We start from the raw sequence: 143,039 nt of genomic DNA, 5'->3' as shown, positions 1-143,039 counted from the left end.
CATCGTTCAGAGGGGAGATGTCCTGTAGGCGAAGCAGCAAGCAGGTGATTAGCCGACTCAATTACTATATGCCTCACTTACCTCTTTACCATTCACCCGCATGTTGGAGACTCACTTGACAGAGGCTGCCTGGATGTTTTGAGAGATTTAAAAACCCCTAAAACCTGAAACTGGCTGCGGTTTTTGAATATTATATAAACATTAGCTGAGGGATTGTGCGAAAAATAAGGTGGGAGGGGGGTGGGGGTAGGGTGTCAGACTAGAGGGAAGGTTATCTTTCATTTCGTTTAGCTTCAGGATGAAGAAAGAATCTTTATCTTTTATTTCCATAACCAAAAAGTGTCTTTATTAATTGATAATTTTAGAGAGAAGGCCCCTCAGTTTGTGCTGAGTGGTAATATCTGTGCATTTAGTAGCTCTTTGTTTAAAGATAAAGAGCCAATGATTGAGATTTCATCACATGAACACATTTTGGCTGAAATTAAGAAGGGGGGTGTAATTGAGACATGGTCAAACTTTTGGTTTCATGTCAAGCCGTGCCCAAAAGGAAATGTTTACACACAAATGTTTATGTATGTAATCAACGTCCCTATTGTGTCCACACTTTTATTTGAACTCACTTTATGGTAATGGCGAGTCATCCTCTACTGTTTAAACAATCTGTTCTCTATTTGCCATGTGGTTTGTTTCACTGATTTGTTGAGTGAGTAAAGGAAATATTTGAATTACCGAAAAACAATACAAATAAATTATGATCAATGAACCAAATGTACTGTGTGGTATTGTTGCATGGTGCTACATTGAGGGTCCAAACTAAATTCGTATAACCTCGAGAAAGGAAGGTCTTGCTATTTTTCTTTTTTTTTTTTAAGATTAACATGTGGTTGAGCCCCCCCTCTCTGCACCCCTGATAATTTTCATGTTGTCCTTCAGGCAGGCCGGCCCGTCCGCCGGGAGCAGCCGGAGTGAGAAGAGTGATGACATTTAAAGTACTTTGCTAAATGCACCCAGGAGGAATTTGGGGGTGTTATTCTATGTTAAATGTACCTGCTAAGTATTTGCCTTACATGTAGTCATTTGTAGGAGCACGAAGGGAGGCAGGAACCGTACAATGGAAACAACATAGATGCCAAGACTCCATTTTCCAAGATACACAGAGCCTTCTTTAACCCATGATGGAGTAGCTGAGCAATACAGGCACGGATCCAGATTTAAAACATTAGCAGGCTTTAGTAACAGAATTTAGCAGTCGTCTGTGTTTATGGTGGTCAGAAATATCTCACAGGAGCCAGAGGATGGAGGATATTTATAAAGGTGTGTCTGGAAATAGAGCTGTTATGTTTCCATCCAACTGGCTGTACATGCTACGCCGCAAAAATAAGGGATTGGTGAAGACAATCTGGTTTAAAGGTCTGCGTGTGGAAAGGAAGCCTGAGAGGGGAGAAGTGAGGGCTTCTCCTTTGGCCTGAGAGGGTCCGTTAGAAAGAACAACACACGGGTGATTCAATTATCCACCCTGACCCTCTCACAGGGATCCCCCTCTTAATGTCTCCCGCACAAAGACTAATGTTTTCCCTCGGTGCAATAAGTACGTTTTTATTCCCGCTGCCACGGAAAGTTCACCTGCGCAGACGATCACAATGTCCGCCCTCATATTTGTTACCGCCGCCTTTTAATTTGACCTGAGCCAACCTGTCATGCTCCATCAAACGTGGGAATCGGATACCTCAGGAACACAGGCGCCTTTGCTTTGCCTTAACACATTGAGCCTGGGAGCAGAAAGAGAGTCGCCCGCATCACATGAATCAAGCACTGTGACAGGGGTCCGTTGGGTCCGGGATCACACGGAGGATCACAAGTCTCTCCTTTTACCGCTCGCTCTCCCGTCTCTTGCTAGCTGGGGACGAGAGAGAGAGGCGGGATGGCCCTCTAAAAGGCGTATATTTCCGTTGATGAAGAGATAAATCAGATCATTTCTGGAGTTAGGAAGGGAGCACAGAGGGAGCCTTCTTGGTCGTGGCCCTTTGAGATGTAAATGGAACGGTGGCACTGAAAGAGGGCCAGGTGTCCGATGCAAAGAGGGAAAGCGTGACGGTGCATGCATTCCTCAGGGAGCGAGAGCATTAACTGTTGCTGTGCCTCGTGTGGGCAAACATCAACAGATCCCGTAATGGTCCATAATGGCCTCGTGGAATGACATCACGGGTAAGTATGATTAATAGCTATTGACAGGTTCTCCCTTCAAAGAAAGATACTGTATGAATCATGTCTACATGCACCTCGTCTCCCCTAAGTCACACTGACAATAAAACAGTTATTTTGAGGACAATGTCTGTTTCCACATTTCCTACAACTCAATGTCGTCTGATGTGATCTCAACACTGAGCTGCTGATGGCCAGAGGTCAGCAGCTGCAGCTCACGCCTTGCTGGGCGATTGGAAACGAGTTAGCGGGCTTACTGAGGTCATCAAGGTAGCAATTTAAGATGAACTCTTTAAAGCCTGAGGCAAAAACTTCAAGTAGCCCCACGCCTCAAGGTGGCAAAAAGAGGTCAAACGGCAAATTAAGAAAATAGTAGTTAACTGTCATTAGTCTAAACGAGGAGAGGGAGCAGGAATTTATCAAGTTGATAAGGAAAGCCTCAGAGGAGACCGGTCAAATGTGTCATGAAGGGATTCACTCCTACAGGATGCTCAGACACGTAGACACTGGCCACTGACCCCCACTTAATAAGATACTGTAACACAGAGTTCTGAGATGATAGATTTTGGTCATTATACAGTGAAGTTTTATAAGTTTTCTCTGCCACATAATGTGTTTTCCTTTCGTGGTCCTTTGAAATATGTTATAATATAAAGTATGGTCAGATTGGACATTAGTGACACACTAGGCCTGGGCATGCTGGGTAGCTGCTGGTACACACACACACACACACACACACACACACACACACACACACACACACACACACACACACACACACACACACACACACACACACACACACACACACACACACACACACACACACACACACACACACACACACACACACACACACACACACACACACACACGTATTGTTAAAGGAGCTGTCATGTCATATTAATTAAATTAATTGCAAAAGTATAATGAACGTCTTTGTAACGAATGCAGCACATTATAAAACATATGAAGTATAAAATGAAAATGAAAACATGATTGGAAACCTTTGACCTTTTCTTCCAGGTTGGGAACCACTGCTTCATTTCAAAGTGATGACTCTGGTGCGCCATCTGCTGGAGAATATGAGACATTGCATTGAAACTTACAAACATAAAGCTATTGTGAATTCCAAAAAAGAAACAACAGAAATGCTGTGAGTTCGCTTTAAATAAAACTTTATTTGTAAAAGTTAAACTCACAATGATGCGATCTGCGTCATGGTTGTCAAACATCTGTTATCAGCGTAATGAGAACGGTAAAATAGAAGTCTGGAGAAAAGTATTTTCAGAGGCAGGAGTTACCCATTTATTCCAGATGAATGAACATTTCCCCCATAGTGTTACAAATATGGATGTAAGATATATTGTCTGAGACTGCAACTGGTTTAAAGTTTTTCTCTAAATGCGGGATAAAATATGGAATCAAATGTTGAAAAATAGATTTCATCACAAAACAAATTGTTATTTTACATGTCATATCTACAGAAAAAGCATTAAATTAAAATAGAACATGTGTAAAGTGTGAAATACAAGCAACTTAAAAAACTATTGCATATAGACAAGTGACTGCTTGAACATGTTATTCTTTTAAACCCCACTGGTTTGTTTATAACTGACCTATACATGCATTTTTTAAAAGCAGAATTTTATTTATTAAGTAGACACACAAACACATCCCACATATGTACTTGTGCTTGTCAGAACTCCCTTTCTCATTTATCATTGTGATGAAAATTACAAGACAAAAGAGCCTAACAACCCCTGCTCATCTCCCAATTTCCCAAAGATATGAGGGCTCTCATGCAAGAAATACCCCAGTAAATCTTGAAATCACTAAATGATCCCTTGTCTGTGCTAATGGAATAAGTCTGGTCACAGGAAGCGGTCGAAGATCGTCTCAAAACAACAGTCTTGATTAGCTTTGGAAATTCTAGCAAAGAAATATTTAAAAAGAAATAAACCCAACACACTAGACCTAAAGATCTGCTTGGCCCCAAATGGATACTTGAGCTACGTCAAGTGCACGAACCTGCACTAACTCACTGCCCCGGCTGTGACAGGAAACAATGACAAACACATACACTACACAGATTAAAATTTGGCAAGAGACATTTTTTAGACAATTGTCTTGTAACAAGGCAGACATGTGGGACACTATAAGGAATGTGTTCTCCTCTCTGCTGCCCAGGCAACATGAATTACTGCTTATTTAAAGTGGCTAGATGTGCCTGGCACACTGATATACAGAGATTAACTGTTTCTATTAAACAGACTCTGAAACACATGAGCACAACTAAATGTTTACACTGTTCTTTAAATAATAGTGCTTTGTAGATGACACCTTGCATGAACTCAATGTGGGGTGAGGTCATGACTTGAAGAAGATAATTTTCAGCTGAAAAATAAGAATATAAAACATGAAATGCAAGTTGGGAAAAAGTTTCCCTACTGGACAAGAAGAAATCCAACATCAATGTCAAACATTAATCTCCCAAACTGAGTGAATCCTAAAAGGAAGCCCATTCCTTCTGTGATTGGTTTTACTAACAGGCAAGAGGAAACCTTTTCAACACTGCCCTCTAGTGTACAAAACCCCTCATGAAACATATTGGCTAAAGTAGTTTGAAAGTTGAAAAGAGTTGTGTCCACCGCTGCACAATATTAGCATAGACTGTACATAAAGAGGGACACATGACAGCTTCCCAAAGTGAAGCGAAAGCATCTTGATCGCCACCTGGTGGCTGGCTGTAGCAAAGGTCATAAACCCAACCTACTCCATGTTAGAGGATGGGATACAAATGCTGGTTTTCCAGTTAGTTTGGTTTTAACAAGTTATTTGATGCGATGAAAATGAGGTGAAATGTCATGAATGAGAAGTCAGACTGACGTGCAATTGGTCGAGCGCCTGTATTGGCGAGACCTTGCTACCACGGCTCAGCTTCTGTGCAGACATAGCCCATGAGCTGTGGCACCTCATTGTCCTTTGAGTCCCATTTAAACCACACCTGTCTGGAGAAATGACCTAGCTTCCAAAAACTCGGTAACGTGTCTCCCTTGTAAACAAGACACCTATATCTGAGCAAAACCATTAACAGGAGATCACAGCAGATTCATGTGGAGAAATTGCATCGAAGCAGTTTTACATTTAGCAACTATGTTTTTGGAACATCAATAATATCATAGGCGTAACAGTTTCTGAAATGAAAGAATGAATATAAAACAGTCTAACACTAGAAAAATAGTGATAGTGATGCTGACTGCTGGTTGTTGGCTGATGGGTGCTGGTGTTTCACTCACATACACACACACACATACTGACAGACGTGGAGCTACAGGTAAGTGTCCTGGTCTGTGCTGCAAAGGCTTTGTGTGGATCGCTGAAGAAGAGATTCTTCGGCAGGGGGGAGGACTGTAGGAGGCTCTTGCTGCTGGTGAGTTGAGTTTGTTTCAGTTTGTGGCACAGCCTCAGCTGTCTCGACCCTGTTCGGGGGTGGGGCAGGTGGCTCTGTGGGTGGTGGTGGAGGCGGTGCGTCGTTTGAAAGAGGGTAAGGGTTAGGGACCTCCATAGTGGGTGGGGATTTCTTCTTCATGCTCCTCTTCTTTTGGCTTTTCTTCTCCTCCTTTCCCTTCTTCAGCTGCGAGGTGGGCGGAGGCACTTCCAGTACAATAGTGGGATTCTGCTGCAGGTCCTGGCGCCTGGGCGGCTCTGCCAACATGACACGCCGTGCGCCGTGCATCCTGGGAGGCGATTTGAAGTTAAGCTCTCCGCGGGTCTTCTTCCAGCGCTTCAGCTGGGTGTGATGCTCTCTTTCCACTTCTCTTGCGGTCACTGGCACCTCCAGAATCTGCAACAGTGAGAAACAGGTCATCAGGTCACAGCTGGAGTCATATAGATCATAGTCAGGGGAATGTGAAGCAGCAAGAGCAGCCCTTGCTGGAAAATATGTTCCTTCCATGTTTGGCCATTGTGCTAAAATGTGAACTTTGTCTGTAAATGCCAGAGGGCCTTGGGGTTGCTGCAGATACACCAACACTCACTGTCCAGACAGCCCCATGTATAAGAGGGGGTATTGTTAACATGGACAGATACTCACACAAGACTCGCACACAGGAACCAGACACTGGCCAGCCAGCACTCTGCTCAATTTGTCTCTGTACCACTTTAAATTACTCTCTCAGACTCTGCTGGTCCTTTGGCTACATTTGTGAACACTGACTGTTCTCTGTTTATTTCATCTCCAATGACAACCACTACATCATTAAAGGATTTTGCCAGTGAAACAAAACTTTTAGCCACAACAACACAAAGCACATAAAGTGATGCTGGTATTAGTCGCACTAATACCAGCATCAGCTTCATCAGCCGTAGCTCATCCCTCCCTCCCTTCCTTTTCTCAGCAAGCTGTTGCCTATACAATCTATGGGTGATGTGAAGCCCAGGGAAAGGAGCCTCTGAACACAACCAGAAGCATGGCTACATAACGATCCTCTCTGTACAAGAGAGCCAACAAAAAACAATCTCTGAAGATTGATCAAATGCATCATTTGCTTCCCATCCACAGGTTGCTAGTACCTGTTCAGCGTCTGAGCATCTGAGCGAGATGCTTTGGTCACAAAATAAATAATTAAAGGCTTCTCATCTTGCTTTCCCAATTGCAACACATTAAACTGGCCTGTATGGGGACCAACAGCTATATGCAGCACGGCTAGCATCATTAGCATAGCTGTGATGTGTTTAGCTTTTTTCCTGTATAAAAATAAGGTGTTTATAGCACCATCGTGGGTAGATGACAGTGTCTGTGTGCTCTGAAAGCAGCACTGCATGGGAAAAAGGTGAAACTGAGGCTTTCCCACCCTCTGGCATGAATAAATCAGTGCCAGTCAGAGCTAAGCTGGAGAGAAAATATCATGAATTTGCAAAATAGCTTAAATACAGGTAGCCATATATTTATTTGACCCAGCCCCTTGTGTGACAACCAAATGTATTTAACTAATAATGCCTGTTCAGTCACTGTTAAGCAGGGTGAAAGCTTGCCTCGAATGCCTTTAAAAAACACATGCATTCTTGTTAAGGATTGTTTCTGTGGTGACATGTTGCTGCTCCTCGGCTCTTACCTCTCGGACGAGGTAGCCCTCCTGCATGTATCGAGGCTCGATGGCCCTGAGAAGCTCCATGGTCTCGTACTGGCCCTGACAGGCCTTCAGCTTCTCCCGGGTCCCTAGCATGCACTTGAGCAGCACCAAACCAACACGTAAGATTATCTTTACTCCTGTGAGAAGGAGACAGAGCCAGGTGAGTTTCAGTGTGAAGAGGTCCTGAAGTTTTACTCGTCTACGTCACGGAAAGTCGATCACTGAAGGTGTAGCCCTGCAAGTCATTGTTTACCATCACAGAGGAACATGTCCCAGACACGCAGCACTGAAGCCCAAGGCAGCGTTCTGGAGAAGGCACACATAAACCATTCAGTCATGTAGAGGATGGGGTCGATCTTGTGTTTTTCCAGATGGCGGTAGGCTAGTGGGGAGACGCGTCGCAGCAAAGCGTTCAGGATCTCTCCATCTAACTGTATGGCTTCCTGGAGGAGACACAGGGAAGACAGCATTAAAAGAGGAAACAAAAACCTTTGTACTCTGCATTGATAGGTCAGAAACCTGATACACACGTGGATGTTCATCCATTTAAACAAAAAGAAGAAACGTACAAATGCATCATGTTGCTCTACTTGTAAATCATTTCCCACTCTGCATGACAACCCAGATTTCCTCACATCTTTTGTAGCTCCATGCTATACTTTCATTAGAGAAGTCTTGATTCTACTTAAAAAGAATTATATCATATAGAAACTAGAATTACCGCCCTGTGATCAAATACCTCCACCAACCAATGCAGTTTCAGTCCTTCCAGATGTTCCCTTGCATATAACACCACAGTGAGCTTTACCTTTAACTAAACTATAAATCTCTGAGTTCAATTGACATCAGTTAATATTTGAGTCCAACTGAACATTTGTACCAAATTAAAAGACATTCTCTCATGGCGTTCTTTAGATATTGTGTTTAGAAGAATGACAACACGAAAAGATAATATTGGACAGTAACCACACAACAAAAGTAATTACACAACATAGTTCACTCATGTAGCTTGGCGAATAAATAACCCAAATTATGCTATTATTAAAAATTATGGTCTGACAACGCCCCCCGTTTCATCAGTCGCTTATAACCACAGAATTCCTACGTCTGCAAAAACAGTCGGCTCAGCAAGTCAGTGTGGATTACTGCACAGCTCTTGTAACAGCAGTGTCACATGAAGTCATATTCTCTCATGAGCTCATCATTAATGTGTGTCTGTATTTCAGTCTCACCAGGCCAGGACTGTAGTAGCCAGGAAGATACTTCTCACAAATTTGGACCAGCCCCCAGAAGGCATCCTGTGGAGACAAACACAAATGATGTCACATAACGCCAGGAAGTTTTAGTTCCATAACTCCACTGACTGACGTAGAGGAAAATTCAAATTTGACACAATCATATGCTGATTGTTGCACCACAGTTTCATTATGAACTAAATTAATTTAAACTTCTAATAATGATATAGGACATCTCTAACTCGGTGTGTGCAGCGCTATTTGTCGTGCTCCTGTTAGCTATCACATGCTCGCGCCATGGTCCATTACAACGTTAACTTCCACCCTGACACTTAGACTCATAGTTGCAGAATGCATCTTTCTCTCTCACAAGAACTTGTCTTTCACTCTTTAGTCTCTGTGCCACCGGTCAGTGACTTTCGTGTGCAAGCATTAGCACCCCAGTTATGGTCATCGATTGTAGACAGACTGCGGGCCACACTGGAAATGATACATCCAATAGCAGTATACAATGAAATGTAGGCTTTTTATACATAAGGAATAAAAAAAATAAGTCCAATTATTCCCACATCTATTGTAATATAAAAAACAGCATCAAACAATGAGCGATTTATTATGTGAGTTTGTGGAGTCACAGCGATACTGAAGCTAGTTAAATTTGAATACACAGCTTATCACTGCGAATCACAACATTTACATAAACAGTCAAGTCACTGTGGCTGCTTGATCCATTATTAAGTGTCTGGAGCAGCTCAAGGATATATCTCCCAATGACATAATCTGTACAGTCTCTGCTGTTCAGTTTAAAAATAGACTTCTTCAAGGTCACAAATAAGTGTTCATGTTATTTCTAGTTTAAAGAGCAAAATATAACAAACCCTCAGATCTAATCCGTCCACAGTAAAACACAGTATGGAGACAGCCTGTTTACACCAAAGAAGTTACTTTATATGGTGTTTGCGGTGGAGTGGAAGTATACAGTACCTCAGCAGGCATGTGCATGAGCAATACAGCAGCTATGGGAGCCTGAGCCTGGCAGTATCCCTCCTCTGGCCTGAAGAGCGTGTAGGCCTTAAGAACACGAAACAGATCCTGCTGTCTGTGAGGCATAAACATACAGATAAGTTACGACAAATGAAACACAAAACAAATCACCAGTGGAGCCCTCACACCTCACGTCTCACAACTCACCCGTGTCCTCCCCGTGACACAAACATCTCATGAAAAGGAAACTGTCGATGGAGATCTTTCTCAATCACATCAACCCATTTGGGATCCCCTGGCTGGCTATCCAGCTCCTGGTCAAACACATGGGGGAGACTTTATTACACAGTAAAAGCACCGTGGCCCTTCAAACTATCATTTAGAAAGAAGTTATTCTATAAGATTCAGTGATCACAGGATTACTTCTAGCATAAAAATAACTCCATTTAATTTTCCTACAAAGTTAATTGAGAGCAAATGTGGTATTATTATTAGCTGTTAAAAATCTCCAGTGCCGTGCACAAAAATAAAATCAGGGATCTCAACAGAGGAAGTAACCCTGTTGGACAGTCACAGTTTCAGTACCAAATTCAAATGAAGTGAGTGAAAGATCGGCATAAATAGAGCTGTAAGGAGGAAACGAAAGAAGAAGCTCTCTGACCTGAAACTTCCCTTGGTTCTGCTCTTTCTTCACCTTGCCCCCTGACAGGTAGAGCCATGCCCGGCCTCGGAGGGCAGGAGGGACTCCTTTCTGGCACCGCAGCCTCACCTGAGCCACAGAGTCAAACATTATATAAAATAAGGCAAGATACAAAGAGAACAAGTGTGACATAGACATAGTCGCTATGATAACTAGTGTGTATATTGGTGGAGCTGTCATTTGGTTGTGGTTTTTTTCTTGAATTCGTTCCAAATGTATTGTAGGTATCTGCTCAAAACAGCTCAAGGCATATTTGACATTTTATATTCAGCAACAATTACTACAAAGTTATTGCGCTCCAGTTTGTGAGACATCTGTTTTGGATTTCTGTCAGTACATAAAAAGTCTAAATGAAACCTAATTATAGTGACCTGAATGGACCCAAAACATCCTGTGTGCAGTTACTAAACATCAACTAAAAGCACCTCAAGCTAAACGTGTGTTATGTGTCCAAGCGGAGACACAACTATAATCTGCCATACATAGTCACAAGCTACTGTTTATGCAACAGATTGATTACAGTGAAATATGGTCCCTCTTGTTTGCCTTTCTGATACGAAGCTGGCACACTTCCCCAAGGAGAGTTCAATTTCTACTGTAAAGTTTGTGTAAAACAAAACAAAGGCGCAGAATAAAGGATTAGAAACTCCGACCTTCAGTGCATGACTTTTTCAAAAACAGGGAAGTGGAAACAACTTTGGGATTTTCATTCTGAAGAGTTGACTTGCACACGAGTACAGCCATAGGATAAATTCACAAGACCTTTATTACAGCAGTTTCCCAGGGAGCCTATACAGCCCCACCCTGAATTTGAGACTGTCAATCTGTCACACGGTACACAGGGCAATAAAGGGATGGGTCGTGTCCTGCCCTGCTGCTGATTCATGGAAAATGGTTGAGGCTGCATCTTTGAGCTGAATCGCTTAGAGCGTTTCAGCTGAGAACCAGCTAGACAAGTGAAGCTGCAAACAATGTGTCCGCAATAGTATTGTCCTTGTGCAATCAAATGCTTGAGCAACGTAATTTACTTTGTCTGGTCATGCTGTGTACAAAACATGGCAGGATAAAAAAAAAACTGCTGTGTGGAATGCGACAATGGTGGCAAGGCTCAGATACTAGATGAATAAAAAAACAAGCCACTTGACATTTTGTGTTAATGAGTTAACACTTGGTGCTGACCTTGTCGAATCTCTTGATCATCCACTTGTCCCAGTGGTTGAGCATGTCCAGCCACTTCACCTCTCTTTGCCTGAGCACCTCTGCAGGCACATCCTGAGCTCTGGAGACCCAACAGAGAGAAAAGAATAACAATCATATTTTGCTCTTTAAAACAATATTAAACCCAAGGGACTATCCTATTTGGAAAGTAAGCACTGCCAGGTATTAAAAAAAGGTGTATTTTAAATAAGGAAAACTGGAAATAAACCTCCAAATAACAAAGAGATGGTTGTTTGCCAGATGCTCTTCTAGACATCCTCAGAAAGGCTCAGCTTTCGGCATCAGATCTGTGTGTGGCCATCACTCACGCGCAGTCAGTGAACTTTGTCATCCTTCGAACATAACAACTACTAGACTTGCTTTGAAGAGACTATAAAAGACAAAAAACTCATATATAGCCCGTTAAATGGCAAAGAACCTCAAAGGGCTGCAGTCGGGATCGGTCCCCCTTGTGATGTAATTTAACTGCAAATCGTTTACAGCCAAGAACAAGCGAGGACTTCACATCGTATTCTCCAGCAGAAAAAGAAAATGTGGGCAAGTATAACCTACATTATGAATGAGGGCTGATGCTTTATGAAGCTATGTAATCATCTCATCAGCACAAGGCTGTAATTGTAGAGCTTCAATGGTCTTCAAAGAGGGTTTCAAACTTCAGTAAGCCCTCCTTCTTTCTACGAACCAAAAACATCTTCATGTTTGTGGATCCGGGCAACGCGAGGTTACACTCTCACTTCAGCTTCCAGTGACTCTTCACAGGGATGAGTTACTTTCACTTCTAAAGACTGAACGTTAAACTCTGGGTTTGGGACTACCTATAAAAACTGAGAGCCAAAAGAGGCCCCTGGAGTAACAGGGCACCAGAGCTGTGGCTCCAAGTCTGCCAACAACTCCAAAAAGCAGCGGGCTCCCAGACAGACAGAGCTTGGCACAACTTTCCCTCACTCCCACCACTATTTTAGCTCTGTAATGTCGGCTTTAGTCTCCCACTGAAAAGGGAAGAAACAGAGGCCTCCTTAGAACCGGAAAAAAGACTGAAACATGCCTCAAGGATATGAATGAATCCATTCAAAAGAAAAAAAGAATAGCTGCACAAAAACTGAGAGGGATAAATTAGTGCTGCACAAGAAACACTACACATATAATAGAGAAGGAGGAAGAATGATGCTTGGTGTTATTATGACTGCAGCTCATGTTTTCCTATGAGCCATGTTGACAGACCAACAGTGGGGATATAAAAACAAACAGTGGAACGCAGTGGGCCAGGAGCTCTGTGGTACACACACACACACACACACACACACACACACACACACACACACACACACACACACACACACACACACACACACACACACACACACACACACACACACACACACACACACACACACACACACACACACACAATATGTCATCATAACTACCACATTCAAACTCAAATCTACAATGGATTACTGGATCACCACCTATTTTGTATCTGGCCCCGAGTACACAGTGCCAGTGGAAATCAATGGGTGTAGATCACACAAGTGGAAGGGGACTTACGACGCCTCGGAGTGCTGCTGCGCCCCGCCGATGAACCCGTACTTGTCGGTGTGCCTGTCGCTGGTGAAGCCGTTGATCTCGGAGTCGGACCCCAGCGAGCCCTCGTCGTCCGCCCGGCTGCTGCTGACGGTCCGGATGCTGGCGGTGTCCGCCGACTGACGCCCGGTTTCGATTCTGGCCATGGTAGCAGGAGTGCTAGCTGCTGGCTAGCCAGGGTAGCTAACGCCAGCGAGCTTGTTGACAGCCCAAAAAAGTCAAAAGTGCCCCTCCGCATATGTTGACGGATCAAACAGCATCGACGTCATGATTTCCCGACTTGAGTTTTACAACTATTTCCTCTGTAAATGTTGCGGATCGACACGACAGAACTTCTAGAGCACTTTAAACAGGTTTAGCGAGAGCTAGCAGCGCTGACGCGATGGCTTTTACAGATTTTACATTAGCTAGCCACTGGAGTAGTTAGCCTAAACTCCCAAATGATCCCTGCAGTGGTTCTACCTTCATCTAACTCATGCTAGGTTACTCACTTGTTTGCCAGGGCCATTAACTAACGGTGCTAGTGGTTTAACAGGTTTAGAACTCGCTCAGCAGTGGATCGCTGCCCTGTCATCACGTCCGCCTGCCGCTCCTGGACGAGTCACAGACCCGGAGTCGTCCTGGGCTGTTCCAGCGTCTTCATGCTATAACCAGCCCTTGTGGTCTTCATGGGAATTACCCCCAAATGTCTCATAAAAAAAAGCCAAGCAACTTGCACCTTGTCTCAACAATCAAGATCTCTAGTAAACCACCTATTCATTCTACACTAATTTTCTCCTACTATCCCTGGACTTTGGATATATTTGGTAGTCTGGCCATCGAAGCATGTGTCCTGTATTAGTTGCGAAACATACAAAACATAATAAAACAGCAAAAGCAGATTGGGATTTTTTGATTCCTTTATTTAAATGGGTTACATTGTGACTCTACTGTACAGTCACCAAATGATTATCATCATGAACAAATCAAAGCTTAACTAACAGTTTGATGTCATACCTGCTAGGCAGCATATAATTCTTTTAGCATTCAGAGATAAGAGATAAGATGGACGTGCTCTCCATACAGACGGGGTATGAAGGGTGCAATAATCTGATACAACTTCCATTCAACAAAAAATGACAGGACATGATGACAAACTATCCACAAGTAAAATCTTCTGCTCTCTGCGTGGCTCACTTCTTTCTTCCACCTCTCTCCTTCAGGGCCAAGTGAATGATGGAGCCGTTGTTCATGTTGTAATAAGCTAGAGAGTTGGAATCCTTGATGAAAATGCCCTGAAAATGAACAAAAAAATAACACATTATTGTTTGTTTACTTGATAAGATAATGAAGTTGAATGCAGGTCAGGCATCACAAATTCAAATAAGGTCAGAAGGTAAGTTTACCTCGTATTGCAGCTTCTGTTTTCCTGCGGCCATGCCTGTCGCTTCATGGATTTTGACTTTAATAACAGACACCTGCGGAGACATTGCATTTGAATATTTGTGATAATGCAGTATTTGTACTGGGATAAAAAGGAGAGATAAGCTGTGAACATTTTCATACCTGGTCTGTGAGCGGGACGGTGAAATTCAGCACTTGGCCATTTAGCTTCCATTCAGTCTTGTCCTGCATGTTGGGGACTTGTACTTTAACTGCCACAGGACCCTGAGGGGAAAACAATCCAGTTCAGAAAGAGCAATCTAGAGGACTTGACCATATTTATTAAAGCCAAAGCTTCACTAACTTGAGAGGTTGGTATATAATATAAAAGGTTGAAACATTGCTCTATTCAAACCTTATTTCTGCGAAGGAACTCCTCCTCTGAAATAAGGTTTTCCTCAGTCTTCATCTTCTTGCTCATTGGCTCGTCATCATGAGGTGGGGGTGGGTGGGAAGGTGGAGCCGGAGCAGAGGGTGGTTGTGGTACTGGAGGAGCTGGGACAAACGCTGGAAGAAAAGTAGGGTTACTTAAATTTAAAAATGTATTCAAAGAAGTATCAATGTGAAAGTGCATATTTATTTTTAATGTCAATAACAGGTGTAAAGAAAGCCTTCAACTTACAAGTTGGAACAACCATGGGGGGTGGTCTCGGGGCCATGATGTGCTGTGCTGCTTGCGACATGGGGACCATACTGATGCGGGGAGCAGACATCATGGGCATCGGTGACAAGACTTGTCCAGGTGTAAGGCGCACCACAGGAGACATGGGCGGTCTTGGCATTACAGGTACAGCGGACAGGAGAGTGGTGCGCACTGGAGGGGCCATCTGTTTAACAAATACGTATGTGGATTATAGGCATGTTTATATAAGATGATTCAACTAAGAATACAATATTTTTTTCGAAAGATGGTAACTTACCGGTGGGCGAGGCAATAAGTTCATAGGAGGACCGGGCTTCTGCATATTGGATGCAGACATATGGTGAGGCTGGTGATGCATTTCACTCGGCTTGCTCGGGCCAATTTTCTCCCGGGCATCGTCCTCTCCCACGAGTCCTTTGGCCTTGTGAATGGCTTCGATCTGCTCCTGCAGGGTGATGTTGGCCTGTGCTGCTTGCTGGGTACGAGCCATGCTTCCTGAGTGGCCGTCCCAGGTAACCTGGTGGGGGAGGGAGAGCAAAGATGTTACAGACACCAAAACACACAATAAATAATGAAAACAAACCATTATCACAACTGTAGTTACTCAATTACATTCATCTTGGGAAAACTGTTCAACTCAAACAAATTAGTGCTCTCACCTTCTCCTCTGGCTTCTGGATTTCTTCCTCACCGATCTTTTTACCGATGGCCGTCTCTTCCACACCGAAGATATCGGTACGTCTCTCTGCCAACTGTTTCAAGCTGCTCTCGATGTCCAAACCAGGAGCATAGACTTCATCCTCAATCTGTCTCTCTTTGATAATGCGATCTCTCTGCTCCAGCCAGCGCGGATCCAGCAGACCAATACGCATGTGCTCTTGCATTTTACTGGCTGCGATCTTCTCACCAGTAATTGGTGAAATGAGGTACTCATCAGTAGGTATAATTGAGGGCTGAATCTTGGAAGCTGGGAGGAAAAGATAGCATTCGATAGAGCACAAATTGTAAATAGCCTGTTATTCAGATGATATAACTTTATGTAAGGAAGGACAAGTTACCTTTCGGGTCATAGTCTTTGCGAATGATGACCTGATCTGGAGTTGGTGGCAGTGGGGGTGGCATAGGGTTGTCTGGTGGCAGTGGAGCCTTCATGCCATCATCATCTTCATCAGATCCCTGAAGAAACAAGGAGGAGAGGAGTGATATGTTGTTACCAGCATTTACATGACGTTATATATTTTCAAGCAAAGCATCAGTACATACAAGTTATAAATTAAGTGACATTTTTTAATAATAATTCCTATAAATTTATATCCACCCATTACTGCAACATCTTCATTAGTTCTTACCTCATCCATGTCCTGAACCTGTGTGTCCTGATCGGGTTGTGAGGGATGGCCCCTGCCCCGCTCCTCCCGTTCATCGTCTTCATCCTCACTCTCAACCTCCATCTCCACCTCCTCACTCTCTCCATACTTCTCGTAGCGCTCTTGGATTAGGATGCGGGCACCAAGCTCCTCTGGTGTGGTAGGTGGGGGGAAGTGGCCTGTGGGGAGAAAAGAGAGAACATTAAAGATATTTTATTCAAGCTACATTTAAGGGCTTGCACATTTAAAGGTGATGAGCTTTGTGGAATTATAACCTTGTTCGTTGGGCTGGAAATCCACAGTTTCAACCACTACAAAGTCATGCCAGTCAATTTGGGCATACGCCACTCGTTCTTTCTCCCTTTCCTCCTCCTCTTTCTTTCTCTCACGCTCCTGGAACTTGGCCCACTCAACACGGTACTTCACCTGGTGGTTGAGGATTATAAAAGCTGATTAATATGGGCAACATGCTATTACATTCTTACTCTCAGAGACAGTGACAGTTAAAAAGGGATTACCTGGTCCATAACTTCTCTTGGATTCTCAGCCTCTTTCTTCATCTTGATCAGTAGGCCTTTAGGAGGGATCAGTATCTAAAGGTTGCCAAATAAAACCAAGATACAGTTTAGAATAACCACACAAACAATGAGTAGCAACAGTATCAGACAGGCACAGTTTGTCAGGTCACCTTAGTGTACTGCTCAACCAGTTTGGTGAAGTAGTTGAAAAGGCTGTGCTGCGGCCGCAGAAAGTCAAACTGGTAGTTCCTCTGTTCTTTCTGCATGAGCTGAGTAAGAAACTGTCGGCCATTGCGAGCAACAAACTGGGCAGTGAGCTTGACAACATCCAGGTCAAATGCTGAGATTGATGGAGGATCTGCGAGGAACTCGAACTCAGGAGGTGGCTCTTTAGGAACTACAGTCTCCTGAATCACCTGAGCCTATTGACAAACATAAGATTCATTCATTGTGATGAAACAATACCAGCTCCGACAAATGGAGGGAAAAATAAATAAAAGTTACAGCAGACAGAAATACTATGTCTTACCTTTTGAGCAAGCTGCTGGGCCTGCAGCATTGCCTGCTGCATAACCTTAGGCACTGCTGCAGATGGTTCCTGTGCTTTCCCCTCCTTAAATTCATTGACCTTGTGACGGTAGTAAGCATGGTAGGGGTCATTGGGATTGAGAAAATTAAATTTGGGGTTGTTGATCTCATTTTGTCGGATTCTTGCTTCAAACTCGGGCCCATTCCTGTGAAATGATAATAAATTAGCTCTTATATCATAGACATAAAATCCAGTTAAGATATTTGACAGTTGACGTGGGGAGAAACCAACCTGGCAACGAAGCTGGCTGTCTTGTCAACTATGTTCCGGACCTCAGGAGGTGGATATATGATACCAACGATGGGTTTAGTCGCTGGGGTTTCTTCTACTGGTGCATCGTTCTGTTGGTAAAATTACAATGCAAGACTTAAGAACAGTTCAATACAAAAAAAAGAAGCAATCATAGTCTTGTGATAAAACAATAAATCCCATCTATTAAAGTTAGCACACCACAAAGTCTGCATTTGTATAAGAACATTCCTGACACAAATCTAACAACAGAAGTGCACAAAAATCAGTTGCATATGGAAAACCCCTACAAAGATCCTTGTTAATTTGAAAATCTGCTGTAAAAGTCTTCTGTCGGTGCTGCTGTCCACTTTTTACAGATACATTATCTGTTTACAATCAGGTAAGTGAATTAACCCAAGTACGAAATAACAATAATAATAATAACAGAAAGAAAAACTTCCCTTACTTTTACCAAACATAGGGTTTCAGTACTTTCAGTAAACAACTCGTTCACAATATGAGGGCTAACGCTATTTGAACATATTAAGTGTTGAGCTATTAGGATATTAAGTTGACACTTGTTAGCTTAATGTTAGCTCAACAAGCTAATATGTATGTCTGGTCGCATTGATGGAAAATATATGTTAAATGGTCTTATGTCAGATTCTTGGATGTTAAATGCTACAGTGTCAGACTCATAACGACAAGGGAAGCGTAATTAACAGTTCATTAGTTTCCCAACAGAACCGGTGAGTTAGCTACATTGCTATCATGAGCTAACCGGGCGGTATGGTCGTTACCTTATTGTTGGACTCCGGCTGAATGATCTGAACAGGCCCAGGCGGCATGGCGGCGTCTTTCCGTAACACCGAAAGTTACCTGAACACAACAGGTCAATGAGAAAAGCCCACGTAGTTTAGAGACACGTACCACAACAATATAACATTTAGAATCAGTCTATATTAGTTTAAATCCCAAAAGTCGCTGTGGCTGAGCACTTACTGCGTCGTGTTGGAAATTGACCCCAATGGCGGCGTATTACTTCCGGGAAACACGCCGCAAAGCATTATGGGACTCGCAGTTCGCCGGGGTTGCCAGGGAGATTCGACGGCAACAGACGACACCCACTCCCCCTCAGGTGTTGCGTTGCAGTGTGAGCTAGCTGCGGTCAGACATGAGTCAGTTCCTGGGACGGCAGGACTGTATCGAGAGTCTCCGGGGAGACCTGGTGGATCTGCAGGGCGCCATCCTGGACGTGTTCTCCAGAACCGGCCCGATCCACGTCCCGTCCTGGAAGTTCCCCGACAAACTCTCCTGTAACCTGGACATGGTGGCGCTGCTGGGCCAGTATGACTTTGTGGAGGGGGAGAGTGAATTCAACCAGCACTCCCATATTGTTTTACTGGAGCTTGTGATTGACAGGTAATTCAGTACCATTATTATTATTACTAGGGCCCGAGCACTGACAGAAGTGAGGCCCTATTGAAATTGTCAGTATTATTATGCAGGCAAATGAATTGGCTTTTTGAGGGCTTTAACATGCTAAAATTCGTACCAAAATTTGCAGAAAGTTAGAAAGTGGTGAAAATGTACGTATTCTGGAGGAATTTTCAATGGGCGTCGCAAAATGGCTCAACAGTGCCCCCCGAGACCCCCGGAACATGTTCACATTGACCGATTTTCACAAAAATCGATATACATGTGTATCATGACCAGACAAACAAAAACGTCTTTAGGTGCAATGGGAAAAACGCAACAGGAAGCCTGCTATTTTACATTTCGTGGCCATTTTGGCCATATTCCACATTTTTACTTTGAAGTACTTGTACCAGGGCTTTCATCAGGTCAACTTCAAATTGAGATGAGTGTCATCACAACAAGATGGAGATATAAACTAACTCAAAGATGGATTTTTTTAATCATACGTTGTGACCGTGGCGTGGCGTCAAAGTTTGATTACGCGCCATTAAAACACAATGTTCTGTATACTTTGATGCTGAGCCGTAAACAACAACAACTCCACTCCTGCAGTGTCAGTAGTCATAGATCAGAGGAAGCGTTGATGTCTTGATGGCTCTATGTGTCAATATTTCCTCAGTCATTTTTTTTTTTTCAGTCAAAACGCATGCAACGCTTCAGTGCTGCTTTGCAGTCATAGAAATGTCAGAAATTGTATATTATAGTTGGTACTTTCCAGGGTTGAGCAATCCTGGTTTTACTTGAATCTCATTTACATTTGATCTAAAACAGTTCAGTGTTGTACTTTTGTCAAATATTGTCCCTGGAACTCTCCAGTCCACAGTGCTTTTCGTTGATTCTTGTTGTTGTTATTGTCACTGTAATATTGTTATTTCTATAATAGGGATGCTTCTTAATAATCCTAATAATATTAATATGACTATTTCTTTGTTTTCTACTAATACTAGTGTTCATTATAATAATATAAATATGGTAGTTGTCTGTATTTATTAATCACATAAGATTACTGATAACAACAGCAAGATTTTTCTTTCTTCCTGATCAAGACTGCTGCTTCTTCTACAAAGCTCCAGTTCTTATGTTGAGCAGCTGAGGTGCAGCCACAGGAGAGAACAAACCCAGCAGAAAGGAGGCCTGTCAGTTGGTCTCGTGGTTAGAAACTACTGGAGTAATTTAGTTGATTTTGCCAGCCTCACGGTATGCATTTTTTATTTATTAGAAGAACATTTGAACAGAAAGTGGATAAATCCGATAACTGTTTCGTGCTTTTTCTTCTGTGTTTTAGGGCACCGTCAAAGCCATCAAGAAACCGACAAAACCAAAGAAATTTGACCGTGATGAGACAGAGACAGTGTCGTGTGCTTCCCCCCAGATGAGCTCAAGGGGTGACAGCTGCCGACATTGCTCATCTGTCTGGTCTTCATCAAGCTCCTTTAAGTTTTTGCCGCAGAACCATGCACCCTCTAGTCCTTCCCACAGCACCGCATGCTGTCATAAAACGGACAGTCGCAGTGTGGGCTGTCAGACAGTGGAATCATCCCTCTCTCCCTGTGACGCCTGTCATCAGGTGCAGTCCATCTTGAGAAAGACAGGATATGCTTTGGTGGAACTATTTCAGAGTGAGGGCCTGCCGTCCTCTCTGCAGCCACTGTTGGCTGCTGTGGAGGACACCCTGGAGCTTGGACACATGACAACAGGGGATATTGCCCAATGGGCCAATGAGCAACTCAGAGACCTGCGCCGGCTAGGGAAACATCTGCAAGATGTGCGGGCTACAGTCCACCCTCTTAGGGATAGATTAGCAGCAGCAGAGACCGAGCGGGATAAATTCAGAACTCAGCTGGAAAGAGCACGGAAAGACTTCAAGCAGGAGACAGAGAAACGCCAGGCAACCATTGTCCAGCTGGAGTTTTCACTTAGCAAAGCACAGAGGTCCATGAAGGAAACAGAGAAAAAGTTGCAAGAGGAGAAACAACAACTCAAGAGAGGTGCAGTGAACTCACAGATGAATATGATTAGAACACATAGAGATCACAGTTTACTCATACTTTTATTTTCTATTTTTTGCTACAGAAACTTTGTCGCAGGAAGATGCATTGCAAGCACTTGGTAAAGACTTGTATGATTTGAAATCTATAGGATTTATAGCTTTCAGGATTGTATGAAACACTTGGCTTAGTTGCACACATAAAATAAACTGATAATGCTGATTTTTTGGCAGAATGTGAGAAGATTGCACTGCAGGAAAAAGTGAAGTCCTTGCACTTGGAGAAGGAGGCTTGTTGTAAACTACAAAACAGGATCCAGCAACTAGAATGTCACATCTCTGAAACTCAAGTTCTTCTTGACAAGGAGAACGCCAAGTACCACAGCGCTTGTCGCCAGCAAGAGGTCAGTGTCACAACAATCACCAGATTAGGAGACGTTTACGGTTTCACTCATGGATCAGTTGTGCAGCAGTATTCAAATACACGCTTGTAAATATTTTTGGTGCATCCAGTCAATGCAGGCGAAGCAGAAGTCCTTGTTGGAGAGAGTGGGTGACCTCGATGAAGAGTGTGAAGAGCTGCAGAGGCAGTTGGGAGAGAAAGAGGAGAGACAGAGCCACCTACAGAATGAGCTGCAACAGATGTCAGAGGAGAAGGAGCAACTGCAGGCTCAGCTAACACAACAGCAGGTGTATAAGTGCTCCTGTCCACAATAATACCCATAATAACTACTTTAAATCTACAGCTCATGCTTACATTTTGTATATCTTTCTGACAGGTCTTGGGTTTTGACCTTCAAAAGGAGAAGGAGACGGTGGAAACAAGCATGGGCGAGCTAGAGAAGAGCGTGGCTGAGCTGAAGGAACATGTGCAAGTTCTACTGGAGAGGGAGAAGCTGTTGGTGGCTTTTCCAGAGCTCAGCCCCCAAGTGCAGGCCCGACCACAGAGTAGGCATCTTAGCATGTTGAACATCTCTCTTTGGAATACACAGAACAGGAAGATGAACTCAAATAGTTAGCAGAAGTGATTCCACAGTTGTGTTTCCAGTCATTTATTTGCCACCTGTCTCTGTTGTAGTCCTGTTAAATGCCTGCATATTCTTTCTTTGCAACTTTTCAAGGTACAGGAAATGTGCTTTTGGACATGGAGAAACAAATGCAGGCTAATTGTGTTCGAATGAAAGTTCTGGAGCAGGAAAATGTTACCCTACACAGCAGCCTGGAGAAACTGAGGGAGAGAGCTCATTTTGTTTCGAGGGTAGGTTGAATGGAAATTCAAAATAATGATCTGACACTAATCTATAACACTTCACTGTAAGCACTCTAAACAATGTTATTTTAGAAATGATTAATCATGATACTGTGGCTTAATTGTTGCTTAATTTCTTCTTTGTTCCACAGGCACAGCAGCAGTGCAGCACGGCTGGGACGCAGTAACGGGGAGGGAACCAAATATACTCTACCGTTCAAAAGTTTGGGGTCACGCAGACAATTTCGTGTTTTCCATGAAAACTCACACTTTTATCTATCAAATGAGTTTCAAAATGAATAAAAAATATATAGTCATGACATTGACAAGGTTAGAAATAATGATTTTTATTTAGTAGCTTTAGAACTGGACTCAGAACAAGATGATACAAAAGGAATAATTACTTTTTTTATTGAGATGTATAGAGATACAAAATATGAACATTAAAAGGTAAAAAAAGAGGAAGAGTCATCAGGGGAATGTGCAGTCAGGGGAGGAGGGCTCCAACTGCTCAGTTAGAAGGACACATCATGCAGTGAGGAAGATGCTTCCTGGAGAGAAGTGAAAGAAATTGATCAGGTCAATGAGACTTTAAAAAACGTTTAAGTTGCTTCTCAAACTTGTAGAGGGTAATACTTTATACACTAAGATAAAACAGAATTTAAAAAAAGTTTGTATTTCGTTTCTGACAAGTTCTGACCTCTTCCAATAAGTTTGAATTGTATAATGTTTTATATTCTAGATTTATATTCTAGATTTCTAAATTTACTATTATTAAATGATTTATTGAACTTCGTTTTAAAAGTTAGATATATCCAACGTGGTCACTTGTCGTATAATTTAGTCACATTTCACATGAAACTACATAATTATTAACGTACCCTCAGTCGTCTCTGGGGCCTCTCTTCCTCATCCTTTTCCATTTTTGGCCCTGTACACAAAAACAAACATTTCAGACATTCAATACGACATCAGCTGATCTAAACTCTTATCAGTGGCCGTGTTGCACCATGTAAAGTAATGATGTGAAAATGCATGAGTTGTATGTGAGCACTGTACTTACATAATTTTCCTTTGCTGACCAATCCGGGTAGAGCTGCTTGTGAAGCTGCCCCAGCCTCTTTGCTTCTTGATTATATTTCTCCTGCTCCTTTTCTGACAGCGCCCTCCACTGTGAAGACACAGCAACACACAACTACATGTAACCACAGGATGACTAGTGCACAAACAGACATAATCCACATAGATCTGCATGAGTCGGTATAGGTCCTGTATTGAAACCTCCCACAGTGAATTTAGATCTGTTCTCTTGTCAAGTGAAAGTAAGTAACAAATCATGCACAGGAATAAAACTTTCTGTGTAGATTAAAGTTAGAGGAAGGTTTTAGAAGTGTGGTCTCAGACACTGTCTGAGGAAGTTTGTGTGACACTGAGTCTCAAACCTACAGAGCAAAGACACATACCTTCTTTCCAATGATGGTGTTGACAGTTGCAGAGTCAATGGATTTGTGGCTGGCCAGAACGTACGGCCTCTGCTCCATCCTGAAAAGCATGAAGGCGTTGGGTGGCTTTGTGATGTACGGCGTCTCCTCATCCTGCTGGTTCTCACATTTTCTCTTTCTGTGGGAACACAGAAAACAGACAGAGAGCATAAATTACCAATGTGTACAACTGTGAGGGCATCTTGTACACAAATAAATATATGACACAAGAGTTGCCTGTGAACTAGACAGACAGACTTACTCTGAGTTGTGGACGTTCACTGGAGAGGGAACTCTGTCTCCTGGAGCTCCGTAAATCATCTTTCCTTTGCTACAGAAACACAATTAGACACATTATAAGACGTCAAAAAATGTGTTTGAAGATACAAAAAGAGGCTCAGAGGTGTGTGTGTTTAAATGAATGTGTGTGATACGTACAATAATCCAACAGGAGTCAGCCTCACCTCCAGGTGTCTGTGGTGCATCGCTGTTGGCACATTGTTGAACTGGAGACAAGAACACACACAAAACAGGGGATGAGACAAACTGCTTCCTCTGTGTCATCTGTCCCCCTGGTGTCAGAGAGTTTAACACACAACCCACACATGTGTATACCCAACCCAGCCTTGTATAATCTGTGTCCTGATCTTAATATTGTCCTCCCAAACATGATGAACCAAAAATATCTGTAACCTGTAGTTGTTCATGAATTACCACTTCCTCCATTAATAAGTATCTTTCTTGATACAGGTATTGATTTTTTAAGTTCCTCTGATCTCTCTCTAACCTATAGTTAGTACCTTACCTGTGTCTGGTTGTAAATCTCTGCCTGGTGGTTAATGGGAGCAGCCAGTTCAGCATGGGGTTCAGTAGGATGCTGCTCCAAGCTGCAAGCTGATGCTATTGGGGGGGTGTCCGCACCAAACCCAGTCCAGTTAAACATCTGATGACATTCCTGGACATCTTGAGGAGGTGTATAGATGTTTGTGTCCTCTAACAGGTCCTGTAATACTTCCCAGGCCACGTCCATCACCTCTCTGTTCTCCCTCTCCTCCCAAAGATCTAACCACGTGCTCATCATCCATGCACATGTGTAGCAGTCTCTTTCAGTGTTGTTCTCCTGTGACATTGATAAGAAAGCGGGATTGAAACACTTTTATAGTGTAAACACTGTAAAGCATCAGGGATAAAAGTTCCAAGTGTTAACGATATCTATTACTTTACTACATCCAGAGGGAAATCCTGTACATTTCACTGCTCTGCATTTACCTGAATGATAAAGTCACAACGTAAATTACAGGTTAAAGATGTTATGTAGCTCATTTAACAAATGACCCGCTTGTTAAATTAGATACAACTATGCAACAACAGAAAAAGCTCTTTTTACCTCGGCATGCAACAAGCTTACATAATGATAAATAAAAATGAATGATCCAATATTATCATGTATTAAGATATAAAACATTACAAGAATATAATACTTTGAATTATAAGCTATTTTGTTGTGATATTTCGTGACTGTGCTGTTGCTTATTCTTCTAAAGTGAAGGGTTTAAAAACATCTTCATGGGGGCATGAGTGCTTCTGTAATAACCATTAGCCAATGAGCTAAATGTAGATATGGACACTTACTATGCTTTATATCTGCTGTTGACCTGATTTCTTTGTAGATATGTCTTTTTTTAAATACAAATAAAAAAATCTATACTATAGTTTTCTTACAGGATCATATCACTGCCTCATTCATAAGCAAGTCATATACTTTACTGGGCCATTATAATAAGTCTCTATACCTCAGGCAGGTTCACTACTCTGAGTACTCGTGAATTATCATTAATAAGTATCTTTCTTGATACAGGTATTGATAAAGTTCTCTCTAACCTATAGTTAGTACCTTACCTGTGTCTGGTTGTAAGGCTCTGCCTGGCTGAACTCGTGGCCTGACTGCAGGACACTTTGCTGCTGGTGGTTAATGGGAGCAGCCAGTTCAGCATGGGGTTCAGTAGGATGCTGCTCCAAGCTGAGAGCGGACGCTATTGGGGGGGTGTCCGCACCATTTCCAGTCCAGTAAAACATCTGATGCCATTCTTGAGCAGGGACATCATGATGAGGTGTATAGTTCTTTGTGTCCTCTAACAGGTCCTGTAGTACTTCCCAGGCCACGTCCATCACCTCTCTGTTCTCCCTCTCCTCCCAAAGATCTAACCACAGGCTCATCATCCTTGCACTTGTGTAGCTGTCTCTTTCAGTGTTGTTCTCCTGTGAAACTGATAATAAACTGGGTTTGAGATACTTTTAAAGTATAAACCATCAGGGATAAAAACACCAAATACAAATTATTTCTACTTCATTACAATCCAGAGGGTAATCCTGTGTATTTCACTGCTCTACATTTATCTGCCTGATATATGATAATAACTATTTTTACCTCAGCGTGCAACAAGCTTATGTGCTGCTAAATAGATATAAAATGCTGCTAAATACATATTATTTAGCAAATAATGTTTTATTTACAACAATTAGTTGTATCTAAAGTGTATCTAAATTATAACTACAGAAAATCAAACTTTTTTACATGCGAAAACAACACGTTCAAACTTAGTTTTAACAAAAATATCGATTTGTGAGTATTACCTTTTGTGTTCCCTGATGGATCAGTTAGTTGATAACTAATCATATCAATAATTGATGTTAGAGAAGGTCAATATTTTAGACTGAAATGTAGATTTTTCTATCCAGGCGTCTCGCTCTCTGAGGTACACTAGTCTGGAAATGATCAAAGTCACAAACTGTTCTGAAATATAGAGTTCAACATCAAAGGTTGTGGCTTTGATCATGATCAAAGTCACAACAAGGATCAAAGGAGTATCACCTGTGGACCTCAGAGAGAGATGATTAAACTCAGAGAGAGACATTAAACATTGTATTTTTCAATCCCTAAAAAAGAAACAATGTATCTTTCTCATCCCTCTCTCTCTCTCTCTCTCTCTCTCTCTCTCTCTCTCTCTCTCTCTCTCTCTTGCTCTCTCAAACTGTTCACAGGTTCTTCTTGTACAGTTGCAGTTGACTGTAAGCTTTTAAGTCTCATACAACTAATAAACACCAGTGTCCATCTTCATCCCACTGTACAGACAATATAGTGTGAGCTGGCACATGCACACTAGACATAAAAATGGGACTTGAGCCCCTACCTTTTTTTCTTCACGAGAGAAAGTGCCCTTTTTCTGGGCTGCTTAAAAAAAAGAATATTATATTCCTGTGTGCGCATAACTTCCCTGTCAAACATATATATTTCTTGAATTAAAAAAATTGAAATATTAGCTCAGATTAGGCTCTACCCCCCCCCCCCCCCCCTCATCATCCTTGCACGTGTGTAGCTGTCTCTTTCAGTGTTATTCTCCTGTGAAACTGATAAGAAACTGGGATTGAGATACTTTTAAAGTATAAACCATCAGGGATAAAAACACCAAATACAAATTATTTCTACTACTTCGTTACAATCCAGAGGGAAATCCTGTGTATTTCACTGCTCTACATTTATCTGCCTGATAAATGATAATAACTATTTTTACCTCAGCGTGCAACAGCACAAGCTTATGTGCTGATAAATACATATAAAATGCTGCTAAATACATATTATTTAGCAAATATGATAATTTACTGAGATATTTATATAGATTATTTTGTTTTATTTACAACAATTAGTTGTATCTAAAGTGTATCTAAATTATAACTACAGAAAATCAACCTTTTTACATGCGAAAACAACACGTTCAAACTTAGTTTTAACAAAAATATCGATTTGTGAGTATTACATTTTGTGTTCCCTGATGGATCAGTTAGTTGATAACTAATCATATCAATAATTTATGTTAGAGAAGGTCAATATTTTAGACTGAAATGTAGATTTTTCTATCCAGGCGTCTCGCTCTCTGAGGTACACTAGTGGAAATGATCAAAGTCAAAAACTGTTCTGAAATATAGAGTTCAACATCAAATGTTGTGGCTTTGATCATGATCAAAGTCACAACAAGGATCAAAGGAGTATCACCTGTGGACCTCAGAGAGAGAGATGATTAAACTCAGAGAGAGACATTAAACATTGTATATTTCAATCACTAAAAAAGAAACAATGTGTCTTTCTCATCTCTCTCTCTCTCTCTCTCTCTCTCTCTCTCTCTCTCTCTCTCTCTCAAACTGTTCACAGGTTGTTCTTGTACAGTTGCTGTTGACTGTAAGCTTTTAAGTCTCATACAACTAATAAAACACCAGTGTCCATCTTCATTCCACTGTACAGACAATATAGTGTGAGCTGGCACATGCACACTAGACATAAAAATGGGACTTGAGCCCCTACCTTTTTTTTTCACGAGAGAAAGTGCCCTTTTTCTGGGGTGCTTTAAAAAAAACGAATATAATATTCCTGTGTGCACACAACTTCCCTGTCAAACATATATATTTCTTGAATTAACAAAATTGAAATATTAGCTCAGATTAGGCTCTACCCCCCCCCCCCCCCCATCATCCTTGCACTTGTGTAGCTGTCTCTTTCAGTGTTATTCTCCTGTGAAACTGATAAGAAACTGGGATTGAGATACTTTTAAAGTATAAACCATCAGGGATAAAAACACCAAATACAAATTATTTCTACTACTTCGTTACAATCAGGAGGGAAATCCTGTGTATTTCACTGCTCTACATTTATCTGCCTGATAAATGATAATAACTATTTTTACCTCAGCATGCAACAGCACAAGCTTATGTGCTGATAAATACATATAAAATGCTGCTAAATACATATTATTTAGCAAATATGATAATTTACTGAGATATTTATATAGATTATTTTGTTTTATTTACAACAATTAGTTGTATCTAAAGTGTATGTAAATTATAACTAAAAAAATTTAAATATTAGCTCAGATTAGGCTCTACCCCCCCCCCCCCCCCCCCCCCCTTAGGACATAAGGGGAGACCCTTAATGTGAATGCAGTCAATATCAAAATCGGGAACATGCACATTATGGGATAGTTTATTTAGTTGTTGCTGCTGTAATTATAAACCTAGTGAATATTCTAAAGAAGGCCATTGTCTCTGTGTGAACTGTTGAGTTGTGTGGTTGTGAGGGTATTCATTTTTTATAAATAATTATGAGAAGTGCCCTATTTCTCACTTGAGCCCCTGCTCCCCAAAATGTCTGTGCACGTCCCTGCTCTCCATCAGGACAAAGCAGTCTTGTGTCCTGCCTCTCACCTTTCACAAGAATGAACTGTGAGTGAAGTGTAAACTCCACCAGGGAGCGCTGTTATAACCAGGAATTTACGACTGAAAATCTTTTAACAAGTATAGGAAATGATACATTAAATGTCTTTTTCTTGTATTTTTTTCAGTTGGTTTGAATAAACTGTTCACGGAAAACAACAGAGAAACATCGAATGGCACTCATACTTCACAAACAGTCTCCCTATAAAACCACATTTAAATTAACTAGATCAGGTTTATTTGAATGTGCACCAAATTTCACACACCCTGATCTGTTTGTGATCTGAAGAAACAAACCAACCAAAATACAGACAGAAAACATAACCTCCTTAGCAGATATCTTTTTCATTTTTAGTTTGAGGTTTCCTTTCCTTCTATTTGTGAATTGTATGTTACACCAACTCAAGACTAATGTGAGTTATAGTTTTCTGAAAGTATTGAGAAACAATGTTTATGATAATACCAATACAAAATGTATGAGATTTGATTCTTTGAAACGACACACGCCAAAGAGATATCTCCACAATTAAAATTTTTGTAAATGCTGCTTCAAAACATTTATTTTTTGATTGATGACACAGTTGTTGCATTTTATACAGACTTACACAATAACAGAAAAAGATCTGAGACCTTGATGTGCAAGTACAGAATACAATACTATTCCAAATAAGAAAATAACTGGATTATTTGTAATTGTGCTTCCTGGCACCAAAAAGACAAAAAAAAGAGGTGAGAGAACGTTCAGCTAAAAAAAGCACCACAGTATTAATGTTTGACACCAGCTCCAACATCAAAAGCATAACTGTGAGACAAATTTACCAGAAAATGGTGTGCAAAATTGTACAAAATTCTTTTTGTAACTATGACAAAATGCCTCTTAGTGTACATCCGCCTCCATGTTTGTGTTTTGGTTTAATAATTAGAAAGCGTGAAGTCCGGTATAAGAGTTTTTATGCAACCTACAAATAAATATCACAGACTACTTTAGCTTTGGAAGCCTTTCTGCACTGATTACAACATGTTTAAGGCCATTGGTTTTTTATGTAACACATGCAAATACAAACTCAAATAAAAACATAAGAGGAGAAACAGAATCACGAAGATTCACGTTTTGGATTTAAAAAATAATGCCCTGTGTTCATTTATTGTCACCGTGTAGGCTGTGGGAATGTTATCAGTGTAAAATGAGAGTGTTCTCACACATGTGCCATTCTCTGATCTGGGTCAAGCTGCAGACTGGTGACAGGGACTGCTGCAAATCTGCTGGGATTACAGGGGCCCATCTCAGGTTTAATATAACCAGTTTCTGATATTAAGTTTACCCTGTGTGTGAAGAATCCCATTCAGTAGGCATGTGCTTGACTCATGTGTCCAATAATTATCTCCGGAAATTGGTCATATAGCATATAATAAAATATAACAATATAATAAACTCAGTAATCTATGTGCTTTGATATATCATAATCTCATGCCAACAGAGAGGGGGAAGGATTGCTGTCTAAAGATGTGTGAGAAAAACCTGCACAAGATCAGTGACACAAGAAGAAACAGGGTCATGGGATGAGATTTAGATTCAGTGAAGCACTAAAATGCGGCTCAGCCAATTAAAAGGTGAACACATTACTTATGGAGACTTATCATGGTATGCAAAAAATATTCAGGGCTAATTCATTTAGCACAGACACAAAACAGGAACAGGAAACACACAAAGTGAGCAAAAAAAGGGATAGTAATCATAGAAAAATAAATAGGCAGAATATATTCAGATATTATAATGATAATAGGTCAGAAACCACTAAATGTAGGGCAGTCTATAGACAGAGCCTCAAGCTTCTCCTGAGGCTTCGAGGAGAAGTACGAGTTTGAGGAAAAGGCTTAAATTCCCCAAAGTCTGTGCATTCCTCTGCTTGACAAAAAAAAACATGCAACAAATGGATCCTTATGAATCTCGAGATGATTTCTTCAAAACTCCAAGGGTGTGTTTTGTTAACAACAGAATTATATTTTGGATGAATGTAGATTTTCCAGCTCCAGATTCATATAAGAATAAAAAACAACTAAAAGAACAGTTTGTCACAAAGAAAGCACAATATATAACCTGGAGCGAGCACATGGAGTCTGACAAACTGGCAAAGTTGAGAGTAGAGAGCTGGACTAAGAGGATGTCACATAAATTTGATGCAAGAAGTTCACGGGACAGTAATAAAGCTCTCTACTGTACATTCGAATGTTACAAGATATACAAATTACGCTTCACAACCAGAACGAGACAGAGAGCGTGCTTCCCATCCTGTGGTGTGCTTACATTTGCAGAGCAATGAGTACAGACTGTGGAAGGCCAGTCACACACTAAAGGGAGTGAGATACAGACAGCACACTAGTAATAGTACAGCTTTTTGAGTGGGAGACATCAGATAATACCAGGCAGTTGTCGCAACGACTATATTTGGTCACACATCATCTCTTTTCGGCGTAATCCTCTGAGGTGGAGGCGGCGTTGATGTGGTGCGCCGGGGTGTCCACCTGACCGTCAGGCTGGACGGGCTGCACGGTTTCCACCAGGCTGCCGCTAGGGAGCACCACGTAGCGGGCGGCCATGTCTTTGGGCTGCTGCTCCTGCAAGCCCTCCTTACTGTGCCAGATCCCATAGCCGAAATACACAACGAGACCTGGGGACAGAGACACAAGGATCCGGGATGACTCACAATAAAAGCACTTCAGAGAGAGCGTGTTATTCAAGTTGAGGGAGTCAGCTTTTACATATTACAATTTTTTTATTGGCAAACTATATTTATTGGTTTTCAATTCATAAAACTTGTTTTTCCCTTTCCCAATAGATCCTGAACTGTGCTCACTGGGGAATCTCTCCAATGGGACATTTTCAACTGGTTCCCAAATTAAATTCATAGAAACTGCTCTGTTTCAACCCCCACCCCTGTGTGTCTAACAACTTAATTTAATTCAATTCTGTTTTTATTGATATGGATTTCATTTCACCTGATCAGAATCATGATCTGTGTTCTGTATAATTGCCTGAATATAATAAAATATAATAAATATTGAAAAAAAAATACATTAAGGGATCTTCTGAGATAGCTGAGATAACTAGACCGCTAAACAAGTTTACAGCCATGCTACATTGGTTTAATGTTCATTACTTTGATTAACTCTGCTATTGAATGAGGGACTCCCACGCTTATTTTCTGCAATGGCCACTATGGAAGGTTTGTGTTAGATATTCTAAAATACGTCAGGTGCAATATTCCTCGAGGCTGCAACTTCTTAACCTGCTGAAGTCTGACAGGGGGGTTTAAATGGTTTACTGGTTCAGAGAAGCCTTAAGCTAATGCAGCTAATCACGCGTCCCCAGTGATCTCCTCTCCCTGACGGGACTTGAAAGCTGTTCAAGCATCCGCAGAGGTTTGCTGACAAATGGGTTTATGTGCTTAAGAACAGGTTGACTTGCCTGATGTAACACTCATATGCATTGCATTGACAAGCAACAGGAGGCAAGTGCTTTCTGGCAATATATTCACACTACTTACGGACATAACAAGCCACACTGACATGTGCATGATTGATTTGTCTTTACATAAACCAAAATCCCCTTAACATGCTGGTAAGTGGTTGTACATAACATTTTAATACCTGATGTCTGCAGTAAAACCTTTTTATTAGTTTTTTAATTAATCTATTATTGTATTTAAGGAATATGTTTCAGAAACGTTTGGTAAAGCTGGGTTAGGTTTTTGGTCCATTGTGTTTTCTGCATAAATCCAGTTTCTTCTTACCTATGGCAATCCACACAGTGAAGCGAATCCAGGTTAGAGGGCTGAGCTTCATCATGAGGAACACATTGATGAGGATACTGGCACCTGGGGTCAATGGAACCAGAGGTACCTACACAACAATAAAACTGCAGTCATTCTCCAATCATACAAATGGCTTAAAACATGGCATTAACTGTTGTTTAATTTGACTGTTGTTGACATGGGTAGTGGAATGGGCAGTGACAAACTTAACCATCATATTACACTTTATTTAACACACTAAAATCCATAAAGCAGCTCACCTGGAATGTTTTTCTGTTGGTTTGCGGCTCATGAATCCATATCAGCGCCATGCTGAGGACGTAAGCAATGCTAAAAATCACCAGCAGCGTTGTGAAGCTCCAGACAGGAAGGTGCAGCTGCGTGGTACCAAACTCCAGCACAGAGCAGAGGGATACTGAGCTCACTATCAGAGTCAGCACACAGAAGGCCACCGTCTCGCCCGGCTCACAGTCCCCGAGCAGCCGGCCTAGGTATGGTTCCCAGAAGGCCTTCAGCTGTCCCACCCCTCGTCGCTCTCTCGTCTTCTGCTGCTCCACCAGCTGGAGTTTGTCAGAGAAGGACTCGTACTGCTTCATCTCCCCGCTGTCCTCCGTTATGGTCTGGGACTCTGAAGGGGCAGGGGAAGGCTCGGCATTGGGGTTGGGAGACGTGGATTCAGTCCCCTTGGAGCTGCTTTTGTCAGGCTGGAAACGTAGCACAATGACGCTCGCTGCCACAAAGGTGTACGCCAGGAGAGTGCCGATGGAGAGGAACTGAACCAGGGCCTCCAGGTCAAAGATGAGAGCCATGATGGCCATGAGGACTCCAAAGACCAATATAGCATTGACAGGGACTTTGGTGATGGGATTGACACGTGCAAAAAAGGAAAAGAACAATCCATCCTCTGCCATGGCATATACGATCCGAGGGAGGGAGAAGAGATTACAGAGCAGCACGGTGTTCATGGCTAGAAATGGGAACAGAGACTACTGATCAGAACACAACACAAAACATAACACAGTACAGATCAACAAAATGTACAAATAGCCATTCAAAGCAACACTATTTGATTGTTTAACCTAAAAATAGAAGCTTCAAACTGAGTTTGATGATAACCTATCCTGAAATAGGGAGAATGGTGCCGCACTCATTCCCTCTCCTCAGAGCCTGTTCTTGCTCCATGTTACTTTGGTGATTTGGAGCGCTCTGTGAGAAGTGTGGAACTGATAGATTGTTGCAGTGCCACAATCAGAGTTAGCGTGTGTGTGTGACCGCGCCCTAATGCCGGAGTGCAGATCAGTTAAAAAGATATAGAAGTCCTTTAAAACCAGGATTTATCTCCAATATCCAGTGAGGTAACTTTAAAACTATAAAATCAAGTTTGCTGAAGCAGCAAACTTGATTTTTTCAGGAACCTGGGGGTCATGGGTAATATCTACCACTCAGTGTTTGTTTACATAAAAAACACTTGATTGCTTGTACAAGGAGGCCAGAATAATTAATTATTATTAATGTGGCTACAGGGGGCGCTGTTGTTGCTCACTAAAAGTTACATAGTGTTGCTTTAAATGGCACTTCTCAGTATATGGTCTGCACTCACCACAGATAGAACCTATTGCCACAATAACTCCGGCCCAACTGTAACCACGGCGGAAGAAAGCATCGGACAGAGCTGAGTTGGGGTCCAGCGTATGCCAGGGTACCATTAGTGTGAGCACTGTGGAGACCAGGATATAAGCCGTCGCTGCCAGTGCCAGGGAGATCGCAGTGGCGATGGGAACAGCTTTCTGTGGATTCTTTGCCTCTTCACTTGATGAAGCGATTACATCAAAGCCCACAAACGCATAGAAGCACGTGGCCGAGCCTGCGAGTATTCCAGACAACCCGAAAGGTGCAAAGCCTCCTTCTTTCTGGCTCCAGTTGACCGGTTCAGCCAGGATAAAGCCAAACACCAGTATGAAAATGATGACAGCCATACTAATGACGGAGAAGATGTGATTGAGGTAAGAGGACACCTGAACTCCAAAGGAAATGAAGAATGAGGCAACGACCAGGATCCCTGCTGCGAGTAGGTCAGGGTAATGGGCAAGGATGGGCACGTTCCACTGCATAACGTGTGTCTCTGTGAAGTTCTGGATGGCATGATTAAAAATGGAGTCCAGATAGCCACTCCAGGCACGTGCCACAGCAGCACCCCCAATCATGTTCTCCAGAATCACATTCCAACCAATGAGAAACGCCCAGACCTCTCCCACGGAAACGTAGGTAAACATGTAGGCCGATCCTGTTTTGGGAATGCGTGCTCCAAACTCTGCATAACAAAATGCAGCCAATAAAGAAGCAAAACCTGCAAAAATGAAAGATAAGATGATAGCAGGCCCGACCATGTCTTTAGCCACTGTCCCAGTCAGGACATAAAGGCCAGAGCCCACCATGCCACCAACACCCAGCAGAGTCAGGTCCAGGGTGGAGAGGCAGCGTTTCAGCGACGTGGCCATCATGTCATCATCCAGTGTTTTGAGACGGTTCAGTTTCTGACAGAGGCGCACCCCCGGTGCGCAGCCTCTTGGACAAGTTGCCATAGCTACAGAGTCAGACGGGCCAGCAGGGCAGGATGGTTCTGTAACAGTCAAACTGGATCCATTACCCGTTTATGAAGATGACCTGGAAGACACAGCACAAGGATTTTCACAATCAGAACAAGACGAACCACTGCAGTTTTATGAGGTCAGACTTGTTTGGATGACGGTTCAGCTCAATGCTTTAGCTGTATAGCTTGACATGTTGTTGTAAGTCTGCAGGGCTCCAAACTTTTTATTAAGATCTGCTAATGGACACTCACAGTAGGTCCAATCTGTCCCAAGCCACTTTGCACAGGTCTATTCCAAGCACAGCTACTGTATTTATGGAAAGTATTGATCAATAAATGTACAATGACAACAACTTAATGACAGTCTTATTAATAATAACAGCAACAATGAAGGCTGCTCTGGTTAATTATGGTAATAATGATATACTTATAACGTTAATCATAATTATAATAGTGGACTTGTTTAGGGCTCATTAGAATTATGTAGGTTGTGACTGAGTTTAGAATAATAATATACAGGTTATTCATTTTTAATGACGATATTAATAATTAAACACTACTGTGCTGGATGATACATCTTCGCCAGCTGTGGAGGAAGTGGTGACTTTTTTCTATTTTGGTTAAATATTATTTGTGGCGATGCTTGTGAAGTTATTACTTGAGAGTTGAGGGAAAAGACGGCTTAATACACTCTGTAAATCCATCATTTGTTTTTAAATCAATCATATTACATTTCAGGTTGTAAATAAACATAAATAACAAATCAAACCAACGTGTCAGTCTTTCTATGGTGTGGTCTAGTTGACTGTTTTCCCACGTTTCTGTTTCATCTACATTTTACACCGAGGCCGCATGGATGCTCACCAGCACAGTGAAGGGGCAGACCACGTCATCTAAAAGGCACCGCTCATGTGTAATATGAGATCTTGTAATGTAGCAGCGATAGAACATAAAGATACATGCTTTTCTTTATTTGATCTGTTTAACCTCACACAATATGTTTAGTCTTTTCATCCTACACATCCAGTATTCGTCCTCCAGTTCCGGGTGGAGAAGCATCAGATCCCTGCCCTCGGTAGATAGACAGACGGATATATGGCGACAGCAGGATGCTTCCGTTTTAATTACGTAAGGCTTTATTTCCCTTTAGAAATAAACCCACTGCCTCAAAACACACGACTCGTTTACACTGAAACATCGACGTCAACTACACACATCCACTCCTGACGTGTAACCGCGGGGAGACAAACACTGCAGCACTGTCCTTTTAATGTAAAATGAATATTTTATAAGAAGTGAGGATCGTTAGACTTCCTCTCTCCTGCGCGTAGCCTGCCTGGGAGCGACGTCGCACTTTACGGTCGTGAGGGGACCGGGATTATTTGACGGGATCCGTGTTGTATTCACACATGAAGAGAAGTGAGAGAGAGAGATAAAGGAGGAATATAGAGACGGTTCTACCTCAGTTGTTCAGGATCATCCGAGCTGCAGGTCCGCGGCGGCTGGAAGTTGCTGAGGCGCATCGCCTGGTGATGATGGAGCAGAAGGTGCGCTAGGATAAAGCCAGCACGCTTCTTAAAGGCACAGTCACCTCCGGGCCGCCGAGGGGGCTTCCCCACTGCAGCCCACCCATATATAGACCCCACCCTTTATCCACAGGAAGAGATTATCTACAGCTGATGGGCCCACAGGAGGTCCCCGGGCCTTACCGTCTATAAAATTGATACAATATAAAAATGAAATCGTTTGAGAATCATAATTATATAAGATTGGTAAGCACCTTTAAGGGATAGGTAAGCACCTTAAAGGGATAGTTCCCTTTGCGATGGAGGGGAGGGTGAAGAGTTTGAGTCCACAAAAAACTTTAGAAGTTTGAGGGGTAAACAGAGCTTGAATTGGAGCTTTCAAAGCAAATTCCAATTGAAGTAAATGGTGACCACTTCTTCAAATGTATAAAAACAACAGAAACATAACCTGCCTCCATATTGCTGCTTTGGTGTCATACAAGTGTCTGGAAGGCCCGACATTCAAATTAAACTCGAAACAAGGTAATTTGCACCATGTTTTTAGCTCAATGTTCGTGATCCACACGTGAACGTGGATCTGGAGGATGATAACCACAGTTATTTAGGCTCAAACAATACAGACACTTGGATGACACGAAAGGAGCAGTATGGCGGCATTTTTTTTATTTTTTATGTTTTCACGTTTAAATAATCACTCACCATTAACCTCAATTGTGTTGTTTTTGGGTGCAATGCTGTTTAACCCATGAAACTCCTAAATTATTTTGTGGACTCAAACATTTCACCCACGGCATAGTGCTGAGTAAATAATAAGTGAATTTTTGGGTGAACTATCCCTTTAATATAAATGTGAACACGTTTGAGAATCATACATATTTAAGATAAGCACCTCAAGTAATAACTATTTACTCTATGTTTAAACCGTTCATGTGACCAGTTGATATCATAACAAACTCAAACAGTGCAAAAATGTCACAGAACAGGTTCAAGTATCAACAGGGACAGGAATGGCTCTAATATAGTTATTAAGTGTTCATAAGAAAGAGAGCAAACATCCTCCGTCCCCTGCAGTTTATGCATCAGGGTGCAGATATTCAAACCCTGTCAGCAGACCCATGAGGCCACACAGGGAATGGAGGCACAGTAAAACACACTGTAGTCATGTGTCTGACCATGGGGCTTTATATGTGATCGTTAAAAAAACTTAGTTTGTAAAGTAGATGGATGTGGACACTAACAGTGCAAAAAAGGAGACAATACATCAATAGAGAGGCCACAGATAATGTTGAGCTGCCGATTTATTTACTAGAACATGAACTGATGAACACTGTGAAATAATTCAGTACAGTACTTCACAAATTAGTTGTGAAAAAGATCAGTGTCAACAGAACTCAATTCAGTAAAAAGGATTCACATATATAGATGTTTCAAGAAACTCCAAAAACACTTGTTTGTTGAAGCTGACATTTGTTTCATAGAAAATCAAATAATTTATTGTTTATTTATTTGTAAGACATTTTCTAAATATCAATGCAAATATAAAGAGGAAAGCTCAACCAATAACGTGAACCCATATCCTCACAGAGTCTGTTCGGAACAGAGACATGTCACCCTGTTTCTACTTTAGATATTTGAGGTGAACATCATGAGGTCAGGTCAGCTGATCCACTTTTCAAATGTCCAGCGGCTGATTTAAATAAACACCAGGTTTTCACACAACCTGCCGGAAAGACTCTAGGAATGGCAAAAACGCAATAAAAAATATGAACAGGTAAAAAAATGTGGCTTTGTATTTGATCATATAATTAGATCTGATTAGACCAAAAGGAGTTACACTTTCCTTTTCACCTCATACGTGGCTAGCTGCCCCAAAGGCTCCAAGAGGCACTTAAATATTAATCTTATTTCAGGAAGGTCACAGCCTTATTTCTCTATACAGCCACATCTGGTCCTCTCTTCATGTCCTTTAATGTGTCTAAGGATTTGAAGCAAAACAAATCAATTCAATGTTTATGTGTGACATAGCATTTAGTGCTTTACAAGCCATATTCATCTCTCCAACCGGATTATGATGGTGATGACCAAAACACTCGGGACAACCTGTGTTCAACATTCTCTGAACTTGCTGCTTCTTACAAACAGTAACGTAAGTAACATGTTGACTGAGACACGGGAAATCTCACAGTAACTGGATTGTGAGAATATGCCATTGGTTTTTTATGCTAAAATAAAGCTTCTTCGTTATCTTCCTCATAGTATTCCAGATTGTGACTCTTTCTGTTGAAGCTTGAGGACCAGCTCAAGTAGGTTCATCTGCATTGTCAGCTCCTGAAACACAAGAAGCAAGAGGTGATGACACACTTTGCAATCTGCTGGACATTTATCTGTATTAAAAAAGTGCATATTTGTATCCTAGCCCACTATTTAGGGCATTACTATGAATTTCAACTTCAGTAAGTGAACAGTCAAAGATGGTTACCTGAGGATTCGTGGTGATATAAAACCCCGGGACTCCCGCCTTCTCCAGGGTGTTCTGCTGGTCTATCACTTTTTGATCCATTTCAGCTACAATCTTCTTATCCATCATTTTTTGTTCCTCTCGCACACGTATGTCCAGAGCCTGATGACAAAGGATGTCAGTAAACCAATCAACATGTAGACATATGACAATAAATAGCCCTTTATTACAAACAGAGGCATTAGGATTTCACTGCCTCACCTCTACTTCCGATTGTTGGTTTGATTTGAGAAGCCCGAGGTTGTGAGACTTGCACGACTGCAGAGCGTCTTTGTGTTTTCGTAAAAGCTCCAGTCTGAGTGCTGCACACACAAAAGGAGAAGCAGTCAAGCATCAGAGGAGCATCTGCAGTTACCAACCTCACAACAAGGCCCCCTTTTCATGGAGCAGGTTTGGAACTCGGCATCGTGTTTGATTTCAGAGGAATTCCTGATTTTACCCAGGCTGGCACTTGTGAACAGACCCCATCAGTCACTGCGTGTTTTTTCTGTGGAGCACTGACCTTGGTGCTCACCGTGCAGCTTCTGCCTCTGGTTGTACAGATTCTTTTCAGTCAGATGCTGAATATCCAGGAGCCCCTGCACGATCTCATACACCGTCCCATCGATGAGCGCCAGAGCCAGGTCACTCAGTGTGTTGTAGGACAGGCGCTGCTGGAAGGAGCTTATCACACAAAGGAGAAGAACAACAATGAACAGCAAGATGAAGTCAATAAATCATTCATACAGATAAACCTGAGACACCAGCTGCTGTGATGTTCTTCCCTCGGGCAGGAGGCTGCGGGCCATCAGGACCAAAACCTCCCGCCACAAGACCAGCTTCTTCCCGACTGCAGTTGGCCTTATCAACAAGGCCCGGGACCCCCACCTGACTCAGACCTTTATTCCACCCCCACACCTCTAGGATGTGTTAAATTAACACATTATATCATATCATATTATATTATACTGCATTACATTGCATATTGCAATATGACACTGTTTTTTTTTTTTTCATTGTTTTTATTGCAGTTTTTTGTTTCTATTCAACAAACAAACAGTGTCTACAAAACTAGACACAAAACACACAAGCACAAAACATACATGACAGCTCTTACATAAGGGATAAACATATGGCATGATACAATAGGTGATGAATCTCACAGTGCACGAATGTCATTCAAGTCCACAGCAGTCCTTTTAATAGGGTGGAGGAAAGGTCTAGAGAACTGATCTACACTGTGATGTATGATGTTGGTGAGATATTCTAAAGGGATCAATTCATAAATTATTTTGCGCCAACCACAGACAGAAGGGACCTTGTCACTAATCCACTGCACAAGAATGTTTTTCTTAGCTGCAAATGTTAAAATATTATACAATCTTTTGTTGACTGCTGTTTTCAAACAGTCACTTGGGAGACCTAGAATCAGGGATATGGGGTCCATTCCTATATTAATATGAAAAATTCTCTCCATTTCACTTATAACTTCAGCCCAATATCTTTGAAGTTTATAGGAAGACCAGAAACAATGAGCTAAAGTTCCCACATCGGTTTTACACTTGAGACACAGAGGGGAGAGAGAGCGGTTGCAATATGACACTGTTAACTGTTTTGCATTTAGCATTTCACTTTTTACTTCACTTTTTATATTTTTTATATATTTTTATTCAGAAATGTTTATCTCAAAATAAATGTTACTTTGTATAAATATTGGTAAAAAGTGAGTAAATAAGAAGTAAACAGTGAGTAAAATATATACTGGTTTCCCATTTTTTATTGCTCTCCTATGCATGTTGTATTTATTGCGTTTTTATGTTTCTATGTTCATTGTTTGCACCAATACCCAGAAAGTACTTGGAAATAAAATACTTCTGATTCTGATCACTTCTCTGGAGGCTGGGCAACATTACCTGGGTAAATCTTTCACTAGGGTCTGCAGCTCAGACAACAGGTAGTAATGTCTCTCCTGTTGCTTCGTTGAATCCCCGCCAGTGACCCCGGGATAAGCATCCATCTCCTGGAGAAGTGAGAGCAAAACAAGAGGCTGCTGTTCAACACATCCAGCTAGCTAACCAAGCTAACAGCAGTTTGGGCTAATTTCACTGTTTTCACAGTGTAAATGTCCCGGAAACAAGACAATGTGTTGTCTTTAGGAGACTAGCCTGCATATAAGGACGTCCGTCTGCCAACAGAAGTTACCATAGGTTACATAAACAACGTGAGAGGTGGAAAAAAAGCTTGTTTTTAGCTTTGCTGCTCTACCGTTGTGTTTATACGCTACCATGCACTTCTGTGAGGACCCCGGACCGGAGGGGTGGCTGCCAAGATGCCTGTGTGTAAATACACCTGCAGTAGCTCAATATGCTCACTTGGTGGCGCGTTTAGACAAAGCAGGGGGCGATCCTGCATGTAATTATCAGGTGTGACCCACCGTCCTTTACGATGGTGACAAATTATATAGAAGGTGCAGTGACGTCAGGTAGAAACAGATGGTGGACGGTGTCAGAATGGTGGCAGTTTATTCATGTTTGCATTGACTTGTGTGATGATCCATTCATTCACAGCGCAGTGCGTGTACGTGTGCGCGCCTGTGTGTGGGTAGGTGTGTGTGTGTGTGTGTGTGTGTGGGTAGGTGTGTGTGTGCTCCACAGTATCCCACTTGCTCCTCCTGTGACTGTCCTGGATCAGGTTGTGGATCTGATCTGGATCTGGTCTGGATCAGTCTATGGTCTGGGTCAGGTTGTGGATCTGATCTGGATCTGGTCTGGATCAGGTTGTGGATCTGATCTGGACCTGAATGTGGACGCGCGCCTGCGTTGCGCGCTGCTGGAGAGAGAGAGGCGCTGAAGGTGCCATGAAGCGAAGGAAAGCGAGTTGCAGCAAAGGAGGAGGAGGAGGAGAGCTCTGTGTATAAGAGCCCGCACATGGGGACATAGGAGGAATATTGGATCATTACCGCACTCGACTCTAAAATGGCCCAAAACACATCTCTGTATTTTCGTATTGTCGAGGGCAGGAACCTCCCCGCCAAAGACGTGTAAGTATTCCCCCGAAAGGCATGTGGCTCTGTGCTCAGGTCTCAACTCGCAGGATGGAGACGACACAGCCACAACATTGTTGAGAAGCTTCTTGTCAGATCACACGGGGGAGAGTCAAATTTGCATTTGAAATGTTTTTTCCAGCGTTGCTAGGCTGTCTCATGTAGATTTATTGAAGAAATGTGATAGTCAAGTGTTTCAATTTAAGAGGAGATTAATTTGACCATCAGACAAACTGCTTCTTATAATATGTCTCCTGATGTCCTGTATTTCTCTTGTCATCTTCAGATCTGGAACCAGTGATCCATACTGTCTGGTAAAAGTTGACAATGAAGTAGTGGCCAGGTGAGTCCTGTTCTGTTTTCAATGAAGATCTGCACATATGTGTTTTATGAAACGTATCTTCTTTATACAGTATATATTCATCATCACAGTTTATATTCGCATTAGCTCAGTTTTCTGCCTGTGCCTGCACTACTCTGTAATCCAGGGTGGAGTGTGTATGTGTGTGTGGGACCAGGCTGGTGGTGCCCACAGCGTGGCCCCTCCAATGCAGAGAACCTGATACTGGTCTGGCCTTTAAAACTCCCTCAGGTAACCATGGAGAGGGTGCATCTATTATTGCAGGGTGCTCCCTGCATAGGCAAGGAGAATGCTGCGGAATACACCAGTTCAGATGATTTCATCCTCCTCCTCCCCACTCATTCTCCAAATAATAGTTTTTTTCAAGTGTGCTCGTTGACAGTATCCAGATCTAACTTTGGAGGAAATGGTTGTCGTTGTTTTCAACACAAACATAGAGAAAAGTCAGTGGCCATTGTTCCATCTGGCATGTTGAGGGAAAATCGCACAATGATTCACTGCAGACGGTCACACTAATTATCTTGTGGTGTCACTGGACAACTGACTCGAGTGTGATGTTCTCGGACGAGGTGGCTGGTTGTGGAGGGAGAACACGGACACGCTCATAAAGCTCTACAATGCTCCAGTTGTGGTGTACACTTTAATGCTATTGTTATCACGAGGTTGCTGTAACTACAATTTACACTGAATTTGAGCAGACTTTCATGAGCAGCTCTCCGCAACCCACATTTTTCTATTTTCGGTCAAATGGACGTTACAATAACAAAACAATGTATTGAGGTTCAATAGTCGTCATAGAATCCTTTCTGGCTTTAACAGAACCTTTAAGAGTTTGTATAAAACGAAACATTTAGGAAACTTAGCAAAAACCCCACCTCATACAATGAAGGAATAGTAAATCAACATTCTTTATTTAAAAGTCTGCAGGTACAAAAGATGCTCTGAACTGTTCAGTGGAACATGTTGGCAACATGTTGTCAGGCCTGATTGCATGCAGTATGTCGCTGAGATGTGAGCTGATCCATAAATGAGGATTCGTTTAATTTCAAAAGAGCATAGAGTAATGTTTTGATAAAAGTCATAAAAAATAAATGATCATGTGCAGCAGATTTATGTCTTTCCCTTTTGTCCTATTCCATTAAACATCTTGTGATGCCGTGGAGGGATCTTGGATCCTAGTAGTTTTAAAAGCATATGATCTGTCTCCCCTCGGGTATGTGAGAGCTTGTACTGCTGCCACTTTTACAGTGACTCCTCACTCTGCTGGTTTCTGTTGGTACATTCCTGTGATGTGTATTGGTGTAAGGTCTATTCAGCACCTATAACCTCACCTTTCAGGACAGCCACAGTGTGGAAGAACCTAAATCCTTTCTGGGGTGAAGAGTATACACTGCACCTCCCGATGGGTTTCCATTCCCTCTCCTTCCATGTCATGGACGAGGACACCATTGGGTAACAGTCATTTGAAGCTATTCCATATTCAGCCTCTTTACTGACGGAGCCTTTCAGTTGATTTATAGTCCTAAGGCTAAGCCACCAGTGTTTTCTTAACTCGGCTCATGAACTAGTATATTTGGGTTAAAACCTCACATACAGTTTAAATGTTTTGAGAAAGTAACTCCAGGCTTTGAATAAACAAGCATCATCAGACAGATGGTCGCCCACATTGAGTGATTAAAGGTTCTTTTTTTTCTCTTGTCGTCTTGTGACCACGGTGCTCCAATCAGTCCGTCCTCAAATTCACCTCATTTAACTGTTGCAAGAACTGCAGCATCAATAGCTTCTCTCTGATAATCTCCTCTTTTATCTCTTTCAACAGCCACGATGATGTTATCGGAAAGATTTCACTGAATAAAGAAGCCATCAGGTCTCCAGCCAAAGGTAAAACTAAACATATCTGGGGGCACGAGCGCAACCAAGAGGTTAAACTTACATGGATTTCCACTGCCGAGTCAAAGTTCCATGTGATTGAGGAGACCTGCCCTCTTTTTTCTTTTAGACGGAGACTCTGGGAATGTCTCCCAATGTAGTCTCACACATTTAATTTGATAAGCGCACATTTATCAGGCACTTAAGAGTGGGTTTCGGTCGTGTAAACTCTAACTCGGAGGCGGTGAAATCAGCGTTCCCACTGATTTGTTATTAAATGGCTCTCCTGCTGCTCATCTGCCTAAATGCTAGTATTTTTCATCGCGCATAATAATCCATCTGTTTGAGTGGAGCATCACTGTGCTGTAGAATGATTATAGAACAGCCAATTAATTTTAAATGACCTCAAGCCTTTTTAATGTCTTACAGATTCACATTTAAGAAACTATAGTCCCAGTCTCCATGTCAGCACGATCTCCAGCACGTACCGCATTGTCTTGGATAGACGGAGCATTTCAAATATGTGTGATGCTGCTCTGTGGTTTTATTAAATTGCTCAATGTGTTTATCAGGGTTAGTTGGCTGAATACCGATGTAGAAAGCCACCTGGCATGGCCTCGTGTGATTAATGGCCACAGGGTGGTACTGAGTCAGTTACTCCCTCGCACAGATCTTCTCACAGTCTGGCCTTGACGCACCCTTGCACACAGCGAAACAGAGGATGTGACATCGCTGAAATAAAAACAATATCAGATTGGGACCGAGCATGTTCTCATCTTGTTTTATAGATTATAAAGCATTTTATACCTTTATGCATAAAATTTGCCATTTTTAAAAATGTTTGATTAGACCACAACACGTTAGAAAGCAAAAGGTCTGTATTTGTATATTTTCTGGTCTTGATGACCACTCAAAGTGCTTTACAGTACACTTTTGCACATTCACCCATTCACACACACTTTCACTTCACACACATATTCACACAGAGCATCTATGTGCAACACTTTCTCTATCACACATCCCTCACTCACTGCCAACGCAGCCGTCAGGGGTTCAGTATCTTGCCCAAGGATCGGTCCACCGACATTCTTGTTAGAGGACAACTCGCTCTACCCCCTAGCCACCAAATAGTAATACAAAAGCCGCCGTAATTCCCTAAAGCTCAAGGTGACGTCTTTACCTCTTATCAGCACAGATCCTGAAAATCTTCAGTTTACTATTGATTAAAACAAAGACATGTAAATCCTCACAGCTGAGAAGACGGGACTAGGGAGTACCCAGAATGTTTTGGTTTGATTCAATTTATAACAATGAATCTGAATATGTGCAGATTATTTTGTCTGATTAAGGAGATTACCTGACTACTTTGACATTATTGATGAAAAGGGTAATTCATCAGTTTCTCAATTGGCCCTAAACAACTGCTTTTAGTGTTTATTGAGCATTCCTGTTTTAAATGACTGGTGTCTTTCAGGGCTGGATAACTGGCTGAACCTGACGAGGGTCAACCCTGATGAAGAAGTCCAGGGAGAGATCCATCTGAGTGTGGTGCTGCTGAAAGATACGGAGAAGATCAGCCTGCGCTGTCAAATCATTGAAGCCAGGTAAAATAACTTTCAAATCCTGACACAGCACAATGAGGGGACAATGAGATCTCAAGCATGTGACCATCATATTATCCTGATGTTATCATCGTCTTTATAAGCAGATTCAATACGATGAAAGTGGATACAAGTTAAGTTACTGTAGCTTAGAACTTCCTGTGCCGTTACTATTTCTGAGCTCAAATCTTTACACCATCACCCGCAGGCCTCCACACTCTCCTCCAGAGTCATGCCGCCATATCACACCACTCACTGTCCCATCTGTGCGTCCCAGGCTACAATCTCTCGCTCTCAGGAAGGGCGCTAATGAGCATGTCACTCAGAACTTGACACTGAGTTATTCAAACATGAATGTGTATTGAGTTTGAGAGAATAAGGTCGAGTGGAGAGCGGAGGATTTGTCCTCGCTGACAGTTTAGAAGAGTTTGTTGAGTGGCTTCAGTGTATTGATCGGTTCTGTTGTCTTTCTGTCTGGTGATAACTACAGAGACTTGGCTCCAAGAGACATCACCGGGACCTCGGATCCATTCGCAAGAGTTGTTTTCAACAACCACAGCGCAGAGACCTCGGTGAGTTGTCTGGTAGTTTGATCATTTTATATTACAATATGCACTAGTGAGCTAAGGGCAATCAGTCATCAAACTAATTTAGTTTGTATAGCCCATATGCACAATAAACAATAAACCTTAACAAGCTGCAACAGCCTCTATGGTGCCTTTAAACCTCGACAATAGGGAGTTGACAAAGGTTTATTGTGGATTTCTCATAACCTAAAATGCTGTGTTTTAGATTATCAAGAAAACTCGTTTCCCTCACTGGGGAGAGTCACTGGAGCTGGAGGTGGATCCAGAGGAGCTGAGTGGGGAAGGACACATCACTGTGGAGGTCTGGGACTGGGACATGGTGGGAAAGAATGACTTTCTTGGAAAGGTGAGGATGTTGTGGATTTAAATACATGGTTTGTTAAAAAATGTTTTGTCTGTGAGTAGAGCATTTCTCGACACTACATTCCTTAATTAGTTATTGTTCTTGCCTGCAGTCATATCCTTGTTTGCTCTTGGTTGCAGGTGGAAATCCCTCTTGCTTGTTTGCACAAGACACCTCTATTAGAGGGCTGGTTCCGTTTGCTACCCTTGGGAAACAACGAAGTTGATGCAGGGTGAGAATTATGGGAGTGTTTATTTGGACAGTGTGTTGAGTTTGTATGCTTGTATATTACAACTGAGATATGCATGTTGCTTTTGGAAACGTCTCAAGACTCAAAGTGACCAGGCAATCACTTGGTGTTTTTAAATGCAGCCAAGGAAAGTATTTGTTCCCCCTGCATGCTGTCTTTCGTGCGTATAAATGAACTCTTGCAGGTGCAAAGCCAGGTCTCTGACAGCGTCTGGTCCCTGAGATAATTTTAGACCAAAAAAAGCTGAGTGAACTGCGAAAAAGACGAGGTTAAAGTAAAGTGAATCTCAGAGACTCACAGTTAAAAGGCTTTTATTGAGGATTGCAAACTGTTGAGTAGAAATTGGTAACTGCCCGAGTCATTACAAAATCTATTCGCTCTGGGACTATATGTTACACCTGAGTGGTTTAAGGAAGCAGTGTGAACAATTGACGCACCATAAGGACACACTATCACAGCGTTAAGAGATGTTATATAAAAAGAGCATTTAAATGTATCACAAGCAATCAGCGTCTTGCTTTTTTATCCACAGTTTCCTGCAGATTTCAGCAGCTTACTAACTATAAACAAAACCATAGACAACAAAGCCAGGAGCTTTTGTTTATTCCAAAAGTCCATAAAGATTTCCCCGTCTTTCCCAAGATACCTTTAATGCAGGTTAATCATCTCTCTCCATTCTCTCTTTGGTATTTTCCTTTGTCACAGTGGTAAGCTGGGAGCGCTGCGCCTGAAGGTGCGTCTGGTGGAGGATCGCATCCTGCCATCTGTGTACTACCAGCCTCTCATTGACCTCCTGGTTGAGTCAGTCATCTCGCCCACAGAGGTCAGCGTCATGACTCCTCCTCCGCAGCACTGACACTCATGTGCTCAGCTGCACGATAAATCATTTTCTGTGTCCAGATACTGGATTGTGTGTATATGTGTTGTTGCTCATGCACAGTCAAGCTGGGCTCAGACTACAGGAGTTTAAAAACGTTTTGAAATCAGGTTGCACAGGGAGAACACATTTCTTCTACATAATCTTCAACACGCCCACACTACAAGATTACAAAATAATCATAATCAAAAACTACAGGATATTGTTGACAGTTTTGCTCCAGGGACAGAGACGCACCACCTCACATCTCTCCTGTGACCTCACGGGGAAGCAGTTGAAAACAAAATGGAGGGTGGCGTGCGCACTCAAGAAAAAGGCTAAACGTTTCTGTTTGAGAAAATGGTTGCAGCAAAACCTCCATCAGATATTCTGGGCCCGTTATCGCCACTAAGGTTCCAGACTTAATTTCTCCTCCAATTCTCAGGGGTTGGCAGTATTGGAATTAAATTGGCCCAAATTCCTGTCGGCTGAGCCCAGCTTTCATTTCACTCCATCTGCCTCATTTATCCTCTCTTGTCCTTCCAATGGCGTTCACATTCTGTGCCCATAACCTGAGTGGTCCTCTCCCCAGGTGGAGGATAGCAGCGCTCTGACCATGCTGGAGGATGTAACCACGGTTGAGAGCCGTCAAGATGTGGCAATGACCCTGGTGAAGATCTACCTGGGCCAGGGCCTTGTGGTGCCTTTCCTGGATTACCTGAACACGCGGGAGGTCAACCACACCAGTAAGATTAGAGACAACACGTCATCCATGACAGATACTCATAATTTCCAGGCTGTATTGTATTTATGAAGTGCACTGATCCGACAAGAGATAAGATAAGATAATCCTTTATTTGTCCCACAGTGGAGGTCCACTCCAGTATGCTCCAGTTTGTCTCTCAGGAAAATGCCAACCATTAATGCCTCCATATCTGAGCACATGTGACATGTGTGATCACACAATACACAGTGTGTGTTTGCTCTACATTTATCTCTATTAGTCACGATTTGCATTAGTCATTCGATTTTGGGACCTGCCAGTATCCTGCAATCACTCGTCACTCCGGAGACCCTCTAAGAGCTGCTGCTATTTATCTCTGAAATGACATTGAGGTCTCTGAGCACCACCGTCATGGTGTGTGAACGTGGGCGTCTAAAACCTACTAGCACCATATTTGCCTCAACAATGCCAATTATTTACTCACCCAACAGTCTTTTTTCATTGCCCCTCTGTGGTCTGGATTAGTCATGTTATTGCCTCCGCACAACATTCCCATGATAATTCACACAGAGTTGTGCTCTGGTCTTTGGGTTGTGTTGGTGTAGTTTGAGATAATAAGCATAGTGCCTAAGTTTCCATAGCAACTCCACATGATCCTGAGAGTAAAGTGCTTGATCAAGAATAGATGCCGTTGGCAGCCAGACATTAAAGTTGGGCACAGGGGTAAAGGAAAGGAAACTGTGCAGCACACCCACTGGGTTTCAGTGCAAACTCACAGATCCCCATATCTGTCACCGAAAATATTTCACCTAACAACCTCAGTCCCTGTCACTATGAATCTGTCGGTGTTGCCACCTTGAAGGATTTAAATGTTGTTTCAGCAAGGTCACTCTGTCCTCATTTGTCACACTGAGAGGTCTGTGCTTCTAAAGCAGATCAGCTCTCAGTTGTGAAACATGTCACACATGCCAGAAGCCTGAAGTGACACCAGAAACACACAAAGGATCCACACTTCTCATTAATAGCTGCCAATGAATTTAATGAAGCAATGCATCTATCTCAGAGATTTTCATCGAGCTCGATTATGTCCCTGTTGAGAGCGTCTGTGAAAGCGGCTTCATTAAATTGGCTGGGAGATAATAACGGAGAGGAAATTATCAGATCCACGCTTCTGCAAAATCTTAGCTGCTGACTCTCTGTTATAAATTGATGTAAATACAGGTATTTCAGGTTAAATGATGGCGTTATTTACTATAAAATTAATCAGTCTCTTTTCTCTTTTGTTTTCACAGCTGATCCAAACACTTTGTTCCGCTCCAACTCACTCGCCTCCAAGGCCATGGAGCAGTTCATGAAGGTGCGATGATGTAACTGTTGTTTTATGATGCGAGGAACTACAAGTTTTGGATTTTTCTCTCTCTACTGTTTAATTTCGTTCAATATAAATACAAAGTACATACACGAAATGTTACAAATATGTGTGGGATGTGGTACAAAACAGTTATAACAAATATAACAAACAATAAATACAAAATTTACAAAGTAAAGGTTATTTATGAGTATGAAAGATAAGATTGGACATATATTAGTATGATATATATCTAGTAATATATAATATAGCAGAGATAAAGATCTAAAAGAGCTCTTTTTTTGCAAATGTTTCAACAGCAAATCATTTCATATTCTCTACATGGACAATGACACAGAGGAATCCTTTAAATGTATGTTTAAGATTTATCGCCATGATATTCAGAGAACTGACCATGACACGGCCTGTGTAGTTTGATAATAGTATCTAAAACAATGAGATACATCTGCATTTGTATATTTCACTTTGAAAACAAATGTGCAGATTTGAAATATGTTCGTTAGGAGCTGCAATTGAAAAATGTCGTGCACATGGGAAAACAAGTGAAACGTGCTCATGTCCCTATAACTGTTTATTTCACACCGTCTCATGCACCCGTGCTGCTTCACACTGTACCTTGTTTATTCTTAAGCACGTTTACACATTTAGAAAATGTATGCAAATGAGATGTCCTCAGCATATGGTATTGTTTTGCTGTCAGGCTGTTGGCATGCTGTATCTGCATGAGGTGCTGAAGCCCATCATTAATCGCATCTTTGATGAGAAGAAGTACATCGAGCTGGACCCGTGTAAGATCGACCTGAACCGCACCAGGTAAAAAACTAAAACACATCTTCCTGTCGCTCACGACCATGATCCGTCATATCCTGACCTAAAATCGTCCAGCTTTCTTTCACACGAGCTTGTCTTAAGCCACAAACTGGGATTGAGGGCTGTAGGCTCATCTGTGTAGTTCTCGATCTCAGTGTTGAAATGGTCAGATGGAAACGTGGTCACAGGTGGCCGCCCACTTCATGTACGCCTCGCCCCTGAGAGGAAGACTGTTAGAAAAATGAAAAAAGGAATGTGAAAAGGGGGGAGGCTGTTGCATGGCAACTGCCATGAGCCCCCTGAGATGTCCTTCTCTGACATGGAGGGAGATCCAGGAGTGAACGTCCTCTACACCCGCAGTAGATCGGTCTGTCTTCACCGTATCAGCTGTCCCATGTCTTCATCGCTCTCTGGACATCCCCAGTTCACCTCTCAAAATCTGTATTCAGCTGTCCGATGTATGAAATTGCTCCGACCATAGACTGTGTGTTAAAAGGCTCTAACGTGCAATTACATTGTCAGTTATATGTAATATATTGTTATATGTAAATTTAAGTATATTTCATCAGTATTTTTAATTGTCTATGGTCCTTTTACGATTCCACCAAATCTCGATACAAATGCTACTTTGTCTCTTTCTGACACAGGGACAATAAATCCTCTCATCTTTCTCTGTCCCCAAAGAAGGATTTCATTTAAGGGAGCAGTGTCGGAGGCAGAGGTGCGGGACAGCAGTGTGGAGATGCTGCAAAGCTACTTAACCAGCATCACTGAATCTATTGTGGGCTCAGTCGATCAGTGTCCTCCGGTCATGAGAGTGGCCTTCAAACAACTGCACAAGAGAGTCGAGGAGCAATTTGCTGAACCCGAGAACGAGGTCAGTCCGGAGCAGAACACTCTGAGAATGAAAGCTGGAAACACTTTCCTAAGCCCGTCGATGTATTTTGTTATTCATTTTATACGTTTTACATTCAGCTGCCACTCTGTACTCTACACTGTTACACTGAGTGACAGTCCTCAGATCTATAAACTTTTCCCATCAAATTCACTCAACTTTTACAGGATGTGAAGTATCTGGCCATCAGTGGGTTCTTCTTCCTGCGTTTCTTCGCTCCTGCCATCCTCACGCCTAAACTGTTCCAGCTGAGAGACCAGCACGCGGACACGCGCACGAGCAGAACCCTGTTACTACTGGCCAAGGTACGATGCACAACACAGACGCCGCTATGAATAATTAATTCATGTACAGATATCACACTTAAGTGCAGAAGACACAAACAGCGAAAGACGTGGATGCACGGGAGGCGAGTAATTTCTAACAACAATGGGAGACAGGAAGACAAATAGACATTTAAACTATGTGTATAGACAAAAGCAAATTAGGACGATTGAATTTCGCATGCAGCACACTTTGCAGTGGAACGATACCTTCTCAGGTTATGCTGCGCTCGAACATCCTGTCTCGACTGGAAATAGATCAAACTGCAAAAGGCAAACACAGAAAAAATTATTGTCGCACTGGCAATAAAAGCCTCTGGTAGTTTCTAACTAAGCTCACCATACTGTTGAATGGTCGTGATCCCCAAGAGTCGTACACAAACAACACAAACAACCTCAATATCATTAAAAACAGGGAGGTCACACATTAAAAGTGAAACGTCGCTGGCTGCTGTCCGCGGTGCTGAAGTGCTGTTGCCATGGGTCCTCCACGGAGAAAGGGAACGAGCTATTTTTACATTTGTGCGCGCTGTGACCAGACTGCGGTTCAAAGCCCGAGCATCAGAGACGGGCTGCAGAGTGGGACTTCCTCCTCGCCCCAGGCCAGGTGTGGGCCGGACAAAGGGCTGCACAGCATGCTTGGCCAGAGGGAACCCTTCTGATCTCTGACTTTGAGATGTGCAGTCACTCACAGCGAGCACTGTCAGTTCATGTGCTGGAGATGTGGGCATTGAGTGGATGTTGTTGTGTGTCTGTGCTCGCCAGGCGTTGCAAAGTGTCGGGAACCTGGGCCTTCAGCTGGGTCACGGAAAGGAGCAGTGGATGGCGCCTCTTCATCCCATCATCCTTCGCAGCGTGGCGTCGGTGAAGGACTTCCTCGACAAATTAATCGACATAGACCATGACATTGGTAAGACTGTGAACCCGTGGGATCTAAGGGAAAGTTCAGAGGTCAAGCTCTCGATTAATTAAATGTTGCGAATTAGCCACGGGCCGGCTGCCAGCAACCCCAAGCCGATGCTGTAAGGATTCGGTGAAAACAATACTGTGGCCCCTTGGTAAAATATTCATAAGTTGTTGGAAGTGTAGACAAGAGATGTGATGGTTAATGAGTTGGTGGGGAGCTGGAGCGAGAGACCTCAGGCGCTTGTACACGCCACACTGGTTACCCAACATGTCTGGGCTGCTTTCTCACCATCAGGTGTCAGTGAGGCTCTTGTTGTTGTGAAACATCTTCCCCCTCTGACATATCGTGTTTCAGCCTCCTTCTGCACATCACACCCACTCCTTTCTCTTAAAGGCCAGTTTGACATTTACTGTCTTCTGGAGGATTTGGAATGCAGGAGTGGATGCTTGTTCTTTGAATTCTTCATATGCTGATGGCCGGAGGTGTTGTCAATAACAAAGCGCTGAAAATAAAGACGTGTACTGTAGTTAAACAATTGTAGCCTGGTTGCTTATTGTCACAGCACCACCTTGTGTCTGTGTGGACGAACGTGCCATTATATGCTCATCACAAACTCTCTCCTTGTACCTGTAGTGTCAGAGGTGCCTCAGAGGGCCGTGTTCATGCCGTCTGTCACAGTCAAAGAGGGATTCCTCCACAAACACAAGACAGAGGGTCCGCAGCTGCTGTCCCGCTTCGCCTTCAAGAAACGCTACTTCTGGTTGACCAGTGAGACGCTCTCCTACGCCAAGACCCCTGAGTGGCAGGTTGGTACTAGACTAATAGGCCAGAACCTACACTGGAAAAAGAAAAATGTTTACAATGTTTAGAAAATGACTTAAAAACAAAATTAATTAAAGGTAGGATTGGTAATTTGTTTCCAAGACACCTTTTAAACTTGTTTGTTGAAATCCTCTTCATGTCCCGATAGCCATCAATAAGTTATGAAATACATTTTTTTCAAAGCCAGTGTCTGTGGCCCTCGCAAGACTGGGTTTAACACAACCAATCATTTAATTCGGACCAAATGATTGGCTGGCGTATCTGTCTGACACTTACCGACCCGCCAGCCTGCAGAGTCTTCAGCCGGAGAAACACACACCGCTGAAGATCAAGTTCTAGATAATTGTCATACATAAGTTAAGACAGGGTCAACAGTACAATAATATAAAATAATAATAAAGTCAGCTCGGCAATGAAACAAGAGCAATGTTATAGAGAATATAAGGTAAGAAAAAAGAGAACATTTAAATAAAGTAATTTAAATAAAGTAAAAGAGCTCAATATAAGAATAAAATACTAGAGAAAATAGTGACAAGTGTAAACAATTAAAGTACATTGCACAGTTATTGCACATTTTTTTTTTCAGAGGTAAATGAACAACAGGCAGATAGTCAGAGGATTGTTGGACGTGAATTGAATCAGAAGCAGAAACGACAGCCAGAAGTTAACACTTGAGCCACAGAAAAAACGGCTTCTAGCAGTTGTCCGTCAGTGCACGTTCACATGTGTGGGGGCGTACAAGAGCGCTAATGGGAGGGGGTGGGGGGTGCGTGGGTTGCATTTTTTCAAAGTGTAGCCTGCTCTTGCTATTTTATATATTCCAGGCTTACCAACCCTTGTTTTTATTCATCTTATTAACGCAAATGATAGATTCAACTTGAAAAAATCGAGTGTTAAATATTTTGTGTGTGTATATCTTCCGAATATATGTTAATGTGTTATGTTTTGTATTATTTTTTTATTATATGGCAGATACATGCTTATTTATTAAGTTTCATCAGGTGACTAATTCATTATTAGAAGCTGATCGGGCTTGTGACGATGAATCGGTCACTGCCCTTTGAAGGCCGTTCATCAACTTGTCTCCTAAACAGAGGAAACATTTTAGTCCTCCACAGCTCCCTTTAATGTATTTGTGTTGATCTCCTTGTGAGAACATCATTAGTGTTATTACCATGTGGTGCTGAGCCTTGTGATAATGATCTCCTCTTATTCACCAGCCAGAGAGGGAGAGGGGAGCGGGCTCTCTCTCCACCTCGGTGAAAAGCTCTCTCTTTGAGCGACTGGAATGAAAGCGAGCGTTAATTGAAGGCTGTGGATATTCATGCTAACATTGCAAATCAGATTGCAGACAATGTCCTGAGCCCTTTCCTCCATGTTGGCGCACTCCAGTCTTAGCGAGAGGAGCTCCCATTGGAAGTGGCTGATTTACACTTTAAAGCGGCCTTTGCTGCCGTGCTGATCTCATCTCCACTTCCTCCTGGCCTCACACCGAGCCTCCGACCCTAATGTGTGCAAACTATTTCAGCATCAGAAGCCGTTCCACTAATTTGCTCTGTGATCAAACCATAAACCACTTTTATTTCTCTCAAACCTCCGGCTAAACTGCTCGAGGCAACTTCCCTCATTACCGGTCTGTTCATCCTTGTGTTAATTGGCGCTGTGGTCTGTGGTTCACTCGTTGCAGGTGCGCTCCTCCACCCCCGTGCAGTGCGTGTGTGCCGTGGAGAGGGTGGATGAAAATGCCTTTCAGCAGCAGAATGTAATGCAGGTCATCACCCAGGACAACGACGGACAGATGCACACCATGTACATCCAGTGCAAGGTGCATTGGTACTGACACCAGCCATTAGCCAAACGTCCCTGACCTTTTTCAGTTTGCCACAAAAAATGTTTATGTAGGCACAGAAAAAGCATTTATCTCTTCATCCATCTTGGTGACAATTTCTGATCTTAGATCGTATATATTTTCAAATGAAATAGTAAAATAATTGTATATATTTTCATTTCATTTCAATATTTCGTCATCACCAAGGGGATTTTTGTCCGTGGTGTGTTTTTCCTTATGTTTTCTGTTAGATGTTTAGCACGATGACGCAAGAGCTACTCAAATTATTTACATGAAGTCTTGTGGAAGGGAGGGGCATTAGCCAAGATAGAACCCATTACATTTAGTTGGAACTCCCTGGCAGGTCCAGGGATTTCTTTTCACCTAACATTGTGAGATTTTTCTTGATTTCTCAAAGAATAATTCATTGATCTCGATGAAAAAATCTGGCAGATACTTACGACTTTTTGCAATTTGTGACAGCTTCAAAAAAAAATTCAAATCTAGTGCATTTAAATGTGGTTTTACAAGGGGACTGTTTGGCCTTGGCAGAGGTGTGCACTGTACTGAGTGTAAGGCAGTCATAAACTGTGTATTACTCCTGGGTGACACTGTTTTGTTTTGCCTGAATAGAACGTGAACGAGCTGAACCAGTGGCTGTCAGCGATCAGGAAAGTCAGCATCTACAATGAGCGCATGCTGCCCTCTTTCCACCCCGGGGCTCATCGCAGTGGCAAGTGGACGTGCTGTCTGCAGGCCGACCGGGCAGGTAATCCTGTTCTTACCACTCCTAATGATGCACCAACCTTCTGTTACCAGTCAAGGTGCTATGTAACTATATATCACCAGTTTTAATTGTACTCTTGAGAGTTAAAGTAGCTCAGATTACAATCACAAATATGTTGAATTACACCCAAGATGCCCCCAGAAGGATTATCATGAATTAACAGTATCCCAGAGTATAAACTGTATGTGGACTCACATGTACGACATCAATATTTCACTCTCTTACTTTAGTCCTGGACCACTAGTTTATAGCTGGTGTCAAAGAAAGCATGAGTTCCTGGTGATTCATATTTAGTGACTAAACGTTCAGGTTGTTGCTGCCATGTCGTTGTTGCTTTGGGTGGAGAAGGAGCTCTAAGAATCATAATGTGGTTTTCTCTGAGCAATAACATTAAGTTACTGTTTGAAAGCTGCATCTGATTACATACTTAAAATTATACAATTGCTTGTTGTGGGAACTGTTGGTTTTCTCTATATTTTTTAAGTTCTTGACCTTACTAATGTATTATTATTATATTCTCTTATTCTATTCAGTGATTTGGAGCTATGCAATTATTTAAAGTTCTTTTTTCTTTGTCCTAATCTACACCTTTTCAGAATTTCAAAAGTGATTGTTTATATGGTGTGTGTTTCCTGTAGTAATACCAGAATTTGGGGTTTAATTGCTATTCCCACTGAAAATGTTCAGACTGTGAGACTCCCATCAGGGGTATTTGTGTGACCCTCATATGTTCAGTTACAGGCTGCAGTAGAACCCACTCGGCTGTGACTCTGGGGGACTGGAGCGACCCGCTGGATCCTGACGTTGAGACTCAGACCATTTACAAGGAGCTACTGCAGGGCAGAGAGAAACTGAGGTCAGCAGAGGGAACAGCCCCTGTCTGGGTGTAGTACATTTACTGGACACTAGAGGTCAATGTTGCAACATAGGACTAAACTGCTCTGCTGTTTTTGTTCGTGCTTCTTGACCCTGTAATCAAACATTGAGCTGTGAGAGTCTGCAGGCAAAGCAGCTTTTAGAGAATGGTGAGTGATCCTGTGATTCATTTCTGTGACTGACACTGCAGGAAAAAATATTTGGAGATGCCGGATGCTGATCAGACGTTGAGCAATAAAGGAAAGATCAGCCCTGACTTTCTCCCAGGTGAGAAGGCACAAGGATGCTCTTTGCATTATCTACATGATTACATTGTTTTTGTTTTAACGGCTTAGTGCTCTTTCTCATAGATGGAGCAGAATGCAACGCTCAGCTCCTGAAGCCAGGTCAGAGAACGGTCGCCCGGCTGATGGCGGTTCTAGGGGATCTGGAGCAGGCCCACGCCACCTTCCAGCGCAGAGAGAAGCAGGACGCCACCAGTGTCATCCTGAATCCCTAGCCTCCATCATTACACCAGGACCCACTGATGGAGAGAGGCAGGGGGCGGGGCTGCATCCTGAACGAACACATTTGAGCATCAGATATCCTCCTCCCTCTCGGTTGTCAGGGGGAGAAAGTGGCCCCAGGATGTGCCCTCCTCCAGCCATTTAGTTCACGCCTCGCTGTGAAGAGCACAAGAAACTCTCCCACTTTGAATCTGTTTGTATTCCCTGAGCGCCACCGGCTTCAACAGCGCCGGGGAGAGATTATGATACTTGACGATAGAGGGGGGGCCGAGGGACTTTGAAGCATGATCCGACTCTGATATTTTCTAATGTAGATAACAAGCAATCTGTTGCATGGCCTGCATCCACTTGTTGTTGAAATGTGACAAGAAGCTTTTATATTTTTTGAGAACCTGTACAGGACCTGGGTCGCACGTTTTTATGCAAACGGCTTGTTGTAGTGTGATCTACAGTAACTGAATGTAAGTTGTTTTCCCATTATGTTTTTATCAACGTTTTGTTTCTTATTGAGACACATTTTAATGGCGTGGCCGCAATGTAGCAGTGACGTTAACATGATATGTCAAACCACCATGAGTTTATGAAATGTTGGTGCACATGCTGCCACAGTAAGACGCTGCCTGTTCGATAAGAAACATGATCGTTTTGATTGTTGCTTTGGTCCCTTTAGACAAAACAATGTGCTTTTGTTTGGTGCTATGGCCAGTCCACCTACATGTTGGGTTCTGATGTAATTTGCATATTTAAAAACACTTGATGTAACTCCTTCCCTTAAGTCATATGGGTAACATTTACCTATTAACAATATAAAGGCCATATACAGATCCAGATACCTGAGATTCTCCCATTTGATAAACGTTTACATTTCCTTGAGATTTAGGTGCCACTACAGTTGGCTTGGATGTGACTTAGATGCCAAATTTCTTTATAGACAATGACATTTTTTAAATTCACAATCAGTTTTCTATATCTGTGAGAGACACAAGAAACAAGCATGTCGTAAAAGCCATTCCCCGTACAGCGAGTAGTGTTCAGGGTCTTTATTCTGGTAAACATCATTTCAACTGTTAGATGTAAAACTAAAAACTCACATACCAGACACAGCCATATTTTACATTGATAATTATTTCCTAAGGTTTTTTTGTTTATGCTGCCTTGCTTTAATTGATTTGCGATTTCAGTCTTTTCAACACAAAAGTGTTGTTTGTGAACTTTATGTTCCCTGAATGAGGGCTTTTATTTTGATAAGAAAAGCATACTGCCTGTACTTTATTTTGCAAATACACCATTATGGTTTGTTTCAAGTGAATTGTTACTGTGAACTAAACACAATTGTATTATTCAGTAAAATATTATTTCACCTAACAAGTCTAGTGTCAAATTTGTGCCCTAAAAACCAAAAATGCCCCGTTCACAGTTAATGAACAGATTCCTTTCTAGTTAACTTGTGTTCAATAAAATGGAGAAATCATTACCTTCACCAAGGAGGTCATGTTTTCACCCCTGTCTGATTGTTTGTTTGTCTGTTAGTTAGCAAGATTACACAAAAACTACTGGACTGATTACCACAATGGTGGTGAAAGGCTGTGGGTTAGATTATGGGTTAGAGAAGAACCCATCAAATGTTGCTTAAGATCCAGGAACTTTCTTCACTTTCTTTAACAATATAACGCATTTTTTTTTACATTTTCACTATTTTCACAGGTAATAATTTATGGATCTTGATGAAAAGGTACTGATATCTAACAGTGTGTGAAATTTGGTGCAGCTTGATAGAATCCAAAGGAAGTGTTGGGCCTCAGCGGAGGCATATGCTCTTCTGAGGAGTATTCTAGTGAATTCATAGTATCTATCTGTCTTTTATGTTCTCTTGTCTTGGTTTGTTCCAATGTGAAAGGGCTGAGTCAGTGCAGGCAGTGACATTCATTCATTCATGATATTACAGAAAATGCCATTACATGTCTCAGAGTGTCATGGTTACCACCCACCCCTTTGTTCAAATGAATAATTCAATCAAACTCATGACCACGGACGTTACAATCCAACAGGAATCAGAAGCTAATGTTAAAGTATGTCTCACAAACAGTGTTTGCAGCTGTTCCTCCTCCCGGCCTTGTTTAAATGATAATGAGAGCGGACCTATACCTGCAGTGATGCAGCACAGTCTCCCTGATCACCCTCTCATTAGGCATGAGAGGTGAGTGGTGAGAGGAGGCCGGGCAGGAGGGAGGGAGGGGAGGGTTAGGGGGGAGAACTCGGAGGAGAATGACCCCTGAGCTGCTGTGTCGGTGCTGGGAGGAGGAGGGGTGTGTGTGTAGAGGGGAGGATGATCTCCCACAGACCTTGGTGAACAGCCTGTTTTAGTATGCACCAACCACAGCTCTGCACCAACAGGCAGACACCAGTGAGCATTAAGCAAATTTACTACGAGTTACAACGGTTACGGCTGCAACTCCACCGATCACCACATGGAGGTACGGAGAGCACAAGGAGGAAAGTGCTGGGGCTAAATGAAGGGCATGCCATCGAGTGGGAGGGGAAAAAACAGAGAGAGCCAAAGTGACAAAAGGTCAAACAAACTACCCCTTCGAAGGGCACATTTATTTTTCCACAAGAAACACACAAACATGCAACAAGGTCATCACAATTCATTAAAGACTGATAGATTAAGAAGCCCTTTATAGTTTCATAAATGTCTCTCTATATCTTACTTTTTAGATCTCAGTTTCTCTTTGTGACCCATTTTCAACAGCCACATGGTGACACCGCTGAAGAGAAAAATCATACCACATAAAAAAAACATCATGATTTGACAATGTCAGTTTAAAATGGGCACTTAAAAATGCAAAACATTCAGATGTTTTACAAGTCGTCGAAAAGAGTGAGGAGAGCGGCCAAACGCTGCCTCGTCCCCGTCCCGAATAAATCAAATCTGATCGAGGAAAAAATAAACGTGTCAGATGCATAACCACAGTGCTAAATCACCAGGAGAGCCTTGATGACGTTTCTAAAGAAGCTATGATGTCTTCATACACAAACAGCGATGCATTGGAAATACACTTACACACAGTTTGGTTGACATGCACCTCTAGGAGAACATTACTGTATCTTAAAAGGACATGAACCTAGGCATTCGCACACAGTCGCACAGGCAGAAGGATACAAACGCACAGAAGATCCACACAAAAATGTTAAGGTATAATTTAGAGAAAGAAGTACAGTTTACAGTGGATAGTATGAGAGAGTACTACTGTACAAATCCTTCCTGTGTTGGGAGTGGTTTTATCCTTTATCCCACATCTGATCAAAAGCAAAACTATCATGGAATGAGTCTTAATAAGAGTAATACAGCAATGTCATGTAACAGTTCTTTTAGAGACAATCATCATTCAAAAAAAGACATCAAAAATATTTTCTAATACGTAGCATGTGAACATCCTCAGACTCTATAAAGCAGGAGGTACAGGCAGCCCTGTAAAGAAAACTGTCATTTCAACCACAAATCAGCCTCCTTGCTACACATTAATCATGTATTAGATCTCAAAAATAGTAAATTGCATAAACACCATCTCTCTCTTCCTTAATCAGACAAATACCGAACCATGTTTTATTCATCTGTACACACCTGAAGAGTCTAAAGGGCCTGCATCGCTCTCACTGCAGGGACCGACTCGTGGAAAGGAAAGAAGTCAAAGAAGCAAAAGTTTGGATTTCTCTTAGTGTATGAAACTTCAGTCAACATGGAAAAAAGTTCCCTGATAGATTTGAAGTATTCACTCACGCTGTCCCATTTTGAAAAAGGGTGCCAAAGGAAAACATGAAATGGAACAGGGAAAAACAATCACAGCTGGGTAAAAATAACACTTACAAAATTACTTTCAGCTTTTTCAGCTTCTCTAGAGACCAGGAATTTGGAATTTGAGATAAATAAAAAAAAGCCTCTGAAAATGCTATTTTTAAATTGAAACAATAAAATGTATTATTATAAAGTTGAATAATTAAAACTAGCCACTTGGGGGCAGTGAAAACACACTGTGAGCACAACACTGCACACATATTGATCTGTTGGGACTTGAAACCAAAATAAAAGGTTGCCTATTAAGACAACCAGCCAGTTTCTACTTGCCTCACCCAACCTTTACTCTTACCTCAACCTAAACCTTACCTTAAGTAAACTTTAAACCATGTCTTCACCTTAAAATGTAATGATTGACGTTGTGGGGTCTTGCTTTTTGTCCCCACAAGGACGACATGTCCCCACAATGTGACTGTGAAAAGAGATTTAGGCTCCAACAACATTTGTAATAACTGGAAGGGGTTTGGTCTTAAAGAGGTCCCCTTACGAACAGACACACACACACTTAAATAGTTGTAACATTTAAAATTATACTGTGTTAATGTCGAAATAAAAAAAAAATGTTTCAGGGCTTTTGAAAATAATAGTTAATTTCCCTTGTTGCCGACTGAGCTGAATCGCACCAATCTGTTGCTTCAGTTTTCTAAAACAAACTCGGAATATTTGCAGCTGGCATTTAAACCAGGTTGTTTTCGTCTTCAGACTCAACAAAGACCACACGGACAGAATCCAATTCCATGTTCTGGACAAGGAGAAAGAAAAAAAGGCCTATTTGTGGGGGGGCGGACATCATCATGCTGCTAAAGCTCCCCTACCAATAATAAAGGACACATTTACTGTATTTATTGGAATTCCACAGGGGACCAACTACACAGATTCTACATTAAGGTAACGACAGCAGCATACGCTAAGACTACTTGTAATATAAGACGTCTATAACATGTCATACATATTACAACAGTCCCTGACATCGTGACAAATCTTTGCCAGATTTTATGTATTCATGTTATGTGCCTGTGTATAGATAACTGGGCCAGTATGTTCTATATAGAAGAGTATAAAAATAAATTAAACTTACACCATAGACTCAAAATGAGCTTGAATTTAAAGGTATATATCACATCTGCAAAAGTAATCATATATATTTTTCAAAGCATTGCAAGCCAGTTTATAAACATCAACTTAAAAAAAGACAAGATTTCGTTGCAATTCAAGACATTTTTCCTAAAAATCAAACCACCGATTAAACGAAAACTGTTGCATCAAAGTGCTATGGAAGACTATGATTCACTCCAAAATAAAGCCCACAGCTGGGTGTCCACGCGATAAACCTTACATAAACACTCCCTGCTCATTAAAATTGATCAGATATATTTATGGAGAATTATGCAGCGCTGGCTTATCTTTTATCTCGGAGTACAGAAACATCACAAGATCTCCACCGAGGACCTTCAAAAAAGTCTTCTAGCTCACGGGCAAAAAAAAAAAAAATATCAGAGGGGGAATAATTTGTTTCCAGCAAGGAATAACTTACTGGACACAATGTTTGCATGGTTCCTCAAATGACGTGCTCCGCTGTTAGGAGAAGGGAGAGTTGAGGCAAGGCCGTACATCAGGTTCGGCCCAAACTACTCTAGAGTGAGCTCATGCAGGGAATGAGATGTTTCACTGCTCGCTCTACAAGCAGCGGAGCCCGGCTCCCTCACCAGGCAGCAAACAAGCCCACAAGAGAGCAGACTGCAGGAGAGCAGGGCCCAAGATGGATCTCCAAAGGAAAACCGTTGGGTGTTTGCAACAGGGGGGGGGGCGCCCATCTGCGAGAAGCTTTTATCCTCTGGGACCTGAAGGCAGCGTGTTAATGCCTCGTAGCACGCGATCACACTCTCACCCCCTTACAGCATAATTGATCGAGCCAACGCCTGGGTTTGCTCCAACAGGGTGAGAAATAATGCAGGCGCCATATTCACGGAGGTCAGTGTCATCAGCGTGTGAACAGAACGCGTGAGTTTAACCTCGGAGCAGAGTAAATCCCTCTCCACAACCTCAGCATCAACAACAGCTCGTCACAAGCATCAAACTGACCGGTAAGATGCTTGTTTTCATCCGTGTCACGTCTCCTCTCGAAGACCGTCCACAAGGTTAACCACACAACATACATTTATTACCTAACACCAATATTTCATATTTCATCTCTGGAATCCACTTCATGCAATACATCCGTTTCACAGAGCAACTGATCTGTGGTGTCGGAGCTCGAAAAGGTCAGATACAGGAAGCTGAGTGCACCTTCAATGACATCACCAGAGTCGAGAGATCCTCTCCTTCAAATCACAAAACCACTGCAGGTCAATAATTGATTATTAGAGTAATAAGTAAAAAGAAGAGCAGTTAATCGATTAATTTGGGTTCATTTGTGATAGCAAAAATTCTCTTAAATGTATCGTCACAATATCAAGCAACAGCTGATCCTGTGACGACCTCCCCCTAACGTATACTCGCACATTCAGTATGCAGTGTTAGTCCGGGGCCATGCATTCTGGAGTTCAGCATTTACACATATGCCTTCATATAGTTTTGGCCCGTCGTCATTTACTCCAAGTGCAGAGAAACAGCTTTAGTCTGAATCTAAAGGGGCTTAAATATCAGTTACCTGCAGCCGACATCAGAGAACACAGATAATTCACCATTTCTCTAATTTCCTCAAACCTCTGAGAAAATCTGGCACAAATCCACAGGGGAAATCTTAACATTGATCATAACCATGTCATTTATTCTGCCTCCGTTGCACTTCTGCAGGGTATTTTTGTTTGCGGGGAGTAAAGAGTCGTCGGCTGCGTGTTGGCCCTTCATACACTGTCCCTGGTCTGATGGGAGGTGGGTGGGTTGTGTTCCTGTGCACCAGCTGAGCCGGCCGTCAGTCCTTCAGGTTGTCTTCGCCGACCCCCTGGGCCGACAGCTCCGTCAGGACGTTCTCCAGATAGTTGGGGTCGGGGTAGCCGTGGCCCGTCAGGTTGGAGCCGAATTCTGTCTTGTGGTGGATCTCGTTCCACACCACTGTGTCCGACTCGCCCGTGGTGCTGGACGTGCCAATGGTGAAGATGAGGCGTCGGTCCCAGGCCATGATGAGCAGCTTCAGGACCTCGAGACACAGAGAGGAGAAGAAGGAAACTTACGACAATCCCTCAACAGGAAAAAGATAGATAGATAGATAGATAGATAGATAGATAGATAGATAGATAGATAGATAGATAGATAGATAGATAGATAGATAGATAGATAGATAGATAGATAGATAGATAGATAGATAGATAGATAGATAGATAGATAGATAGATAGATAGATAGATAGATAGATAGATAGATAGATAGATAGATAGATAGATAGATAGATAGATAGATAGATAGATAGATAGATAGATAGATAGATAGATAGATAGATAGATAGATAGATAGATAGATAGATAGATAGATAGATAGATAGATAGATAGATAGATAGATAGATAGATAGATAGATAGATAGAGTACTTTATTCATCCCCGAAGGAAAATTAAGTTGTCATAGCAGCCGGTATATTTGAATGCAATAAAATACAATAGAATAAAATAAAAAATAAAAAATATTAAGGGTAGAAAGAATACAAAAAAAGAAGCACAAGATAAAATAAAATAAAATAGGTAGATAAGGTGCAGTGGCAAGATGATGGTAATAGTACTGATGATATGATGGTAATGTTATTGTTAGACAGAATATAAGAATAGTACAGTATATATAGTATATAATATAACATAATATATATTTATATATGATAGTAATTATACCAATTTAAAAGCAGTATATAGTAATAATGGCAGCAACAGTATATATAATAATAATAGTAATAGTGATATAATAATAGTAATTATAACATGTACACATGTATAAATATGTGTATGTAGACTTATGTATACAAAGAATATACAGAGAGTATGATATAATATATGATATATAGTAGAGGTATGAATATAAGTATTTGACGATACAATAGGTAATACATAATATACTATGAGTGTAAGAATATGTAGACAGAGTGTGCAAAAGACAATATTATTGTTTAAAATGATATATAATATCAATATGGTTTATATGAACACATACACAGAAACAAACCACATGTAGGACCAGTGGACATACAGCAAGCTTTGAAGGCTTTCTTCTTTTTTTTTATAGCTTATGTCGTTTTCTGGGAAACGTGTTGGTGCTTACCTTCCTGCCTTTCTCGTTGTCAGGGAGGTAGCAGTGTCGAGGGAACCCTCTCGCACTGAACTTCTTCCCCGGGCTGGGGTGCTCATTGGTCTAGAGAAAATGTCGAGGACAAAAACAAACGTTACAACTTCTTCTCTTCCAATTACGGCTTAATTGTGTATAAAATGTCAACAGCGAGCACAGGGAGAACTTTATTGGTGTCATTAATTGCAATGGCCTTGGTAAAAGTCATTGGGGAGATATACTGTAAATATCCCATCATCATATCATAGTTAAGTAAGTAGCTTTAAAAACACCTTTCTATTCTTTCTCGTGAAGTTTATAATGTGTTGCAGAGAAGAAGTTGCGATATTAAGCATTTTCTTAACTGCTCATAACTTCTATTAATTGCAATGCATGGGCAGATTATGTTTCCCAGTTTCTCGCATGAGAAGCCTAAAGAGAGAAGTAGAAGCATCAATGGAGATTCCAAGAACAGTTGCTGTCCTGCACTTATACGCCTCCACCAACCAGTGTAGTTTCAGTCTATATACTCCCCCCCCTCCAGACTCATATAAGGTCACTGTGTCCTTTGACCACTGACATCTAATCAGTTCATATTTGAGTCCAAGTGATAACTGGTCAAAAGCTTCAGAAGCTGAATACATTTTTTGAAGCTACAGTGACCTTTGACCTTCAATCACCCCAAATTAATCAGTAAATCAACATTTGTGCCAAATGTGAAGAAATGACTTCAAAGTGTTACTGAGATGTTGTGTCACATGACCTTTGACCTCCAGAGTCTAAATGAATGCTTGTACCAGATGTAATGAAATTCCCTGTTGGTGTTTTTGATTTATGACCTTCACAAGAACATGAGGTCACAGCCAATCAATTCTCCTTTGAGTGACCGTTTGAAGAGAGTTGAACATTTTGAAAGGAGTTCTTGAGATATCGCTCTGAAAACATCAGAACTCTGGCCATTCATTGGCTGTTGCAGACACAGGGGCATAAAGATATAATCCCAGACAATACATGATGAGATTATTTATATATATTTATTTATATATTTCTTATTCATTTAGTTACTGAAACCAAACAATATTATCCAATGTTATTTTGTTGTTAAATACGACTACTACTAATGTCAGGATGTGTAGAGCATAGTGTCGACTGTGAACTGAGGAGTGAGTGGTTAACTGGAGGCAGGAGACCTACAGTGACGCTTCCTGGTAGTAGTGTTGCTGAGCTGACCTTGACGGCCACATGACCCATCCCCCCCCCTCTCCCCCGAGAGACTGCTGCTCTGGCCTGAAAAGGTCACTTCATGGACTCAATTAAAAGTCGTTTCTGCAGTCGGAATGAAATATTCAGCCGTCTCCACCGTCCCGCCGACTCAAACCTCGGCTGCAAAACATCCTCTCCACTGCACACGTGATGGAAATTTGAAATGACCTGTGTTAGATTAGGCTCAGTTCTATATATATGAATTCAAAAAAAGAAATCTGCAATAAATGATGAACATAGCCTCATTTTAACCATCGCATATTTTGGATATTGGATTGCCTGGCTTCGCCCAGCCTCTTGTCTGCAATGTCAGAGAGGATTGACTCCAGCCGCGACCCTCAGAGGATCAGCGCTGGAGATAAAGGACGGATGGATGTCTTTGCACAGAACCAGGGTGTCATCCCTAAGAATGCTGTTTCCTCAGTGATTCACACAGCCCCAACCCCTCACCTCCCTGCACCAATGAGCGCCCATCAAACTTAAGCGGATAAGCAGTTGTAGAGAGAGCACAGATTTAGAAACGAAGGGCGGTGGATCGGGCCACAAGAGCAGCGTGGCAGGTTTAGTGAGGGGAGGTTCTTCTGACCTGGATCCCGGCAGGAATGTCGTAGACAATGCGGATGCTTCTGGAGTCGGGGTAGCCGGGCAGGCAGTGGGGGATGACGTGGTACTCCATCTTCCCAGGAGGCTGGGTGCCTGTTTTCTCCCCATAGATGGTTTTGCATGTTGGGCACTGAAGACTGCCATCCTGGTTTGAAGAAAGAATAAACAGAATAGCATGGAATTAATGACGCGCTATAAAGGATAAGTGTACCTAAAATACCCCAAATAATACAAACAAACATTTGCCCTAGCCTCGGGTGGTGTCTACACAGCCATGCAGACAGTTTGTATTTGGGACGTCTGTCTATGACATTTACACCTTTATTTAGTGTATGGTCTTTGAAGCTATGGGAACGTGAATTGGATGCATCAAACAGTAAATTTGTATTATGTGTATATAATATGAAAGGGGTCCCTCATAGTGATGAACCCAAAGGGATTTTTCACCTGAACCAGCAGCCCTCAAACTCTACTGTACACAACTTTACGATCAATGTCAGCTTATTGTTTAGCTGCTTTTCTGTGACTTCACTGTTTCGGTTTCGGTTCAGTCTCACCGCTCTCATTGTGTTGTTTTAGGTCACAGCACGTAACTTTCATAGACTGTAGATAAAGAAGGACGACCTGTCCCCATTTCCTCCCACTAGCCAGAAAAAACAAACGTTGCCATCTTGTTCATTTGGAGCCAGAGTCTGTGAAGCGCTCATGGGGACGGAGCCGCAGTATCAAGGTGCAGCTCATGCACACATTCGACCCATAGTGAGTCAGCTGTCAATCATGATGTTTTACCCTGTTTATAAAGCATTAAGTAACTAATTAAAATTAAATGTATAAAAAACTAAATACAAAAACATTTTAACACTTAAATTAACACCAGTAAAAAAACAAACAAACTCAAAACAGACCCATTTTAGGCAAATGTCCGTCACCAAACTGCAGAGTTTACAGAGCAAGTTTACTCGGTGGTGAATTCAGCATCTTAAAAGACATTGTGATATTTTCCTAAGGGGTGGATTGTGTGTACTGGACTTCCATTTGTCAGGTATGTAAAAAACTGCAATTTACCACTAAACGGCTAAGTTTAAAAATCTATGCATATGATTCTTTTGCTATGCATTCTTCTTTCCTGTCTCCTACATTACCACAATGCTCGGCTAATGTAGCCTTGATCTAAGAGCTACTATCAGTGACAAAGAGCTGGTTCTTGAGGTCTGGTAAGTTCACTTCTTTCTAACTCTTCATCAACAAATTGTTTTCATTTGTAAACTTCAGAGCCAACAGACGCTGACTGAGGCAATTCATCAGATTTCACACAGCTCCCCCTGGAGCCACAACAGGCTTTATACGACCTTTTCCTCACAAATACAGTCACATTCCCCAAGACCTGTAAACAGACACTGATGTATACAATCGATAGGGCTTCCATTCCACAGGTGATAAAGTGTCAGTGTTGTAATATGTCCTGTTGCCCCTGCCTCTAAGATCTGTTGCTTGAGCTTTAAAAAAACCTCTTTTCAAAAGTTACGTCCTGGTTACTCTGAAAAAATAGTCCCACAGTAAACTGCTGATACTGTTACTGTCGATCTGTGGATAATCCAAAGTAACAGTGATCTTATTTGTGTAAATATGCTGCACAAATACGTGAGAGTAGTATATCAACATTGAATAATAATGTATGTATAAAATCTCACAATCTATAAAAATATCTATGGTACAGGGATAGATAATACAATACAATACAATTCGATACAATACAAATAATGTATTAATCCTGAGAAATTTGGTTTATAGATAGATAGATATAGATAGAAACATGCACTGACAAACATCTACCAAACAATAACACAATAAATATAAAGATAACACAAAATGTAAGTGAGAAAATGTCTTTTTTGATTGAACTGGCCTTTGAATAGCAATTGAAATGTTGATTAGGTATAATTACACAAGCTCTTGCTGCATGTACTACATTTGTGTTTAATGCAAGTGAACTGTGCACTCATGATGATTTATATTACAGAGTATTGTGAAGTCTGATTATAATGCCTCCCTCTGTGTGCAACAATATTGAGGCCTGTTGATTTTTCGAGAGCCGCGCGACACAGTCAAGCTGCAAGACATCGCAAGTTTATTATTTGAGCTGAGAGTGACATCATAACAATGTCTGGCTCAGAAGCTTTTACCCACCTTATTGCCATTGTTGTACATGGCCACCAGGCACAGCAGATGGTACATGTGCCCACACTTGCCAAGTTTGCCTACCAGCTCTGGCTTGATGCCTTTGTGCTGCAGGACGCCTTCATAGCCCGACGACATGACCAGCCTCTCCATGCAGATGGTACAATCCTGGAATAGCCAAACACAATATTTGAGCTGCCATTCCACCCCACTGTGGATTCGTGAGAGTTTCACACTTCATATCAAATGATGGCAGAGACCCTCTCTCGGTATAGAGGCACTAAACTTTGAAGTTTGCTTCTTTTTTGTGTCATTTTCTTACCTCGTCTGGCACCACTTTAATCCTGTCCGTGTATCTTCGCACGACATCCTCTGGGTTTTTCCCTTGTCATAAGATAAAACATAAGAGAGATGAGATGACCCTCAAAGAAAAGGAAAACTCGTCTACACCTACACACCATCAATACAAAGACAAGATGGACCGCTGGATGGCGTCTGCTTGTCATGTGAACACAAGAGAATAACAGATAGATCTTGATGGATGACACACTTGTCCACTCAGGCCTGGTCGCCATGTTTTGATAAAGGAGTGTCAGTGTGCACATGAGTGACTACATGTATATATATACGTATATATGTGTGTGTGTCCATGATGTTGGAGAGGAGGTCACCTTCAAACTGACACGTAACAACCAGCCATCCCCGCACTCTCTGATAATCCCCGAGTGCAAGCATGGCTGAGAGCACACCCACAGCTTACACCCCTAATACGCTTACAGGCAACCTCTTTTCCCCCGGAGCCTTTGTTTGTTCATTTGAGGGACAGCCAGTGAACAGAACAGAGGGAGGGAGAGAGAGAGAGAGAGAGAGAGAGAGAGAGAGAGAGAGAGAGAGAGAGAGAGAGAACGACTGAATGAGTGGAAAGACTAGGGCATCCAAAAAATAAAGTTAAGGTATATGGCATAGGAAAGACAGAGGAGGCAGAGAGCTGTGAAGTAAGGGAGGAGAGAAAACAGAGAAAAAGGAGGATTCATGCATTTTAACGCTTTTGCTGTTTGATGGCTTTATTAGCCGCATCGAAATCCTCTCTGACCTTTTTTCTGCACAGAAAGCAGAGCAGAATAAATCTCCCTGCATGAGTAAAACCACATCTCCATCCCCCTCACAGTCCTCCACTCTGTCTCAGTTCAGGCTCTCTCTCTCTGCAGACTGCACCAACACATGTGTCATGGGTTACTTAAATTCCTGCATTTTCTTAATCTTGTCCAATGTTTTTTCCTAAAACCACCGAGTAATTTGTCGATAATTAAAAGAGAAAAGAGACAAACTTCACATTTCCAGGTACATGCTAGCAAAGGCTTTCGTGATGGCAGTTAGTCTGGTACTTTGGTCCAGATATGAAATATTTGGTGACCTCCTGAAACTTTTTCCATCACCGCCAAATGGATATTGAATATAATCATGGGGTTTGCAACAGATATTCATGGTCCATAGGGAATAGATTGGGTGTTTTCAAAGCCAAGAATTTAACATTCTGTTCTAATTAGCAAATATCAGGATGCTAAACACAGCCAGTGGGATTTGTTCTTTAAATACCATCCAAAACAAAGTTCTAAAACATACTATACTATAGACAGCGGCATTAAAAGTGCAGTAATTTCAATTGGCTTGCAGACAAAAAAATTACAAAGCAAAAAAGGATTTACCACGGGACACAGTGCATTTAAAAAAGGAATAAATGACTGGAGACACCTTTAGCCAAGAATGGAACTATATTTTATTGAAGATTTTACACTTGTTTTGCATTTTATATTATTTGTATTATATAGCAGCCTATTCTCTATACCTTTATATTTTCCTTTGCAAATCTTGTGTCGTGAAGATTGTCTACTGCAGAGCAGAGGACGTGAGAAGCCGGGAAATCTGAGTCTCTTCACAGCACCGTCTGTGGTTCGGGAAACAACTCAACGATGCCAACTTGATATCTATTGCTTAGCATATACATATTTATGTTATAAATAGCCAGATATCGCAGAGTATGTTGTTGCCAGAGCAGGATTTCGTTCCCAGGGCGACTCTAGCACTTCCTACTCAGCCTCTGGTGTAGTGTGATCATAGATTAGATATAGTTAGTCTTGTTTGGCTTCAGTCAGGTGTGTTTACAAGTTAATGATTTTCAGAGGAAATCTCATTAAAGAGAACTATATCCTCCACAAGCAGTATGTTGAATTGTATGACATGCGCTTACATTTATCAATTTAATTTAGTTCCCTGGATATTATAGGAAACTAAGGGATGTGTAACACTGTGCAGTGGAGAGCTCTGAAGGGCTGACTGAGAGGACGGGTACAGTGCAGGGATGGAAACCCAGCAGCCTCACTGATCAATTAGGACAAAGACTCCCTCGGGAGGCCCGCGGTTTCCACGGTTTCCATCGACCGGCTCTTATTTAAGCCGGAAACGATCCAACCGAACAGCAGATCTCCTCTGAAACCCCCTCAGTACAACGGTCCCTTGTTAATTACTTTCCTTACAAGGGCCTCTGTCAATCTGCATAAAGTCTAACATCTATTTCCCTGCATTTACTATTTAATGTGAAACCAGGGATCATCATTACATTTTAGTGGAGCCATTTGGAATGTATGTTACGAATTATCAGCGACATTGGATGAGGGTGTATTTATTGTAACACCCGTATGGAGTTTAAAACGGAGGCATTTAAACAGCAATAACAGACTGTTGATCACAACGAGAAGAGCTTTGGTTTTGTTTGCACACTAAACAACAGACGGCTGATAACAAAGCAATCCTGCGAAGCTTGGCAGGAAAGAGAACATGTGCTGCATGTCAGGGATTGGTTCCATTTGCTCTTTGTCTAATTCCCTCCTCCCCTCTCTTCCCTCCATCTTACCTCTTCTCAGGTGCTTCTTCTTGGTTTTGCGGCGCATGCCGTTGATCCCCTGCACAGGCTTCATGTCGCTCTTGTTAATGGGCGGGGGGTGCAGTATAGGCTTGGGAGCCCGCGTCAGGCAAACCGGCAGACCTGCAGCGCACATCAGGATACCTGTCATACCTGATGCATATGTGCAGCACACGCACACAGGCACACACACACATACACACACAGACACACATAAGAGTGGAAAAGAACACTAATTGTGAGTGTCTTTTAAGATAATTATGAGTTGACATTTTGAGCACAAAAACACTTAACTTATAAAAATAATACTTTTAGCTGATTTTCAAACAGATTCTCGAGATTTTGTCTAACCTGCTAGTGCTGGGTGTACTGGTCCAGATCCAGTCAGGTTCTTTACTGGGAGGGCAGGAACACTACCAGAGGAAAGAAAACAAGAGTGAAATACAGTAGTAATAAATAAATAAAGAACCTAACTACCATATAAGGGACCTACTGACATCATATATTCATTCTAGTGGCTGTATGGAGACACAGAGGTCAACAGAAAACACAGATTATTTAGAAACAGTCATGTCCTCTATGTGATGGGGATTAGGATTTTTTTGTTCTTTTTATAAAACTAAATGTGGATTTATATTTCTACATGCTTTAATTGACCTTGTGACGTCTAAAATGGACAATGAATGCTCCACCGCCCATTTCGCCACAGCTGAGAAAACCGAGAGCAGCAGCTAGTTTTTCTCTGCATTGCCACGAAAAAACTCTGTTAAAATGTCACATGAGTTTCACCAAAGAGACACAGACAACTGCGATGGGACGAGACAGTTTGACTCATGTACAAAAGCAGCGCAGCAGAGCCTGATTCAGGCTGACATTTGGAGCGGCTGCAGTTCATGACAAACACAGACGACAAAGACAGTTGACTTGTGCACGCCTCAAGATCTGTGGAGCAGAGCGGACGAAAGCACTCGGGGAATTAATATGAGCGCACGAGTCAGTGAGTCTCAACCAGCGGCCTGCAGCATGGGCCACAGAATGAATGATCACAGGAGCAAGTTTGCTTTCCTAAGGTGGAACACCGAGAAGTCACAGGCACAGCTGGAAAGTCAGTCAACGTTCAAACGTTTGATAGAAAATGTTTAGATTCTTTGATTAGAAATGAATCTTGTTTAAAATCACATTTACAATTGAGTAAACAAGCAACACATAAACTGCACCAGATGTTGTTATCAGCACCAGATGTGAGACAGCTGGTCAACCCCAGAACATGCATCTCATGCAGCATCAAGATTTGGATACCGCCATCTTGGGCATTTGAACACTTATCTCAGCTGTCAATCATGATGTTTACCCTGTGTTTATAGCATTTAATAAGTAAAAACAAGCTTAACAAAATCACTTGATGTATCAAACTGATAAGAACTACCTAAAATGATCTTTTATTTGACATGTACTCGCACCTGCCCCTTCCACTAAGAGCCAGGATATATGACCTATATCGTAACCAGCCACCAGGGGGCACTGCAGACACTTTGGCTTCACTTCTGGGGAGCTGTCATGTTGTCAATCTTTATGTTCAGTTCATGCAAAAAACAAACACACAAAACAGGGACATGCTCATACAGAAATCATTCCACAGCACTACTAGTGGTCAAATTTATAATGAACCAAACCACTTACAGAAAAGACTGACACTTTCATTTAAAAGCATGATGTAAATGCCATAATGCCCAATCATCACAAACATAAAGATACCCTGGCAGAGATGGCCTTTTCTCCCACATCAAATACGATGGGACATTTTCTTAATTTAGACAACTGTGGACGAAGCTATCTTCAAACACAGATGTCAGATGAGCCGGTTCACCTCTTAAAATGCTTTAAATGAGCCAATAAGCAGAGGCTCACCACTCACTGAGTCACTTGTAAGTTTTCTTGGCATATCAAGCACAGACACTCACCCTAGTGCACATACTTTTGAATCAATCTGCTCTTTAACCATGAAGCAGCTTCTTTGGCCCGGCAGCTCTCAGCGGCTTTGCAAGAGCACATCAAGACACTGCTTTGATATCAGCGAGAGCCTCTGCTCCTGAGCCAGGGGAAGCCCTCCACTGAGCTCAGGGCAATAACACCAGAGGACACGGGGAATGCTGTGTGTCTTATCACATCTCCGGAGTGGACTCACTGTTTCTCACACCAGTGACCAGAGACCGGGATGAGCGCACTCACACGGTGTGCACGTTACACTCCCAGTGATGTTCACTAGAGATAAACATCTCACGTCAGTGGTGTGAAACCAGCACAGGTTTGATTTTGGCAGCAAGGTTTTATTTCAAGTGCAGGCTCCAGCGAGCGATTTCACACCTTCAGCCGCAGCACGAGAACTGAGGTCACCTGCTGCAGTCTGCGATTGTAACAAAAACACAGCAGTCGATACTTCACTCTGTGAAAACACTGGTTTGAGTCAGGCTTCTGTGTCTATCTGCGAAAAAGAAGTCAGTGTTTGTTTTCACTGAGGAAAACGTGAGAGGAGGAGATAACCAAAGTGAAAGCGCAGAATTTATTGCTCAATAAAACGAATTCCTGCGTGAGTTCCTCCTTTGTTTATAAAGCAATTAGGTCTGAATCAAATTAAAAAAACAACGTGGACAATAAGATGGCCGCCTTTATGAGTACAAGTATAATTTGGGATGTTCCCAGAGAGCGCCGTGATCAAACATATAATTCTCATTAGGAGAAGAAATTGGACAACACACCACGAGAGCCCTTAACCCCGTCTCACTGTGCACCGAACACACACTTGTATAAACACAGAATAGAGAAGATCTGTCGAGGATGTGTAACATAACATTAATTAAGAATGCCTCTAATCTTTATTGCTTCCAATCCAAGCAAAGATCTCACTGTGCTCACTGTAGTGTGTTGCATAATAAATATGCTAATAGATTCCCACAGAAACACAACTCGTGATCTGCTACTGACAGAGAGAAACAACCCAACACTGTTATCTACACTGTTTATTTTGATAAAGACAGATAGATCCAACGTCCCTATCGTGCTGCATCACGTTATTTCTTATAGAGCTTGTCAGTACCTGTCTGTGCACTGCAGCTTCCCTACAAGGCTGTGCCCTCCACCTGGCCCTGTGTGCATCTGCCATCCTCCATCTCATTATGCACCCAGCTAAGCTCTTCTCTTTTTTAGAAATGTGCACCTCCGGAGGCACTGACCCCGTCCGTCCCGGCTGCGCCTGGAGCAGTGGGGTTTAAGACACATGTCACCTCCCTTACACTCGGCTGACAATCCCTAATGCTGCATGACTTCCAGGGTTTAACTCCGGCCTCAACTCTTTCCTCTTGCTCCTTGTTCCTTCCCTTCTCTCAAGTGGCGTTCATTTGAAGAAAACATCAATGATTTGGGAAAGAATCTAGGAGGACATCACACTCCTTTATCAAAACTAATCTCTTATCTTAATGCTAAGAGATGGAATCGGGTTCCCATCCTTAAAGACATGCTCTCTTGGCTCAGATCCTCAGATCTTATGACAGATTATTCCTTTTTCATCACCATAAAAAGCACAGCAGTTTCACATCTCTGCTGCAACACTGCAGGTCCAGCACCTTTTACGGGGCACTTTCAAAAAGGAAATAAACTCAGACTGAACCTTGTCACCTCTGCATTTCTTTCACCCTGGCAACTAAAATTGTTCTCTTCCCTCTGACCTGTGTCCTCTGCTCCCTTCTGTCCATCTTCTCTACATGAGAAACTACACTTACTGTCCTGTGGTTGAATGCGTCCACAAACCAGTACAGTCTCAGTCTTAATACTGTATTTCCAGACTAATGTGAGGTCACCATGAGCTTTGACCCCTGATATCTAATCAGATCATCTTTGCCTCCAAGTGACAACTGGTCAAAATTTTAAGAAATAACTTTAAGGAAGACTTCATATATCATGTTCAGGGGGCTAAAAACCTGTTTCTGACCTTGACTTTTGACTAACAAGTTCCAATGAGTTCATGAATCCAAGGAACTGTTTTCACCAAATTTAAAAGAACTCCCTGTAAGTGTTACTGAGCTGTCGGGTTCAAAAAGCGACAAAATGTGATTTATGAGGTTAAAATTACATTAACCTTCAACATTTGACCACCCAAATCAGATCGGTTCATCCGCTAGTGAAAATGAATATTTCTGTCAAAGTTGAAGAAATTCCCTGAAGGAGTTCTTTAGATATCCTGTTCACAAGTATGAGATGGAAAGATGAAAGCATAAAGCCTCTTGGCTCTGCTGTTGCTGACACAGAGACATAACAAGGGGACGCCTGGCTACTCCCGAATCTTTGATATAAGACACTCGGGTCTAAAGAGTCTGATACGGCACAATTTTTCACATCTTAAGTTGTAACTCCTGACCTAAAACCTATGCTGTTAAGTGACAAATCCAGCCCCTTTGATTAGCGAACCATTTAACAGCACATTGGTTACGGCCGTCATCGGGTCAGGTCACAGCGCGCAGGGGGGGGGGTAGTCGCTGTCCCTCCTCTGACTCCTGCTCAGCCGTCATCCTTCCTCTCCTGAGGGAACCTCCTGTCAGCCTGGAGGACTTAATCAGACTGAGAGCAATGTGATTCCCCAAATAGAGAGAGACCACATTAGGCCTAGTTAGGAAAGTGCTGATGGTGGATTTATATCTCTCCTCATCTGTTTATTATGCACCACAAAGGGGGGGGGGGGGGGGGGGGGCGGAGCGAGGGAGAGGCATGAGTGCTTAATTGCATATTGATGTGGGGATCTGAGGTAGAGGCAAACTCCACCCCTCTGCCACAACTGTGTGTGCGTGTGTGCGTGTGTGTGTGTGTGTGTGTGTGTTTGTGTGTAATACAACATGAGGGTAAGACACTTTACAATGCACCCGAAATGCCTTGAGAATAAGCACCAACGACACCAAGATTCTCCAAATTGCATCAGTTTGGTCCGGATGAGCTCTTCATGATTTATTCATTAATTTTCAATATTAATTTTGGTCTTATGGGGGGAGCGCCACAGCTGAGCGCTGAAGCAGCCCACTGGAGAGTAATGATCTCTGCACTCCACTCGCAGCCCTCCAGTCAGAACTCAGACACGAGCAGTGTGAACACGAGCAGCTCGTAAACACAGCCAGCAGCGGCACGCGCGTGTAAACACTCTCTGCTCCGATGCTTTTATCTCCTTCTGTCTGAAGAAGACTGGACTTCTTCTTCTTCTTCTTCTTCTTCTTCCCTTTAATCTTTCCCCTGTCTCCGTACCTTTAGGCGTTTCACAGAGAGAAACGCTACACACAGTTAATTCTGTCGAAAGAGAAGTAGCGCAGATCTTCGGAGACAAGAGGATGTGGTTTGACTGAAAGAAACAGAACTGAAAACAAAAATATTCCCACGCAGAGCTTGTGAAATTCTTCCTCTGTTGATCTTACTGAATAATGTGTCTGTTTATCTTTTTTTGAACGGAGAGGAACTTCTTATTCATCACTTCTCATCTCATTTCAGGAGAAGGAATCTCATACTGAGGAACTGTGGTTTACACTTCATGTCTAAAAGAATAATGACAAGTAAGACTACAATATTCCACCCTGTAATAAAATAAATTGAGGTCACATGGTGGAACACTTGTTCACATATGATATTTCTGCTCAATCTTAAAATGCTGAATCAACAGGGCTGGATGATATGACAGACATATGATAAACTGCAAACATTTCACAAATCTAAGTTTGATCAATTATGTGTGAAAACCTCCTCACTGTGTATTGTATTGATGTATCCTGAACTTTTCCTATATTGCAATTAATGAAAATCGTATGGCGAGAATTATTGCTATCCTTTTATTGTCCAGCCGTAATATTTAAACATATATATTAAAATAACCTGCAATGTTCTGTTGGATTGTGGACCAAACTGTTAACGAGGAAAATATGAATCATGGTAATTCGTTATGAAAATTATCGAAATGTCTCCTGACACGCATCAGTGTGAACACTGCGTGACCTTAATAATACAAATCATTCCAGATAAACGTCTGTCATCACCACACACGGCCTTGTTTCACTAACCACGGGTCCACAGCTTACAGCCGGCAACACGCGGAGGCAGGTGGTGATGTAGCGGGCTGTGTCGCCCTGGTAATAAGATCAACTGATGTGTTGACACAAGCCAGCAGATGGTGCCAATTCTAATAGTTGTGCTCGCAAGACAGATGCATGTAGCACACACACACACACACACACCGTCTCCCCCCTGTTGGAGCCAACAACAACAACTGGTTTCCAGGGACAGATAAAACAATCAATATCTGAACCGCAGCCTCACCATCATGAATGATCCACAGGTCGTAAAAAAAACACACACTGTGCTGCGTTGGTTTGTGCAAATATGAAATCAATCATATGCAGGATTCGTTTTTACACTAATCATAATGAACAGTTATATCAATCTGGTAAAAGCAGACCTGTGATCATGTATGTAACTGGTGTAAACAAGCTGCACCGTGCCAAACACCTCCCTTGCACCGTGCACCAGTTCTATTAAGGAGTGGGTGTGTGAAAAAGCAGATCTGATGTTTTTTGTGTGGGTTCCTCTGTTATCGGTCTGCAGCACCCTTGCGGGAACGGGCGAGGGAGTTCACATTTGTGTGTGTGTGTGTGTGTCTGTGTGTGTGTGTGATCTCTCGGGTCCTACTGTTTGTATGTTAACCACGCTCATCCTGTGTGTCGAGCCACTCGCCTGGGAACCGGCGCACTCTGCCTCACCCTCGGCCCCCCCGTCTCTTCCTCTCTCTCTCTCTCTCTCTCTCGCTCGCTCTCTCTCCCTCATGCAGCCCTTTGTGGTGCGAGGTGAAAAAGTCACATTTCATCCCCGACTCCACGTGCACATGAGCTTTCACTGAACTGTTTAAAACCGTGAGGAGACATCCCTGAGTGGCTCCATCCCATCCTGGCTTTTCTCCCTCGTGTGGTCCTCTTGCACGGATCACTCCGGCAAGTGAAACACGGCCTGCTATGAGGAGCAATACGTTTCCCTGTGCAGAATTAGGCCACAGAGAGCAAAAGCGTGTGTGCCTATGGGTGAGGGACAGTATTATTCAAACACGCAGTAAGTGTGCCTCTCCCCATGAGCGGAGAGAGAGCAAAATGGAATCAAATTAGATCAGGAGAGGGTTTATTTTAGTAAAAGAAAGCAGGATAGGGGACTGAAGTATCAGTTACAACAGAAGACACACTTCTTCTCCTCGGCTCCTTTCGCTGAATCGCTCTGAGGTCAGAGCGCTCTGCTGAAGCTCCCATTTTTCCTTGATCCATTATTCATCCTTCCCCAGTGGAGCTCTGCCTCCATGGCAAATAGGTTTCCACAGCTACACCAGAAACCCCGCACACACCCGCGCCATACAACACATACAGTCACACACACACACACACACACACACATCTAGATCTTCCACATATACGATGTCAGACTCTTTTACATCACTGTGACACAACAACCACGGCGCAGTGTGATAGTAACAAATTAGTTCAAAGCAGAAGCGACACAATGATCCAGAAGGAGCTGCAGGATTTTGCGCCTGTTGGTGCCGACATAAGCTCATTACGGAGCAGAAACCATAGCAGGCACACATATGGAAGAGCTGGGTTCTTCCTCCTCAGTTTAGGGAGATTCAGCTGGACCCGAGGTTTTTGTTCGGCAGATCTGATCAGCACGTCATAAATCAGCAGGGAGAGAAAGACAGAAAATGACTGAGAACAAAGCACCAGACACATGCAGGCTGAAGCTTTGTGAAGCAGACAAGCAGAGAGGGAGCTTGTCTCTTCGCTGAGCTGAACTGTAAATTCAACTTAATTACCCTGGTGGGATGGCTCCTCTGGCCGTGCCCATGGAAATGCGCTGGGTGCCAGGCCGGTTCAGGTTGTTCTGTCCGTTGATGGTGAGAGCGTGGTGGCCGTGGGCGGATGAGAGCGATGGCATCACAGGGGAACAGGGGAAGTTGGCAGCGTACAGTGGCAACTGCACCTGTTCAGCTTTGGCTTGCCCACCTCCCACACTTATGTTATTATTGTTGGTGCCGGAGGAGGCGGATGTCGGAGACCAGAGGGAGGTCCCGGCGAAAGTATTGCTCTGCCGCACCACACTGTGGGCTCCTGTAGCGCCCGTGTTGCCCGCCGTCCCTCCGTAGAGCTTACGCCGCTGAGACGCCAGGATAGCGTTGGAGGCGGCTCTCGTGCTGTTGACCAGGATGCACTGCTGGCAGGAGCAGGGCTGGCCAGAGCTGGCTCCTACAGGCCAGGACTGCGACTTGGGGATGGAGCCCATGATGAGCGGGTAGGCCAGGTCCATGCGTCTCCGCAGGCGCCGCTTGCGCTGGCTCTGCCTGTTGGTCTGAGACATGCTGTTGAAGTCGATGAGGTAGCAGAAGCCCAGAGAGGTCAGGTCCAGCCAGGGGTGCTGCTTCTCGTAGGCGTTCTGGATGGTCACACAGATCTCCATGTCGTAGGGCGTCCACGAGCCGTTGTCGTTCTCCCACTCCCACACCACGCCTTTTCCCGGGGCTGACGAGGGCTCGTAGAAGTTCCTCTGCACTGGTCTCATGGTGCCTGCAAGCAAAGGACAAAGGAGAAAAGGAACATGAGGAGAGTCGCTCTGTTTCTGTGACAGCATAAGACTAACTCCTTGTGAGTCTTAAGTTGGACCACTTATGATCAATGTGGAGTATTAGAGCAATGATAAACTACTGCAAATATTTTTTTGTGCAGATTGTCTATGTAGTTGTCTATGGCAGCTGTTTAAATGTTTCAGTCCTTTAACCTGAACTGAAGCAATTTACAATATGTGACTAGAGATAAACCAGAGTGAAAACTTTCTATCATGATTGTAGTGACCACAATTATAACGGTTATCAGTATTATAATGGTGTTGTTAAAATGTGGCTGAATATGTTCATGAAGTACTGATACACAGACTGAAGTAACATCACAAAATTCAACATCAAAATATTATATTTATTAACGATTATAATTATTATTATTAATTAGTAATAATATATACCACCATAAAACGGCATATCAAATGTGAACATTAACATTGAAGAAGGAAAGTTTTAGGTTATATATTCATATATAAACAGCCATAATGAATGTGGACTTCAGAACACTACAACCATTTGTAAACAAACCCAATGACGTGTGAAATAACACAAAACAAATAAACAACTTTTTACCTTAAGTGAAGGATAATCATCAACAAATGTCTGAGAGTCCGGACAAAATAACGTCTCCTGCTGTCACAGTATCAACAAAACAGTAAATGTAACCGAAAGGACTTTTACCATATTATACCATGAGACCCGGTAACTGTTTCATCCCTTTATGAGACTTGCTATGGACAGACTAAAAAAGGAATCTGATGGATGATGATTATTTCATTTCATTAATAATGTATTCGACAATTAACAAAGTAAAGGAATAATCGTTTAAACGATCAACAGAGAGACGGCATCATTAGATTGATCACTGGTGACACCACCCTGAGGCGCTTTAAAAACTGCTTCAGTTGCACAACTTGAGCAGCTGATGGAGATAAGGTGTGACACCTCACTTCCTGCCCCAGGGACTATGGTTTGCGAACTAAAACAGTGGCTCACGATTACTACAAAGATAAATCGGAACGAGCTGCGGCGCTCCGGCTTGAGAGATCCCCTCACCTCCAGAGTCTCTGGGTGTGTTTTAAACTGCACGGAACCAAGATATCATACCCATAATCCCGTACTGCATCACACAGCACTCTGTTCTGTTTGGTAGAGAAGGAGTGAGACCTCTGTCCCTCTGCTGATGGCCACTCAGCTCCCACCTCCATTATACCACAATTACTGTAGTCACGTGGGGACATCAGGACACCTTAGCCAATCCATCTCCCCACCGCACGTCAACAAGGGTGTGCAGGCACTCTGACAGAGAACATCGACCCCACTCCCACTGCCCCCACCTAATTTAACGGGTAAATGCACACTCTCCTGCCAGGGAGGACCACGGTGATAATGGAGGGATGCGGGCATGCGCAGAGGATGAATGGATGCGGGTATGAGTGGAAGGGTTGGTGGGCAGCAGTAACCCCTCACCCAGCTGCCTGGTGTTGGCTCCAGAGAATAAAATGCATCAGCAGAATCAGCAAATCTGACCTTGAGTCACTGCTGCAGACGAATGCTAGAGGACTCAGCTTGATGGCTAATTTCATTTAGAGCTGCTGAGAAGCACACACACACACACACACACACACACAAACACACACTGTTGCCTGCTCAGTGAGCCAGATGCCCGTGTCTCTCACTTTTTCCGGCAGCCATCCAAGCACAACTTTCTTTGCCAGTTGCATCCATACCTGGGCAAACATTGATTATCTGATAGGGTACAAGATGATAATGAAAATAACGATTTCCCTAAAAGACCTCAATAATAAAACTGTCATGGATTCCCTGAAAGTCATTGATTTTCTCTACTTTTATTGTCGTATAGGGTCTTTGAAGGTGTCACGTCGGAACCTTTTATTGCTGTGTCTCCTGAGGGATGAGTTAGGCTTGACACCTTCATGCATGTTTCTGCCCACGATCAATAGTAGCTAATCTCTTCATGAACAAGATCGTCTACCCACCATATGATATGCAACTCTGAAAAAAGCATCTACATTTTGGAAAAGGATTTTTTGGCAAGGGATATTGGGGTTGGGGCTCTTTTAGTGAAATCTGCAACATGTACACTCTCAACATTTGTGGGAGTAATTTAGGGAAATATGCTGATTCACTTTCTTGCAGAAATGTAGATGAGGGAAATAGATAGAACTGTGATATATCTGTTAAATATGGAGCTAGAGGAAGGATAAGTGATTAGAAACATCCTGGCCCGGTCCAATACCTCTTAAGCTTCCTAATCCACAAGTTGTTTTCAGCTTATTAATCAGTCAAAAAAAAGGGAAAAGTCATAATTCTGTTCAAGTTATTGGCTAAACACAAACTGCAAGAAATAGAAAAAACCTGCTGCACCTAACTTTATGTAAAGGCGAAAACTGCAGTTTCTGTTCAACTATACAAAATGCAACATGTTAACTACTGAGCTTTAAGATCTCAAGCTGGGGGTTTCCTTGTGTTTGCAGCCTGCATGTTGAGCTCCTCTAGCCAGTGGGCAGCTTACTTTAAGTAAATACGTGTAAGTATTTTTCAAATTGTAAATCCTTCCTTTAAAATTGAACCAGGAAGCCAGTCTGGGAACTTTTCCATGTTTAAAATGGACTGGTTTGGTCATCATTTAAATTTAAACCTCTGTTTTATCTTCCAAATAAGTTTGTCTAGCTTGTGTTTATTTAATCATTTGTGAATTTGAAAACAAGATTATTATCATATTCTATTATTATAGGATTATTGTTATGAAAAGGTTCCAGCAGCGTTTTCCAACCAGAGGCCACGACAACAGGGTTTAGTCCTGTAGCCAAATGCAGGACGTTTTATTCAAAATATAATGCCTCCAATTCTGCTTTAAAGCTAGGGTTGGTAATCCTGGAAAAGCAAGAGTAGTCTAAGCTTTAATGTGATACCTATACTTACCAATCCCTCCCATCGTCTCTCTAGTCGTGTTTATTACAGTGAGGAAAACAGACACTAGCTTTTGTACTTATTTTTCTCCAGATGACTGTATTTATTGTAGCTATAAATAGGATAAAGAATGAAAAAATGAACACCCTAAACTTTAATTTACAGCATGCATTTATACTGTATACACACAGACACACACGCCCATCTAAAGTATTTCTGAGTTGTTGATGTTATCCCCGTGACCCTTTGAGCTCATCCTAACAGGAAACTAAGCGAGAGTGGCCACTTCCTGTCCGAACCCGTGTGACTTTGTTAGCCATCCATCCTGCCCTCCGCTCTCATCCCTCGTCCTCCCTCCCACACTGTCCTCCAGCTGTCCTTGCCCGACACCAGTGTGGTTCCCCTCAGGTTATCTGTAGCTGTGTGATGTATTGCCACATCAGGCCTCGCTGTGGGACTCTAACCTCACTGTCACGTGGGGGCAAGGTGCGTTCAGGGACACGTGGAGTGTCTATCTTTAAGATTTTTGTTTTTTACTAGAAGTGGAGGAAGGCCTGAATCCCTTTTTTTCAGATTGAAGGACATGCAACATTAAACTGCAGCATCCTTGACTGCCCTCGGAGGCCTGCTGCAGGGGCAGATAGCAGATTGGGACACTGATGCTTCCTCGTTCAATTTAGTTGATGTTTTTATCTAAACTGTTAACAAAAACAATTAATGCACATTTTGTATCTCTAAAGCTACAGTGTCGCCTAAAGATAGATTTAAACTTCAAAGCAGAACTCGAGCCACCTTTAATAAGACAACATTAACATTTCTTTTCCATTTAAATCATTTTATATTAAGCACAAAAAAGATTGTTATCATCTATTCTTATTCTCTGAATTCAAATATTAAAAACTGATAAGAAATAGAAGGGAGGAAGCGGTGGCTTTGACAGTGAGACACATAATCCACTCTCACTAGGTCTCATCTGAGTAAAACTGCATCACTGAGTGAGCAGTCGATGCTATCTAAATCTGTCACTGAGGTTATTGATGTGCGTGTGTTCCTTCCACACCAACACCTCCGTGGTCAGCCAGGAAAGTGTGATGAAAACCAATAATGGAAACTGTCGGGGATGTACTCCAGTTGTGGTACCAAGAGGTAATACCTGAACAGCTGCCGTAAAATGCACTGGACTGAAGGTTTGTTGTCACAGAAACACTGAGGACTGGTTTTGTTGTCATGGGAGCCATCGCTGCAGGCTGAGAGGAAAAGGACTTGAGGGGGAGGGTTGCCCATATGTGAACGTTCCTACTACTCCTTTCCCCGAGCGCACAGCGCCAACAGAGTCAACTCATCTCATGTGCTGCTGACGCCAGCTTTCCCTCTCTCTCTCTCTCCACCGTCTCTCCTGGCTCCTCACCAAGGCCGTCGCGCTGAGCCGTTCTTTCTCACATTTTCCATTCTGTCACTCACTGGACCCTGTCCTCCCCTCACACAATCGCTTGACTCTTGGACAGAGAGCAGAAATCTGTGTCACTGAAACAGGGCCCGCATCACCTCGTGGTTAATGATCTTCCCCCGGCCGCTGCTGTGGGAGGAGTGGTAGATGAGGAGCGGTCGGATCAAGCGCTATAATATATCCTTATAATTGACAAGCCTTTCCAATTTCCCCGGGGCTCCGGTGAGCCTATTAAAACATAGTGCTGCATTTTTTCCTTTTAACTACAGAGGGAGAGAGGCCAGTTACAGGTCCAGCATCAAACTGCTCAATTCTGCCTGAGAGGTATTTAAAGATAACCAATCTATGCTGGAAAACAGGCAGACCTAGTCATAGTGTACACTGATATTGGTATTTGAAGAATGAAGAAAAAACCTTTAAAGGAGAGCTCCATTAAAAAGTAATATTCTATTGCATATATTGTGATTTTTCCCCCCCCGATAATGTCTTTGAAGATTCAGTTATTCAGGTCTTTGTTTTTATATAGTTAACAGTGAAGACAGGAAATATGGGAAGAGAGAGAAGGAGAATGTTATGTAATGTCCATCTGTAGAGTTTACCCATAATACTGGGATTAGAGAGCTCATCAGTGTGGTTCCTAAAACAAAACTTCCATTCATTTGCTGAATAGAGATTTTTATTATCAGCCGTGATGTTATAACTCACCACAAGCTACAAGATTGTGAAACTACGTTATATGCTCCTGTAGAAACCACAAGTCTGTATGATATGAACTGCGTTTTAAGAGAATCATGTTTTATTCATGATGTCAAGGAGGAGTACTACACTACCCACAATCCTCAGGTGTAATAGTAGCATCTCTCATTGGTGGGGCTCGCTGTTACCATGGAAATGTTCAACACAACCACAACAATCATCTTGGCTGCGGTCAGATAGTTCAGTGTTGCATTATGTTTACCCACAGAGATGAGATGAGGAAAAGAGTCCAAGGGGGTGAAAATGACTACAGCAAGGTTAAAGTCAAGAAGAAGCACTGGAAGTCCTTGGAAAGGGATCATTCACAATGGTTTATGGGATGCGTAGTTCAATCTTAAAATAATTATGTATACAGTCTTATATCCTCGCCGTTTTCCAAAATAATTTTCTCTCCAAATCAAATTTTTGATGGTCATGATTTATCTTGTTTCTTGCCCTGGTTCTAGGCCTTCTAGGGATTTTCTGTAACAATGGAGAGAATGAATTGGAAATGCACTTCCTGAACAAGATCCATGCTAAAAGTGGGTGGACCAGTGAAACCATGAAAAACCCTTACTGCATCAGTGCATAGCAGTTATTCAGTTATTCAAATGGCTGCTGATTAACTTTCAGCCCATCAAGTAACTGGTTTAAGCAGCAGGCCAGAAGAGTCAGAATCAACTCACGGGTGGAATACAACAGACAATTAGATTTGGACCATAGTCATTGCAGCTAACATGACCCAGATCCACAAAGTGAATTTCACAGAAAATATTCTATATTGTGAAATGTATCATTATCTGGAAATGGAATAACATATATTGCATATGCAAGAATTGGTCATGTCGATCAACACTATGTGATTGTATGCATGTCATTTTCTCACAGACAGTTGGGTAAAATAAGGAACGTGTCCCAGATACCTGCAACACATACTCAGTCTGTAACAACACACACCAGCTCTGTTAACCTTCTTTCTACACTCACTAGTTTTTACAATCTGTACAATCAATAATGCAGAAAGTTCCATGATTTGTGACACTTTCTATTATCAGTTGTATCTGGATAATAACATTTGGATCAAGTTTGTGCTTACGCATCTCTTCTCACGTGATGTCTTTCCAGCCAATCATAACCGACTGCATGCAGCTAAGAATCACTTAGCTGTGGTCACATGAACGGACCGTTTTGAACCACATTCAAAGCAGTGTTTCAAAACAACTGCTCTTCAGAATCGCCACACAGCTTCGAAACATCTGTATTGAGCGTCCCCTCCCACTGCGTACGATCATTTTCCTCAAAATACAATTATCTTAAGCCGTGTCCGGTATGATGCAAACATTTCCCATCTGGCAACGTTGGCCGCCACATGAATGTTCATTTGTACTTTGGTTCAAGCCACAGAGATGCAGCCACAGCTTTTCACTCTTGTGAAAGACATTTCTCTTGTTTATATTCAAACGAGGCAGAGTACACCACAACATTGATCTCAATCTACTCTCACCAGAAACCTTTTTACATCATTGTTGCACCGCGACTGATCCATCTCAAGCTACATAAAGCAGAGAGGCCGTCCTTCTCTAAAGGGCAATTGAAAGCCATTCTAGGAAACAAAGAAAACTGCTAACTGAAGTAGAAGTGAAGGATAAAGGTGAAGTCAAAAGAGTACAACTAGAACAAAACATGATTTGTAGTAAACCTCAAAAAAAGGTTTACTACAAACTGCAGATCGAAAGAGGTTAAGCTTACTGTCACACACACACACACACACACACACACACACACACACACACACACACACACACACACACACACACACACACACACACACACACACACACACACACACACACACACACACACACACACACACACAGCATGTTTAGGCACACAATTTTCTTTTACCAGTCCGTAGATTTTGTTCCTCATTTTACTGTTAATCAACTGTTGTTCAGACTAAAGATGACCAGAGCTGTAAGCAGCACAGCATCAGGCACAGAGCATGAAATAACATAATACAGCTTTCATAATATCCTACATGTGAGTCGTGAGCGCATGATGAATATGCTAATAACTTCTACTGTATGGGGGGGAATAAAATAATTGAAGCGCGTTTGATGTTTTCACATAAACCCCAGAGCACAGCATGAAAAAAAAAAATCAGGACTTTCATCTTCCTAAAAAGGGCCTTCACCAACAATAAACTCAAGCTGGCTATTAGAGTTGATGAAGAAACAGAATAATGTTGCAGAGCAGTTAAAAATTCATCACACGCTGAAAGAAAACATCTGGCTGGAATCTGAGAAAGTGGGAATATCACGGGATATGAAGTTTTCCGTTTAAACCCGCGTCGCTCCGAGGCTTTGGATGTAAGAGCTCTCCTGCTCAAAAGGTTTTGTCGTACCTGTACATCAAAGTCGGAGAGATCTGTAAGAGCATTATCTGCTCATTAACCAATACCCGGAGATCACAGACCATAATAATGAGGATGACAGTCTGGCATTAAGCTGGTTTAACAGCATTATATGTTACAATCTCGCAGCTCCTCTGCTCCATCACACGCTAAAGCTCGTTTTCTATACCAGGAGGACACTTTCATTTTCACAGAATGCACTTCTTTATAATAAGGCTACAGTGGAGTGAATGGTGACTTGGATTCCCCTAAGCGTCCTTGTCTCTTTGTAGGCAAATGTGATGGATGAACAAAAGCGGAGGAGCAGCCGCTGGTTGAGAGGCAGAGGGGGGGGAGACTGATGGAGGAGAGGGGAAAGGAAGGAGAAGGCAGAAGAAAGGAGAGAGGGAGGGGATTGAAAAGGATGACAGAAGGCAGATGCGTTAAAGGGGGAAAAAAGAAAGAAAGAAAGAGGGGAAGACAAAGATGAAGAGAAAGGGAGGGAGAATGGCACGGACAGAGGAAAGGTGGGAGGAGAGAGAAGAGGATGAAGATGGAGGGGGTAGACTGAGAGGATGGAGAAGGGCCAGACAGAAGGGGGAGGAGGGAGAGAAGAGAAGAGAAGAGAAGGAGAGGAAACGCTATGTGAGCATGTAAGGAGGGAGAGAGTAGATTCTGAAGGTGATGAGTTCGGTTTAATGCCAAACAACGATAAAAAAACGGGATGTCTCACCCCTGCCCGAGAACACAAAGTGAACACTGCAGTAAAAACAGTCCTGCTAATACAGTTTTGCTGCCAGCACGAAAAAGTGGTGAGGAAAAGTGGCTGAAACTCCCACTGCAGCCACCCTCACCCTCATCCTCATCCTCATCCTCACCCTCCCCCTCATCCTTATCCTTATCCTCACCCTCACCCTGTCCCTCATCCTCACCCTCATCCTCATCCTCACACTCAGCCTCAGCCTCATCCTCACCCTCACCCTCACCCTCACCCTCATCCTCACCCTGATCCTCATCCTCATCCACATCCTCACCCTCATCCTTATCCTCATCCTCACCCTCACCCTCACCCTCACCCTCAGCCTCATCCTCATCCTTATCCTCACCCTCATCTTTATCCTCATCCTCATCCTCATCCTTACCCTCACCCTTAATCTCATCCTTATCCTCACCCTCGTCCTCACCCTAGTCCTCACCCTCACCCTCATCCTCACCCTCACCCTCATCCTCATCCTCATCCTCATCCTCGGCCCCTTCATCTCTCCAAACTCTCCCCCACCCCAGCACGGGCAGCCGGGCCAGGAATTGTGCGCTTGTGCAGAGTTTGCACTTGGTAACCCCCCCCCAAGAAAAAGACAGCGTGGATAACAAATTTGATGAAACTGCCAGCTCCTGTACTGCAGTGAGTCAAAAGACCCTGAAACAACCTTCTGACTCCTTGAATGTCGTGACTGTCTCTCTACCAAGGATGCTCTCTGACTCACTTTGTGCACGTACAACCACCACTTCTGTCACATGCGAGCTTGTAGCGTGTACGTCCGTGCACGTGTCAACGCGCTCAAAGAGGTGAATGTGTGCATATACAGTACTTGTGTTTCAGCGCACAATTGCTTCCACTTCACACCACTTCAGCCTCATCGCGTCCAGCAAGAGGCTCGTTAGCGTGTGAGCAACATGCAGGGCCGACACTAGGGCGAAAAAGGTAGGAGGCAAAACACACACACACATACAGACCAACACAAACACACAAATGTGCAGCCCTGGCTTCAAGTGACGCAGGTCGGCCCTGCCAAGGACCAGTGTCAGGGTCACAGTAAAAGAGGATTCTCATTAGAAGACAGGAGACACTTTCACACATTTATATATTAACTTCTCCAGTGAAGACAGCCGATCTGGCTTAGAGGCCGACAAAACGAGAAACAGAGACGGCTTATACGGTCGACACCATTCGTGTGACACTTTCTAATTTTCTGCCATTTTTGCCTGCTTATCCCTCCGTGCACTTCAGAGGCTTATTATTTTATCACAACATTTCTTCCCACCTCTGACAGCTGCCAACGGATGACTTCTTATCCCCGCAAGCTACGCAGCTCTTTTATTTTGGCATCAGCCCAATTTTGAGCACAGTAATGCCGAGGAATACTGCACGACATATTCAAATACTTAATAAAAATAGTAATCTGCAATGTGATATCTGAGCTGTACAGTTTAAAGGGCTAAATGCTGTGTCTTCAAACTGTATTCACATCATTATATATAGAGTAGAAAGCGAATGGGTTAAGTGGGTTGGTTGTGTGAATCATCTACAGTTTTATGACCGCACTTGTTCCGCTCATACCAGTCACATGAAGCCATGATGTGAAGGTGTGTATGTGGAACAATGTGGTCAGAATGTGTTCTTATGAAAGCTGCTCGTCCTTGCAGCTCATCCAGTTTAGCTGCAATGACCTTTTTCATCACTGTCACCACATCCCTGCAAACTTGGCACGCAGTCCTGTCTTTTGACTTCAACAAAAAAAAAAAGTGTTCCTCTTTGAAAACACTTGTTCTGATACCAGCATTAGATATCCGATACAACGTCTTTAAATTTTATTAATTCCACCCAGATAATTGTAATTTGCCTCTCCAGTTTGGAGCTATTTAAAAAAAGTAATTGAGGTGGACTCCTAGATTTATTTATTTGCGACATAAGAGAATAAGTTCAATGACGTTCATTCTCTGTATGCATTTGTTTTTCAAACGGTTTAACTTGAGTCAAGCCAAACAACAATTACATTAATCATAGCTTCCATTCAAGGTTAGACGCATACAGCTGTTAAAATATATTATACAAGTAATTTTTCTAAAAGCACTGGTATCTGAATCAGGAAGGGTAAATGGTATTCTTGACCGTCGCCATGGTGCTCAGCAGTGATGACAGATAATTGCTACATATTCGTTTTTTTGTCGTGACGTGGCAGGCATACAGCCGGAAGAGACCCTGAAGGACATCTGTCTACTGTTCCATGAAAGTTTCACAGAAATGTGTCATGATAATTTGGGGGATTTCTGAGTTGCGATTTTGTATTGGCCGGATCAAATTGTCACAAAGGCCATATATGGTCCAGAGGCTCTTAAATCCTGCATGAATCAGACAGAAGTTAAACATTTCATTTATCATGATGATATTATCTTTGATCCAATGTCAAATGATTCTGATTAAGCTGTAATTAAAAACACAGATCTTTGAAAGGTTGTTGACCATCTATGTTAATATTGCATATGCTGTTTATATACAGTCTATATACAGCACTACTGGTCAATATTCAATATATGGTGACATTTTATCAATACTAATAGAACAATGTTTGTGAATGATCCCAAACATAAGTAAGCCCAACAGCTGACTTTGCATCACAACAAACTTCATTGCTCCGCCCTCCACTAAGCGGGAGAAAGTGACATCGACACACAGACGCACACACAGTTCAACATGGTGCAGTATTTATCTGTGACAAGACAATATGTCATGTCAGCCGTCAAACCGCTACGACAGGCTGTAGATCAGTGTAACCATTTCACCTGCTCAGCACAAACCTGATTGATGGCTACACCACGTCAAAGCGGACTTTTAGGAAGAGCTCACTCGGTTCTCCGTCAAGTGACCTTTGCCACAATGTACATGCGACGCTAACTGCGACATGACTGCACCAGGATTAACCACATCCACTTAATCGGAACTGCAATTAATCTGAAGTTACCAAACAAAGTTTGCAAAAGGTCAGAGTCAAGGAAGAGGAAGTTTTACAGGATGACCAGCACATCTCTTATTGAGCCATCAAGGCCGTTCACCAGAGGGGAAAAAGTGCTCCGAATATTACATCTGACAAATAAAGGGAGTCTGACTCATTGAGATGAACAGCATGCAGTAAATGAGTTTGCTGAGATGGGCTTTTATAACCCACTTCATGGCTGTCTGATGCGTTCAGGTCTTATCAGAGGAAACGTCTGGTTGCATTACAGCCAACTGTCAGTGTGCCAGACTACACAGGTCACCTCTGATCAGCAGTAAACTGGACATGGTGTGAGAGAGGTCACAGGGCGTCAGACCACCCTACGGTCACATCAATGTTTTATCCACCACACGTTGCCATGGATTTACCAAACTCAACTTCTGTTGTACTTTCCCAGAGTGTGTTATTATTAAGCCCAGACCTTTCCCCTGCTGAAAGTGTAATCACAACTCCTCTGCCTTCATTCCTCAGAACTAATGCAAAAACTTGAATTTCTAGTAATAATAGCTCAATTAGCTTTATTGCCATGTTTGCATGATGTACAATTTTCCTAAACGCTACTTTAGGCTCAATGTCAAGAAACTTCTAAAGAAATGGACGAAGCCTTCTGTCCGTACTCTGTGTTAATTTTGTCCATGTTTGTGAAAGTCTCCTGAAAGCTTAAGGATAAATACGAAACAGATGAAAACGGAGGAGTACCCTTCAGAAATTGTTGGGGGCACTGCAGCCGATATTTCAAAAGAGACGATCATAGGACACGAGAAAGAAGTTTGGTTGAGTTGGGTAAGAAACAACAAATGACAACACGAACAAACGCTTGACTCTGAGCTGCCCTTAAGTGGATGTACTGCTTGACAACCATGCCAACGTAAAGGACACATGGAAGACACATGGTTACATCAATGGAAATGGACATATGTCTCTTTGTCCTTAAAGGCACCATCAATTGGAACAGGGGATATTCAGGGAACCAGCTCATGCTTGTCGAGGCTAAATGTCAGACGCTTGTAAAAACAAAATCAAGGTCATGTCCTTCTTTCAAATTTGGATTGCTTAAAGTTTCATCGAGCTTAAAGCCAGAACACAGGTCGGATGGGTTTAATCAGAGTGCAGATGTGTATTACAGAGGTGTAACAATGTTATGTCGACTTTGGGAGTGAAGAGAAACTTATTTGGCAAAACCACTTTTCAGAAGTCATCACTTCTGATGTGCTTAGGAAAGAGGAACGGGAAGCAGCTTATGTTGTCGTGGGAAGCCGTGCATTGTACATTGACCCCTGCTGTTGACTGAATGATTTCACATCATAATGTTCACAGTGTAGGATCCGTTCAAGCAGATGACTTCATGCTCTCCAGGTTTTAATAGCTGCAAGACACTTACATAATCCTTTATATAGAACTGTGATGAATAAATCATTTAGGATTTTCTGGAAAGGCTTAACTCAACAACAAATGAGGGTCAACTTAAAAATTCACTTTGTATTGCACTCATGCTGGGAGGGATGGGATTATGGGTGTTTAAGTGATGGACATTACCCAGAATCTGCTTTTCTGTTTCGTTAAAACCTCATTCAAAGCTCCAAAGCTCTGAGGCACAGCAAGACTCCATGCATTCAGCAGCACTTTGTCAAAGAGGATGACTGTTTGGAACAAACTGACCATACATCTGGACAGCACAGAATTACATTTAGCTGCAGTAGTGGTTTGAGAAGTCCCAGTTTATGCTTTGATTCTTAGAATCCACACTCGCTGGCATTTATTAAAGCTGACCACACGGAACAAAACAAGAAACCAAAACAGCCCCATTTCAAGGCAGCTTCGGAGAGTGTTTGAGACTTGAAAGCGTGTGAATCACTCTAAAATCCCCCCAACAGGCAGAAATGTCGAAGTTTCACTGTACAGAACAATGGATCAGCAGAGTTCGACTGCTCGTTTGTTATTCTGCTGAAAGAGAAACATTTCTCTGTGTTCACCTTAAATCTGAATTCAATAGATATGTAGGAGCCAACAAATCATCCAACGTCAATGACCACACAGGTCGTATGTCACTACCAGAAACATGGACAATGTGTCTCCTACTCCAATTGTTGTACAAAATTTAGCAAAAAATGCAATTTTGGGGGTTTTATGTTATTTTGAGCCAGATTCTGTCTAGTAGCAAATGGGGGATGGAGCTGTGGTATCGAGATCTTGCAATAAACACATTCAATCATTCAATTGCAAGTCAGTTCAGCTGTCAATCATGATGTTTCAACCAGTTTTATAGAATCACAACTAATTAAAGCTAAACTTACAGCATAAATGAACACTTGAACAAACAATGTAATAAGATCTACCTAAAATGAAAAAGAAATCATATGACGTGTACTTTAGTTCGGTCTATGTCCCATCTTCTAACATGGAGGAGGAAGGGTTTATGACCGATACTGCAGCCAGCCACCAGGGGGAGATCAAGACATGATTTGACTTAACGTTTAGTGAGTGCTCATGTCAACCATTTACAGTCTACTATCCTCTCTACCCTTGGAGACAAGCCATAGGAGCATTCCATCGGCAAGCATACCAGACCTTTGTTGTCATAGTAACAATAATAAAAACAAATAACATTGGCAATGGATAAAAAAAACGAAAAACGGGATCACATGGCAAACAAACCGACTGTGTGAAAATCCAGTGTTTTGTCGCCTGCAGCTGATCTGACCTGCGTCCAGTCTCCTGCACTGTGTCTCAAATGACAACTGCTAAACTAGGACAATAAAACAGACTATAAAACAAACACTGACTGTTGCGGAGGTATAAACAGTTCTTCTTGCTGTCTTTTTTTTTGGCCTGCTACTTAGCTCCATTAGCTTTCAAGCTTTCAGTGAGGTGCGGCACATGTTGACAGCTGGAAACTTTGAGCTCAAGCATCCAAGCTTTTTAATGTACCTTAATAATAACAGCCATTAGAGATTACTGGAGGTATTTATTTATAATAAATTATTGAGATAAATACATTCTCAACATTCTTTTTCTATCACAATCTGAGGGAGATAAAAGAAAGGGGTGATTTGGAGTGCCAGATTTTTATTGTTTTTGACACTTCTATTTTAGCAGAAAACTTATACGCTTGTGTTATGGCCTTCACCTGTGTAGTTTATCTTGACAATATATTTTTATAGTTTCCTTTTCCTATTATCTTTTCCAGGACTATAAATCTGGTCCAGTTTATCATGTTCCGTGATTCAAGAAGAAAATAATTCACAGAGTGGCACTCTTTTTGCTCACGACCTCAGACCTCTGTGTGAAGTCGCAACCTGAAAGACATTGTTGTCGTGACTTTCACACTGACAAACGTCTTTCTGACTCAATGCATCCATTCAAAGGGCAGAACAGGTTGGAACCAATCGCTATTTAAGTCTGATAAAGATTCACCTCGGAGCACCGGCGATATTAAATCCTGAGAAAGTTTGTAAGCTTTCATTAATACTGAAACGTCTAGAGCAGCGATGGTGTGTGAGCGGCTCCTTAAAGAAGCGACACAGGACGATGGAGGGGTCTCTGCCAGAAGCACCTGGCAAACATTTTTCACCTGACAGGCCACTGCAGGACCTTCCTCCCGTTGACCAGTCGCACGACTTGGAGTGTCACCAGGAGTCATGATTTAGACGAGCGTACCGGTAACGCAGCAGCAGGAGAAAGGGGGTGAGACAGGGACTCACTTTCATATTCTGCAGCGCACGTACCCTCAGATAATCAAAATAAGTGAGGTTTTTGCATGGGTGAAAAAAAGGGGATTGAGGGAATGTGAACTTTTGATTTTCCTGTTTGGTTGTCTGATGCCTCGTAGCAGTAATTCCATCAGTCTGAACAACATGTGGGTACAACTTCTGCAGTCCAAGAATCTCAGGGGGCCCAAAAGACTCAGGTTTACATCATTTTACTAGCCACAAATTTGTCAGCTGTTTTCATCTTTGCACAATATCACTATGATGGTTCTCCTTGAATAATCAAGTTTCCTTCGCCAGGACGTTATGTTTTTGTCTGCATATTTCTGTCTGTCTGTTAGTTCGCAGGATTACGCAAAGGCCACTGAACAAAACTTGGATAAGTCAAGAAAGATTCATTTTTTTTCATTTTCTCAAACGTTGTGAGGCGTTTTTCAACATCTCTGGGAATAATAATGGTTTCATAAGGAGACTGTTGGGCCTTGACAGAGGTACATACTCTACCGAGTGCCATTCCAGGTTTTTGTTGAGCTATATTCTAGGTATTGCTGATTAACTGATGTTGTATGTTAGCAGGATTATGCAAAAACTACCTAACCAAATTTTATTGAAACTTGGTATCAACCAAGGAAGAACCCATTTACTTTCAGAGAGGATTTAAGAAAGAGGGCGGCTCCACAGTTTTTCTACTTTTGACTTTCTTTGACATTGCGATGCCATTTTTGCCGATTTGTCAAGGAATAAGAAGAAATCCTAATAAAAAAATAGCTTCTACTTGGAGGATTGATATCTAATTTAGCTCTATTGAATTTGAGTGGACTCCTTGACAGAGGGATACGCTCTGCTGGGTGCCATGTTTCAGACCTAACTGAACCCGCGGTCCCTAGCTCTGCTGACGACCCATTGAGCACATGGGCACAGCAGGGCATTGGGCTTAATGCTAATGTCAATATGCTAACGTGCCCAATTACAGAGCGAGCATGCTGATGCTTGGCAGCTATAATCTTTATCACCATGTTAGTGTAGCCCTCATAGCATACTAACATTAACTCATCCGCACCGAGCACAAAGGACAATTAAAACAAAATGACTGTACTCCCACAATGTAACCTTGCCCGTCTCATTTTGTCTTTATGTTGATTTTTATTGACACATGTGGAATTAATAAAGTTGTATTGCAGACGACAGAGTTTGGATCTTCTGTAGAAAACCCCAAAAATCTAATTATAGGACATTTAACAGAATTGTAGTAAGTGACTGAGAGTAAAGGGCTGGCTGTGCAGATGACTCCTGCTCGTGTGTTCAGACTTGAGGAAGATCCTATTTTTTAACACTACGGTGACTTCAACTGGAGCACCGACAACCATCTTACCACGAAAACTCTTTTGGGAGAGGCACCCCAGTTTCGACTTTAGCGATCCGTCAGGCCTTCGCCGCGCTGAAGTGGGGTAAGTGTGCGTTTTTCTGTTAAAACGAGTGAAAGTGCTGAGGCCAGAACAGAGAGTCCCGCACTGCGTTTCTGTGTGTTCACTGAGACTGATCATGGGGAGCTCTGAGCTTGGCTCGGCTGCAACCGCAGGCAGCGTGAGTTGTGTCAGTGCAGCTCTGGTCTCTATCAAAAGATCTTTTCAGTAAATGTTAGACCACACACTCCTGCGGATCAAAGAAGGCCCCATTTGTTACAAGAGAAACACTCTGTCCTTTCGCAACGTGACGGCTGACTAACATCTGGTTTGTATGCTGGAGAACGGGTGAGCTATGAGGCTTTGCAGATTAACAAAAAAAAGATTCATAAAAGCTAATTTTATTCATCATATTGTATTTATCATAGTTTATCTTAGCGTGTAACAGCTCCAGGGAATTGAGTGACAGTGATGTTATTATGGATAAAAACATTTGTGAGACAGACAGAAAAACTTCTAGCAAAAGCAAACAAAAAGGAGTGTGATGCTCAGCAGTGTGGAGAGTGAGACAGATTTCAACAGGAGACCTGTCAGTGAAATGTAAACTGATGATGGTTCAGTCAAACACTTCTCCGCTGATGCCTTATTCCCATTCCGGCAGTGACAGGCAGTTCAGCCGAGGCAGATGTTTTTGAGCGACTGGCCTGGTTAGAAAGCGGCACAGAGAGCGGAGCTTTTCGAGTTGCCTCCCTGATGAAGGCATGAGATATCCACTTTGGAAATTAAAAGTGGTGACTCGCTGGATTAGAAGTTAAAAGGAGATGTGGAGAGTCGCTTCTGCTCCCGACGCCAGAGGCTGCCAGAAGCTGCTGCAACGTAATCAGGATGAGGACGGAGCAGAGCTCGGCACGACCACGCTGGGAATCCAGGTCGCTCGAAGAGAGAACAACGGCATGAGAGATGACTAACGTTTTCGATTTAAATGTTAGCAACCCACATGCTAATTGGAGAGGCGGTGGACTAGTGGCGGAAACTTGGACTATGAGCAGAAAAGGTCTCTGGTTCGTCTCTGGTTCGACTCCACGGAGAAACAACAAAAAGACGAACCTGGATTCATCTGTCCAAAAATCCAAGAGGATTCTCCCTACCCTGTCTAGTGCCCCTGAGCAAGGCACCTTACTCCCCCAACATCTGCTCCCCGGGCGCCGTACATGGCTGCCCACTGCTCTGTGTGTCCTGCACCAGATGGGTTAAAAGCAGAGGTTAAATTTCCCTCCTTGCATGAGTGTGCTTGTGCATGTCTGTGCATGTGTTTGGGACAAATAAATGTATCTTAATCTTAATCGTATCTAATATACTGGAAAGGAATAATCAAGTTTATAGTTTCTTGAGTCGACAGTCAAATTACTCTGGCAGCTTGCAACACCAATCTGTGATAAATTCTATAAACAAAATATTTGGTCGGAAAATGTACAAAAAAATGTCCATATTGTATTTATAAATAAAACACTGTCACACCTTGAGGCCCTGGATGGAAGCCTGCACTGTAGTGAGGCTGTGTGAGAGAGGAGGAGCAGGGGCATGTGCACAGCGGGGGTCTGTTATCATCCCTCCTTAAAGCCTGACTGTCACTTTCCATCAGGAAAACGCTCCACCTCTCCTTCTGTTCCTCTTCTCTCCTCACCTCCAGCAGGTCCCCGCCCTCTTCCTCCCCTGTCCACCGCTCCACGCTCCCTTTCCTGCAGAGTGGAATCCTGCCAGCTGGTCAGGGCTGTGACAGACCCCCGAGTGCAATGACACCTCAGCATGGCCCCTGGCACCAAGCACCGGTCTGACTGTGCTAAAGACCTTCACTGACTGATTAACTGCGCTGATTACAAATAGCTTTGGGAGGATAAAGAACTGGTCGTATCCGTTTATCTTTAGACGGAGGATGTGTTCAGGGTGAGACTTGTTGAGAAACAGCACTTTAACTTTGACCCTTTATGTCAACAAACAACAGTCCTGCCAGTGCCTGAGCTGTTAGAAACCAAACCTACATACGTCAGCCAACATCACAGCGTGTGCTCTGAGACGTATTCAATTATAAAAGCACACACACAAAAGTTCCAGAATGAGAATGGTACTGTTATGTTTCTATTTCCACTATGAATTTCGAGTATAAATATACAGTTTTGAGCATTTGGGCCGCGCTCTCTCACTCATTCTGCTTTCTTCTGACGCAAGTGGGATTTCACAGTCAGAGCTGATGCATACAGGACATGACCTTTAGCACGTACATAGCGGGAATCCTTTTTGCAGGTTCCTCCCACAGACCACCAAAACAGTTCCCACACGCACTTACAACATGCTGTACTCCACTCAGGGGAAAAAGAAAAAAAAATGTCTAAAGCCTTGCTCTCTACACCAACCTGCAGCACTGCATACACACAGCAAGTGTACAGGCACACATCCAAACCACAACCACAGTGACTGCCGCTCTTCAGCTTTAACACAAAACAGGCATGAGATCATCCACCATCATCTTCCTCGGCTTCTGGTGTTATGGGCTTTTTTTTCTCTCACTGTAATTAGTCGGAGGGGCAGTAAGCTGAAGGGAAACAGGCCAGAGGAGAGGAGGTTCTCACGCCTGTGGAACCAAAACAAACAAAGCTCCGCTCCGGCAACGCAGCAGCCAACAGCCGCTGATAGGGGTTATCTCTGCAGTCACGCATGGGCCATCTCACAACAGGGAGCATTGTAATGGTCCTCACAACTCCACAAACACACGCGGCACAGACGTTAATCGCACACAACACGCTGCCTGTTTTAGGCTGAACAGAGATCTCGTTTCTTTTCCTGTCTTTATGTGAAGTAGTATAAATTATATTGGCAGTGAAGAGTGGGAATCACACATTGTTTTGGACATTTGGCAACGCTTCACTGATGTTTGACAGTGATCGGAGCATATTGTAGTACTGTGTCGATGTTCGCAGGCGATACAGATGCTTTACGAGGCGTTTCTCTTCTTTTTTTAACAAGCACATAGCATCTTTTATTTGAATTCCTACATAATTCTTACATTTGTCTCCTATTTTAATATCTTTATCTTTTACTTTACAGGCTCAAATTGTGTGTTTTCCAGAGTTATGAAAACGGCTTATGTTTGTTCTACTTGGCAAGTGGAAGCTACCGAGCTGTGCAAAGTGGAAGTCATTTCCCCTCGCAACTGAGTGTTAGCAATAATTAATAAAAATATATGTTCACAGTCCCAAAGTAATGTAGGTAGCTCTTAAATCAATGATGGGACAAAGCAATGGCTAACATGTCCAGATCCCATGCTGGTTACCCGTTTGTGTGATAGTAGGAATCGATAAGGGAAGGTGGTGGGAGGAGCGGTCACAATAAAACACATTTCTTAATTTTGAAACAACAAAACAGTATACGAGTGCAAACCATAGACTGTATACAAAGATGGAGGACAGATCTACACTTCCTCCCCCTATCCACGAATTAAACCAAAATATCCTGGATACAAACGCTGCCATCTTGAACCAAAGACATTTGGAACTTTAAAAAAAATAAATAAGTGATCAAAACCGAAATGTACCAAATTGAAGAAACATCAGTGTGATAAGAACTATCCAAAATGACAAGAACCATCTTTATGAAAAATATTGAGGAGGCAGGGTTCATGACCAATACTACCTGTATTGCACCCAGCCACTAGGTGGCGATCAAGATTCTTTTGCCTTCACTTTTGGGGATGCCATGCCGTCCGTCTTCACAAACGGTCAATGGTACAAACATTGAAAAATGTATCTTGATTAGACTTCTTCTTTAAAATTAAATGTTTTCATTAAGAACATGTCCAGACAAGATTAACTGACTGTGACTGAAGATTCTGTCTAATTGCACAGTTATAAATACTGTATGTGTAATGTAATATGTTATATGTATGCAGCTGTGTCTTTTGACCTTTTTACTGAGCTCAACAAATAGTTACTAGAGTACATTTCTGCTGTAAGTATATGACACAACAATAACCCACAGCACCTGTCTTTGTTTGAAATTAATATATTTTAAATGGTGCTGATGTCACGTCTGTGATTTAGCAATCATCTGTGGTTTAGTTATCTGTCATTAAAGAAGCCTAAGTGCTCTCTCTGTTTTGTGCCACCTCTATATCATAAGAGAAAATACATTGGATGTAAATGCTTTAAAAGGCCGGTGGCAGAAGCCATCGCTGCAGTGTGGAATCCATCAGACACGTCACAGGTGTTGGCATATGATGGAGATGACAGATAAGCCCACGTGTTCTGCTGTGGGAGCAGGTGTAGTGAAAGGGAATCAGTCCACAGCAGTGTTTAGAGGTTCAAACGCCCCTCTGGGGAAGACATCGGATCGATTCTCCTTGGCCACGAGCCAATCCGCTCCCTGGTTTCAGCCAGATATTTATCCACACTATATATAAGCCTCTAAGCCTCGACTCATATATATGTACAAAAGCACAGGGTTCAGGATTTCACCAGAGACTGCTGTTCTTCAGCAGCAGCTGTATTAAGATGAACCCTGTGCACTGTGCTTTCCAATGCCAACTACACACAGATGTGTTTGGGCCTCTCTCCACAGAGAGGGGCCCTGCCGCATCGCCTGTGGTTCGTGTGTTGTCGTCATGACGCTCTGATTAAAGAGGGGCCTTGGAGATAAACTGTCGCCGCCGTCTCATTAGTCCGAGTTGCTCTGGCTGGTTCCCATCCACAGGAGCTCCTCCCAAAACCCACAGGAGAGAGGGGCACCTCTACAAAGCCTGGGGGGGGGGCCGGGACACAAAAACCACCGCTGCCACAGCTGGTGGAGAGCTCCGTCACAGAGACGTCAGCAAACTCTCACTTTCACACACACACACACACACACACACACACACACACACACACACACACACACACACACACAGAGCCTCAGAGGACGACATCACTTGCTTCACAACGGAACGGGGTTTCCCAACAGGGACTATCCAGAGCTAATGGCTGTGGGTGACCTGCCGAGCTACAAATTTAACAAACATCTGATGAGAAGCAGACGCATCTCGGTGTAGTGCTGTTTACACGCCACAGCCTCGACCACAAACATGTTGTGAAGCTGAAATCATTGTCACTGAATCTTTGAAGTCAGAACTCCAATGAAGGATGAAGCTATTGAAATCTGTTCATTTAGTAAGCTGACACTGAAATCTGAAAAGCTGTTTTTTTAAAAAAAAAAAAAAAAAAACCTAAGCTTTGGTTGCAACAATATCACAACAGCCTGGAAGGTAGCTGGGGCCTCGGGGGGGCTCGGATCGATGGCAGTGGCCGGGCGGAGGTCTGCGCATGTTTTGGGGACAGGAGCAGAGGGTGCAGAGGACGAGGAGAGACCAGGGAGGGAGGGAGGGGGAGACGCAGGTGTCTGGGCTGCTGGGACAGGTTGATCCCAGGCGAGAGGGAAGGTAACATGCCCAACGGGGGGAATGAGGAGCGATAAACGTCAGGCCTTGCCCCAGCGCCGTGGTAATGGCTGACAAACGGCCCAGTGGCTCATCTCACAGCCAGTCAACCCCGGACACATGTGCTGCTCTGTGTTATGTTCTATTAGAGGGGGAAACACCAGCAAGAAGGACAGAGATACAAGCAGAAAGCTCCTTATACAGCAAACCACACAGTCGTGCAGAAAGCCCATTTCTCTCATGAGGAATAAAAACATGTCAATAGCCAAAACGTGAGGAGAAATATACCTGTCTCCTTGCACTGTGTACCCTGTACAACACTGCGCTCCATATACTGGAACACTTACTTCACATCATATGTGATATGTGTAAATATAAACCTATTGATATTATATATCATTTTATACAATAATATTGTCTTTTGCACACTCTGTCTACATATTCTTACACTCATAGTATATTATATTATCTATTGTATAGTCAATTATTATATTTATACCTGTACTATATATCATATCATATTATATCATACTCTTTGTATATTCTTTGTATATATAACTCTATATAAACATATTTATACATGTGTACATGTTATTATTATTATTATATTTACTATTATTATTATATACACTGTTGCTGCCATTATTACTATATACTGCTATTATATTGGTATAATTACTATTATATATAAATATATATTATGTTATATTATATACTATATATACTGTACTATTTTTATATACTGTCTAACAATAACATAACCATCATATCATCAGTACTATTACCATCATCTTGCCACTGCACCTTATCTAGCTATTTATCTTGTGTTTCTGTTTTTATTCTTTCTACCTCAATATTTTTTATTTTATTCTATTGTATTGAATTTTATTGTATTCAAATATACCGGCTGCTATGACGACTTAATTTCTCTTTGGGGATGAATAAAGTAATCTATCTATCTATCTATCTATCTATCTATCTATCTATCTATCTATCTATCTATCTATCTATCTATCTATCTATCTATCTATCTATCTATCTATCTATCTATCTATCTATCTATCTATCTATATCTATCTAATGTTCAGGCCTTTCATTTGCCATCCATATTTTCTTCCAAGCCTTCAATCACAACCACGGCTGCTTTACTTCATGTTGCCCTCAAAACTAAAATAAAACTAAATTATCCATAAAGCATTACATTGGGACCAAATAACAGAAACTACTTGTCTGGTGAAGATGTTTACACTAACAGCTGCTTTACAGCATCAACGGTACATACTATTTGAGGCCAGAGCAAGATAGTGACATGTTATTTTTGTTTTTCTTCATATTTATTTTTAAAGGGTAAGCACACCACATTGACCAGAGCCACATACCACAGTTATTTACAGCCTGAAGTAGTTTTGCACCACCCATCATCTGAGGGCGACCTTTTTATAAAAAACATATGCATCTTAATAAGAGAGCACACATGCAACTAAAACAGCCTTTTACAAGATATTTGAATTGTGAATTTTTTTATTACATTTTCTTTCCACAATCAGTGAAGGTTATTCAGCAGTTACTCCAGGGACCTTGGCAAGTTTGAGCTGTGTTGTTTTTTTCTGTATTCTGAATAGCACTGCCAGTTAAAGTTATTGAATGAATGCAAATGGAAATCAAACACTGCAAATGAATGTAAGGTGACATGATGCAGATCCATGCACACTAGGGTCACCTCAGATCCCAGTCGTCTCTCTCTTGCAAGGTTATACGACGACTCAAAGTGTGTGTTTCTCTCTTCATGCTTCACCTCATCAGAGATGCTGCTAAATGTTTTTCCCCGGACACGTGATATGTCCCCACAGCAACTAACACAGTCACAATCAATAGCTTTTCATCCAACACTGACTCCAACTCAGTGATATGTGGCTGAATCAGACGCTGCTTGTAACAGATGTTTAAAACCTCCTCCATATCTCCGCTTCAAACACCGGGGGCAGCAGAGGAAGAGGAAGCCACACACACACACACTAACACACACACACACACACACAAAGGCGAGTGTGTTGAGCCTCAGCGGAGTGCAGCGAGAACATGTGGTAACAGTCATCAGAGAGAATTACAGTCGACCAAACAAACGGCCGTCGCTCAGCGGATTTAAAGCAGAAATAACTCGTACTTTGGGGTGGGGGTGTTCTCACAAGAACATTTTGGGTTAAGCATGTGACGAATCACTTCCTTAATCATGGTAATGTTACTGTTCTCTACAACAGAACCCAGATCAACTTTTTATTCACCATCATTCGTACTAGAAGGGGAAATTTATTAAATGTATAATATATAGCCTGGTTTTTCCAGATGCTGCGTATTCTTTCCATCCCATTGAGTGAACTGACGTAAATTGCAGGAACCAGAAGCACTTTTTCTTAAGACAGTAATCGTGTACAGTAGCTAAATCACCAGCCACTACTGTGATTGTCCTCCTCGCAACAGAGCGGCAACACGGTGAAACACAATAAGCTGAGGAGAGAGAGGGAGCGTGGCTGTGAGCTGCAGCACTCATCTGCCTGATGGATGCACGACCCGCCTCCTCCAACACGGCGACCTTTGACAAGGTCACGGCATCCAGCAGGCTGCACAAAGACACTTGAGAACAAATAAATGATTGCCACACTTGAGTCATCCGAGTGGTTTGTGTCCTGACGCAGCTCTCAACATCAGCACACAACCTGTGGCTCATGTACTGTACACGAGTCCCGAATCAGACGCTACACTCGGGAGACTCGTTTATTTCCATGAAGTTACATAAGAAGAGTGAAGCTGCCCCATGAAGGTTGCCTTTGTTTTAATCAGTCCCTGGGGGATCATCTGTGGTGATAACAACTAAACACGTTTTGTTTATTCTCATATTCAGACATGAGAAATTCAGGGTAATATTCCACATAAAGAGGCGGTGGACTAGTGGCAGAAACTTGGACTATGGGCAGAAAAGGTCTCTGGTTCGTCTCTGGTTCGTCTCTGGTTCGACTCCACGGAGAAACAACAAAAAAGACGAACCTGGATTGATCTGTCCAAAAATCCAAGAGGATTCTCCCTACCCTGTCTAATGCCCCTGAGCAAGGCACCTTACTCCCCAACATCTGCTCCCCGGGCCCACTGCTCTGTGTGTCCTGCACCAGATGGGTTAAAACAGAGGTTACATTTCCCTCCTTGCATGAGTGTGCTTGTGCATGTCTGTGCATGTGTTTGGGACAAATAAATGTATCTTAATGTACTGATGAATTCTTATGTTTGCATCAGCCTTGCGTGTTTTTCCCCTGACGCCTGTATCTGTGTCATCTGTGCACCCAGACAGGAAACCACTCTTACCTGTGTCTTGTCGAAACTGGTGCATGGACTGCAGGTCGATGACGTAAGGGGAGAGCGGAGCGTCCACCTGCCCCAGGACCACCGTCCCCCGGGCGTCCCCCTTCAGCACGTTCTCAATGTGGTGGCAAACCGCTGCACTGTAGGGTCTACAGCGCCCGTGTTCGTTCAACCACTCCCAGACCACCACCCTGGCCAGGTTCTGAGGTGGGTACCCCAGGCCGTTGACGGGCACCAGCAGCCCTGATCCCGGTCGGGCCATCTCCTGCGTGGTGTCTGCACCTCAGCTGCTAGGCTGCGTCCCGGGCTACAACACCACTGCGTCCCCTTCAGTCAGCTGACACACTGGAACCTTTCCATCGGCCCCAAACAGGAGAAAAACACTTGATTCAGCAATGAGTTGGTTAGTTCCTCAATTAGCTCATGCTGCTCTCAGGCCAGCGGCTCTGCTGGAGTCGTCATCTACAGGTCGTTTTTGGACTGCTGCTGTTCTGATGAGCCAAAGATCAGCCTCCGTCCTCTGGCTTCTGTTTGAAGTGGCAGATGATGTCGATGCTGATGATGATGAGATCTGCAGATGAAGCCGTCGTCTCAGCCCTCCACAGCCGACCACAGCAGATCAGCAGCAGGTGGACAGGAGACACACTGAACAGAGAACGAGGAGCAGAGACACACTGGTGAACAAATGCAGTGATTTGTCCCACACACACACACACAGTTGTATGGCTCATCAGTCAGGTGCTGTTTCAGCAGAGATTACATAAAGCTAACCAGTCCTGGGTGCTACAGTCCCATCAGTGGCCTGTGCCTCTTGGCAATTCATGTTTACCTAAAGTGTAGCAACACAAATAAATTGCATAACAGCCAACATGTTGTGTGTGTGAGCAGCAACGTAAGTGTGATCAGATGTGTGCAGAGTGGACAGAGGAGCAGACAAATGATAATCCCAGCAGAGAGAAAAGCACACAGACATGTTACACACACACACACACACACACACACACACACACACACACACACACACACACACACACACGCAGTGAATGCAGAAGGGATCACTGCCTGTTGTTTTTGTTATGTTGTGTTAAATGCTGAGGCTGATAGTGAGTGTGTGTGTGTGTGTGTGTGTGTGTGTGTGTGTGGTGGTGGTGACACAGACATGATACACACACACACACACACGCAGTGAATGCAGGAGGGAGCACTGCCTGTTGTTTTTGTTATATTGTGTTAAACGCTGAGGCTGATAGTGAATGTGTGTGTGTAGTGGTGACACAGACATGATACACACACACACACACACACACACACACACACACACACACACACACGCAGTGAATGCAGAAGGGAGCACTGCCTGTTGTTTTGTTATTTTGTGTTAAATGCTGAGTGTGATAGTGAGTGTGTGTGTGTAGTGGTGACACAGACCTGTAGGTTGTGTGGTGCCACGCATCTGTCAGGTAGAGGCTGCATCTCTCAGGCTCCGGTCGATCATCAGATTGCAGAAGAGAGAGAAACCAGCAGGAGGTTTAAAGCCAGTTGTCTCTTCACATCTGCGCCTCACACGTTTCCTCCATCGAGCCTTGGTCCTCCCTCTCCTCCTCCTCCTCCTCCTCCTCCTCCTGCAGCTCCTCCGGTGTTACTGCAGAGAAGCAGCGAGCCGTCCCTCCGCTCCCGGGGATCCGCTCCTCACCACAGCAGCTTGTTGGTGCGCGCGTAACACCCCGCCGTACACGCGCATTTCTATCTCTCGCCAAACATCACGCACTCACACACGGTGGACACACACGCACGATTCTCACCGCACGCAAATTACGCACAGATGTGCAGGCGCACCTGTGTGTGTGGTCAGCTGCTGAATAACAGCCAAAGTATCAATTACACCAAAACAAAAGTGCACAGCTTCCGGTGTCTGGTTTCAAAATAAAACCCCCTTGTTGACAAGTGATCAAACTGGATAGTGTTTATTATGTTGCACACACACACACACACACACACACACACACACACACACACACACACACACACATGCGTACTGTATATAAATATATATGATATATGAATATGTGTGTAAACATACATACAGAAAAATATCATATGTCTACATGTAAGTGTGTATATATTTATTACGTCACAACACACACACACACACACACACACACACACACACACACAGACACACTAACACACACACACACGCACACACACACACATGCGTACTGTATATAAATATATATGATATATGAATATGTGTGTAAACATACATACAGAAACATATCATATATCTACATGTATGTGTGTATATATTTATTACGTCACAAGACACGCACACACACATATATATATATAATCTTGTTTGAATGCCAATTGTTGCTTTAATCTTTTATCATTGTAAATCTCTTTTTAACCTAAGTTTTGAAAGGTGCTAATACAAATGTTACTTTCTTACTTACTTACTTACAGTTATGTCAATTTTGACCACTGGGCTAAATTATTTAATTCTCTCAGAATCAATGTTGGTGCCTTACACAGGCTTCAGGGAGACATCACCTTGTGATACTGTCACTGTACAAGTTGCAGCATGAACCTCTCAGATGACGCAGACAGAGACAATACTGTATCATGGGTTCACAGATTAGCTTAGAGAGCACAGTGGTTACTTTTTCATGAGAGCTGAAGCTTTGTGAGGATCCAGCTCATGTGCCTCTGTCATGCCTCTTTTCAGCACTGTTTTAAAAAACAACTGTTGAAGCATTAACTTGAATTGACAAAGATGTAAGGCTTTCTAAGAATCAGATGATCCAGGTTGGATAGACTAGTGATGAATGTATGTATAACTGTACATTTGGATGTTTGTAGTTTGCTGATGACCTTTGTTTTATATGTAGATAGTTTAGTTAGATATTTTTCCATGTAGTGCAGGTCTATGTCATATATTCAGTGTAGGGATACTGTCCAATGAATCTGACCCTTGGCAGATGTTTTTAATGCAAACAAGGATAAATGTCTGAGTGAATATGTCATAGATGATTTCATGGATTAGGTATATGGATGCTTAAATTATTGATTTGTGGAAACATCGAGGTTTGCCTTTGTTTACCTCAGGTTAAAATCAACGCTCTATAAGAAAAAAGCCCCATTTGCTGCTAAAACAATGCGCCGACAATGGATAAGAAACATTTGGGAAATCCTAAGAATGAATAAACTCCAATGAGAGAATAATTCCCCCTCATTTTCCTTCCAGTTATATTTATCAAGATTTTATATACCTCCCAATAAATACACCTGCCAATCATGTGTCAGTTGCAGGCTTCTGTTGACATCAGCTGGAAGAGCTCCTCTCCTCCATCCCTTGTGGGTCTTTAGTTACTCTAACAGGCTCTGATGGGATTAGTCATTATGTAATGTCAACTGTCAAATTATTGTTATGAATTTGGAAAATATTGTTTATTGTCAGATCTGGATCTCTTCATTATTCTTTTATCTACTTTTCATTCATCTTTAATCATTTTATCTTTATCTTTGCCTCATTTTTTAGCATGTTATTTTTTTATCTTCATCATTATGTCTTTCTTTGTTTGCCTGTCATTGGTGTTTCCTCATTTTAAATTTATGAGACTCAAGAGAGCATTTCCTCTCTTCCTGTTAGTATTGTTCTGCTCTGTGTATGGACGGAGTATGAGGGAGTATTTCATCCTATAAAGTAGTTACATTATATGTATGAACAGTGCTATGCAAATTAAGATGGTTGCTTGATTATTTTAAAAATACATCATTACATTTATTCTACAGGCTTTTAAGCCTACTTTTTGTCTATTTGTAGGTCTAGGCTTGTCTACTAATTGCACAAAATATTATGTGTTACTGTATAAATATAATTTTCAAAGTGTTATGGAGCCAATAATCTCTCCCATCTATGTACATAGTAAATATAGAAAATGTACCTGTAATACATGAATCCAGCCAATTAGAAATTTTTCCATCACTAAAGTGATATCACTTGTTTCTGTGGATCATTACAGCTAAAAATAAAAACACTTTTATTATAAAATAAATCTATGAACCCGTATAACGTTGTAAAGATAAAGCTATCCAGGTTTACAGAGCAGTAGATATTTACTGGACACATAAAGCAATTTAAGGTTGATCTCAGTAAAGTCTGTTGAATGTTAGATATGTGTAGGAGTAAACGATCAGGTTTGTAGAGAATCATCAGAAGGAGTATATTTTAAAATTGGCAAATCACAAGAGAGGCAGTGATAGGGCACGTTCCCTTCTAATCCTACCAGTGACAGCAGATACCTTTAGAACATCGCCACCATGTGTCTCTTCGGTGTTCCTACAGCAAATCTCATCTCAACTTTGAGCTTGTGTTCATCTTCGAGGACGTTACCGTGGGATCCAGCTCTCCAGGGTTAGAGGTTATTGCACAGTGAGGGGAAATGATCATATTGATCAATATGAATTTTACCTACTTAATATTTAAATAATTGGCAATAATGACTCAATTAAAAATCAAACTATTTACAATTATGCCACCACAAAGCTACTGCAGGTAAGACAGGGAGCTGTTTCTATTGAGTGGCAATTTGATCAGACAATGCACTTTAGATTTATCTCTTCTGTGTAAATGATAATGTGACTCATCAGATTTATTCTGATATGTCACAATGAAGACGTCACTACTTGTGATGGAAGAACTTTTAAAGGCAAACCAGGCAGACAAGGAGATTCAAATGAGATTAAAATCGATTCAATGAGTAGTTTTCACTCTTCATTCAATCTCTTTTTCTTTCATCTTTTCGGGAATTACCACTGATATAAGATGTTTACCTTATTGAATCACAACTGTTGATCAGTGACTTTATGACGATGGTGGTGGCCCCAGATTTGATGCAGGATCGACGCTTTATATTTAGATGCATTCATATAATGGAAAATGTTTAATAAATAAAGTAAACTGAAACCTCTTCAAATCAAGCAGCGCCTTGTTTTATTATATCCAAATACATAAACATAGAACATAACTGTCATTTTAATTATTTGATTTTCAAAACATATAGTTTTTATACAAATGTACAAAGGGACACACAGTATGAAAGACTTTGGATAGTGGATTTTATCCTGCAACATTCATGAGACAATCTCACTGACTTGACCTTGAAATGACCTTGAATGATCAAATATACATATCTGACAGAGACCAGATGGAACCTGTTCATTGGTGCGGTTTCATCGGTCCTTCAGACGACCTCGGCTCTGTCAGCTGAAGCGACCCGGATGAGAACTCACAGGATAACATATGTGAAGAGAGCCATGATGGCAGCGCTGATCAGGCCCGAGATAGGAACCGTGACGAACCAGGCGATGAAGATGTTCCTGAAGAGACGCCAGTCCACGGCGTTCCTGGAGCGCAGCCATCCCACGGCCACCACAGATCCCACCTGTGTTTAACACAAATACAATATAAATAAATATACTGATCCCTCTTCTGCCTTTGACATGTCTCTGTCAGGTTGAGGTTTACCTTGCAATGCGTTGTGCTGATGGGAAGACCAATGTTGGAGGCCACAACGACCGTGATCGCTGAAGATAGTTCGATGCTGAAACCACTAGAGTGGAAGAAAGAAATACTCCTGTTTTATCTGTCATGTGTATCAGATTTTTTGGGGGCTGTAATAGGTTATATGGATGTGGCATACCTGGAGGGGGTAATAGGGGTAAGGTCTTTGCCCATGGTCTGGATCACCCTGCGGCCCCACACCCACAGACCGGCGACGATGCCCACTCCTCCATACAGAAGCAGCCAGATGGGTGTGGGGGTGTTGGACACCACAGAGCCGCTGTCATACAGCAGCCACAGAGCCACCAATGGGCCGATGGCATTGCTGCAGATGAAAATGTGTAGATAGATAGATAGATAGATAGATAGATAGATAGATAGATAGATAGATAGATAGATAGATAGATAGATAGATAGATAGATAGATAGATAGATAGATAGATAGATAGATAGATAGATAGATAGATAGATAGATAGATAGATAGATAGATAGATAGATAGATAGATAGATAGATAGATAGATAGATAGATAGATAGATAGATAGATAGATAGATAGATAGATAGATAGATAGATAGATAGATAGATAGATAGATAGATAGATAGATAGATAGATAGATAGATAGATAGATAGATAGATAGATAGATAGATAGATAGATAGATAGATAGATAGATAGATAGATAGATAGATAGATAGATAGATAGATAGAAAGGGAAATTAAGTTGTCATAGTAGCCGGTATATTTGAATACAATAAAATACAATACAATAGAATAAAATAAAAAATATTGAGGTAGAAAGAATAAAAACAGAAACACAAGATAAATAGGTAGATAAGGTGCAGTGGCAAGATGATGGTAATAGTACTGATGATATGATGGTAATGTTATTGTTAGACAGTATATAAAAATAGTACAGTATATATAGTATATAATATAACATTATATATATTTATATATGATAGTAATTATGTCAATATAATAGCAGTATATTGTAATAATGGCAGCAACAGTATATATAATAATAATGGTAAATATAATAATAATAACATGTACACATGTACAAATATGTGTATATAGACTTATATATACAAAGAATATACAGAGAGTATGATATAATATATGATATAAAGTAGAGGTATAAATATAAGTATTTGACTATGAGTGTAAGAATATGTAGACAGAGTGTGCAAAAGACAATTGATTATTGATTCAATAACTGTGAATCTTCTGAGCATTACTCACATAAAAAAGAAAAATAACGGACACCTACCTGACATCATTCCCTCCGTGAGCAAAGGAGCCAAAGCACGCGGTGAGGATCTGCAGGAACTGGAAGAGCAGCGAGACAGCTGGTTGGTCGACCTCCAGCTCGTCCTCCTCCTCAGCAGGGACCACGCCAGCCTCCTGGGCCACATTCCCTTCCTGCACTGTGCTCCCGCAGGTCACTGCTGAGGTGTAGCTGCTGTAGCTGTCCACCCTCGGCCTTCTCTGAAGCCCGCCGTCCAGGTCCTTGGGTTTAGGCTCTCCTTGGATGCCGTAGATGGCCATGGTGTAAGAGGTGTAGCTGTTGTTCCTCCTGATGGGCCGCTCCTCTGTGTCACTGTCACCGATGCAGTCACCCACTTTGGCGACGTGGAGCTTGTGGAGCAGGTCTTTGTACAGGCCCGAGTCCTTGTGGACAGTGTGAGAGCGTCCGCTGTGAGGATCAGTGATCACCATGGGGCCAAAGTTGCCGTTCAGACCTTGGAAAAATCACATGTTTACTATTCAATCTGAATTATTTGTGATTATACTTCAATGACTTTAACAACAAGACATAAATTTCTCACCCCCGCCGAGATCCAGGTCTTTGGTTTCCATGTCATTGTTGTCCAGATCAGTATCCTCTGAACCTCCAAGTTTGAACGCCACCATTTGAGTGTCTGGTGGGGGGGTCTGGGGTTGAGGCTCGTGTGGGATTGACGGCTGCTCTGCTTTTGCAGGTTTGCAGGAGTTCTTCTCCATTAGTGGAGTTTGACATGGAGCAGGAGCCATTTCTCCTGAAGTACATTACAATAATAGAAAGTGAGTATGTCACATGGCAGACGGGGCTTATACCAGGTAATTTGTGCAAATTAAACTCAAAAAAATCCTATTCACCACAAAAATGCTTAGCTACGCAGGAGTTTGGACTTGAAATAAATCAATCAAGTAATATTTGTTAATGTTTGCATATTAGTATAAGATTTACTCACGTTTGATTTTCTTCTTGAGGCGCGGACAGACGACGAACCAAACGATCAAAGCAGTGAGACAGGCACAGCCCAGCGAAATGCACAGTGTGCCCCACCATGGCACTCTGTCAAAACCCAGCACTGCACACACAAGACAGGGACATGAGACAGAACTGTGTCTGAGATAAGGACAAACAGAAACTGAACTGTTTCTTTCATTTATTCATCAGAACGTCCATCTGGTCCTTTTCCAGTGAAAGCAAGAACATGTCATGACAGATGCCTTCATTTTCACTTTGGCTTAGTTTATAAGCACAGCAACAACTAATATGTATCATTTTATAATTCCAAATAGAGAAAATAAAAATACGACAACTTTTCAATATCTTTACCATTTTCAAACCACAATTCCTGGATCCTTTGTGTCAATATGTTCATGCAGATAGCAGTAGCATTGAGAGAGACCAATCAGATTGTGAGAAACAGACCAGTCTTGCAGCATAATGATAAAATGCTCACAGTACACGGTGTTCAGCACACGTGTAATATTTCACTTTTCTTTCATTACTTCACAGAATAGCTGAAGTGCTGTAACTGCCAGAATTCACTCAGGTTACCACGACAGTATTAAATTGCCGTCTCGCAGATACAGCTTACCTGATTGGCCTTTTGACAACCGCAGTTAAACCACAAACAAAAGGACAAACAGTAGAATCTGTATTTTTCACAAACATTAATAGCTGCATCTAACTTGTGTCGTAGGTATGAAAATGCCATCATTGAAATGAAGAAGAAAAACATGTTTTCTCTGGATTAAGAGATAAAATGCTGGGTGCACTATCGGGGTGAACAGTGCACTCTGGGCTACGCTGTCATTTTGCATTGCAGGAGTTAAGATGCGTCATATTCGTTGACCTACATGCCTGCAGCCTTCAGTGAAGGGCCCAGGCCAGTTCACTTCTCCATAAGTTCAAGGCTGCTCATGTTCTTATTCAGCTTTAATTCCTGTTGTGTTTTCTTTATCTTGTTTTTAAAGTATTGTCTCCGTGGTCCTTTTAAGATTTAGTATGAATCGCAATACAAGAAATTACTTGCAGAGGAAAAAATCTTTTAGTTGAGGAGTTAAAGCTCAAAAGGCCTGTTAATGATTTCAAACATTTGTGAGACGTTTTCCTCACTTTTTTTCTCTACCTACTTTTGTCCTAAGAAGACTGTCAGGGATTTCAGCTGCTGCTGTGTAATTGCAGTGAGCGAGAGCCAAAAGAAGCACGGGTGAGTGGACGTCATACTCACTTGGTGCTCCAGTGAACATGATGGAGAACAGGTTGATGCCCATGGTGATGCCGTAGAAGACGGGGAGAGCTCTGAGGCCGTTTGGTACAGGGTCGGCCTGGAGAAATAGGTTTTCATCAAATCAATAGATAGTTTTTTCAAAAATTGCCAAAGAAATTAAGTTTTTAAAGCAAAAAAGGTTAAGAATAACTGGACTACCATTAAATACATTAAATATATGGATGTAAACTGGATAGAAATATCTCACCTTGTTCAGAATGAATTTGCGAATGAAGTAGAAGAGGATTCCCGACATGATGCCCGACAGCAGAGGGGACAGGAACCAGGACGACACTTTAGATACAGCAAAAGACATTTATCAGATTTTAGCTTCACTCCTATTACAGATTCAACACATACTTGTTTTCAAATGAACAGGAAAACTAATATATTCACCAATGCGCAGTAACTCCATCCATTTGACCCCTTGGTGACCTCTGGCCACCATGGAGAAACCAATTGTAGCTCCAACAATACAGTGGGTTCCAGAAATGGGGAGCTTCAGGAACGAAGCAGCCAGCTGCCACACAGCAGAGCCTGTGGCACAAAAGCATGATGGAGGCCTGAGCTCACAACCTGAAAATGCATTGATAGAATATATTTATAAACATAAAGCTTACCAAACATTGCACTTATAGATCCAGCCATCAGGACATGCTCTGAGCCGTTGTACATCTGCACATCAATGATGCCATTCCGGATGGTCTCGCTGACTTTGGCCCCCAGCAGCACTGAGCCCACCGTCTCAAAGATACTGGCCAGGATGCAGGCCTGGCGCAGGGTGACCACCCCGGAGCCCACTGCCGTACCAAAGGAGTTGGCCACGTCGTTCGCCCCCACGGAGAAAGCCAGGACGAAGGCGATGATGAAGCCCACCACCACGAGCCACAGGTAGCCTGACATGTCCGTCTGCGTGGCCACAGCCACAGTGGCGGCAGCAGCCAGGGTTGCTAGTGTAGTTGTATCCATCGTTAATAGTTTATTTTAATTCAACCGGTTTCAGATTAATGGGTGACCTATGAGGTCGTAATTAAATTTTGACCAGAAATGGATTAAATAACCCCTTAGTCCACGTCTCAAAGAGTTTATGGGAGGAAATGAAAATCTATTGCTAGCTAGGTATACGGGGTCTGTCTGCAGGCTTCATCATGAAATGAAAGACCATAGAGATAAGGGAGGGATCCATTGTGACAGGCAGCCTCTGAGGATACACACTGTGGAAACAAAGTGAGTTACTGGTTAATATTCCTCACACAATATGTCCACAACTAAAGGGCAAAGTTCAGTCACACAAAAACTAACTGACAGGAACAAACAGCAGATGATCTATTGAGCGGTGGAAGAGGGAAGTTGAGTTGATGAAGAGTTTCATATCAGTTTTACATCATTACGGATGTGAGCTACAGTCTGACATAGAATTGCTGTAGCTTGGGAGTCATCTGTCTCAACAGGAGGCTGTGAAGTTAATCATGACATGAGACGGAGTCAGGGTCTGAACTGAGGCGCTGTAGTATTTCTTCATTTTGGTCCAATCATTAAATTAGTTCTAACTACAGAAGCAGGAAGAAGATTCTATATACTTTCCATCACTTTTTTACAGGTGTTACAAATGTCAGTATGCCCCGAATTAGAAATACAGTATAAGAGGTGTTAAATGTGTGATTACAACATACTCATATTGGACTTAAGCTGCAGACTTCACAGTAACTTCACCACACTTTTAAGTGCTTAATCCCCTGCAGAATTTTAATAGGATTTCCTAAGATTTTACACCAGTGATAGGTAATACCTAAAAAGTAAAATCTTCCACTTGATTCTTATGTCTTAAAGCCTTGTCTTGTGTGTCTGAGTTATACTTTCACTCAACATTCATCTGGTGCACACGGAGAGTTACAGAACAATAAAAAAGCCTCTTAACTTCCAGTAACATGGTGAAAATCACAAATAAAACCACATAGGGCTTCGTAAAGGCGCTTTAGAGCTGTGAAAAAGAGGCCTATTATGGACAGTCAGCAGTTAAGTCAGTGTGGGCCAATTCAGCATCAGTATAGAAAATAACGGCATATTAATCTGCTTAGTTGCTCTTGCATAATTCAGATTGAGGAGTGACAACACAACAAAAGGAACAAAGGTGAAAGAAAGACAGAGAAAATATACTCACGTGTGAGACCAGAGGGAGAGTGTGTGTGTCCTGCGGTCAGACTGTGAACCAGGAGAAGCAGCAGCAGCAGTCAAGTGTGTGCTTGTGTGTGTGTGTCAGTGTGTGTGTGTGTGTGTGTGTGTGTGTGTGTGTGTGTGTGTGTGTGTGTGTGTCAGTGTGTGTGTTTGTGTGTGCGTGTGAGTGTGTGTGTGTGTGTGAGAGAGAGAAAGAGAGAGAGAGAGGATGATACCAGCAGCTGTCCGTCAGAGGAGACTGGGAGTCCAGTAGCCTGCACCGTGTGGAGTCCAGCCTTAGTACTGGTTGGTTTATATAACAAGCCGGGTGGGAACACGCCTCTGCAGACCGGTCATGAGACCACCACTGCCTAAAGCTAATGTTTAGCTCATGTGTTGACAGAGGGGGAAAATAATTACGGTTGTCTGGGATTATGTTGCCTTGCAGTAGATGAACCCCAAATCTTCAAATGATGTTTTTTTTGTCACCATGGAGAAGCACAACTATTCATTGTTTTGTCAAAATATAACTTTTCTGTCTGTTTACTGAAGAAACATGAGAAATATTTCAGGACTTGGTGTGTTTATTGTAATCAAGGTATTATTATTGTTATATAATCAGTGCTATATTCCTGGAAACTATGTATAGTTGGACTATGAATATCTACAAACAAGAAAAACAATGATCAACATCTATTACTGAGGAGCTCTGTGATAAACAAAGACCCCCTCAATGATACTTTTATTTGTATAAGAAATATGGCCTTTACTCTACTGCTATCTAGTGGCCAAATGCAATATTGCATGCACCCTAATTCTAAGAGAAGAGTGTCTTGTTCAATATAACCCGAATGACAATAGTCTTATGTTGGTTCATCTCTTTATTTATTTGAACACATTAATGTTAAATCATGTCTGCCAAAACTTGATATATAAATAAATTAGTTCATTAGTAAAATATGCTCACATTGCACTAAAGCTGAAACTATGGCGAGTCATCTGTAGAGTGTGTAGCTCATTGAGCAAGTGTGGCCGAGCAGAACGTGAAAAGTCTCAAATCGCGTTACTGATCAACCTGTTATTCTCCATGTGTAGTCACTTTCCAGAGAAACTACACTGGAGTGTCATGCAGCCGTCAGCGTCAGCAGAACTGAGACGTCTCTGAAATGCTACAGTGCCTCCAGATCTGCTGATAAGTTCCTCTTCATTACTCATTTATTTGGAGCTTGCTGGATGATGATGTCTTTTGGTTCTGTGAAAATCTGCACGAGCGCCTCTCGTGCGGAATATGTTGACCTCTCCCAAAGCATGTGACAGGTTCAAGTGAAACGTGAATTAAATCAGAGGATCAACAATCGGCCTTGTACTCTGAGTGGATGCTTGCCAGGCCCATGCAGCAGATACATGTAACCACAGCGGTGTGAGCCAACACAAGTCAGATCATGTCATATATACTGTATATTTATATATATATACACCTCTATACTGTCCAAATATATAGCTACTGCAAAGAATCAGAAACACCTCAGCTTGAATGATTGTAGAGTTTCTTTTGAACCTAATGAACTGATGTCAAAGGTCAATGTCACTGTGACCTTGTAAGACATGTTTGTGAATACAACACCTTTCACCTTGAGGGAATTCCTGACGTTTTGGCAGAAGTGTTCAACTGAATTCAAAGATGACCTGATCTGATCATAGAGGTCAAAGGTCACTGTGACCTTACATTTTGTCAACGCGGTATGTCAGGAACGCCTTGGGGATATCTGGTATGAATATTCAAGGTTGAATGCATTCTTGTCAGTGTGACCTCACAGGGCATAACTCAAGAATTCATAAACGTATTAGCATAACTGCAAATGTAATAATTCTCTTAATAAGGAATTATACGAATATCCTGAAAAGTCTGACATTTTATATGTTATATACTACCAGACAGCCATGGGTGGAAACTGCAGCATGACTGGATGGTGGAGGCGTACGACTATGAGCTGGTAGTTCTAGTTGAAGAAATGTTGCAGTGCTACTGTGAAACATTTTTCTGTGAACATAGATGGTGACACCGACATTTTGTACATAAGGGAGTTGTTGCCCTGTTGATTATTAACTCCTTTTAACGTAATATTTACTCTGTATGTTTTGTTTCATGTCATCTTTACTATAGATTTTAATCTTTTTCTGGCAGAATTAATTTATTAAAAAAATGTGCTACTACTTCTTCAATTCAATACAACGCAGCACGATCGATAAAACATGATACAATACAATAAAATGTATTTAGATTTTTTCATTCAATGTTCATGAACTGTTACAATCCAGTAATTTTTGGGACATGTTTGAATGAAGTCATACTTTGCTTGCTGTGCTGAATAAAACCAAATAGATCATCATAATCTACTAAAATGGTCAAATTCTTCTCATCATTAGTCCGGCATCTTCCTCCACATAACAACAAGGCCCCTTTTATTCGAACTAGTCCAAGTGAACTTTATTGTCATTCAGACCAAGCAACAAGAAGTGCATGGCAGAACAAAATTGCGTATCACCCAGCTCCATGTGCAAATATAAACGGCAAGTAATTTAACACAACAGGAAAAAAGACATAAAAGACGTGCCCTAAAGATTTCCCTAAATAACTCTACTACTACTGTAACAGAAGATGTAAACATGTAAACTTGACAGGGAAACAAGAGACGAGATGTGGTTCTCTATGAAAAATTCCAGGAGTACTCAACTGAAATTAATAGTCAATGTGTGATCTTAATTTTTACTGCTGACGTAAGATACACATTCTTGCTCACCCTGCACAGTTGCACCATGTTCTTGCTACATAGAAGCTAATTCTTGAGTAACCGGAAAACCTGCCTGATAGACAGCCGGTAGCAGTCCTGGTAACTTGAGCCTTCCTGGAACTTGGGACCAAACCAATTGGAGCAGGGGCCTCACTGACCTGCGGCCTATGGGCTCGGGAACAGTGTGTTAGAATTCGGAGCCCTTCACAACCAGTCAACACAGTCGTTCCATTCATGAGATTAGAACTGTTCTTTTGACTATTTGCTAAATGACATTTCATGTGTTGACAGTAACTTTACTTTTGACACAAGAGACAAAGGGCATTCACTTTCCCAGAGGGCTCGGCCAATCCTCTGCTTTGAGATGCAAAACTTAATTACTACTGCTACAGTAAAGCCGAGTTAAATGTTGTTTTGTGTTGCGTTCGAGGTATTCAGGAATTGTAATTAACTGTTGTCTCAAACGACAGCGAGCGCCTGTCTTTTAGCAGCATGAGAAGTTTTCCTCTTCACATTCTCATGGTCATGTTGTGTACCGCATATTCCAACTGGTATTTAAAACTTATGCACAAGAGCTGAGCAGGTTTTATTATCTTAAACAGAAATATTACCTATTTCAAGGAAAATACAAAGTGTATACACTTTCTACATTTATCTGGTGCTAAATAATTTCATACAATTATCATAAAATATTTTGTTTAGCAGCACCAAACAACTTTTAACACAAGAAAAACACACAATACTGTATATGAAGTGGAATTCAAAGCTTGTGAATGAACCTGTTGTCGTCTCCTTCTGGTATTTTCCAGAATTGTCTTTGTTTCCTATGGTTTCTCAGTCCAAAACACATATGTATTTATTTTTACCAAGTTCACCTTCAGACCCAAGCTTATAGTTGTTGTGCTTTATATGAGACCATTAATCAGTCACAGCCTCTAGGTGGCCCCAATGTTCCTCTTCAGGTTACGCATGCCAGGAATACACTCCATGTGGAAATACCTGTTTAATCAGGGGAAACATTAATATCACTAGTTTGATCCCCATTGGCTTTTATATATATAGGTTTGCTGCAACATGCATGTCATATGAACTACATGTTACTTTATAGTGGAATTTGAGAAGTTTCCTCTCATCTCAAACCCTCCACTGACATTAGTTTATCATTTTTAATGCTCTACCTTGATTATTTTTAATGTTAGAACGTCTTTATTTGCATAATTCTCACCCTCGATGTCTTCAAACTGTCCTCCAAAGAAGTTGAGCTTGTCAGAACATTCAGGCAGTTAACCACTTATTTGACAAACTCTGTACTTTGAAAGTTTTGAAATCCCCAAAATATTTTGCACATAATATTTTTGAGTTAGACAAGACCGGACTTGCAAATAAGTAACTGAAGAGCATGGCTGGTTCTCATGCTCGTTCATACTGTGGCCCAACCCTTCCTTCCCCACTTCCCCCCCTCCTATCCCTTGCCAAACTGGATCTGTAGGATCCTACAGAGTCATATTCTCAGGAAACAGGAATGTCAGAGCACAAGGCCTGGTGCCTGCTGGGACACGCAGCCTCTCTTTCCCTGAGACATATACGGGAAAAAGTCCCAAACGTGTTACTCATGCATCCATTTAATTTCCCCTTAACAACTCTGTGTAAAATGCAATGTCTGCGCCGGACGTTTTGTAGACACACACTGACTCACTGCTCAAATTCTGTCTGGTGCACCACAAGCCTAGTCCCGAAGAAAGTGTATGTGTTTTGTGAATAATTCTTAAAATTATAATAACGTTTTCTCTCGTTTTCCAATGTTTCTTTTGACAGTTTTGTCAGACGACACTGTACAAATATGCTTTTACGAATGACAAACACATAAAAGTATTTTTGAGATTTTTATTGTTTACGGCCTTTTAAAAAGTCTTTGCTTTATGTACAGCTTACAATCATGATATTATACAGCAGATAGGTCATTGAAGCATTAGTCATTCCGACTATAAGGAGCCCACGTGTATCAGCATATAAATATAATACAATGAAACTGTGGCATTTAAAGAATGACACAAAGAAATGTAAAGGATTATTTGGCTGATTTCTCAATCCCCCCCCACATCACCATCTAAAGTATCTCAGGTATTGAGACGCTATCGACAAGCAGAGGATCAAAATGTAACAAAACAAAAAGGTTTCATGCTACATCTGTCTGTGCCAGAGTGTCTTAAGCATTTGGACACACAGGCCCAAGGTTGCACTAGCGCCCCTGCATCTGTTAGCCTGCCCTCTCTACACTAGCACGGGCTGTTCCGTTGCTCGAGAAGCAGAGCTGCTCGCAGTGAAATGTTAAAAGTCCACTTTCCTCCCAGTGTCATGGGTCACATTTGCTCTAATTGACGGACCAGTGGCTGGAGGTTGGCGACGAGCTGCTGGCGGACTCTTTCCGGGACTGGTTGGGGCTGCGGCTGTGGGCTGGGGAGTGGGTGACACTCGGACTGCTGGGAGGTGTGGAGGAGCAGGAGGAGGACTTGGATTTGATCTGCAGCCACTTGTCTCCCAAGGCCTTGGCGAAGTGGTCGTCGACGGACACGCTGATGGAGAGCTGCTTGGAGCGGGCCTTCTGGTAGTTCATGCCCAGGCTCCTCTGGAAATGCTCATCGACCACATGATCGTAGCTGCTCTTTGAAGCACCTGGAGAAGAGAGGATAAACGACAGAGCGTCAAACACACGCCTCAGTGAGTCAGTGAAAGTGAGTGGATGTGTGTGACGCTGAGGGAGTGACCGTCTGGAGAAGGATCTCTTTCGAAAGAGCGTGAGACTGACCTGATGTGTGGCTCCTGTGGACCTCAGACCTGCCGGAGGGGTTTCTTAATGAAGACACACAAGTGATCACAGAGGGACGCATCTGGTGAGACAAAATAAAAGAGATGGGTCATTAATCACATTATTATATAATCACAGGTAAACATTCGCCTTCTTTTGTTTTTTCTTTTCATCCCGCAAACTTAGCTTGCTAAACCTGACTGTGCACGTACAGGAAAAACAACACACACCAAGTTCAGTTTGAAAACGAATGGGAAAATGATTTTTAAAAAACCGATTCGACTGGTTGGGTTTGGCCACGAGGGTGAGATCACTCCCAGTGTGGCGGCATAAACAGGTCAAAGAGAGAGCTGTCTGTTTGGTCTTGTTGATGACATTCCTCCCTCCATTGCTCACATTTTCTCCCCCGAATCCGGCTGGATAGCATAGCTCGGACAAGCTGAGGCCTGCGCGCCCTCCACTTGGAAGGGGAATGACTGTGGAGTTATGGATTCACTGAGTGCAGATTGGGGAGATGTACCACTGCTGTGGGTAGCCTGCAGCTACACAAAGGGTCATACAGTACAACCCACTCTTCACAGGCCCTGACAGACCAAGCATCCTTTTCCCCGGAGAAATATCACGATGGATGCTTTGAGGAAACAAGCACACACTGACTTTTCCGATGAATTACCTGTATTTGAGTAGCGGCGCTGCTTGGAGACTTCTCCTCTGTATTTTCGGGGTCTTTTCTTGGTTTCTTGATGAGGGCGAGAGGTTCGTCCATGATGGGGGCGTAGTACATGTGGGCGGGCAGGGGGCTGGGCGTTGGACTCCAGGTGGATGTGGGGCTCTGTGGGCTGTTGAACACGGCCGGTGCTGGTGCTGCTCTCTGGGCCACTTTGCCACTGTTTCTGCTGAGCACTCTCTCCCGCCTGGAAAAGCAGATCATCACAAAAAGGTCACATCTCATTGTCAGAAATTGTATTCTGATCAACCTTATTTTCAGTATTGCAATATTGTCAGAAATAAGCCACATTCACCGACCTTTCCTCCAGTGTGAGACCTCTCTCATGGCTGCGCTTGCGTTTGACTGGATACACTGTTGGGCCTCGAACCCGGTCATTCGTCATGTGTCTGTACCTGTCTTCACTTCTAAGGTGGGGCTGACCTAATAGACAAAAGGAAAGTGCAGGATTAGAATAAGAAGCATAAAAACACAACCATTCCCACAGGTAGAACAATGTCATACTTTCTTCTTTTTTTTAAATCAGTCATTTACCGGCACTGATGAATTTACTACATCGATGACAGTGTGTGACACTCAGCGATGAGTAACTGCTTGTTTTGATCCAGGACATCAACTTGCAGGACTGCTTTCCATGGGAAAATATTTTTTTTTTGTCACCGTTAATTGTAAACTCCGTTAAGCTGCAGAACTTGATTTACCTGATCGGTGAAGGTTACACAGCAGCACAGCTGATTCACTGCTAACGGTAAACGTTGTTTTTCTGCATAATGTTGGCATTCAGCCCTATCACATGGACGAATGGGCACAGTCGGCACGTATTGTTATCATGAGATGCAGCACATCTAATGGCTTTAGGCTCACAGATTGACCCTGGATTTGGGCGGCACCCGTCTGTGAAAGGTCCATCGAGGTGAACACACAAAGACACACTGTGGATTCTTCCAAGTGCACAAGTTGAAACACATCGAAGAAGAAGAAGCTGGTGATGTCAGCGATGGGCTGAATGAGTGACATAAACGTCTCACAAGCACTGTTTCTTTTTATACAAATGTTGGTCTTTCACTTTCTACGCCCAACAGTAGGAATAACCCAAACCAGTTGTGGCCTCTGCCTCACATCAACACACACACACACATGTTCCAAACAGTCATGCATACAGTCCAAACACTGAGCACTGTCTGGAGATGTAATGGCAGCAGCATTGTTTGACTGTATGCTCAGTTCACACTTGAGAATCCACATCGATTTCAGGAGTCATTTATATTCAAATCGGCCATTCAATGCTGGATAACACCTCCTCACACCGACACCTCCCACTTTGGAGAGCTGAAACAGTGGGTGATCAACTGTGAATTATAATACAAAGGAGAAAGGTGTCAACAGTGTCTTTAGCTGCTCGCTCCAATACCCATTTCCTTAAGGCCAAACACAGCAGTTCAACACCTGTGTGCTGCTCCTTCACACAGGGTGCCACTGAGGAGGAGGAGGGGGGTGTTATAACCACACCTATGCTGATTTTCTAATGCCTCAGGCGTAGATATTCCTTCCTTATTAGCAGCGTGAGTCAAGGCCTGACCTTCTGCTTTGCTGCTTTTAGTCTTATTTTACAAGACATGAAACAGAAACACAGCCTAGTAATAAGACACGACACAATTTATTTATGGAATCACAATTTAGTCTTGAGCAGCCATAAGTATGTCTGACTAGAGAGGTCTAATGCTGAGTTGATGTCCTCATATATACTTATCTTGTCTTTATGACGAAGCTGAACATATTCATGATTGTTACTTTATATTCTAAAAGTTGAACATTATTGTTTAAGTATGTTTTCTATAACAGTCACCTGATTATATATATTTCTAACTGTATAATCATAGATATCGCAGAACACAAGGAAATGTCACTAAAAAGAACACCAATAGTTTAATCAGAATTAGAACTGGCTTTTTTGGCAAAGTGTGTATACACATTCAAGTGTTTTTTACTCCACTTTTACATTCCTCTGAGTTTACTTAAATAGAAATAGACAAGCACAAACCTAAACTTGAAGAATGGTACAAGAATACCTACATTACTCATTGATATCACTAACAATCAAATGTTGTGAGACAATATAAATAGTAGGGACTCAATCCCTCTGATCTACAGAACAAGTACAAGTATCCACAGTCATGAGGCAAAATAAGACAATAAAAGAATAGTCATTATTGGACTTACCCTCTAAAATGTAGACCTTAAAGCCACTGCTCATCCGGGTGATGTATTGGAAATTCGCCACGGCCATGACTCCTGGTCTTTGTCTTGAGTCTTTGGAGCCAAACACACACATACACGCCTTGGCTGCTGCTGGGACACAATGCACGTCAGTAATGGATTGTATTGGAAAGGTAATGGGAGGCTGTCTCTGAGCGCAGCCAGGTAAAGTCTCAGGTGAGTGCAGATAGGTGCAGTGGCTTCCCTGTGACCGCCTCCCTGCCTTCAGATTGGCTGGTTGGAGCCAATCAAAGCTCCCTGAAATCCCTCTGTGTTGTTGTTGACCTGCAAAGTGGAATGTGCTTCTCAGGTACAGGTAGGCCTGTGTGTTTGTGTAGTGGGAAAGTGGGGTCAGAGAATTCAATGTGTGATTGTGGAAGCTTTTGCTTTAATCACCATCTTATTCTGTTGTAGATATGATAAAAAACACACAGGTCAAGTCATTTCACACAGTTTGTCTGGTGTTTTGAAGTGTTCCTTTAGTTTCCCTCTCATGCTCTCAGCACCTGTCCCCCTCCTCTCCCCTCTCCCCCCCCTCCTCTCCCTCCTGAGCGTGCAATCTCACCAAACTGCATTTTTCCGAGCTGCTTAGCCCACCGGAGCTCCAGTCATTCCTCTGACCTGCCCGTACACGCACGCAGCTGCACTGTGCAGCCTGCCTTGCCAGTAATCCAAGGGCTTTTGTTGATGGCCAGACAAAGACTCCTAAGTCCTGAAAAACGCGGCTGCCATGAGAACAATCTCTCCTGAGCATACCGAGGAGTCTGTCCTCAGAGGCCGCAGATTCAGGTCCTCTGTGACACTGGCACTGCTGGAAATGTCAGGGAGAGTTTTCAGATATACTGGCACAGTGGGAATCAAGAGAAAGTATCCCCATGTGCTGCTCTAATGTCATCAGCTGGTTTAAACCGCTTTTTTAAAAATTTACTTTTTATGAGAGCTTTCAGTAATTATTGGCATAGGCTCGTATTTAACCTGACTATTTCTATATTTTTATAATTCACCCATTTTATTGTTGTATTTTCTCTGTTCGTGTTCCATTGTATCATTCTCATTGTTTTTTCATTGTCACACTCTCAAGGAAAGTGTTGTGTGACTTAATCAATTAAGATAATTATAACTTAATATATAATATACTGAAGTAACTTTACACAACCTTTTCAGAGATGTTTAGCTTAGTGAAAAGTTTGTTTCTAGTGAGCTTGATATTGGCATGTGACTTTTACTTGATTACAGCAGTAACATTGGCCTAAAAAGTACTTGTCCAAATTGTTATGAGGATTTCATCAAGTAAATCATACAGGTCATTTATTTCAGTGTAACAGAAGCGACCTTTACTGTACTACTGGTTACATACTTGGTAAATATTGGGTGTATACTGGGTATTTTGGGTCAGGTTATTGTTATTTTCCCTTTAATACCGACTGACCAACACTAAGGGTTATTGTCCTGAGAGGGGGAAGAATACTGGTTTACAAACAGTTTCACATATAAAGGTAATATTGTAAATGTGATAATACTATTTTGGGTTAATTTAAGCTCAACACTGCCTCCCTAAGCCCTTCACTGTAATTGCAATGCTTCAATTCCTACAAGGCACTGTGGCCTGCTACTGTATACTGGTATGGATTAAACAAATCAAGGGTAGAAAATGAATGCTAAATATAAACTTCGCTGAATAAACAGGGTTAGGGTTAGGGTTAGGGTCACTGACAGATTCCATTCAGTGTCAACATTCTAAAATGTGAAGAATCTGTCTATGGTCTTGGAGTCTGTGAATGTGTCCGACCAAGATTTTCTAGTTGTGTAACATTTTTCTGTAAACAATTTGCCCACTCAAACAGGCGAGGATGGAATCTCTCTGGTTACTTTGTTAACTATTACTGTGCTAAAAATTATTTTTTCAAATCACTTAAGAAAGACACATGATTGTGATTACACTGAACACTTTGTAGTTTGAATAACCAAAATATCATATAATTGTTTTATATTAGTATATTTTGAATATTACTATACAACTGGTGAATTTGTTTTCAACACAGAGTGAATAGCACTGTTTGCTATCCAAGTCTACAACCGATTGGCTTAACTCCCATTTTATATAAGAAAGTGTATGTTGGTCGTCGTCTCTGTAGAAGAAGACGTGTATATACTGCCATCATGAATAAGTCATGTGAAAGGAGTATTCATCTATAAACATTCAGAAAAAATAAACAAAGACAAATATAACCTTTATTACTACAACCTTGTAGTAATTATCCTGCATTAATAATTAGATCCCATCAGCTGGATTGTTAAATCATAAATCAAATTTTATTTAAATGTGAAGAGTCTGGCCCTTTAAAAAGGTCATGTAATATATTATTTGTCTCATAAACATTGTTGGATTGTACATATATGTACATACACACACTTTTGATACTTATTAACAGACATATAGTTTCCCTTGTATAAACTAACTTAGAATTAAATATCAGGATCGACATCAACAGAGAAAGAGAGAGAGAGAGAGAGAGAGAGAGAGAGGGGGAGAGAGAGCGAGGGTCCTCATTTTCTCAACAACTTTCTCACCCACTTTTAAAGGTCTGTTTCAGGGGTTAGACTTGGTATAGGTATACAACTAAACCTATAGAGGTATAGGTTTAGTTGAGCCAATGAGTCTCCCCTCTAGATGTACAAACGTGTTTGTGTGTGTGACTTCCTCCTCTGCTCTGAATATGTGCTCTAACAACCTCTCTGTCCTTTTGTAGTCTCTGTTAATCTCAGTTTGTGTTATTTACTTAATGACTGAATGGCCTCATATATCCTCCATTTACGTATTTGATCTCTCACTCTTTTAGTGAATCTCTCAACTTCTAAGCTTCGTGGGTCAGCTCCAGTCTGTTTATTTCCCTTTCCAACTAAAACTAGTCAACAGGGTTTTACTTCAGGTTTAGCATTTGACTGAAATCACTTGACTTTATGGGGGTGATGTCACAGAAAGGGGCGGGGAAAGTGTCAATCAGAAGCTCTCCCTTGGAGTTGTCAAGGTCAATGACATGAGGTTGTGTTTTTAAGGATATAGATCTGTTTTAAATAAGACAATGATCCTAATTGTTGTCGAATTATGTTTGTGATGATTCAAGCTACAAAAAATGTATTAAGTTGTTTAAAATGTGTTTTAAATCATTTAAGTTCTCTTAATGGGGGTGACATTTATTTTGTGACTTCTTGAAGTAAACAAAAAAGATAAACTAAAGAGATGTAGCATATGATCGGCAGTTGTCAGACAGGAGTTAATGGTAAATACAATCTGTCCCTGTCTGTTTACACTGATGTTCTGGTTTGTTAACTAACAACTGATCAGTTTGCTCTCTAGGACAGAGATGATTCAAAAAACACAGACAGGTCTGTCCTTTGGTCTGCAGCCATTGTACCAAACATGTGGAGAAGACAACGGGCTGGTCGATGATGACGGTCTCTCACTCTTCACTGAGTTGTCCCAATAGAATGGCGGATTACTTAATGAATATTTTGTTTCTGATATTTTTGTGTAATACAGATTTAATAGAAAGTTTTAAATGGATATTATAGGTTCTTTATTTAAGGGTTCTTCATATTAAAAATGACTTTTACGTGTTAATATGACTTGACAATAATATACATTTTTCATAGCTCTTTTTAGAGATTGGTAATATCGGCATGCATACATCAAGGCCATTTAGGCTTTTTAAAAAACCTAATTCTAGTGTCCCACTTTACAAAGTGGCCTGTCCCAGATCACCAAATTCAGGCATAATTGTCTTTTTTGGCACAAAGAACCCTTAAAGCCGTGTCATATTTCCCCTGAGTCTGATATCTCCATATTTCTTCTGGTGTGGTGAGGAAACATCTTAAGGATTACAGAGGTATAATAGGTTGATCTACTCTGTAAAAATATTATAAGCCGTAGAAGTCAAAAATGCAAAAAAAATGACTTCAGGGCTTTAACCGATTCCTCTTCATTCGCCTCCGGGCTGTGATTCTTAGTCTTATGTATCGATGCTGATCCGTTTCCCGCCTTAGGTGTTTCGGTGTTTATCCAAGAATGTTCAATATAAGTTTCCTATTACAAATATGTTGTGACTACATGCCACAAAGATTTCAAAATGAGGTATATGAAAGAAACTGTTTGAGTCTTAAGAAAACATCTTACATAAAGTGCTGGAGGAAAAAGCGGGAATTCTTATCGAACCAAAAATACTTTTGAATACTATGACCTTTTTTTCTGTGATCGATAATAGCAGCACTGATCTGCTCAGATATGTGTGTGTGCCCATTATGAAATCAGCTCGGTTACTATCAGTGTGTTTCCAGTGGGGGAGCCTGAGCCCCCCAGGGGGTCCATGTTGATCTGTGTCTCTGCAGGGTCGTACATGACCAGCAGATGGCGTAGCCCACAATGTCTGTATTGATTGGAAGTATCACCGCTGGGAGACAGAGTGTAGCACTGCGGAATTATTGGACACAACGGGGGAGCAGCATCACATCCACACTCATGAGCAGCCGGAGGTGTCCACAGCAGGTTCATGTCTGACAGGGAGCAGCACCTCTGTCATCCTGCTCTCATCAGCAACACAGCTCACATCCTCAGATCCACACACGGAGCGGCGTCAAGCCAGAGACACACACTGAGCACCACAGGAAGTCAGCCCCGTGTCCTCAGATGGCCTGTATCACAATAACAGTGGCTGGCTATCTGAGGTCTTTGAGATACTTTGATTCAGGGCTGGAGCTTATTTTCATTTCAGGTGATTATTTAAAAAAAATATTTGTATTATTAATTAATGGAGTAGAATAAAAAAAATGGTAACAATAATCCCCGTTACCAAGATTACGGATTTAAATATATTTTCTTCTGCCAAACATGTACAAAACCTGAATAATCAATTTGAGATTTTTTATAAAAGAGAAAAAGGCCACAAATATGCACATTATAGAAACTGGTTCTGGCTATTTAGAAATGTAACTTTACATCTGAAAAAGCTTAATGAGGATAGAATATCATAGGGGTTCAGACTCAAGTGCTCCGTTCTAATAGTGGCAATACTATGTGCATATTGATATGGATAATAAAATTAACTTTTTTTATATAGCTTGTTTTATTACAGTGCTAGAATGTAGAAATAAAAAGAATACACAACGGAACATGAGCCGAGAAAATAGAGGAATACAATAGAATTATATTATGAGAAGATAAATATGATTAGTCAGTGTAAATAAGAGGCAAAACAATGCTTTTACCAATACTTTATTTAACTACAACTACTACTACAAATACTATTAACAACAACAATAATAACATCTTAATGAGGATAGAATATCATAGGGGTTCAGACTCAAGTGCTCTGTTCTAATAGTGGCAATACTATGTGCATATTGATATGGATAATAAAATTAACTTAATTTATATAGCTCGTTTTATTACAGTGTTTAGACTGTAGAAATAATAAGAATAAACAATGGAACGTGAGCCGAGAAAATAGAGGAATACAATTGAATTATATTATGAGAAGATAAATATGATTAGTCAGTGTAAATAAGAGGCAAAACAATGCTATTACCAATACCAATATTATTGAACTACAACTGCTACTACAAATACTATTAACAACAACAATAATAACATCTTAATGAGGATAGAATATCATAGGGGTTCAGACTCAAGTGCTCTGTTCTAATAGTGGCAATACTATGTGCATATTGATATGGATAATAAAATTTACTTTATTTATATAGCTCGTTTTATTACAGTATTAGACTGTAGAAATAATTCTAATAAACAATGGAACATGAGCCGAGAAAATAGAGGAATACAATAGAATTATATTATGAGAAGATAAATATGATTAGTCAGTGTAAATAAGAGGCAAAACAATGCTATTACCAATACCAATATTATTGAACTACAACTGCTACTACAAATACTATTAACAACAACAATAATAACATCTTAATGAGGATAGAATATCATAGGGGTTCAGACTCAAGTGCTCTGTTCTAATAGTGGCAATACTATGTGCATATTGATATGGATAATAAAATTTACTTTATTTATATAGCTCGTTTTATTACAGTGTTAGACTGTAGAAATAATAAGAATAAACAATGGAACATGAGCCAAGAAAATAGAGGAATACAATGGAATTATATTATGAGAAGATAAATATGATTAGTCAGTGTAAATAAGAGACAAAACAATTACCAATACCAATATTATTGAACTACAACTACTACTACAAATATTAACAACAACAATAATAACATCAATAATAGTAATATTAATAATCAAATAATTATAATTAACGTGTTTTTTTATTTTGAAAGCACCGGGGGGAAGTGCTGCCTCACCCCGCTGCCTTCACAGTGGAGTGTGATGCGGGCTGCTCTCCCTCAGGACGACCGGGAGTGACGCAGGGCGGACGGAAAAAACCGGGGCTTGAGGGGAAAGGACAGGGCGGTGATGCAGGAGGGAGTGTAGCGTTGATTTCACAGGTTCGAGCCCGATGCACGGCCCGGCTTCCCGCACACAGGCTGACTGACAGACTGTAATAATCATAGTAATACTAAGGAGACGTCAGTTCATCCTTTGGGGAGGATCAGTGAGGACACACACTCCCAGGTAGGCTCCAGCATCATGACCACACACCCGACTACACGTTAAGGTTTATGCTGCAGGTGGGTTTACAGCTTAATGACAATGTGTTGATGGATTATTTCATATCGTCAGTAATGGGGAGTGAATCTACAGGGTGTTCTTTAATCTATACGGGCTATACGATCAGTCACGATTCCTCACCACACAGATCTGATTCTGCCTCTGCTGCAGGTTGATAACAGGACCTGTTTCTCTGCAGGTGACGCTGCTCCTGCTTTCCGTTGCATGGCCAAGTAGCCTCGTCATCCCATTCTCTCCCCGAACACCCAAGTTGCGAGACCCGTTCACTGGGAGGATATATCTCTGACCCATCCCCTCCGTCCTTCTAACGAGCCTCCATCATCATGAACTACCTACGCCGTCGCCTCTCGGACAGCAATTTCATGTCCAACCTGCCCAATGGCTACATGAGCGACCTCCAGCGGAACGACCCCCCGGAGCAGAGCCCCGCGGTGTCGCCCGGGCCGGCGGAGAGGCGCCAGTCCACCTCCGGCACCCCGCAGCCGCAGCCTCCGCAGCCGCAGCCTCCGCAGCCGCAGCCGCAGCCTCAGCAGCAGCAGCAGTCTGCAGGTGCAGGCTCTGGCTTCTTCTCCTCCATCTCCAACGCTGTCAAACAGACCACAGCTGCCGCGGCCGCCACCTTGTCCGAGGCGGCGGACCGGGCGGGGGTCTCCAGCAGCGCCAAGATCCTCCTGGTCATCGATGACCAGCAGACCGACTGGTAAGAGCAGCGTGCAGGGGGGCCCCATCGTCTAGACAGGGATGTGTGCCAGTGGCCCTAACATGCAGAAGGTCATATGACTCACCCCTTGAGCCGTGGGACACATGACGTGCAACATCTCCATGCCCACATCACACACACACACACACACACACACACACACACACACACACACACACACACACACACACACACACACACACACACACACACACACACACACACACACCTATCTGTGCGCCTCCTGTGCCATGGCTCAGGCGCAACACACAGTGAAGGCAGAGAAGCCATTTTCATTCGACGATCATTCCCTCCTGCACCCTGTCATTAATGCTTAAATTATGGCACTGCACTAGGCCACCATGATGATGATGATGCAGGTATTCTCAGATCAAGGGCAAATTCTGCAGGAGAACATGCACGTTCGTTGAGCCTCTTCACATCATACATGCTCATTGCAGATATGTGCACAAGCAATGCAACACAGCACTGCAGATATGTGCACCATCGCATCCACTCTGTCACACCAGGCAGGAGAAGTGGATACTTACTCTTAGGGTGCACTATAATGTAGGAGACAGTCTCTGAGTTCTTACATGTCCAGTTCATATCCTCATTCTCCATGCAGGTGGATGATAACAATGTCACACACAGGGCCGGGTCTAGACAGGCATGTATGAGGGGGCAGCCACAAATCTTGAGGGGGCATTGTGCTTTATTATATTATTATTATTATAAATTGGGATTTAGTTTGAGGGGGCACAACATTTATTTGAGGGGGCCAGGCCCCCTCTTGCCCCTGCCTAGACCCGGCCCTGGTCACACATAGGCTTATTTTGGTGTTATGCACTGCCAGCAGTTCAGGTAGCACCAGCAGAATGCCACCAGCTTATATAGTTTCACAGGAAAAGAGGATTTTTCTTCCTCTGATGTCAGCTCATTCCACGCATTTGACGTCACGTCTGTGTTGGCCAGTAATAGCTACAAGGAGTTTTTTCAAAGCCCTACGAATGCTGGAGAAAATGTCAGCTGTCAAATACGGGAGGAGAAATGTGCAAAGGGTTTATTTCGGGTAAAAGCAACATGTGGATTCCTTGTTTCTCATTCAGGGTGAAGATCTTCCGAGGAAGAAAGATCCACGGGGAATTCGACATCAAGGTGGAACAGGTGGGTTTCACATATGGAACTTTTAGTTTATTCTATACCGTTTTTCTCTACTCCCTATGCAGGCCAACAACAAGCCTTTTGAGCATTGTGACTAGACTGTGAACAACAGTTGGACAAATGTTACATCATTCTTTCATGAGAAATTAGTATTTCATATTTTGTCGATGTCAAGACCTGGTAACTGAAACAAAGATGGTGGATGGTTTATTCCTCATAGATGCAGGCGTTGCCATTGGCATTGCTAAAGGATAAGTTGATTGTATTTATCGCTTGTCATTACTCGATTTAAAAGCATTAGTGGCTATAAATCTTCAATACAAAACGTTCCTCTGGCCACATTATGCATCCTCTCCTTCACTTTGATCCATTATCATCTTTATTTTCTGCAGCAGTGTCACCGCTAAGTCATTTGGAAAATCATTTGGTTTTAGAGGCACTGATCAACTATTAGTTTGACACTAGTGTAAAATGATTCATGGTTTCTTCGATAGATGGCACAATAAATCATCCAGTACACTGGGAGCGGCTACTATGTCCATAGAGAGCCTTCACAGTGACAGATGCCCCAGTTCACTAATGTTTGAGTATTGACAGGAGAGTGGACTCATTCCCACACTGACATGCTCCGTCTTGAAATGTGAGAAACCCATATTTGTCTGTCAGATGCCTCCACAGTCCCTCTGAGGGATTACATTTTTTAATCTGAGGTAAATGAGTATATTTATGTATCCACCCAGGAGCAGTTTCAGAGCAGAGGAGACCATGACATTTGAAAAAAACATTTTCTCTGTTTGTTGTTTTTCATGTTTTTTGCACTGGCGTTTTCATGATTGACCCTGTAGCCTCTTTTCAGGATGAACAGACTTCAGATCAAAAAGGGACGGAGCGGCTCTTGGCTCAAATAGAGTCAAAAACTGGGCCATCGGAACTAAGCTCTAAAAATATGATATATGGACATATATAGTTACATCATTTTCAAATGCAATTACTAATAGGTTTCAAATTTCAGAAGTAGCACCTGTAATTTATTTGCTGCTTTCATCTTCTATTCTATTCTATTCTATTCTATTCTATTCTATCGAGTCTGGTAGTAGTAATCCATTGCCCTCCTGCTCTGATGGCCACGACCACGGTGCTTTTTACGCTGCTTGTTGTGGACTGACTTTGCTGTTGTCCTTTCAGGCTGAATTCTCTGAAATCAGCATGGTGGCGGATTCTACAGGCAGCTACAATGTGGACATCGATGCAATCAGGAACGGACATAAGGTTACTAAGTAAGTAACAGGTGAAAAGAGTTGGATTATCTTGAGTTGCAGCTATAGGGAGATTCCATTTGGATATACACCTAAAAACCATCCAGCCGTCTCTTACCATGCAGTGTAATATTTGCCGATGTTCTGTGTCTCAGGTCCATCAAGCCAGACTTTGTGCTGATCAGACAACACGCCTTCAGCATGGACAAGAACGGAGACCATCGTAACATCGTGATTGGTCTGCAGTACGCTGGACTGCCTAGTGTTAACTCTTTGCACTCTGTCTACAATTTCTGTGACAAGCCTTGGGTGGTAAGTGTCAGTTAAAGTGTTAATTCAGGAGAAATTGTATTGTTTACGTCGACTTATAACGCTGCATCTTAAGCATTTGTTTCCATTTCAGTTTGCTCAGATGTCTAGACTGTGTAAGCAACTAGGCCCAGAGGAGTTCCCACTGATTGAGCAGGTTTACTATCCAAACCACAAGGAAATGGTGAGTTGGTTGCCATCTGCTCCCCCCCCCCCCATCTTCTCCCTCTTTCCACTAGCATGGTAAACAACCCTTAAAGAGACATACACAGAGACAGGTCATCCCTCTCCAGGGGTCACATGTTTGGAGGGTAATTCACTCTCATGTCAATATTCCATCTCATCCAGCAGCTGAGAACAATCTAATTTCCTGGGGAGTGTCTTGTTGTTGTCGTTCGGGGTAGAGGCAGAGTTTTTGATCACTTGAGTGCCAGATCAGTGTCAGTGCAGTTAAAGTGAGGCTTGCAGTGGAGCAGTTGCCTCCTCCCCCTGCAGACACAGGCTGGCAGCGCTGGGCTGGCTTTCAAGCCATCAATATTCTTCAGGATCCCTTGCAGATACAGAGGATAGGTGCTACTGATTATTTAATTTCTCTTTATTTGAAATGGATTAAATATTGTCGGTTTAATCATTTAAATACTACCATAAAAAGAATTCATGAGAAATGTGATAATGCTCCTGTTACAGATCACCTCCCCTCACTTCCCTGTAGTGGTAAAGATGGGCCACGCCCACTCAGGAATGGGAAAGGTAATACTGAAATGCTCAAGTATTCACTCATTTCACTATGAACACCATGTTTTTGGGACCAATGTGTCATCATGTTTATATCTTGACTCCAGGTTAAAGTAGACAATCAATATGATTTTCAAGATATTGCCAGTGTGGTGGCACTGACCAAGACTTACGCCACATCTGAGCCTTTTATTGATGCAAAGTATGACGTCCGCATCCAGAAGATTGGAAACCATTACAAGGCTTACATGTGAGTGAAATTAGCGTTCTACTATATTTACTCCAACAAATGTGATTGTAAAAACCTTCACAACACACTTGTATATATCGCATGAGATGTTAGAACGTTAAGTAAACGTATATTCTTATTAACAGGAGAACGTCTATTTCTGGTAACTGGAAAACCAACACTGGCTCATCTATGCTTGAGCAGGTGGCCATGTCAGACAAGTAAGAGCACACAAATGCAGACGAGATGAAATCATAAGTGATATGTCCCTCTGTAAAATTAGAACCGTTTGATAATTGCAGGTACAGACTGTGGGTGGACTCGTGTGCCGACATCTTCGGAGGGTTGGATATCTGTGCTGTGGAGGCTCTACATGGCAAAGATGGCAAGGACTACATTATAGAGGTACCAGAAGGCCGTATGATGATACCATGGGAAAATGTGTCGTTGATCATTTGGTAAATCCATTAAATGCATCATGTGTTTTCTTTTTTTAAGGTTGACGACTGTTCCATGCCACTGATCGGGGACCAGCAGGATGAAGATCGCGTTCAGATTGCAGAGCTGGTGGTCTCTCAGATGAACCAGACTGTTCCACGCACTTCCAGCTCTTCCGCTGTCCGTGCCACTGCAGGCCAACCAGCACAGGTGCTCAGACACTCCGTACTGGCTCCAGTGATCGCTCACCTTTCTGTATTTCCCCCACTTTGATCAGTTTTATTTGCCAAATCAGTGCAAGGAGCTGACTTGTTTTATACTGATGTAGCAGAGAAACTTAATGAAGGATAGATGTCTGGGTTAATAAATACATATAAATGAGTGTCATCAGCGTAGAGACTTATGTCATATTTATGAGTAATATAACCAGAAGACATACAACATCGTAGAACAGAACAGAAATGGGCCAAGCACTGAGCCATGGGAAACCCCAGGCACATTATTAGAGAGACCTGACATGGTCAGATATCATATGGCAACTAGCCCAGAAGCACATCCTGAGCTGGCATTACTTAGCACTCCTGCAACATTATATAAACTAGAATATATTTTACCGGAATTGCTAGACGTCCAGCATCTCCTGGCAGACCACACTTTCTCAGCATATTAAAACAGTTAGGAGAAAAGACATTTTATTTTCAAAATGTGATTTTCTGTCTTTGGGTATTTTTTTTATTCCTTTTTACTTTGATCAATATTTACTCTTTTGTGTCTTGTAGAAACCAGTGTCTCCTCAGCCTGTCTCTCAGCCAAGAGTACCACAGACTCAGCAGCGCCCCTCACCTCAGGGTAAGAAAATCTATTTATTTTAGTGGAAAAGTGACTTGTTTTTATTTTAAACTGTATGTATCAATATTAGGAAAGTACTTGATTGTGATTGCTGCTCCTCTTTTACTGCTTAGGTGGCCCTCAGCAAAGTCCCCCATCTCAGCAGCGCCCACAGCCTCAAGGTCAACCACCTGCACAGGCCCAGCAGTCTGTTACCAGCCCTGCTACAGTTGAACCCGGTGCCCAGGCTAGAGCTCATCAAGGACCTGTAGCACAGCCAAGGCAACAGGGTCAGGGAGCTCCTTCAGGTCAGAGAGCTTCCTCCGGTCAGGGCTCTCCTCAGCGAAGCCAGGGAGGTTCCCCTCAAACTCAGAGGCAACAGTCTGCCACCCAGCAGAAGCCACCTGCAGGAGGCCCTGGTCAGAAACCTGCAGGTGGCCAACCCCAACAGCAGAGGCCTGCCCAGCCACCTAGGCAGCAGTCACAGGGGGGTGCACAGAGGTCTCAAGGTCGCCCCGGAGGACCCACCACCCAGCAGCCTCGACCTGCTGCTGCAGGCCAGGGGGCCCCAGGTGGACGACCTCCACTGCAGCAAAAGCCTCAGCCTCCACAGAAACCCAGCCAGGACAACCCGGCTATGGGCGGCTCTCCACAACTAAAGTGAGTAAATGTGGATGATAAATAACTTGGGATCAGTTTTCTCTCGCTTTTCCTTAAGTGACCCGTACAGCTGACCTGGACCGAAGATCCCGTCTTACATTTCGTCTGCACTCAGATCCAGTTTGCATGTCACATGGGAAATCTATTCATTCTCTTTATTGACAATAGATCCACCTGGATGTGCATGACGTATCGATTCTTACATTTTTCAATCCGTCAACAGCCTTTTCACAAAACAGAACAGAACAACAACATGAGGACTTTAGTTTGTAGTTGCTCAGAAACATAATGACTCTCTCACTTCTGTCACAATAAACGTTCTTCAACACAGATGTCCATATTCTATTTCAATTTTCTTATAGCAGGCATACACACATACACACTATACATATACTGTGGAATTTAGTTTTTTATCGCCTGATGAATAATGCAACTGCACCTGTACAGATCTCTGTTGGACTGTATAAATATTTTAAAGGATTGCTTCTATCTGAGTGGTCAATATTCCTGTTGATAGTGTTCATGAATAAATTACAGATAATCACAATTTTGGATTAAATTTATGAAATGGCATTTTACGGTCTCTTGAAATAGAGACTGAACATATCCCTAATATAAAAAAAAAAAACATGCATCACTTTGCACCCTGAGAAGTCATTCACTATTCATATCATATCAAAGCTATGTTGAAATGATAAGGTGATACTGAATGACTGCAGAGGAGGAATGCGCTTTAAGCTTCTTTTAAAGATCCTTTTCTCCCCTGTCTCTCTTTCTTTCTCTCTGTCTTGCCATGCACCAGTCTTTTCATTCCATTGGTTTGCTGCATGACTTTAATAGCCCTCTCCTCTATTGCCGTTTTCCTCTCTTTTTTTAGCAAGTCCCAGTCTCTTACCAATACCTTCAACATTCCAGAAACCCCAGCGCCACGAGCCAGCCTTAGCCAGGACGAGGTGAAGGCCGAAACCATACGCAACCTGCGCAAATCCTTTGCCAGTCTCTTCTCAGACTGAGACGGCATAAGCCCCCACCCCTCCACCCCTCTTCCTTCCGACAGAACGATGGACAGGCAAACTGAAGGACAGATTCCTTCTCCCCCCCCCAAAACCAACAAGGAGCAACAGGAAGTCGCCTTCGATTAATGTATATTGACCCTGATGTGAAAGTGTACACACTCGACACTCACTGCCGAAAATAGTTCAAACATTTTAAAAGGAACACAAAGTAGAATACAGAGTCAATTTGACATCTCAAACATTCCTCGCTTCGTTTCACGTTTACGTAACTCATTGTGTGTCAGACCAACTGTGAGCGTGCGCACACACACACACACACACTCAGACACACACACACACACATGTGCACACACCGAAGACACACACAAAAGTCTGTATATGCATGAAAACACGCACAAGAATGTGCAAGAAAAACAAGACGATGCTTCTCCCTCTTGCTTGACGATGCTGTATAGTCCTTGTGATCTTTACTTTCGAATTTAGGTCGGACTACTTAACAACCAAATCAATTAAGGGACTTTACAAAAGTTGTTGGGGTGGGGAGGTTTGCTATGATCTCGTATTGTAAACTTTATTTTTTCTAAAGAGCTGATTAATAAACGGTTATTATAGCCACATAATAGATCAGTGCTCTGAGCTAAGGGGCATTTTTTTTATGTAAAAATGTAATCCTTTTATTTTCAAAACAAAACAATATAGAATATGTTATAAAATACAAACATAGAATGAGAAAAAAATGACTATAATCAATATATAATAAATTATTTATTTATTTAAATATAATTAAATACTTTTCCTCTAACAAACATTTAAAGGGCGACCCCCACTTTTCTGACCCCCTTGCCCCTAATAACTTTTGTACAGTCCCTACAGCTGAACTGTCCTGCATAGACTGTCCTGTGTTCGCCAACGCTAGATCTGTTAGAGCTGTCGGCTGCTCATGGTGATGTCTTAGCTGCATGTCAAGAGCAATGGTTGCGTTTCCCCACTCCTGACACTGGCGCTTGTAACTGTGTCGTCACATGTAGTTGAATTGGTTAGCAAAGTAGCCTGTAGTAGCTGTTGTGAGTGTGTTGTTGCTGCCACTCCTTCCCGTTTTTGTTTCCCCCAACTTTCAGCATGCCTTACGTGGACAAGAAAGTTAGATCAGATGGAGCTGTCTCAGGGATGTCCAATGGATTGTGACACTTCTGAGTGGGTGAGGGTCTTCCATTACAGTTTCATTGTGGCTGTTAACCCATAATGAAGGCGAAAGCATGCATCTTAATGAGGTCGAAGGTTTTTATTGTTTCAAATGTATTTGCACACAGATTATATTGCAACGTTATACTTGAATAGAGAGATGCAGACTGATGTATGAGGTAAATAGATTCAGGTTTACTCATCTGCCGCTTGACAAAGCAACAGCCCACTGTTCCCACACTGGGGTGCTGCTATGTGTGTGACAGGTGAGGTACAGTAGGAGGCGCCATAGGCAGGGTTGGTAACGGTTCAGGTAGATTTAGTGATTTTAGTGAAGACTATTGAGAGTTTAATTTCATATTCCCTTGAATTCAAAGCAATGTAACGAGAGAAACAATCCAACTATTGCGTTTATATGATGCACAGTAGGTTAGTAAGGTTGATGTGTGGGTGTAGCAGTCAGTCAGTGCATTGGGATTTTGCACTGAATTAACTCGGACCCTGAATATGTGTCATGCAGTGCAGCAGAGCTCCTGCTGCCGTGCATGCCCTTCTGTCAGGCCACAATCCAAA

At 42.2% G+C, this 143,039-nt stretch overlaps 10 protein-coding genes across 13 annotated transcripts; 3 read left to right on the top strand and 7 right to left on the bottom strand.

Moving 5' to 3' along the window:
* Nucleotides 1-3,363: 3,363 nt before the first annotated feature.
* LOC133001825 (TBC1 domain family member 10A-like) lies at nt 3,364-13,696 on the bottom strand. Its single transcript, XM_061071524.1, has 9 exons — nt 13,023-13,696; nt 11,436-11,535; nt 10,218-10,325; nt 9,764-9,870; nt 9,557-9,671; nt 8,570-8,635; nt 7,591-7,780; nt 7,320-7,474; nt 3,364-6,049 (listed from the first exon to the last, which is right to left on the bottom strand). The coding sequence occupies exons 1-9, from the start codon at nt 13,202-13,204 to the stop codon at nt 5,534-5,536; spliced, it is 1,539 nt and encodes a 512-aa protein (XP_060927507.1). The 5' UTR covers nt 13,205-13,696; the 3' UTR covers nt 3,364-5,533.
* Nucleotides 13,697-13,939: 243 nt separating this feature from the next.
* sf3a1 (splicing factor 3a, subunit 1) lies at nt 13,940-18,864 on the bottom strand. The gene is made up of 16 exons (XM_061070945.1): nt 18,831-18,864; nt 18,629-18,707; nt 17,829-17,938; nt 17,538-17,742; nt 17,179-17,430; nt 17,009-17,083; nt 16,766-16,916; nt 16,473-16,669; nt 16,182-16,299; nt 15,783-16,090; nt 15,401-15,640; nt 15,103-15,307; nt 14,836-14,987; nt 14,604-14,705; nt 14,444-14,515; nt 13,940-14,332 (listed from the first exon to the last, which is right to left on the bottom strand). The coding sequence occupies exons 2-16, from the start codon at nt 18,674-18,676 to the stop codon at nt 14,231-14,233; spliced, it is 2,337 nt and encodes a 778-aa protein (XP_060926928.1). The 5' UTR covers nt 18,677-18,707; nt 18,831-18,864; the 3' UTR covers nt 13,940-14,230.
* Nucleotides 18,865-19,002: 138 nt separating this feature from the next.
* ccdc157 (coiled-coil domain containing 157) lies at nt 19,003-19,254 on the top strand. Its single transcript, XM_061070754.1, has one exon. The coding sequence runs from the start codon at nt 19,003-19,005 to the stop codon at nt 19,252-19,254; it is 252 nt and encodes an 83-aa protein (XP_060926737.1).
* A 12,489-nt stretch (nt 19,255-31,743) lies between these two features.
* slc7a4 (solute carrier family 7 member 4) lies at nt 31,744-35,680 on the bottom strand. The gene is made up of 4 exons (XM_061071456.1): nt 34,699-35,680; nt 33,359-34,065; nt 33,078-33,186; nt 31,744-31,955 (listed from the first exon to the last, which is right to left on the bottom strand). The coding sequence occupies exons 1-4, from the start codon at nt 35,678-35,680 to the stop codon at nt 31,744-31,746; spliced, it is 2,010 nt and encodes a 669-aa protein (XP_060927439.1).
* A 2,824-nt stretch (nt 35,681-38,504) lies between these two features.
* Nucleotides 38,505-42,010, bottom strand: dgcr6 (DiGeorge syndrome critical region gene 6). Of its 2 annotated transcripts, none has more exons than XM_061071458.1 (6): nt 41,996-42,010; nt 41,625-41,731; nt 40,235-40,395; nt 39,934-40,034; nt 39,694-39,834; nt 38,505-39,542 (listed from the first exon to the last, which is right to left on the bottom strand). In XM_061071458.1, the coding sequence occupies exons 1-6, from the start codon at nt 41,996-41,998 to the stop codon at nt 39,465-39,467; spliced, it is 591 nt and encodes a 196-aa protein (XP_060927441.1). In that variant the 5' UTR covers nt 41,999-42,010; the 3' UTR covers nt 38,505-39,464. The 2 variants fall into 2 exon arrangements, with proteins under 2 accessions (XP_060927441.1, XP_060927440.1); XM_061071457.1 differs by having other exon boundaries at nt 41,877-42,003.
* Nucleotides 42,011-42,686: 676 nt separating this feature from the next.
* LOC133002289 (rasGAP-activating-like protein 1) lies at nt 42,687-58,461 on the top strand. Its single transcript, XM_061072069.1, has 21 exons — nt 42,687-42,751; nt 43,041-43,097; nt 44,454-44,567; nt 44,935-44,996; nt 46,459-46,588; nt 47,076-47,157; nt 47,378-47,518; nt 47,656-47,747; nt 48,471-48,588; nt 49,214-49,367; nt 50,638-50,702; nt 51,415-51,527; nt 52,209-52,401; nt 52,587-52,724; nt 53,508-53,652; nt 54,283-54,455; nt 56,159-56,296; nt 56,933-57,068; nt 57,822-57,942; nt 58,153-58,229; nt 58,313-58,461. Exons 1-21 carry the CDS (start codon nt 42,687-42,689, stop codon nt 58,459-58,461), a joined length of 2,463 nt encoding a protein of 820 aa, XP_060928052.1.
* A 2,577-nt stretch (nt 58,462-61,038) lies between these two features.
* dtx1 (deltex 1, E3 ubiquitin ligase) lies at nt 61,039-108,984 on the bottom strand. Of its 2 annotated transcripts, none has more exons than XM_061072070.1 (10): nt 108,836-108,984; nt 107,411-108,052; nt 81,407-82,154; nt 73,885-73,946; nt 73,525-73,686; nt 70,936-70,997; nt 70,623-70,781; nt 68,419-68,580; nt 66,567-66,656; nt 61,039-65,463 (listed from the first exon to the last, which is right to left on the bottom strand). In XM_061072070.1, exons 2-10 carry the CDS (start codon nt 107,667-107,669, stop codon nt 65,239-65,241), a joined length of 1,929 nt encoding a protein of 642 aa, XP_060928053.1. In that variant the 5' UTR covers nt 107,670-108,052; nt 108,836-108,984; the 3' UTR covers nt 61,039-65,238. The 2 variants fall into 2 exon arrangements, with proteins under 2 accessions (XP_060928053.1, XP_060928054.1); XM_061072071.1 differs by having other exon boundaries at nt 73,525-73,656.
* A 3,416-nt stretch (nt 108,985-112,400) lies between these two features.
* On the bottom strand, nt 112,401-118,757 carry slc20a1a (solute carrier family 20 member 1a). The gene is made up of 11 exons (XM_061071688.1): nt 118,679-118,757; nt 117,138-117,731; nt 116,914-117,054; nt 116,726-116,811; nt 116,479-116,575; nt 115,207-115,326; nt 114,802-115,011; nt 114,243-114,714; nt 113,110-113,295; nt 112,935-113,019; nt 112,401-112,851 (listed from the first exon to the last, which is right to left on the bottom strand). Exons 2-11 carry the CDS (start codon nt 117,484-117,486, stop codon nt 112,696-112,698), a joined length of 1,902 nt encoding a protein of 633 aa, XP_060927671.1. The 5' UTR covers nt 117,487-117,731; nt 118,679-118,757; the 3' UTR covers nt 112,401-112,695.
* Nucleotides 118,758-123,834: 5,077 nt separating this feature from the next.
* vgll4l (vestigial like 4 like) lies at nt 123,835-127,283 on the bottom strand. Its single transcript, XM_061072409.1, has 5 exons — nt 127,217-127,283; nt 125,296-125,419; nt 124,943-125,183; nt 124,270-124,351; nt 123,835-124,136 (listed from the first exon to the last, which is right to left on the bottom strand). The coding sequence occupies exons 1-5, from the start codon at nt 127,281-127,283 to the stop codon at nt 123,835-123,837; spliced, it is 816 nt and encodes a 271-aa protein (XP_060928392.1).
* A 6,989-nt stretch (nt 127,284-134,272) lies between these two features.
* Nucleotides 134,273-141,281, top strand: syn1 (synapsin I). 2 transcript variants are annotated; one of them, XM_061072047.1, is made up of 13 exons: nt 134,273-134,649; nt 135,759-135,816; nt 136,999-137,090; nt 137,225-137,381; nt 137,473-137,562; nt 138,066-138,128; nt 138,221-138,363; nt 138,489-138,563; nt 138,645-138,747; nt 138,841-138,972; nt 139,560-139,629; nt 139,743-140,268; nt 141,146-141,281. In XM_061072047.1, exons 1-13 carry the CDS (start codon nt 134,273-134,275, stop codon nt 141,279-141,281), a joined length of 2,022 nt encoding a protein of 673 aa, XP_060928030.1. The 2 variants fall into 2 exon arrangements, with proteins under 2 accessions (XP_060928030.1, XP_060928029.1); XM_061072046.1 differs by having other exon boundaries at nt 138,841-138,990.
* The last annotated feature ends 1,758 nt before the right edge of the window (nt 141,282-143,039 follow it).

The sequence above is a fragment of the Limanda limanda genome, chromosome 5 (assembly GCF_963576545.1).
Source record: "Limanda limanda chromosome 5, fLimLim1.1, whole genome shotgun sequence".
Lineage (NCBI taxonomy): Eukaryota > Metazoa > Chordata > Actinopteri > Pleuronectiformes > Pleuronectidae > Limanda > Limanda limanda.
This window is presented reverse-complemented; position numbering and strand designations above follow the sequence as displayed.

What these genes read in the sequence shown, in the direction of transcription:
- LOC133001825 (XM_061071524.1), bottom strand. Translation starts at nt 13,204, where the DNA reads ATGGCCAGAATCGAAACCGGGCGTCAGTCGGCGGACACCGCCAGCATC. An exon ending in AGAACCAAGGGAAGTTTCAG is followed by an intron (nt 9,871 to 10,217) that starts GTCAGAGAGCTT and finishes GTGTTTGACCAG; the next exon opens with GAGCTGGATAGCCAGCCAGG. An exon ending in GTGTCACGGGGAGGACACGG is followed by an intron (nt 9,672 to 9,763) that starts GTGAGTTGTGAG and finishes TATGCCTCACAG; the next exon opens with ACAGCAGGATCTGTTTCGTG.
- sf3a1 (XM_061070945.1), bottom strand. Translation starts at nt 18,676, where the DNA reads ATGCCGCCTGGGCCTGTTCAGATCATTCAGCCGGAGTCCAACAATAAG. An exon ending in CCCAGCAGCTTGCTCAAAAG is followed by an intron (nt 17,431 to 17,537) that starts GTAAGACATAGT and finishes GTTTGTCAATAG; the next exon opens with GCTCAGGTGATTCAGGAGAC. An exon ending in CAAAGACTATGACCCGAAAG is followed by an intron (nt 16,091 to 16,181) that starts GTAACTTGTCCT and finishes TTTTCCTCCCAG; the next exon opens with CTTCCAAGATTCAGCCCTCA.
- ccdc157 (XM_061070754.1), top strand. Translation starts at nt 19,003, where the DNA reads ATGAGTCAGTTCCTGGGACGGCAGGACTGTATCGAGAGTCTCCGGGGA.
- slc7a4 (XM_061071456.1), bottom strand. Translation starts at nt 35,680, where the DNA reads ATGGCAACTTGTCCAAGAGGCTGCGCACCGGGGGTGCGCCTCTGTCAG. An exon ending in GGCAATAGGTTCTATCTGTG is followed by an intron (nt 34,066 to 34,698) that starts GTGAGTGCAGAC and finishes TCCCATTTCTAG; the next exon opens with CCATGAACACCGTGCTGCTC. An exon ending in CACTGTGTGGATTGCCATAG is followed by an intron (nt 31,956 to 33,077) that starts GTAAGAAGAAAC and finishes CTCTGTCCCCAG; the next exon opens with GTCTCGTTGTGTATTTCGGC.
- dgcr6 (XM_061071457.1), bottom strand. An exon ending in CTAGTGAAAGATTTACCCAG is followed by an intron (nt 40,396 to 41,624) that starts GTAATGTTGCCC and finishes TTGTGTGATAAG; the next exon opens with CTCCTTCCAGCAGCGCCTGT. An exon ending in ATATCACCACGAATCCTCAG is followed by an intron (nt 39,543 to 39,693) that starts GTAACCATCTTT and finishes CTTGTGTTTCAG; the next exon opens with GAGCTGACAATGCAGATGAA.
- LOC133002289 (XM_061072069.1), top strand. Translation starts at nt 42,687, where the DNA reads ATGGCCCAAAACACATCTCTGTATTTTCGTATTGTCGAGGGCAGGAAC. An exon ending in CCATGTACATCCAGTGCAAG is followed by an intron (nt 56,297 to 56,932) that starts GTGCATTGGTAC and finishes TTGCCTGAATAG; the next exon opens with AACGTGAACGAGCTGAACCA. An exon ending in CAGGGCAGAGAGAAACTGAG is followed by an intron (nt 57,943 to 58,152) that starts GTCAGCAGAGGG and finishes CTGACACTGCAG; the next exon opens with GAAAAAATATTTGGAGATGC.
- dtx1 (XM_061072070.1), bottom strand. Translation starts at nt 107,669, where the DNA reads ATGGCCCGACCGGGATCAGGGCTGCTGGTGCCCGTCAACGGCCTGGGG. An exon ending in CCAGTTTCGACAAGACACAG is followed by an intron (nt 82,155 to 107,410) that starts GTAAGAGTGGTT and finishes CTTTGCTTGCAG; the next exon opens with GCACCATGAGACCAGTGCAG. An exon ending in ACAACGAGAAAGGCAGGAAG is followed by an intron (nt 65,464 to 66,566) that starts GTAAGCACCAAC and finishes CTGTGTCTCGAG; the next exon opens with GTCCTGAAGCTGCTCATCAT.
- slc20a1a (XM_061071688.1), bottom strand. Translation starts at nt 117,486, where the DNA reads ATGGATACAACTACACTAGCAACCCTGGCTGCTGCCGCCACTGTGGCT. An exon ending in CCTCAAGAAGAAAATCAAAC is followed by an intron (nt 115,012 to 115,206) that starts GTGAGTAAATCT and finishes AATGTACTTCAG; the next exon opens with GAGAAATGGCTCCTGCTCCA. An exon ending in CACGGAGGGAATGATGTCAG is followed by an intron (nt 113,296 to 114,242) that starts GTAGGTGTCCGT and finishes TTTCATCTGCAG; the next exon opens with CAATGCCATCGGCCCATTGG.
- vgll4l (XM_061072409.1), bottom strand. Translation starts at nt 127,283, where the DNA reads ATGGCCGTGGCGAATTTCCAATACATCACCCGGATGAGCAGTGGCTTT. An exon ending in TAAGGTCTACATTTTAGAGG is followed by an intron (nt 125,420 to 127,216) that starts GTAAGTCCAATA and finishes TTTGTCTATTAG; the next exon opens with GTCAGCCCCACCTTAGAAGT. An exon ending in GCGCCGCTACTCAAATACAG is followed by an intron (nt 124,352 to 124,942) that starts GTAATTCATCGG and finishes TTGTCTCACCAG; the next exon opens with ATGCGTCCCTCTGTGATCAC.
- syn1 (XM_061072046.1), top strand. Translation starts at nt 134,273, where the DNA reads ATGAACTACCTACGCCGTCGCCTCTCGGACAGCAATTTCATGTCCAAC. An exon ending in TCGACATCAAGGTGGAACAG is followed by an intron (nt 135,817 to 136,998) that starts GTGGGTTTCACA and finishes TTGTCCTTTCAG; the next exon opens with GCTGAATTCTCTGAAATCAG. An exon ending in GCAGCGCCCCTCACCTCAGG is followed by an intron (nt 139,630 to 139,742) that starts GTAAGAAAATCT and finishes TTTACTGCTTAG; the next exon opens with GTGGCCCTCAGCAAAGTCCC.